Genomic DNA, 126,473 nt, shown 5'->3' on the forward strand with positions numbered 1-126,473 from the left:
CTGTGACGCTTTACTTTATGATGCACGGGTGTATTACGTTGGTCAGGCTGGCAACTTTCAGTAAAAACGTAATCAGAGGATTAGTGCTTCAGCACTGAGTGTGCTAAGGTGATCTGGACCTCTCCAGGGGCACACAAGGAAATAAAGGAATAAATCAAGGACAGAAGAAAAGATCTCTCAGCTTTACAAAATATTTGGCATTTTATGTAACTTTTCTCCAATGTTGTGAAATACTGGAAGGTTAGAAATGAAAATCCTCCTTTGTGGAACTGCTTAAATTCCAAAGACGTGCGCAATCTGTAATAAAAAGCATGTTACGGTCTCAATAAATGCAGCATGACTCAGCCTACAAATCATCACTGTCATCAATACATCTTTCAGATTGGTGACATTAATCAGTCACACCACGATAACAAGCAGTAAAGCTACTGTATCAAACAGCTGCGACGTGTTAAAGGTGCAGTATGTGAAAATCGACCACCTGTTGAATTCAAACTCCAAACAAAAAGGGGGCAGCATATCACCAGAGTAGTGGCTAACTGCTGCTAACTGCAGCTGCGGTTAGCAAGTTAGCTCAGTTAGCCATGCAGCTGGCGGTCTTATTAGCTGACTCAACTCTTCCCAGTCTGGGAACTCAGAGCAATAGGGGAGTGCTTACAGTTGTCTTTTTTATTTGGACAGCTGTTATTGGTAGCAATGACGCTAACGCTGTTTTTGTGACAGCGGTGCCAATAGTATATCACAGGCGAAGACTGGAAGGGAGTGATTTGAAAAGCTGTATCCACTTTAAAGTAAGAACTGTTGTCTCCATTACTGCAGTATTTAGATACTAGAGGTCGAATCTGCCAAAGTGATTGAAAACACCTGTGTGGGTTAGTGCCTTTAATTAGCAAAGTGTCTAGTAACGTTATCTGTCACATAAATGTAGTGGAGTTAAGAGTACAATATTTCCTTAAAAGTGGAGTGGAGTGTAATTTTAAAGTAGCATCACATGAAAATATTCAAGTAAGTACAAGTACCTCAAAACAGTGCTTTATTACCCTTTTATTTGAATTACTTCAGAGGTAAAACTACACAGTATTTGACAGAACATTGTTGAACGAATGTTTTAAAAGGGACAGATTTTTTCCCTTGCACGATAAACATCTCGTGATCACTTTTGGAAGTGCTTGCTCTTTTGCTGTGCAGGATCTGGTCCTGACATGCCTACTGAGACATTGAAAGTGATATTTGGCTACGCAAATTATATACAAATAAACCTGAAGTGGCACAACTTGTTTGAGTGTCTCCTTTTGTGTTCCTCCTATGGTATGTTGTTTCAGTTTGAAAGTTACAAATGACATTTATCCAGGGACCATACAAATAAATTGTATTGTAATGTATTTTGTGCTTCTTTGTATATGTTACGATTTGTTTTATGGTTTGTTTTCAGATTCAGGTTTTTACACAAAACATATGATCAGTTTATAAAATCTGGTGCATGGTTAAGTTATAATTAATAAAATAAAATAATAGACTGGTTATAAGGTGTGCCTCCTTGTACAACCACAAAATTGAAGTAGCACTTGCTATGCATAAAAAACAATATAACACTGAAAGGGGCCATTCTGCATGATGAGTATTTGTAGTAGTAGTCAGTTGTTGCCATTATTTTTGTAGCCTACTTTTACTTTAACTATAGACTTTCACTTGTAATAAACCAAAACGACAACATGCTTCGTTTTCAGGTTAAACACATAATATCATATGATCCTGTTTAAACTGAGCTGAGTAAATACAAGGGTGTCAGAAAATAGCACATGTTTATGAGGACGTTGCTGCCACCTGGCGGTCAAAAAGCTAAAAGGGAAAATACGGTGTATTTCTATTGGCTGATGAAATGTGACGCAACGTGGACAAACAAGGAAATGGCACCAACGTAATTGTCGCTTTTGTTTTCGATTTATGTGACCAAATTTCGCATGAGTCAGAGTTTTACCAGGTAAGTTTTGTCCACTTATCGGTCTTTATGTCATTATTCCTCAAAAACACATTACGTACTTCGACACTGACAGTTAATGCGTGTACAGTAGTTTACTCTGACTTGTGCTGACTTTATACATTCCTGTCATAGGTCCAGATATGAGTGACCTTCCTGTAAACCCGCTGGTTTTGATTGGTGTCGGGTCCAGCTTCGCCTTCTCTGGCCTTTTCTATCATTTATACCAAGAAAAGAAGAAAGAGTTGAAACAGCTGAAGGTAAGTGCATCATCGCCTGAGTCCTGGTGAAGTGTTAACGCAGCTTAAATTTTGAAACAATTGAAAATGCTCATCTGAAAGCTTTTTATTTAAATTTTAGGAAATACCCATCTTCAGGCCAGACCAACATTTGGTGAGAGTACTGAGAGCATCTCCACATAGGCGGCTTCAGTATGTTGCTGTAGAAGGTACAGACATGTCTAGAATTCAAATTTTTGTAGGTGCAGTTTTGAATGGGGTCAGTCATGGTGATACTTTAAAGAGGAATTACAGTTTCTCTCATGTCTGTTTTCAAGGTATGGTCCAGGCAGATGGGGAGCCTCTGGCCAGCCAGTTTGTTCCAAGATGCTTTGGCGTGATCCAGAAGATCGCAGTGGAGGAGCACTGGAAATACTGGAACTCCCTCAGCCGCACATGGTACATCAGACAACAGAACAAAACAAAGAAATGTCTCTTAATTAATCTTGTAGCCTGTTTGTAAGAGTTTGGTTACTTTTCCAGGAACTCTCGGACAATTAACAGCAAAGAAACCAACAACGCAGTGCCTTTCAGTCTGGTCAGCCCCGGAGCCTACATCAATGACTTGTATGTGAAGGTTCAAAACCCTCTGGACGCCTCTGGCTGGTACCTGGAAAGGGTTTATCACAAAGTGAGACGTGCTGAGGAGGGCTTGGCGAACGTGATGTTGCAGGGCCTCAGCGGGGAGAGACCTGTGTCGATGGAGCAGAGCGAGGAGCTGCTGCGAGTGGGGAGCACCCTGACTGGTTTTGGGGAGGTGGTGCTGGAGGGGGGCCAAGTGATGAGGCTGCAGGCCCCGCAGGACGGCCGCAAGTTCATCCTGGTACCCACTGACCACAGGAGCTTCTTGGATGGACATGAGAGTACAGCCAGCATGTGGAAGACGCTGACCGCTGTTACTGGCATCACAGGGGTTTCTCTTCTAGCTAAGGTCATTTATGGCTTGGTGGGAAAACCGGATGACAAATCAAAGTAGGCTCGAAGACGTGAATACTGCTGGGATAATGGCTTACAAAGCTGCACACTGGTCTGGTCACTGGATGTCCCACGACTGCCTCAGGTGTTTTACCTTAGATATCATATCACCATCCTGATGCTAGGATAACTCAGTAGCACGTTTAGATATGTTTCATTCCTATCAAGTATTTTCTTGTCATGTTGCAAGGTGAAGCAAAGCCTTAGCTGTAGAGGCCGGAAGGGGAAAAACAACCGGATTAAACAAATTAGATAAAGAGTAACACCATTTTATAAAACCACATTTACAAACAAGAACCCAGTATAGTGAATAACTCCACTGATGCCCAGCAGCCCTCTTTACTTCAATCAAAGCTTAATTTTTAATGGATCAAATTTTATCATCCCTGCATTATTACTTGAGAAATTAAATGCAAATGTTGAAAAATGCCTCACAATGTTAGAGAAAGGGAGAATAAAAATCCTGGCATTGTCCCTTTATCCAGATCTGCACCAAAAGTTGATGGGGTAGTTTTTGTGTAATCCTGTTACCTGTTAAAACTAATGGAAAGAGGCAAAAACGTATCCTCCTTGGCAGAGGTAAGAGAGAGAAAACAAATGGACAAAACAGAAAAAAACTACTCTTCTGAAAACACAACAATTAACTGAAAACACATCACCATTTCAGAGAACACATGAACTGAAGAGGCAGCGACAATAATTCTTGTTTATAATTAAACAGAACTGTTGTGTTATGCAGTCCTGTTGTTTTGCCAGACTGGGCCACTGTACTTAACTGACCACTTAAAAGTTTGTCACCACTTCTCTATACACCCAAATCCTACACCTGATGACACAAGCATAGGCTGAGTGTGGCGGTTCAGTCTGATCAAGACTATATTAAGAATCAGGGTAAATGGAGTCTTGCTACAATTATAATTTCCATGTGACAAGCACACATATGGCAGTAACCTGATCATGTGCCCTGAATTTCTTCTGCAGTCATAATGTAATAAGGGATGAAACATCTCAGAGGAACATGCATTTAATGCAGGATATTTGTCTTTTTGTGACTGATTAACTGTAGAATTCCAAAACTGTATGCTACTTTATTAAGGGAACTTTTTTTTTCCTGTAATGACATGTATTTTTTATAATTTAAAATCAGTTTAAGGGGTTATGTGGTCTCAAAATCAGTGTTTTACTTGGGATCTCAACTGTGAACCTGATAAAAGAATGACTGTTCATCACTGTCACTCTGAGTGTTCAGTCGTGTCAAGACAGGATGCAATTAAAGTGAAATTTGAAAGTGACTTGTATGAATGAAGCAGATAATCTTCTACCTCCTAGATGATTATGTTTTACTGTATTGATTTTTGACCTGCAGTCAGGTTCAGTTTGTGAGAAAGGGAGCGCTAAAAACTGTTGTGCAGGTTATGGGTTTAGTTTTATTGTGCCTCACTTTAAAACCTTGTAGCAACAGAAGACATTCTAGTCGTTGACAATAAAGAGATGGATTATACTACAGCATATTTCCAAGTGGTCCGAGGGTCTTTCTTCTTTATTTGAATATAGACATTCATAGCACACAGGCCTTACATCACGTGGCACTATGTGATAAAATGTATGTCAGCTTGAACTGTACAGAGAAGGTCCTGACGGAAGCTGCTGTCGAGGGTAAAACCAACTGCCTGAATCCCTTTATTCACACAACAGTTTTCAAGTTTTACAGTCATCTTTGTCCCTTCTGAAGTGCTCCTCATTATTCCCCTTCCTCCTCTGAAGACTCCTCAGCCTCCTCCAACCACTGGATGAACTTCTGAAGCTGTTGAAGGAAAACATACATCAGAAATGGCGGGGGGCAGATTTTTACAGTATCTGCACTTTGTTTCAGACAACTTTTTATGTAACTTTTTATGTATTTTTGTAAATCTCTACTTTCTACACCTTATATTTTACATAAGTTTTAATGCATTTGAGGGAAATTATTTCTATTTTGCATCACTGCACGCCAAATAGACAATATCACAAGACTGACTTCCACCTATCAGTGCATAACACGCAAGGCAGACGAAGCAAGACGCAACAACGTAAAAGATGTAACCAAGCGGAAACAGAGGGAGACTCGAATTGGAAGAAAAGGCGTGTGGTGACAAATGCTCAGGTTCAGTTTGGTTTGCACAGAAATGGCCAGGAGAAACGTCTTTCAGAGGGATACTTTATACTTTGGGTACTTTATTATTTTAACCTGAGTAAAGAAGTTGAAAGAGTACGTCTATTTTCAACACCAAGTAAAATGCGTGTACCTCTGCCACCTCTGAGAACAGGGTTGTGAGAAATCCAGCATGACAGGTGCCCGTGGACAGGTGAGAAGTGAGAAGTTACAATGAATTTCAAGGAACTGATAGGTATACATAAAGTGAAATATTCAAGTTAATTGAGACATTTCAGAAATCACAAATTTGGACGTGATGTAATTTATTCAAATGTAAAGATGTGAAAAAAGGGGGTTTCATGGATTTTGTCAAATAAACAGCAGGACACGCTGCTGCAAACAGGTCAGCGTAAACTGAACATACTCTTCTTTGCAAACAATATAATAGTTCATACCAATCTCTATTTTTACTACAAAAGTGTTAAGATATTGTTCCCTTTGCTATTTAGACATTGTGGAAAAACTTAATATTCACTGAAAAAAACCTTTTGTTTAAAACTGATTTGCTTCTTTTTTTTTTCATTAAAAAATCTGGTTTAGTCCTACATGCATATTTTCTCTTTAATAGTGGGAGGCTTTGGTAAAAAAAACTTAACTATAAATAGTAATATCCAGCCACAGCAGTGACTATTGTTTTATAATTTTTTGTAAAATTCTACTTCAACTTATCATCCTCTACATTGTCTTAAAATCAGTATTAATGCATTTGTATTCATTATGTAAAGAACTTTACATTAGCAATTAGGGGTGTTTAGATTCTTACTCGATCGAAATGAGATTTCAATTTTGATCGTCGAAATCAAAAGCAGGATCGGCGATTTCTACTGGTCCTTTTTTTTCTCTCTACCCTGCCTACTTGTGCACATCTGAAGATGTTGGGTTTATCGTCTTTTTCTGAGATCTTTATTGATTTGATTGGAACGAGGGTTTACACTGGACAAATGTGAGAAAAACTGAATTTCTGTCTGATGTTCATTGCTGAGAGTGGTATTTTTTTGTTAAACTCTGAAATCTACATTTCTTGCCTAACCCTAACCTGCAAAAAGCCACCAGGATCTGTTGTTGTAACACGCCCCTATCTTCTTAAAGAAGAATTTGAAAATGTAAAACAGTCAGGGCATTAAACCAGTGATCTGTTGATCTTTACAATTCCAGATGCTCCAGACAAACGATGGCAGAGCCGTCAGTGCTGAAAACATTTTTTAAATAAGAAAAATCAAATTGAATTGAGACCTCAAAAGTGAAAGTCCAATTGAATTGTGGATTTGGGGAATCATAACACTATTAACAATAGTGCCTCAGTGGACGTTGTTACATAAATAAACTAATAATAAGGATGAAAAAAACCCAGTTGTGTTATTGAACACACTCTTTTTTTTCCTTTACACCAACTCAATGACATTTATACTCAAAGGTTTCACTTCTGTTGTACTGGCACTTGTGAAATTTAGTCATAAAGCCTTGTGCTCTGTACGTACCCCCTGGTTCTTTCTGAGCTGTCTGCTCTTGTCCGTTGTTGCTCCCTGGGAGAACCAGCGCAGGATCATCTCCTCCTCCAGGATCTCCAGCTGGTACATGTTCATTAGGACCTGGAGAGAAAAACCCCATGTTCTTTTCTTGTTCTTGAGTTCAACCTTTATAATAGTCAGCAGACTACTGAGTGTACATGGTGGTGACCCTGACCTTGACCATAGCAGGCCAGTGACTGTCCTGCTCCAGGAAGTGTTCCTCAAAGGCAGAGAGACAGTCTTGATGGTCCTGTGCTCTCTTCACGTAGTTCTTAAACACTGGCGCCCATTTCTTCAGTAACTGAGAGGAAGACAAACACAAACGTAAAAACATGCATAAAGATATTTATTTTTATCATGTCTACACTTAAATAAAATTGTGCTGTATAAAAATAATATTTACAGGTAGGAGCAGAGCGACGTATTGCGCTGGGGTAAGCTGTGGGCCCTGCTGTGTGAAAGGATACTCCAGCACCACTCCAGTTAAAATCTGAATCACCTCCTTCATCGTGATATTGTAGGCGTATCTATATAGAGAGAGAGTGTGTCAAACTGGATGTGTCTTTTTGAAAAGGAAAAGGAAATTTTTAAATTCCTCCTTACTTGAGAGAGTTGATCTCAAGTACAAGATTGTCAAAGCCGATGTTTTCCTCCAAACCTCTCTGCAGAGTCCCCAGCACCTCCATCTGGAATACTACACATGAACGCACCAACGAACAAGAGTCAGGAGAGGAAGACGTATGTAACTTTATTCATTTATATTCTATTTAATCCTGTTATTTTCTCACCTTTGACATCATCCGTCTCAGGCGAGGGAATCACTGGATCGTCAGGATCATCAGGCTCGCTGTCCTCACTTTCACTGTCAATGTCAGGGTTCAAAACCAAACCTGTTACCCAAGAAACAAAAGTCAGGCTGAGGGGACACAGACAAAACAGGAAATGCCATGTTTTTATGGACTCTATGATAAACTAAACAAGCCAGCCGAGCTGATGTCCTACCCCAGAGACACTGCGACAGCTCTTCATCCTCTGTGTCATCCAGACTGTTGGCCTTCCAGATGTAGCCCTTTCCCTCTGCTCCAACCTCTGCTGGGTTAAAAGCTGAAGGACAGAAGAAAACTCATCACCACGAATATTTTTAGCATTCTCGTCACTCAATGTATGCGTCAGGACGCATTCAATACACACCTTTCAGTTTGGTTTTGTCTTTACTGTGACCAACCTCTGCATCGTCACTCAGGAATTCATCATCATCCTCATCCTCCTCTTCGTCAGGATGGTGCATGGAGACTACAGTGCCCTCGGGAAGAGAGATGTCTGGTCCAATCACCACCTGGAAAACATTTAACAGAGAATTAAGTGACAGTCATAGATTTCACTAAATGTTTGCTACTTGCTTACTTTGCTCATAATGGACTGATGGAGAATCATCATAGCACACAGAACGTGAAGTAAAGCGCATACACATTGTCCAAGAAAAGCAGGACTCATCAGCAATGGTCAAGGTCTGATGCCAAAACCTACAAACTCTGGTACATGAATTTTACCTGGTAATACACAATTAATGTAAATATAATCAATATTGCAATTGTAATATCCAAATCATAGACGCTGAGATGTTTCAATAAAGGTCAAATGTTTGTTGACAACATGTTTGTTGGAAAAAGGAAAATTGTATTGAATTTTCCCAACATGAAAAGTTCTCCAGGTAAGAGGTTCTGACAACCCACAAATCTAACATTTGATTGATTAGCTTCTGACTATAATATTTTTGAAGGGTTTACATGCACTGGTGGATAAAAAAACAATTGCAGTTGAAACAGTTTCAATGTATGTTTTTGAAACAATACAAATATGTAATCAATTTAAAATGTAAAATGTTTCAAAATGTTAATTACTTGCTTGTGAGATGAACTAGTGCTACAGTTGCAGTTTACGCACTTAAGGAGTTGAAAAGTGTAAGCAATAAAAGTTTATCACTTAAAGAGTAATTACTGCAATGAGCTGGTTCATCATTATAGTAGAAGTGCTGAAAACAGTTCAGCTGCTAATTTGAGTATTCACTGAAAACTGTTGACCGATCATTAAAGCAACAGTATGTAACTTTTTTGACCTGAAAAAACAGCTTCAAAATCATGATGATGGTACAGTGTCTTGTAATTGGGTTAATGGTGTCTTTGTCTCAGCCACTCCGCCCCCCTATAACTTGTTCCTGCACTATGTACATACATGTTTACTCCAACATACACGTTTTCAACACATAACATTGTCATGACAATGAGTTTTGTTTGTAGTTAGCACCTACAAGCAGATCTGCAAACTCACAATTCAGCTCTTAACTAGTCACAATCGATAAATGATGAAACATATTGCTTACATTATAAGCCAGGACACACTGTTTATTCAGCGTCACCCCTGTTTTGACCTCAACTTTGTCACAGACGACAGACTGGCTGATCACCACGTTGCTGGCAATGTGAACATTATTCCAGATGTAGGCATGGTCCAGATTTACATTGTCACCTGTTGCAATAATAAAAAAAAAAGATGGTTGTCAACACTTCTGCTGTTACATACTTGTACATAATCTCCAACTCCACACACAAAAATTAGCACTTCTAGTCCTGGATGGTGCTGGTCGGGGAGCTCACCTATGGTGCATTTGTTACCGATGACGCTGTTAGAAATGTGACAGTTTGCACCAATGCTGGTGTCGCAGCCAATGAGAACGTTCTCCTCCATCTGGCTGCCGTGGCCCAGACTGACTCCTGAGCCTCTGTAGACATTGTGGCGAGAATATGTGCAGCTCCGTCCCTTCTGGTCAACAAAGTTCGCCTCAGGGGTGAGCGGGTAGACCCACCGCCGCACCAGGTCCGACGACACCGAATCATACATGAGAAGGTTGGACACTCGGACACCGTAGCCGTCCTTCGTGACATGCATGTGTATCTGGTTGCCCAGGATCTAAAGCGATATAAAATAAATTATGGCTTGTGAGACACTGAATTGCATTTGTAGCACAAGATTCCACATTTCAATAAAAATCACTTGCTGTGTTGTACCTCTTCATTGACCAATATCCCTCTGACAAAGTCATTCCTAGTTTGGTAGTCAAAATTGTCAGTGAAGAGCTCAGCAACCTGAAAAATTAAGAAAAACTCATGTTACTTCAATCAGTAATAATGAGTTCAACAGCTTCTGTCTCTGTTTGGAAACAAACCTGTGGAGAGCAGATACTGATGTGACAGTCCAGGAGGTCGTGTCTGATTTCAAACTCACTGCTTCCGCTGTGGAAAATGTTCTGTGAAAAAAAACAGCGACTGTTATTCATAAATCCGAAGCCAGAGTAAGGTAAAGATTGCTTATGAAGGGAAAGTCTCACCACAGGGAACTGTAGCCTCTTCAGCCCTTGTGTCTTGTGATAGTGTAATATCCGCTGGCTTTTACTGTCCATAGCAACAATGACATCATCTTCCTCACAGCGGGACTTATGACCTGGTGATGATTCCTTGAAGATCATCGTCATCACCGAGATGTTCTTGTCCATCTTTCGACGATGCCTAGGCAAAAATGACACACAGTCTTATAGTAACACAATCCATGATCACCCATACTGTCATTTCTCCTGTTTGTATAAAAAAAGACGTGGATTATGTGTTACCTGTGTTCTTGCAGTGCCTGACTGATGTCAACATTGGATACCACGTCTCCGTAAACCAACACAAAGTCAGAGCGCACAAGAGACTTTGCATCGACATCCCTGAGCACATCCCCTAAGGAGCGGTACATCTCTGAGGTGATGATGTGGACTGTGTTTGGAGAGGTGGGTCGACACCACTTGGACTTCCTGTCAGACACAGTGACAGGTCAATATCTTTCATTGAGACCAATGCTGCACAGTTGTGGATAATCACACAGTATTAGTTTAAACTCACAGCAAATGTTCCTTTATTTTACTGGCCATCCAGCAGCAGAAGACAAATGTTTCCTGCACCCCGGTGGAAGTGAGGAACTCCAGGGTGTAGTCGATCATGGCAACATTACCCAGCGGCAGTAGAGCCTGTCAGCATTACAAATGTGACAGATGTCGAGAGTGAAGGAGACTAATGCTGTAAATTTGAAATACGTCCTTAATCATTATTACACAAAACAGCTAAAATTAGCTTAAACGTCACAAGTTTAGCTATTTAGAAATGGTTTCATCAGTGTCAGAGCAGCCCTGTCACTGTTACAGCATGGACATTAGTTAGCATCCATTAGCGGTCCTGTTAGCTTAGCTCGCTGCTCACCCTCGGCTGGTCTTTGGTCACCGGGAAAAACCTCCTGTTGAAGCTGTCAGCGACTAAAACAGCCTGCAGCGGCTGCTCCTCTTCCTCCTGCTCACCCGCTCCTTTTCTACCTGAAAGTCCAGAGGTAGAGCGACTCTGTTTCCCCCCTTTACTAGCCATGTTTGACTCCCAAGTGCTAACCAACTCTGTCGTCAGAAAATTCTACGGTGGCTGCGGTGGGACAATACTACTGTCGCGGTTGGAGTGAAGCGGCTGTTCGCGCGTAGGATCTTCACAGGGTTCAGAGTGCAACTGCATTATTTTTAATGTCTATGACAATATTCATTTAAATGGTCAAATCAAAGATATGCATTTATTGAATCTAGAAACAGGGCCATAGCCTATGGAAGACTGTATTTGCTAAATTAGAAATAAATAAAGAAATAAATACATACAAAATATGAATTAATGAATAAAATAGTAAATGTAGTAAAGTAAATGGCTAAGTAAATTAATAGGCTAGTTGAATTAATACAAAGGTTAATAAGTAGAGACAAATTAAAGTAGAAATTGTGCATTTAAAGGAATAATTATTTATTTATTGAGCTAATTTTTTATTTGTTTCTGAATTTGGCAGTTTCAGATCAGGATCTGAGGTCAAGTCCAGTTCCACCCAACACAGTCTCCTCATATTATATACAGAATACTAAATACTAAAATGTAAAGCTAAAACGTTGTCTACAAATCTAATTTTCCAACTTGAGGATAAAAACCTTTGCTGATAGCCTACTTGCACTGACTGGAATAAAATTGTGGGGGAAAAAATAATTCGACCCAGTGTTCTGCTGGTGCATGGAAAAGTTGAAAATGACACGACAACCTACTTAAATGTTTTCATTGCATTACATTTGTTATCAACCAAATTTGTGATGTATGGATTGAAAAATGAAAACATGGGAAGGGAATGGATTTTGACCATTTTACTTAAAAAACTATTCTAGATTCTTGGACTTACTGTATTGTGTGCAACTTAAAACAACAATAGAAAAAGGTTAATGCCCATGTTAAAAATAATTATCTATATATCCTTGGCTAAAAAAAATAATTAGGTGATGCTTTCTTTCTCCAGTCCCCAAAAGTCACAATTATAATCCATGTATTTTAAAAATTATTACGAGCGCATTTCTCTCATTAAATCAAAACATGTTTAAAAATGGTCTTCTTTCTATTGTAAAAATACTACTGGACTCTGTGATATAAAGATACCTGAGGTTTACTTCAGTCTATCCACAACTAATAACACAGGCTTTATTATACAATATGAGCACATCACTCACCAGTCACACCCTGACTCTCTGGGACTGAATCAGCCAAACTTGATATTGCACAAACCATTCTACATTGCTTTTTTTTTTTCAGAATTACTTTATTGTTGTCAGTTAGTGAACATCTGAACCAACATGTTAAACTTTAACAGAGACAAAAACATCTGGCTCCTGCCGTCCAAAAGTTTAGACAAGAACCTTCATTCACTGTTCTGTAAAAGCGCAACAGTTTCTTCATTTTGTTCCCATCAACCTCAGATTGTAAAACATATTACACTGCCAAAAAAAGAACTATTGGTGGTGTTTGGTTATTTTCTTGGCATGCTCCAACACTGAGTCATAGCGCAGGGTTTTGGATGTCCAGGAAGCTGGAATTCCCTCGAGTCCAACCTGTGAGAATTAAAAAAGCACATTTTATAAATTATCAAAACATATCATACTGGCTTACTATTAAATTTAATACATGTAAGATTAGCGCACAGTCATACCTGAGCCCCGAGACAGGCTCCGATGAAGGACCCTCTGCTACAGGTGCATCCCCCACAGCTCATGGTGTCTCTCACAGCCTGCTCATAGTGCTTGGCTGTCAGGACTCCATGCAGCGCTGCTTGGAACGCACCTGGCAAACCTGAAACAGAAGGTATGAAGGCATTTTAACTTGTTGGCTCAATATGCGAATAAATGACAGCTGCCTGAGTTACATTTAGCACTCCATTGCTGAAATGTATGTTAAAGTGTGACTGATGGAAAAGGTTAAACTGAGCTCCGTGAGGATACCTCATGTGTTTGGAAACACAGTGGGGATCAGCTCCTTAGGAGTCTTTGATAAATTCTCCTTCACCTGATGAATGTGCCCTGAAATCAACGAGAAAATAAGCTAAACACAGAGTCACTCACATATAATCAACATGTCATAATTCAAAGTACATAATAATTCACACATTGTTGCATGTTACTTTATCTTTTAATAGAGGAGTCTAGAAACAGATTGATTGTAATGATGTAAACTTGCATGAAAAGGGGAAGTGTAGACCCTTTAATCACATGACTCAGTCCCATGACTTTTGTCCAGTGAAGCAACAATTCTGCAGGTCTCACATACCAATGACTGCTTTGTCCAGCTCCTGGGGCTGCTTTCTGTTCGGGTCTCTGAGCTGATCGAGCACCGAGTCCAAGGCTTTTGGATCAGGACCATTCAGGATGAAATGCTCCAGGAACCTAGAAAAGAAGTCAATGTACAATCCATTATATATTACATACTTCTTTTAATTGAAGGAGCACTGCAGCTTTTCTGTTTGGTTGCTGGAATTTCCAACTTAAAGAAATGGAAGTGTATTAAACTGTAAGAAAAAGCCATTATTATGAAGCTTCATAATATATTTCACAATGGCTATACTGGTATATTTGTATATTAAGTTCTTTGGGGGTATTTTTGTCTTTATCCTGATTGCAGACATTTGAGTGGTAAGAGGAAATGAGGGGAGATAGAGAGAAGGCATGACATTGTGACTTTATATATAAATATATCACCATATTTTAAATACAGACATGACAAATAGGTTCTAAAACTATGCATACCGTCCTTCAACAGTGTTTGTCTTATTCCACCGTCTTTTGTGTCTGTATTCGAAAAACATACTGACCTTGCAGCTGCCAGAGTCTCTGCCACACATGCATCATTGTTCTGTGTGACACGGACTGCCTGCTCGACCTTTTCCAGCATGTCAGGCTTTCCTGCATAAAACGCCACAATAGGAGCCATTTTGGCTATTCCATCAATCTGACAGTCGTTCTCACAGCCTGCGGCGCACACACACACACACACACACACACACACACACACACACACACACACTAGTTAGAGCTGTTTCTCTAAGATATGTCTCAGTTTTGTGATGACTGCACTGCAGGTTTACCTGTCTCCTCTTTGCCTGCATCTACATTCTTCAGGAAGCTCTTCAAACTTGCTTGTCTCCATGGTCCCTCGATGGGCAGCTGAGGTCTTGGCCCTGGTGTACAGAACATCATCAGTATTCCTACCTTACCAAATAAAAAGGAGGTGAATTTATTCTTCAGCAACAACATAAAGGATGGATAGTTTCCCTACCTCCTTTCTCTCTGTAAGGATCGTTTACAGGTGTGTCATACTCTGATCCAGGACCAAAGAATTTCAGTGTGCGCTGCTTCAGATCTTCAACATTTAGACCTGGCCAAACAGGTAAACAGGCAAACACAGTTTATTATATAATATTATTAGTTTAATATTGCAGAACGTATTGGCACCCTTTATGTATGTGAGCCAAGTTGTTAATGAGTTATAAACCACAATCTTACATCCCCACCAGACACCAGTACCAGCCTAAAAGGCCTGACTTTTTTTCAAATTCAGTTCATTTGTTCATTAATGAGTTCCTTTAACTAATTTCTTATGTGAGGATCTAATGTTGGGATAATTCAGGTGTGGTGAGGATTGGTTTGTGACGTGTCCAGAACAGTTGTGGAGCTCATCACTGTCTGGAAGTGTCACATGTCTAATTATAGTGTCAACAATGACAGGAAGGGTACACTTGATAACATGAAGAAACAAACTTACCTCCACACTCGGACAGGGACTCCAGCAGGACAAACGCCTGGTCTCCGTAGCAGCTCTGCTGGCCCGTCTGCCTCCTGTAGAAAGGGTTGGCCGACTCTGGGCGGAACTCTGGGTTTGGATCCTGAGCCAGGATCCCCTGCAGCTTCTGGAGGTCGTACACCCAGTGGAGGGGCTGTGCTGTGAGGGACAAATCATCAAGTCGATTTAATCCTCATCAGAAGCTAAATTAAATAGCTAGATGAGAAGTGAAAGTGCTATAACAGGCAACGCCAATGGTAGTGTCTTTAAAGAAAACAATAGAAACCCTTTTGATGGCTTTATTAGCATTTTAACAGGTGTGAGGAAAATCAATCACATGTTTACCTTCAGGCCTTTTACTGACTGCATAAGATACAACACAACACTACTGTAAGAGAGACTTCTTATATTATTACCTGCTGCATCTGCAACGGCTGACCCTGCGATGGCTCCCATCGCTCTGTTGGCCAGAGCTGAAGCCATCTGTAAAAACATCCAGTATTCAGTATTATTGGAATTTAGGCAAGTAGTTATCATTACTAAGTTGTTATTGTTGTTATTGTAAGTAAAGCTAAACTGTAACAATCAATTCCCCGTTAAGGTCAAATTATGTAATACTCACAATCTGCAGCTGATCTCTGATTGATTACATTGTTTACTCAATATGTTTGTCTTTTGGGCTGAACAAGACATTTGCAGAAGAATTTTTCATCAGTCTATGGCGGCTTCACTTCCTCATCACGTGAACTTTTAATGATGGCAGGAGGAGTTTGATTTGAGCAGCACTGGAATATTTGTCCTTTATTATCTAACCGGCTACATTCAACTTGAACATATTAAAGAGATTAATAAGAGCTTAATTTAAAGTGTATTTCAGCGGTATACACTGTCAGCACTGTACGACGCATTACGACTAACGCAGCAATATTTATATCTGTATTACAACGATGAAATATCTAAAACTATAACAGGACCTAGCTTGAGTAGCAGTCGAGGAGATAGCAGCAGCTACTTTAAAACAATGTCGACTGCTAGCTAACGTAAGCTAACGTAAGCTAGCAGCTCGGGATAAACAAGGCTTACCTTTAACACAGTTTTACGTATTAATGCGAAATAATAAGTCCAGGTCGTAGTGTAATGTGCGTCAACAACCCTCTCCACCTCCTGTAGGCGGACAATTTCAATTACAACATGTTATGAAATGTTTTAGCACTTTAGCACCGCCCACAGGGAAGCGACGACACCGCCCTCCTCCAAACACTTGGAGAAGGTAAACTACTTGAACACACACACAAACCTAGTACCATACTGCTGTGGCACGCATTACAATAAAGTTGTGTTGATGAGGTCATTTTCACAAGGCACACGTATAAAATACCCAAAACACTGACGAGTTGACATTGAAACAAATAAAAAATTGCTAGTGATTAGATCTGATGAGTGTAATTAAGGCCTATCAAACCCCAACATTCAACTGTCAAACGTCCATTAAAATGTCGAAATGTTGGCAGCAAGCTGATAACATCAGTCACAGCTGGGAGGTCCTGGTTCAGGAGTTCAGTCACAGTTCAGTTTTAACCAGAGAGCACCCCCTGCTGACCAGAAGTGGAAGTTGCTCTGTGGACAAACAATCACACAGTCTCTGCACTCACTGTATAATACAAATGACCTCTAAAGAAAATAAGACCAAATTTGATTTCTCAATTAAAACATGTTAGACTAAAGTGGGCATGCTCAGAGAGCCTAAGAGCACCAGAAGAAGGTTATTTGAATTTCATTAAAGAAAAAGGTCATCCAACAATGAAAGTTTGGGCAGTATGTACTCAGCCCCATGTCGATGGAAAGTGGGGTGAAGTTTTGTAGTCCACAAAACATTTCTAGAGCTTCACAGCAAAACAGTGTTGCAGCATTTTCCTTAACAACTGAAGTAGCTGGGGACTTGTTTTCAAATTAAACAAAAACAACCGAGAAAAAACACAAAATGGCTCCACACAGCTTATAACAGCTCATACAGTGATACAAGTTTCTGGAAGACCAGAGATCCCAAACCGATTTGAAAAGACAATATTTACAACCTTGGTGCACAGTCAAGCTCATGCACTCACTTCAACATTTTCAGCTTAGCGGCTACAGCGAAGATGTCTGCTTTAAAAAGGGTGTCTTTTCAAATCAGTTTGGGATCTCAGGGCTTCGGGGGACTTTAAAACTATTCCCACAAGTCATCTAAAAGGTTCAAACTCCACTCTAGAGGTGTTTTTCCCAGCAGACATTTTAACTTCTCATACATGCTCTGCTCAGTTCAAGTGTCCCAGTAACCATTCTTCATTATTATCTATTATTAATCACACCTGTGCTTTTCCTACTGTTACATGTAAAAACGTCTTCTGTGAAAAGGGCCTATTTAATGACTTCAACTCAGTTCACTTCATCTATGCTTAGTCAGCAATAGTTGATTTACCCTCCCTTTAAAGTGTCTGTTCTCTTCATTAACTCTTTAAGAAGATAATTAAGACCAAGAAGTAAATGTTTGATGTCTTGAGAAGATGAACATTAGAACAGAAACAAATTTACAAAATAGGTATGTGTTTTTTAAAAAAAAAAACCCTGCATAAACAACAATAACAGGCATTTATTTCTGTTGCAGCCTCTGTTCTGTGCATGTACTGTAAGGTCAAATCCACATTGAGCGACAAATGTCTGCATTGCACCTACCTCATTCATTGACGCCACAGCAGGCTTTTCCAGTCATGATCAAGGTTAAATCACCTGCTGTGACATTACTGAGTGGGATGTGCCAAAGATGTGACATGCTTGAAAGTTTCAGCTGAGTAGATTTACAGTTAGAAGGTCCAGTGTGTGGGATTTAGGGGTTTCCATTGGCAGAAATGGAATATAATATTCAGAATGACCTTTTATTTAGTGTACAATCACCTGAAACTGAGCACCGTGGTGTTTTGGTGGTTTAGAATGACACTATGACATATTTATACAGAGGCAGTCTGTCCTCCTGCATGGATCCAAGTTCCTACTTCTTGTGTCAGAATGCAACACATTTAATGTCTTAGTTCTTTTGGTTAAGCCAGACGTGTGTGAATGGACTGAAATATTTTCTCATTTATGAATAAATTCCTCCATCAATGGTTATGGAAGCTGTAACATGAGATGTAAAAGCAGACCCCATTTCATCAGGGGTGCCCAAACCTTTTCCTTTGGAGGGCCAAAACTCAAACTTAATGGTGGGCCACAGGCCAAAAGCAAATGTTTATTGTATTTTAATGCTGTGATGCAAGAATCAGAACTCAAATCAAAAATTCCAGTTGACTGACTTCCTGTGCAAAGTGTCACATCATTAATTAGTTTATGAAAAATAATTGATAATTATAGATCCTACATATTTAAAGAGCAGTTTTACCTCATAAAAAATAAATGGCATAAACAGTGATTCATATCATAGTTTAAAATATATATATATTTCTTTACATTGGAAACATCTGGGCGGGATAAATCAAACCTTATGGAGGGCCAAATTTGGGCCACGGGCCCCACTTTGGGCAGCCCTGCTCTACAGTTTCTCATATTATCCACTTATATGTTTACAGTGACAGTAAGTCACAGTTTAGTTTTATTTTTCATGGTCACTGACACCTCACACAACTGCATAACCCCCCTCATCATCACTAACACACAGTCAGTGCAACGACTGCCTTCTAACCAAATGTTCCCGCTTTAATACTGTAGGCTACATGTCCTGCTACAGAATGAGGGGTGTGTTGTGACTTGTGTACGTGTGAGTGGGGTCAACAGGAGTATTAGGATACCATGTAGACTGTATTTATTTATAGCTTACCTCTTCCCTTTCAAATTGTAAAGTAATATCACATGTGATCATCTCAGGCGTACATGCAGACACTGCACAGGACACACGTATACTGTATACACAGATGGGTCAGACTCGAAAATATTTTTAAAAAATTGCCTCACCCCCCGCCCACCCCTTCTATTAAACTCTATGTTTCACTTTCTTCTTGAGTCAGGGCTAAGTGACACCTATGTACCCAATCCTCAGCAGGTGCACCACCCTCTCCTCTCCTTGCCTCTCTCAATGTCCCTGAGTGAACCAGTGCCACATTCTAGCGCTGCGCCGGTGCCAGCAGCAGCAAATTAGACACCAGCACCCCCTCCTGATATGTACTTCTCTGTCCTACATCCATTATTTTTAGCTGGGATCCAAGCCTCCATCTACACTTAATATGGGAAAAGAGTTGCCACATATTCGCAGCCACCTCTAAATTCATCATATCACTCTTTCTTCTTCTGGCGCAAAGCAGACAGACACACACATACACACACACACACACACACACACACACACACACCCTCCTTCCTTGTCCCTCCACCTCCATCACTGTCTTCTTCTGGATGAAGAATAAGAGCATGTTGGTCGTCATCTCCTCTCTCCACCCACTTTGACAGGTCTGCAACACACACTCAAGCACACACACACACACACACACACATACAAGGCTGGGCTGTCACCCCAGCAACCGCAGCGACCCCCCCGCCTCATCCTCCCCGTGCTCAGTGACACCCCACATAGGCACACTCGCACCTATGTCAAACTTAGCCCAACCCCTCTTGCACCCTGTGCCCCACCGCCAGTTGCCCATGTGAGGTTTTTAATAAGGTGGATGCAAGAGTTGGTCTTGCTCTCTTCTGGGTGACGCGGATTGGAAGGGGTTCTCCTTACTTTTACCAAACTATTTTGATTTTTTTTTTCTTTTTCTGTCCCCCCTTTCTGAAACTGTAAATACATCTACATTAACTTAGAGAGGAGCCATGAAGTGGACCTGGGTGCTTGTGGCAGTCTTGCTGTCCTTTGCGGGGCTATCATTGGGTAAGGATAGCTTGGACTTCCCAGAGTTTGATGGAAAGGACCGTGTCCACGACCTCAATGCCAAGAACTATAAGTCTGTGATGAAGAAGTACGATGTCATGGTGGTGTACTACCATGACCATCCCGGATCCAGCCGCGTCGCCCAGAGACAGTTTGAGATTGAGGAGTTGGCCCTTGAGGTGGGTTGAGATGGGGCGTATGGGTAGATAGCTTACAGCTTACCGATGAGGAAGTAGAATAACTAGTCTTGAACTCAACGTTTCTGTAGACGCTGTTTGGAGGTTGTTGTGGAAATTTTGATCTGATTTAATTTAAAGTGGTTGCATAGATTTTAAATGGTGCAGATGTGAAGTGTGTGACAACAAACTGCTGATTAAGTTGACTTAAGATATGAGGGAAAACATAAAAAGAGACTCTGATTCATAGTAAAGGTTCAACTGTGTGGTTACAAGGAAAGAAAAAAATATTTTTTGGCAGAGACAGAGACAGAGACAAATATGTTTTTCAAGATTTCACACATGTTAAATGTGAAATTGAGCACAGAGCGTGGCATCATGGGAACGTGACGCTACAAGGTGGAAAATAGCTTTGCTGGATTCAGAAATGCTGATCAATGAAGTCCCAAAAATGTGTCACAAGCTTGCGGTGTGTCGTCAGATTCGTCCACACGGGGCAAAAAGCTGAGCTGTGAGGACCCAAGATATCATTTATTCTGGCAAAGTCTGGGCTTGTGTACGTTGTGTGTGTGTGTGTGTGTGTGTGTGTGTGTGTGTGTGTGTGTGTGTGTGTGTGTGTGTGTGTATGTGGGAGTTGATGCACTTAACACAAGTCTATCAGCATGCCTGTCACACCTCAGGCCTCCTGTCAGCTTGGATACTGTGCCGTTTTATCACATTCCTCGCTGAGACATTACATCATCATTTAGTATGCAAAGCTTCGATTAGTTCTCAGGTTACTTAAGACAACACAATATCAAATGTCACACTACCCACACCAAATCTCCCAGGAAAAGTTAGACTTGCATCTTTTGTGCTTGTCAATTTGAAGTTGATTCCATGATTATAGTCGCCCAGAAATACAGCATTTGCAGTAACTCCAGACTAATAGCTGCTGTGAAAGTGATAGGAGCGGTGACTGATTTATGGAATATATACACTGGATCATGTGGCAAACATATTTGTCCGCATTTGTGCATGGCCACTTCACAGTGTAGAGTAAAGGCCACTACATTTAACGGCTTACCCATGCTTATATTTTCAGGAGAGCTACAAGACTTGCTGGTGGCTCATTTTAAAATTTACATATAAGATCATTATAAACAAAATCAAAAACAGATTTGAGCGTCTAGTCAGTGGGATGATAGTTATAATGACTCATTATTGACAACTGTGAAAATTAATGTGGAAGGAATTTGGGGAAAACACTTTACACAGTAACTAAATCTGTCAATCGACAAATAACGGCTCTAACTTGTCATGTAATGTCAACAAAATAAATTAAATGGGGGATTAATGGGGGAGGGGGATTAACAGTAACAGATACCAGTTAGAACAGAAAGGAAAACATTAATAACCAAAACAGAGATAGAGCGAGAGAGCGAGAGAGAGAAAGAGAGATGCTGCTCTCCTAAACATATAACAGACGGCCTCTGGTGTCTCTGTAAGGGAGCGTCAGGGCTCGGTCTTGGATCTGGAGGCCAGCCCTGGAGGTTCTGGCTCCAGTAGTGCCGGCTCAGCTCTGCGCCATGATTGGCACTTGCAGTACTGTACTTGTCAGCGGATCCCAGAGCAGTGAGCATCACTGCCACCTCGCCAAAATAGTCCCTGGGCTGGTGTGGCTTCTGGAGTTATATTTATCCCTGAGCTGCTTTTGTGGTGGCTCGAGCTCCCTGAAGGCTTGTGTTTCTCCCTATGAATGTATTATGATTTACGTTGGAGGAGGTTTTATTATTAGTAACAGAGAACAGCAACAGGGCTCAACATGTGAGAGGTCAAGGCTCTCCAGGAGTTAGTGAAATAAAATATGACATGATGAGAGTGAGGAAGTCGTAATTAAGTGTTTTTTCTCCCTTGGTCATTGAAAATGATTAGATTGTTGAGGTGGCCAAACACTCTGACTAGGGTCCATGTGGTGTTGACGGATGTGATTCAGACCTAATGCTTCATGATTTTAATAATCATTTAAAACAATTAAATTTAAGGACCTGCATTCTGTATATCTGTACATGTGAATTTAACATTGCAACACTGAGATAGTGTTGCAATGTGCAGTTCACATGTAGGAAATGACCATATATTTACCATATGCTGTTTATATTTTTGCCATATGTACGTGTCAGTGACAGTATTTTTAAATGAAACAAATTTACAGTTGCAGTACATTTTGGTTGCAGATGTCATGCTATGAAATCTCATCCCAGTTACTGAGGCTGTTGGTTTAACTTTACATGTAGTTGGGGAGATTCAGTTTCTCTGAAGAAATTATATCAGCCACATTACTGCAGATACACATTGCCAACACCCAGGTCCAAAGACAGCTTTGCATGTTTTATATTTTGAGGACAAGCAGATATAAATCTTATCTCATTTTGTGTCTATCTAAAAAAAACTGCATAAAAAAAGATATAAATAGATAACTAGAGGGAAGTCACATGTATACCTATATACGTATATTCAAATCAAGTTAAACAACCTCTGATGTATCTCCTCAAATACACATATTAATCACCAATTTTTCCTCTTACTTGCAGATTTTAAATAGTTTTATTAAAGGATTTATAAAATGGAAAAGAGTTAGAAAAAAAAAATTCATACCTCTTTGTTACAATTTATCCTCACGTGTACCGTTCAGTGGCTTGATAGTTTCAAGCCTTACTCATCTCAATCACTTCTTGCCCTTTAAAAAGTTTATTATAGCCGTCTGAAATGCCAAAAGGTTGGGGTCTGCAACCAAATATAGTGCAATGCAAGAAAAGGTTGAGTCGCGGTAAAACCAAAATTCTTGCTTTTATTAGGTACATATTCTAATGTATATAATTAGATATCATTTAAACAGTATAACTTTTCATATAATCTTACCTGCTGCTAAGCTACAAACTGTAAACAGCTTCACTGTGCCCCACCCGTCTGCAGCTCCAATCAAACTAAAAGAAATGCCAAGAATTATCTGCACAATCTGTGAGACAGCCTAGTTAGTCCAACTATTTATGCCAGTAAAAGCAGCTGCTCAAGATCTCTCACCCGTATGCACTTGTGTGTGTGTGTGTGTGTGTGTGTGTGTGCGTGCATGCTTTTTACCCTCCAAACGCACTGAGACAACCTCTCAAACCACTTCCTCAATGTAGTCAGGCTGCAAATGTGGCACTGCCATTGGTGCATCCAACTGTCAGTCATGAGGTTCAAGTTTCATACAGATTTAGAAAGTGCATAAGCAGCGCTCTGAAAAGCAGGCTTTTATGGTAATGAAACTACTGAGTGAAACCACTTTGTCAAAAAGGTGTAAATGTGGACAGAAACATTTATTTTACCACATACTCATACAGACCTGTGCTCTCATGTTTAAAGACTTGTTTTTAACTGGAAAATCATGTCTTCTGTTATATGACGGTGTATTTGTTTTTACAGCTTGTAGCCCAGGTCCTGGATGAGTTTGATGATGAGGATATCGGAGTCGGAGTCCTTGATGCAAAGCTCGACAAGGCCCTTGCAAAGAAATTAGGTAAACACTTAGCAGGATAAGCACAGCTGAAGACACGTATGCAAAATGAAACCAGCCATTTATTAGAGTCAAAATCATTTTATAAAGGCCTCTTTTACTTCAATGTTTCCTGTTGTTGTGGAAGATATAACAAATGTGGGAAAGGTGGGGTCAAATTGTTGGTTTGCTTAAGGCTAAACACCTCATACTTCTGCTCTTTTCCTCCAGGCCTTGATGAGTCCGACAGCGTCTACATCTTCACAGACGATGAAGTCATAGAATATGATGGCGAATTCGCAGCAGACACTATTGTGGAGTTCATCTTTGATGTTCGTGAGGATATAATCACCCAGTTAATAGCCTGCCTTGTTTTAGCGAAAAAAAAGTCCCTGAATCCCAGTTTGCTTCCTTCAAAGATGACCCACTGATTTCTGACTCTTCTTTTCTCTCTCACCTCCGATTATATTGTCTCCCTCCTTTCTCCTCCATGACCCTCCTCTTCCTCCACAGGTTCTTGAGGACCCAGTAGAAATTATTGACAATAGTAGGGAACTGAAAGGCTTTGAAAACATCGAAGAGGACATCAAATTGGTGGGCTACTTTAAGAGTCACAAGTCAGAACGTAAGAATCTGTACTGTGATGCTATGATAACCTGTTGCTTGCTTTTTAACATTATTGCTCATAGTTGCATATCAGGCAAGTGTAACAGGGAAAAGGCTCACATTGCTTGACTTAACTTTGAGCTGCAGACTGATAATGATGAGAGCAACAAGTCTGCATTCTAAGACATGTCTTACATGGACTGATCTACTGAAACCACTTGATGAAACCAATTTCAGATTTTGAGGCTTATGCCGATGCTGCTGAAGAGTTCCATCCTCACATCAAGTTCTTTGCAACTTTCAGTTCCAAGGTGAGTGTCAGCGATTATTAACTTAAGTTTAACCAGACACACTTAAAACAACATAATGAGACTGGAATAAAAAACGTTTTTTTCTTGATTATCAGGGTAAATTTTGAACACATAACATAACACAGAGGGTTAATCAAAGCTTTATTGCCTAAAAACAGCTGCCCTCAGCTACAGAAAACACATTCAAGCAGGAAACAAACAATCGATCTCCAGCTAAACGCTGCACTGTTTGAGGTGAGAAAAAGGCAATGGAGCAGCAGAATCCTGATTCATATCTGATCAGCAGTGCCCTGACGGTTAACAAGAGTTTCTTGATTCTGGTGTGTTGCACTAGACAGACTTGTAGGCTGGAGACAATTGGATAGAACTACAACTAAATCAGAGCAGCGAAACATGTGACTTGACACTCCTGTGTAAGTCTGAAACCTGTCTGAACAGGAAGAAGGCCAGTATCATGCCAGTGCAAATAAAACACGAGCTTTCTGATTCTTCTGGTTCCCAGGCTACTGTATGTTTGATCACTTTTTGATGTAAAATTATTGATTTGTGCAACAGTATCATAAGAGCATTAACATAAATGATCAACTTAACATAGGCTAGAAATCGAGCCTTGATGCACTCCACAGGGAAGCTTAGACCTCTTTGACTTTTGACTACTGATGAACACAAAAAGCTCTATTTGAATTATGTATCTAACAAACCATTTTAGAGCAACATCCATGTACTTGGATGTGGAAATCCTCATAAATTTGTCAATCTTCTCTAGGATGTATAAAAGAATAAAATCTTGCCCAGCTCAAATAGTCCCCACTTGAATGTATAAGTTAATTAAAGCACCAGATCTGGTATCAGAAAATTAATTGGACACAAGACATAAGGTGGAATATGTAAGAATTTAGCTTAAGACATTCAAAAATCAACTTAAATCTTCAACAGAATGCAAAACATTAGTTGTGTCACTATATCAAAGACGTCTATGTGCTGTGTTACAGAGATATCACCTGAAAATAGCAGGCTAACCAACTAGCCCCGACCCATGCTTTTTTATAATACCACTCCGAGCTCTGAGTCCAGACAGTTAACTGAGCTCACTGGCTAATGGCAGCTACAGTAAGCAGCAGTTTCTCTGGTGATATGCTGCCTCCTATTTGTTCGGAGTATGAATTCAAGAGGTTCAATTCTTACATATTGCTCCTTTTAAGTAATATTTTCATTCACTCAGCTTTATACAGTGTGTCTTATGTCATAATCACACCACCTGAGAGGAGGCAAATCAATGTAGGTAACCTTTGGTCGTTGTCAATGTGTCTTATCTGTAACATTAGACAGGCTGTAACCTCTGATCATAAAACTTAGTGTGAGGAGCTCTGAGGCCTTTCAGTTCAACAATCACGTCAAAGCATAAATTGGACATGCCCTCTACTCCATAAATTTCTACCACACGCATGAAAAACAATATATATATTCTATATCGTGATAGTCCACCAAACAAAGGCAAAAACACCAAGTAACACTTTCATTGTTGTTATTCGGTGCAGAAAACTCAGTTAAGTGTGCAGCTAGCGAGCGTTTCTATTAGCTGACTATCAGGCTGTCATCTCTTAAGGTACAAAGTGGCTCAGGGCTAGCTGGTTAGCATGCTAACTCCAATAGATATCTCTGCAACCAAATACATAGATGTCTTTGACATAACGTCAAAACGCCAGAATAAAAAAAGGGAAGGGAACGGTATGAATTACAGTATAAATAACTGACTTTTCAATGCTTTTGGATTAAGTTAGATTTTGTTTAATAACGTCCTTCAGCAGAATCTTTAAACCTAATTATAACTGGTAGGAGCTTCAGGACATTCACTGACTACTTATGAAGGACTGGTGTAGTTCTTATCAGGATCAAAACAGCCATCATACGTCCCAACACCTACATCCATACAGCATATACATGACAGATTTCATTCAAAAGACTGTACATGTTGTTTCCTCTGTTAAAATGTCAAAACATAAATGTTACTGTCAAACTGTTGAAATGACTTAAAATTAATTGATTGCATTTATTTATACAAACTAAACTGGTGTAATATTTTGTGAATGAAACATCTTGACATCTTCGTGATTCGCCGGTCCTTCACGCTCAGTTATTGGTTCTAACTTTGGTTGTGTGTGACAGGTTGCCAAGGCTCTGGACCTGAAGCTCAATGAGGTTGACTTCTATGAACCCTTCATGGATGATCCAGTGGTCATCCCAGGAAAACCATACACTGAGGATGAGCTGGTGGATTTCATTGAAGATAATGACAGGTAAGTCCCATTAATGCTATCTCATGAATTGAAAAATAACCTATAATGAAAACAAAAGGCGTTAAATCTTTTTTCTCTGTGATTTTCCAGACCAACCCTGAGGAAACTGCAACCACACAACATGTACGAGATCTGGGTAAGAACCTGAAAACTTTCAACACCAGAACAATCAAGGATTTGATCAAATTACAACTCTGGAACGGTTTCTGAATTAAGGAAACTGTCTTTATTCTTTCCACAGGAGGACGATGTTGATGGTGAACACATCGTTGCTTTTGCAGAGGAGTCTGACCCAGGTAAAGGAACCCTGAATAACCAGCTAAGGATAGCATTATAATCAGTCACCAACAGCAAATCTAGATAGTTCAACATGGAGCAACAAAGGGGTAGGAGGAGGTTTTAACGTGGCGTTGATGGAATATTGTGCATGTTAACGAGAGAAGAGTAATAAAAAGATCACTGTTTCCCATTGCTTCACCTCTACAATGGTTTAGTCTTAGATTCATTATTGTCCTCTCCATTCCTCAGACGGCTTTGAGTTCCTTGAGATCCTGAAGGAAGTTGCAGAGGATAACACCGACAATCCTGACCTCAGCATTGTCTGGATTGACCCTGACGACTTCCCCTTGGTAAGACCATAACACAGTGCGATATGCATGACCAAAAACCAGAGGAACTCGTCTGGGCAGTCCTTGACTCTGTCAACTGAGAATTGAGATATAATGACGAAGCACACTGAAACATAATATTCCCAAATGTTGCATTAATTTGATTGATACTGGCTGATAACAGTAGGATTAATCAAGGTTAATTTTCCCTGCAGCTTCTGCCCCACTGGGAGAAGATCTTTGGAATTGACCTGTCCCACCCACAGATTGGTGTTGTTGATGCTGATGATGTAAGTTACATTTTTAGCACTTTATTCATAGATTGCTTGATCTGATGAACTCTGTGATACTTAGTTGTATATACAAGGCTGCATTATCAACTGGGCAGAGTGGACAACTTCCTTCAGACCCCAATTCTGTCAGGGATTCTGAAGGCCCCAGCTTATCTCTAGTGCATTTATTTTGTTGTAATTTGAATATTTATAAGCACAATTAAATCTGAAAGGTGAGGGTTAACCTGGGGCCAGATTAACCTAGGGAAGGTTGGGTGTTCCTGAAGCATGGGTCAGTCATTGCAGCATGGGCTGCTACATTATTGTTTTATAATATTTTGTAAAGTTTTTTTTCATATATTTAAATGTGAATCAAAATACACATTAACATAATTTCAACATATTATGAGCAAAGATACATTTGTAAAATAAAAACATTGATGATGGTCGAACCGTGACTCATGCAGTCCTGGGCAAGCTAACCATACGCTAAATCACCTATCCATAGTAGCAAACTAGTCAGCTAACTGTGTTTTACTGAAACATTTTGACCAGTTATCTGTATTAGGCTAGTACGCCTAACATGAGCCATGCTACAACTGCCTGATTTGTTTGTATGTGGCACTATAGGCCGCCATATGTGGCCTAGTTTAAAATACAGCTCTGTTCTATGGCTCAGGGGCTGTGTGCTTTGTGCTAACTGGGTCTGTCACTGCCACTTGTTTTGCATCCATGTCTTGATGGCTTACAATTTTCTTCTTCATTGGCTTTGCTGGTACAATGCTATGCTTCCTACTGTCAAATATTGTCACAATTGTGTGAAATTGGCAGCAGGTCGCGTTGCATGCAAGCTTGTGCATGATGTACGTCCTGTGCACGATAGAAAACAGGGGCCCGCTCATGAAAACATTGCTCCATCAAGCTACCATCAGTCAAAAAGTCTACAAGGTACCTTTAAGGCATTTGGTGTAAGCTGAGTTGGTGTTGACTTCTTGTTTACTCTGCAGGCTGACAGTGTGTGGTTGGACATGGATGATGGTGATGATATGCCATCTGTTGACGAACTGGAGGACTGGATTGAGGATGTTCTGTCAGGCGAAATCGATCCCGACGATGATGATGATGATGACGACGATGATGACGACGATGACGACGATGATGATGATGACGACGATGATGATGATGACGATGATGACGATGATGACGACGACGACGATGATGATGACGATGATGACGACGATGATGATGATGATGATGACGACGACGATGATGACGACGATGATGATGACGACGATGATGATGATGACGACGACGACGATGATGACGACGATGATGATTATTAAATCATCAAGTCATAATTTACTCTTTAAGTCTGACCAATGCAGTTTCAAGAGTCAACTTCATTCACTCAGTCAAGTCATCCTCTTTTGTATCTAGTTCTTATTTTGAACTTGTCATTTTGATATCACATCTTTTCATCATCCTCTCTCTGCATCTCAACATAACGATATTCCATTACTCGTTTCTCCCTGCATATTTACTAATCCTCCATGTAACTAAGTACTTTCTAAGATCCCACAGTGCCATTATTCCCACATGTAACACTGTCTGGTACAATAAAAAAAGAAATTCTCCTAAAAAACCTACTACTGCTATTGATTTTCAATTTATTAAAGTTTTTACTTTCCAAAGTACTGGACGGGTTGCAATGTTGTATGCATTTTGTCTAAGTCCATCTGTGGAGTCTGTTGCAGTTTGAATGTGTTTTATTTGTTCACTTTTTTCTTGTTTGCCCCAGTATCGAAACAACTGAAGTCAGATCCGAGGGTGCTAGCAGGCTTTCTGGCGGGTCTTAAGTATCACCAGCCTACTCTGTGAAATCAATGTAACGCTGTACACTGAAAGTGCTGTACATCATATGGATGTTTTCTACGATGATGAAATATGACAACAGCCATATTCTATTTTTGTAACAAGAGAAATTTAACTTACTGTAAAGTCTTAAATAAATGACAGCTTGGACAGAAACCCCATTACTGTATAGTTTTTTAAAGCTGTGTGTGTGTGTACCTTTAGGCCTGTATCTATCTATCTATCTATCTATCTATCTATCTATCTATCTATCTATCTATCGTAGGGTCAAGTTTGTGAAGATATTTCTATTTTGCATTTGTTTCGAATGTAATAGGCTACTATCTTTTATTGTTATAATGATAGTATTCACTTAAGTTGGCATGGATTCCACAAGTTTGTATAAAACCTGCTGACTCATGTTGTCCCTGCATGATTTGACAGCATTACACAAAGCTTCTTGTGATGTCACAGAATAATTGTCTTTCTCAGACTTCAACTGCCCCCCAAGTCAAAGCTTTGAGGTGTGTTTGGACTCATTATCCTGCTGCAGTATGAATCCTTCTCCACAAAGATGTATACCAGAGGATGGAGCATGTCTGAAGAATAGAGTGGTGCTTCCCCACACACTTGAAAATTCCAACCATCATGTTTCACTGTGGGTTTGAAACACTGTGGTATTATTCTATCCTGTTTCCCTTTGTTACATACACCCTTCTATTACTGACATAAATCTCTAACTTGGATTCATCAGTGTATGACTTTTTTCAGTCATCCCCTGTGAAATCCTGGTATTTCTTGGCCCACCTCGTACATCTAGCCTTGTTTCCGCTCCTGAGAAGTGGTTTAGAAACTGCTACTTGTCCTCTGAGACCATTACAAAAGCATTTTATTGACAATACTTTCGCTAAGATGGACCACACCAGAGAGCAAAAGATGAGGAGAGGATTAAGAAGGTGTTAATAGAAAAGCCAGAAAAGGTGTGGTTGAGGTGTGGTCCTGCACTTGAAACTACATAGTTTCAATTTGTTGCTTGATGTATTGATCTTCTGATGGTATGGTCACTTTGGATCTGCCTGATCATGCTTTGGATGTGTCAGCGTGTTCGTTTGTTTGAGTGAAGACATACAGTGACGTTCTGTTTAACTATTTATTTAGAATTGTATCATTAAGCAGGCATGATCATGGACCTTTCTCTGTTAAACAAATCACAGTCAGCGGATTGCTGTTACTCTGTAACCCGTCGCCCAGAAAAAGGATGCAGATATTCACATTACAATCCGTGAAGACATCACCCTGTGGAAAGACCCTCCCTCTTCCTGTCTCATCATGCACTGCTCTGCAGTACTTTTGAGTTCCTCTAAGTTACACTTTGCTATCATTCCACAGACAGATATCGCTCACCACAAGGTCATCATGAGCAGGCAACATTTTTACAGAGATGAAGGCAGCTGTGTTCTCTCTCTTATCCTGGCTTGTTTCTCCAATGTCTTAACCCATCATAACATGGGGTCAATGCTTCTGTCAACCTCATCTATCAACAGGATAAGTACAGCTCTATATGGGGACATCATTAAGTGAACATGTGAAGTAGCATATGACTGGTGGAGAAAAACTATTAAATCTCAACAAATGCAACTAATCCAATTTCAGTGTTTCAGAGTTACATACACTGCCTCTTTCGAAACCTTTAGTCCAGCCCTTTATGACTCCTCAATGTTTCTGATTATTTCCAGGTTTATATCATATTACAGATTTTCAGTGTGGTGTCAGACATTTGGATCCCACTGTATTTATGTATGTACTTCATTTTAACATTCAAACACCTTCCGTTGTTGGTAGGTTCATTTCCCATTGCCAACAGGAATTCTCTCAACCACTGACGACTGTTAGCCTTAAGCATTTTCATCTGCTTACACTAGCTAGCTACTCCTCCTAAAGTGTCTCAATCTAAAATGTCCATATAGAAACAACCACATAACAATACTAGTGTTACACCTGTCCCCTACAGCAATTAGCCATACTCTTCTATCATATCATAAGGGAAAATATTTTTACAAATGGTAAAAGTTCACAAAAAGTTCATATGTTTTGCTTTGAACCTCCTATACCCACCCCAAAGAGCAGTGTGTGTCTGTAATCGTCCACTCTTGTGATTCTTATGAAGTTGTTTTACTAGTAATAAATTATTTTGTTATCTTTAGAAATCTGCTGTTGGGGATAAACAAATTTAAATATTTAACTTTAAGCATTGACAAAAGAATGACACCTAGGCCTGCAGCACTTCTTGAGTTCCCTAAACATCAAATACCAGTTCTTGTGATGAGTGTTTGTTTAGTCTTTTCTTAGCCCCAAAATGGCCGCCACAGGAAAACAATGTAAGTCACAGGACTAAATGTTTCCTTATGGCCAGTTATTACCTAGGTCAACAATAGCTTGTATGTTTTTCATGTAGCCTTGATGCATAACAACTTACTTTGCCGTCCCCAAACAGACCTTAGCAATTTTTTTATTAAATGATCAAATTGTAAAAAAAGAAAAAAAGAAAAAAAGAAAAACACAACTAAAGGAAGATGAGAGAACATGAAACATACCAGTAGTGTTATACATTAAAGCTATTTATTCTGTGTCGGCTCCTCTCATCTTTTGGCTCCGCCCCTCTCATCTGGTGATGCGCCCCCCGAGCCTTTGCCGCGCGTGCGCCAGCAAAAACACGCCCCTTCTTTCTACGAGCCATGTGGCTGTCGTTGGTAAATAAAGATAGCTGCTAATTTTTGGACCTCGATTTTTTTTTTTGCACAAACGCTGACTTCTGCACAGTCGGAGCCGCCAAAAAATGTCGGCGGGCGTCGTGAACCTCCAGGCGGAGGTGGAGTCGGTACTGGGAGCGCTGGTCAAAGCGGCCACGGTGGAGTTAACCAAACTGTTCGAGAGCAGGTATGGAGCCTCGGCGCTGGATATGGATGTGGGCCGCATTGATTGCAAAAGGGAAAATGAAACCTTGGAGACACTGGATAGTTTATCGACTGGGGACACGAAACGCAGCATCGGCGTGCAGGTGGACGAGGACATTTATTCGCAGTTGGAGCCTTTCGGTACGTCTCTTTGGGGCTTTAAATTATGTGACTTCCTGTTTACGTCCACGGCTAGGCTGCAGCTGCATGAGGAGAGTGCACACTAGTTGCTCCTAAAGGTTTCTGTTTGTTGCAATCGCAAAACGATGTGTAGCAGATCTTTGAATGCAATCAAAACACATTTAGCTTGCTTTAGGTTTAGGTCGCAAATGTCGTCGAAAGGTCGCTTCATTCATTTGGAGATGTTGCACTGAAGGCCTGCAGGGAATTCTCCATTGCAAACCCAGTGAAGGAATGTATGTCTGTCTTAATCCCTCCCCCCTCTCTCCATAGGTGCCCCCCTCCTTTCAGACGGTGATTGTTTGGGGGAGAGCAGAGAGGAGGAGGAGGAGGAGGAGGAGATGGTGGGCCTCATTCCATCAGAAATCCTAGTGGCTGAAGATAATGGCCTAGTTGACCGTGCAGTGTCACCCCTGAAGGAGAAGGTGAGTGAGAATTTACAAGGGTGTAAATCAAGCGTGGATTGATGAGCAGCAGGCTGGATGGCTGGCTGGTTTCATGTTCTTTTAGAACTGTGAGCCGCCTGCTGTTATAGCAGTGCTTAATTTATTTTTAAAGGAGTGTTGATCTTAGGTTGTTGGCAAACTGTACTTCTGACATGCACATATGTTTTGTTTCTTCTTTAACCAGGTTGTGGCGGAGACTGTGGACATGGTGGAGTTGAGCGGAATGGAAGATGAGTCTCCAACTGACTGTGAACCTCCAACAGAAGTTGTTCTGCATGGTAAGGAAAATAAAGAGTCAGTGAGTCCTCATGCGATGCTTCAACACACTGACAGCCGGAAGCATGAACATGAGGCACATTATGCAAATCGGACTAATATCCCTTTTCCACTGGTCAAAAATCCCACTTAAACCCGGTTAGATCGGGCTTTTGTGTGCAGTGGGAATGTGTAAACATTGCATTTACACCCAGGTCAGTTGACCCTGGAGTAGACACAGGTTTTTATCACCTCGGCTTCGATCTAAATGTAAGACCCGGGTGAACACGCTAAATTCTGCAGTGCAAAGTGATGACGTGTTATTTACATCCGATGGTGGCATGTAAATAAGGAGGGAATTTGGGATGCGGTCTATCCAAGGATCTTTTATTACTGGACACTGTTGGAGGCGGAGCCTCATTCATTCCTATGAAAGCTGCTCAGTCGGTTTAGAAGCCAAAAAAAGCTTGACAGTATAAGGTGGGTTTTTATTTGCATTGTTATGTCGTCCATGTCAAACAAGTATTTCTACAAACAAAGTCAGTTAGTTTGGTCTACACGCTACACTTAACAGGAGGAAGTTACAAATAAGAACAGGATGTGAGACATTTCCTGGGAACGTGATGTATTTTTTAATGATTTTATTTCATTTAGCAAAAACGGATCACATGGATTAAACCTTTGAATGTTGGTTATGTATTGAGTATTCTTTGTTATACAACCAGTTAGGATCAGCAGCCAAAAGAATAATACAAATCATCTGAATTGTGTTTTTGTGATGCTTTCCCTTCACAAGTGCATTGTGCTGAAACATGAGCAAAACATAATCCCTGTCATGAAGTGGCAAGTGTCCCAGTGCATGCCGGGAAAGGCTCCAAACCCCCAGCAACCCTGAACAGGATAAGCACAATAGAAAAATTCAGTTTTGTTGAATACGTATTAGATTACTCAGAGAGAAGTATTTAAACAAATACTTGAATTTGTAGTTATTGCATAAACACATGGTATTGCACAAACAATATTGGTATAATATGACTCTTTACTGACACCTAGCGGCATCTGTGGAGAACTGCAGCATTCACAAATGTGGGTCTCCCTTGGGATTTTTGTCACCACAGGGTAATTCAGATGAGGTGAAGCCATATTGCATGAGGAACTAAACAGTGACGTGTGCAGTTACATTAAAGGTTTTGTTCTCATTTATTTAGATTTCTTTTATGTATAAACTGATGGCAGTTTAGCATGTAGAAGCAGACGGTAAGATGAGGCACAATGAGAATATCACTGTGACACAGTGATGTGCTGATTTGTTAGCCTCTTAAAAAAACAGCTTAAATTGCTGATTTTCAACATGGCACAAATCAAGTGCCAGTGCCATCAGATTCATGTAAAGGCTGCAACAAGCGAATAAAATCAGTTGAATAAACCAAGGAAACACTGTGAAAGAGCCAGCTTAAAGTCTTATCAGATCTCTTAATCACTTTAACAGATGGATGAAACCAGCAGTGGTACATAATACATGTCTGAAAAGGACTTAATTCTATTCTGTCAGATTACAACTAGACTAGAAAAGGGGTGGAGGGATGTTGAAGCTGAATAAGAAAATAATGTCTAACAATATAATTAAAAGTGCATCTTTATCTCTTTCAGTCTCTGCAGAGACATGGACAGAGACGTTAATACATGGATCTACACAAAGCTCTCCACCAAAACAGAAGCCTCTTGTGATCCAACCAGATACAGACAACATCATCTCTGGTGAGAAGGTGAAGTTTGTTTGCCCATTGATCCTCAAGCCGGAGTCTTCAGCTCCCAAACCCGACAGTTCAGAGAAGCCTGTTCAAGCCGAGCCTCAGCCAGCCTGTGTCAGTACCGCCAAGGGCACCGCCTACAGTCCGTCCCCATCTGATGGAGCCACGACTCCTGCTCAGGTTGGGGTTTGGGAGCGAATCCACGCGCCAAAGGAGCCGAAAGACGATCTCCACATTAAACTGAAACTGACTTCTCCTGATCAAAAGCTGATGCTTCCCTGCACAGTACAACTGGTGAATCTGCTCACAGTGCCTAAGTCAGAGATGAAACTTCAGGAGGATGCTGCTAAAGGCCAGGATGCTAAGCACAAAAGAGGTCGGCCTATTCCAAAAGACCTTCGCCGCCACCAGGGTCCTCACACAGGCCATCGGCTCTGCTGCTTCACCACCTGCGGCGACGGCATTTGGCGGCTCCAGAAGGTGGTCACCCACACTCGCGATGGATACGCTTGCAGCATCTGTGGGAAGACGTTTAAGCGGAGGAAGATTCTCCGCCGGCATGCACGCTTTCACACTGGAGAAAAACCGTACTCCTGCTTGCAGTGCTCAAAGACGTTTGCACTGAGGAAGAGCCTCCGGCGCCACCTGAGGTTCCACACGGGGGAGAGGCCGCACTTGTGCACACAGTGCAACAAAAGCTTCCGCCTGAGGGACAATCTGAAAGCGCACCTGAGGTTTCACACAGGAGAGAAGCCTTTCAGCTGCATCACTTGTGGCAAGATGTTCAGGATCATGAGGAACCTGGAGAAACATCAGTGTGAATTCTTTGTTCCTTCATTCAGGACGATTGCTGGCATGTAGCTGTAGAAAAAGTGGCTGTTTGCAGTGGTTGTGCCATTTTCTACCTCAGACTGAAAACACTGTATTGCATTTGTAGAAGAGCCATGGAAGTTCTGAGATAAGTATAGTTAAAGCTATAAGAGAAACAGAAACCATGACCCAGACTGATTCCTTAAACTTAGTCATTCCAGAAAGATTATATTTTAAGACAAATAACAGAGTTGCGTTATGATGTGGACATTTTTTATAAGCTTCTACTACTGATGGTTTTGTCATGTTTTTCCTTGTTTTTTAGTCCTCGCCATATTTTGTGGACTAATAAAAGGACTGAAACCATGTGCAAGAATTCCACACTACTACTTGACACGTTTTAGCATTGGACCTTTTGAGAAACACATGTTCAGTCTGCATGTAATCCATCCACCATGCACCTTCCACCAGATATACTACAAACAGTACAGGCTGAAGTGCTCCGCTGCTCCTTTAGAGATGATTGTCTTGTAACAGGTTGGAACACAGTGGTATCATTTATGCTTTTATTTACAAATAGAAGATATCTGGTAATTGGTTGGCGGGGCAAAATACAGATGTTTACCTGCCATGCTTTCCTTTTATATAGAGTACATCCAGTGATTTTTTTTTGTTTTGTTTATGATGTATATATTCTTTATATATCAAGCTTTTTTATACCAACGTCTCTTGTCTTGTTTGTTTTTGATGGTTCATTGTATTGATGTTTTGATTGCTGAATGTATGTAGACTTTTTTCTTTCATGACTTACATGTTTAAGGCAGTCCATGCTGACTTTTTATACGAAATCTGGCATTAATGATAAAATACTTAGGAATGATATCCATTCTATGTAAGTGTACATATGGTGAAACAAATGTGATCCCATGGCCAAAGTGTTTTGAAAAATAAAAGGTTTTTATATACCTTAATACAGAAAATACACATTGACAAATGTCTGTAATCATCTTCTTAAACTTCTGATTCCTGACAGCATTTTTCTTCTGTTTTAATAAAAAAAACATTGAGGCATACATAGTTTGGTTATTTTGTTGTGTGAACCCTCCAACACAAGATTCAGTATGGAGCAAGGGTACAGTATGATGTTGTGATAAAGCACATAACATAAGGATTCTAGGTTACTAATGGCTTAACTAATAGTTAATCAATAATTTACTAATGCTTTACAGATCAGTTAAGGCACTTTTAGACTTTTAGTAAAGTCCTAACTTCTCTGAAATGCCAGGACCTGACATGTGAGACACACGTGACAAAGTGTGTACACACAGTAAATATCTGCACATGGATGTGTAGAGGACTTGTGTATGAACTTTTGTACTTTTGAACCATGAATTTTGTCAATCCAATTTTTTTCTTTTCACTCTATTTCACTCTATAACCGGTTTTTGCCACTAGGGTTCCCATGATGCTTTGGGTGATGTAAACAGGAAGTGTGATGTTGTCATGGAGGGGCCGAGGTAGTCAGTTATGGGTCGAACTAGGTGAAGAGGTAGAGATGTACTAGCTTAGCTGCATTCATGGCTTCACGGAAAGTCATGCTAAACTAGCTGTTAGCAGGTCCGGTTTTCACGTTAGCAACGGATATAATTTATCCAAGTTAAAGACAACAGGATAATCCACCGCTAAAATTCACTTCATACTAGAACTGCTAAGCCAGTTGACATGAGGAAATACTTGTTCTCATGTGTTTCTGAGCGGATTAATGAACGTCGTTGGACACGGGAGAAACGGAAAGAATACGCTAAATAAGTACGTACAGACATTTTCAATTTAGCGCCTTCTGACGCAAGTTTTGTCAGTCAAAGGGTTGTTGTCAAAAATGTGGACCAGTTTAACTTCACGGGGTCTTTAGTGGGCAGATAAGAAACACAAAAATAGGATGTTGTGTTGACGGTTGGCTAGAAATCTATTGGTTGCATTGCATGACTTTATTTACAGTGTAAACAGGTGTAGCTCCTACACAGCCACGGTACGCACACTGACACAAGGTGTTACAGATTGGACTGACCGGAAGGAAACTGTACCAGTAACTTTACTGGCTTTCCTTTTTTTTTATTGAAGAGAGTAAAGATTACAGGGTTACTATGTAGTTTTGGAGAAAAACTCAAACTAATAACTAACATTTACAATATAAATCAGGTAATAATACAAACTTTTTTCCATAACTGAATAAACAAGCTGTTTTCAGAGGAAAATAAGGTCCCAGAACACTGTTTGAAGCTAGAAAGGTGGCAGGGTCCGCCACATATAAACAAAGTAAAACAGCATGAAACTGTTGTCCTTTAAGGTCAGTTTGTTTACTCAGTTATGAAAGTGAATATAGTTTGTTTATTTAGTTTGTTTAGGCATAAAAAAAGTCAATGAAGATATTACATTTTTTTCCCCAAAACGACATAGTGCACCTTTAATGTCCTCGGTGAGGGAAGGATTAGTCCAACACAGCCGTCATCTTCAGATTACTTCTAATCAGCCCACAAAAAATGTGCGTTTAGTTTTACTCTCTGTATGAATAATAAATACAATTCTTATTTTGTAATATCACACAGCAATATTTTGATTATGCATTCCTGTATTCCTCTTAGAAATTGATATCTCATCCAAGTTACTTTGGATCCTCCTCCTGTTAGGCCCCGCCCCTCCAGGAAGTACAAATATAAAGTCAGCTCTGCTTTCACTTTTAGCAAGGCGTGTGAAGAAGAAAGAAGAGAAGCAGTACTGACGGCTTTACTCAGCTCTAACTGAAAAGGTAGGAATCATTGTAGTGATCCTCCAGTGCTTCTATGAGCTTGTGCTCAGGCTCATGGATCATTCATAACAAATGAAATAGGAAGCGGCTGTGTGGTGTACACTCTCTGCAGTTAACTCTGTCCTGTCTGCCCTTTCACACTCACTGACACTCTTTGTAGAAGAAGCTTCAATAATGGAATACGTAGAGAAGAAGCTTGAGGAGATGTTGAGGTGCCCAGTGTGCCAAGACATTTTCCAGGATCCTCATCAGCTGCCCTGTGGACACAGCATGTGTATGGGCTGTCTGGAAAACATGAGGGACCACACTGTAGACATGCCCTTCCGTTGCCCAGACTGCAGGAGATTTTTTGGATTTGCCATTGGGCTACAGAAGAGCTACACATTAACCAACATCACAGAGAACTTCAGGGAGAGCAAGAAGAGGAAGGTAAGGTGCCACTTAAAACAGAATTAACTAGTTTAGGAATGTAAAACTCATTTTCATGAATAGACAAATGCAAAACACACCTTTTCCCACATATCAATATCTGATTTTTATACGCAGGACAAACAGACAAAAAATGTGTTCTGTGACTGCTGCCTGACGGAAAAAACTCCAGCTTTTAAAACGTGTCTGAAGTGTGAGGTGGCCTTATGCAAAGAGCACATCAAAGACCATCTGGAGCTGCCGGTGTTCACGGGACACCCCTTGGTCAAGCCTCTGGGTGACCTCCAGGAGCGGAAATGCCCACAGCACGAGGACGCGGTGCTGAGGTACTACTGCAATGCATCCGGACGCTACATCTGCAACATGTGCGCCCTGGAGAGCAAGAAGCAAAACATGTCCACTGAGGCCTCTAATGTCGTACGGAGACAGCTGACTGTGAGTTTTGAAAAACACTCTTTTACAATACATCACACAGGAAAAGTCTTAGCATTATGATATCAGTAAGAAAGTATCAGGGTGGATCTACAAAGTGAAGATGTGATAGTAACAGTTTCTTGTAAAGAGACTCGGGAATTCCGATCAGTGACTGTGCTGCGGAGAAACAGGATTTTCTAGTCTGTGGGAATCTGAAGTCAGACATTGAACTGCCCTCCCCATTTATTCACTCTGTAATAAAACTCAACCATCAGTCATTTCAAATTCATGCTGTGTAGGGCTGCAACTAATTATTCTTTGAGTCATCGATTCATCTGGTGATTCATTTCCTGATTAAATGATTAATCATTTACTTTATTAAAGGTCAAACATTTTTGAAAAATTCAATTTCCCAGAGCTCAAAGTAACGTCTTTAAATGGCTTCTTTGACAAAAAAAGCAGCAAATCTTCACATTTAAGAAACTGGTTTTGTGTGTGTGTGTGTGTGTGTGTGTGTGTGTGTGTGTGTGTGTGTGTGTGTGTGTGTGTGTTCGTGTTCATTCAACAGGAGTACATGGACCTGCGCTTCGAAACGCTCAAGGTGCAAATGACAGAGACCAATAAGTCCGTAAAAAGACTGCAAGAACAGATCAGACGTGCGGTATGCTCTGTTTACTAAATTCTCCATATCTTTGACATTTAAGAGTTTGCAAATTGACTTCTACACTTTACAGATCTAATATGTTCTTTCGCCCCGACAGAAAATGAACTCTTCTGACTCATCCATCAATAGTGTCACGATGGTGCTGCTCTTCCTGTGGTTCATTGTTCTCTACTACGGTAAATAAGAGCCAAGTCCAAGTGTTTTTTCCTTTTATGGTATGTTTATGTGTGGCATGTGTATATGTGCACTCACTGATGTCTATTTTTGTTCCCAACCAGCATACAACTACTCTGTGGAAAACAAGATGCTAACAACGGCGCTGGACAAGCAGCAGAACCGTGTGCATCACATTTATTCCACCATTGCAGGTAAAAAGGACGGCCTAAGATCCAACTCCTGCCCGTTCACATGACAACAACAAAAACAGGACATTCAGCGATATGTGATTAATGATAAACCATGACGTTGGCTAGTGGTTATGTAATAGGGCTAATTCAAAGCTCTGAAGCTTCATTTATAACATTGACATTTGAATTCTAAGTCAACACTCAAATCTTTTTATTTTTTTATTATTCTGTCTGGGATTGTTTCAACTTGTATGATCCAGACATTCCAAACATTTACATTTAAGGGCATTTAGCAGACACTTTTGTCCAAAGCGACATACAGTAATTCATACACTGATGCAAGGTGCCAACCAGCACATCAGAAGCAGTTTGGGGTTCAGTATCTTGCCCTTCAGGGGGGAAACGAACCAGTGACCCTCTGACAACAAGACGCTGGCTCTACCCCTGAGCCTACTGCCTACTTTTTTTAGGGTGATGACGACAGATTAGAAGCTTTATTCAAAAACCTTAAACAAAGCTTTGAATGTAAAGAAAGTGACTTTCAGTACAGCACTAATATGTGAATATGATGTTAAAGGAATAGGTCAACATTTTGGGAAATACACTTGTTTGCTAGTTAGTTGAAGGTCAATATAAAAAAAAAAGTACAAAACAGAAAAAAGGTGCTTATGAAGCATGTCGTCGTTCAGACACTTTCTTAAGGACACGAGCTGACGTCAGCAGCACTATTGTCTGATGCTCCACTTACAGCAACCTCTTTAGGTACTCAGCTAACCTTTCTCTTTTCTTCCAATGAAAATCCACACACAGAACTCCTGGCTGATAGTCCTGTGAAGAGCCAGAAATATCTGCCGACAGAAGGTAAAGAAAAAAAAAATGACCTGTTGAAACATTCCCCACCATCAGCTACAAAATCCCTGTGTGAAGTCTTGCTAATCACCACTTTGCTTTACATAGGCATGTACTATAAACTGGGCTAGGATCAAAATAGTGTATGTAAACCAAAATTGTCTGTCTCTCAGCAATTCTCATCTTGGATGTGGACACAGCCAGTCCTTTTCTCGGACTCTCCGCCGACCTCCAAACAGCAGAGAGAGTGAAAACCAAGCTGAACTATCCCACCAGTAAAAGCCGCTTTGACGAAGCCCCGCAGGTCCTCTCCGAGCGGTGCTTCTCCACTGGCACCCACATCTGGGAGGTGGAGGCTGAGGGATACTGGGACATCGCCGTGTCCTACAAGAGCATCCAACGCAAGAACAACAACAGCCCCTTTGGGAAGAACAAGCTGTCTTGGAGCCTCACGCACGACGGCAAAGGCAAGCTGTTTGCCTACCACAATAGAGACAAAAAACTTCTCTCTGCGACCCTGACGAGCAACCGAATAGCTGTGATGGTTGATTTTGGGAAAGGCAACATCACATTCTGTTCTGTGGAGTCGACGATCACACGGCTGCACGAGTATAAAGCTGAACTGACTGAGCCAGTGTGCCTGGGTTTTGGGCTTTACCGTTTGGATCCACCCAGTAGAGCCACTATTGTAAAATCTTCCATGAATAATCCTGGAAGCTGTCTCAATAATCAGCCGACACTGGAATAAGACTGCACTTTAATTGGAGGGGTAAAAGATGAAAGATAAAGCCAAAAAAATTGAAGAATTGCCTCAGGAATATATTTTTATATTGAAAGTTGTTTTAAGGACTGTACAGTATTTGTGATTGATCTTTTGTTATTTTAATTGTGGATCTTAATTTCTGAAACTGTGACAAATAATATTTTATACAGAATATTTCTAAGGATGGGATGGTGTGCTTTCTGATTAAAAAAGAAACTAGATTGTAATATTAAAAAGGGCCTTATTACATATTTAATCGATGTTGAAGGAATTTTAAAAGATAAAAATCAGTCTTACCACTCACACACCAAGAAGGAACCGAAATCTTTAAGCTCAATATTTAATATTTAATATCTTAATATTTAGGATGAAAATAAATTATTGTAATATAATCAAAGAGAACAAAGATACAAGTTTTGCAGCAGGGACAATGGGATGAATAAGCTGAACGTAGGGTTGCAACGGTATGAAACGTCTTGGTATGATAATCATCTCAGTGGTATCACCATAAACGGTAATACTCTATTATTATCTTTATCAGTGACATTTAATCAGATGAACAAACGCTTTATTCTAGTTTCACAAAGTATTATGTCCTGACAGACATGAATTTGATATTGATCTGAGAAAATATATTGTTTTAATGCTAATACGGTATAATTCAATACAGTAGATAAGAAAATGTACATGGTATGATAGTCGTTAATAGTCATATCATGGTACACCTATATCGCTGCAACCCTAGCTGAAAGCTACACTTACAGACTGCTAGACTTTTCATCAGTTTGTCATTTTACTGCAAACAAAAACTTGTGTACACTAGAGGTCAGAACTCTGACTTTGCCAAATTACTTAATACTTAATATGGAGTTTATAAAATGCCAGCTTCTCTGTTCTAGTCTATGGGATGAAGGAACTGAAAAAAATCTGAATGTATGTACGTTTTGCTGATTACCAGCCATTTTGGCCACATGTGACAAGCGCAGGATAAGTGGTAAATGCCAAAATGTAGCTTACAATAACAGAAGTAGAGAGAAGTCAGCAGACTGAATCAGTTACTCAGCAGTATCTATCTGAAGGCTGCCAACATTTGCCACAACAAGCTACTGGCCATACCAAACCAAGGCAGGCGGGTTTGAGTTACACAAATTCCTTAGTTTCCTTTTAATAAACAGCAAAAAGAGAAAAAAAGCACTGGACTGAGCAATTTTGCTCATTTATTAAGAAAACATTAAAGTTGAACATTTCTTTAACAACTGCCAATGATCTGAACATTTTTTTTACAAAAAGATGAAGGCAATATTAAACCTAGAAGGCCCCTGTAGTGCCACAGTACAAAAACAAAGTATACAGTGATCAAACTGTTTTTCAACTCAAATTAATGCATATTTCAGCTAAGTAAAGAAACGAAAGATTTTTGTCTCCTGGTTACTGCAAGAGACAGATCATGAATTTCAAATTGGACACTGAGCACTTTACAATCGTGCCTCTCAGGCTGCTGGGAAAAGGTTGAAATGTTGATCCTCTTTGTCAGAGCATTTTGAGAAGCACTTTTCCAGCATTTTTAGTCACTAAGTATTAATCGACTTGTGTTGGCTTTAGTAAAAAGAATCTGAGAACACCATTATCTTGACCAACTGAATTGCTTCATTTTGCTGATCTTTCCTCTAGCTGCCTTGACGTCCCCTTGGTGCCTGAATAAAAGTTGCGTACATAATCTAACACTGTAGAAGAATTGTTTTTGTGGCTGTCCTAATGTAACAATACAACATGTTTATTGTCCTAAACAGAAACTGTCCAAACCTACAGTACATGTAAAAACAATGAGAGAACTGAAACTGCTGTGAAGTACAGTTTTGACATTTGTGTGATGCATCTGTCCTTCATCTTTAAACACTCGCTCTTAGTGGAGAAACACACGTTTGGAAGCGTCCTCTCTTATTTCACTGTTCCCATGCTCTGATTCCTGATAGAGCACCACGCCATGAATATATCTCTGAAAAACAGAAAATAGACATTCAGAAAGGTTGTCTGGAAACAAAAAGTAAGCATGTGCATGTTTCAAACCTCTACACACCTGCAGTGAGTGGCCACACACTCGTTGCTGCAGTACTCTCTGTCCCAGTCGTCGCTCTCTATGGCCGGATTGTTGCAGCCCGCCCTCGCACACACGCTCCTCATAGCTCCGCCGTCGCTGGACCCATTCACCTCCATCTCATCCTGAAAAAATGAGTGTCATTAATATCAGTAGCGGGTATTTTCTGTATCCTCGAGGCTCGTCACATTAGGTTCATGTCATGTTACACCAGTCTATCTTTCTGTGTGAGGCTCTGTGACACAGTGAAAGCAAAATTAAGAATGAAATCGATTCACCCTCTTGGAATCATTGCTGGTTTAACAACTTCTAATCACAGTGGGTGTAGTTGGGATTTCCGGCACTCACCAAATGAAAAATGTGTCATGTCAAAGTCAACAGATATAAAACAATAACGGATTGCATCAGTATCCACCCCCTTCAAGTTAGTGTTTAATAGAGGAACCTTTGGGTCTATGATCAGATTTCAAGTCCATTTTTCTCAATTGTCCATGTGAAACTCCTCAAGCTGTGTCACTCTGCATGGGCTGCAAAGTATGCGGCAAGTTTCACTACCCCAGATGCAATGTTAGCATTTTCAACAGTGGCTTTCTCTTTGCCACTCTGCTATAAAGCTGATGAAACACCCAGGCAACCGTGTCTGTGTGCACAGCATCTCCAGCCTCAGCCATTGAAACATGTAGCTGCTGTAAGCCTCTCACACAGACAGGTGTGATTTACAGCTGTGCCGTTTTCTAGTGAATAACCTACTCAGAGGTTTTCGCGCCAGATTTGTTAGGCAGGGCTCCAGGGTGCAACCGTTTTGGTCACACATACGCCCCAAAATATGTCAAGTGTGACTTAATATTTGCGTTTGTCGCACCGGTGGGTCTGAAGTTGAGGCACCTTAGATGTGCCTTTATTCCTGTTAACATTCGTTTACATAGTGGGTTAGGAATTTTTCCATTCAACCACTGTAATTTAAAAACAGTAAATACTGCCATTTCTAAAGACCTTTGGCTGTACTAATTCTGATTTAAGGTGTCATAGTACAAACCTGATTCTAAAAAAGTTCAGACATTGTGTTAAACATAAATAAAACATGATAGTTTGCTCATCGTCTTTTGTCATGTACTCAATTGAAAACAGTACACACAAAATATATCCAGAGTTTTACCTCATCAACTTAGATGCCAGCAACATGTTTTACACAGTGTCAAAACTTTTTTGGAATCAGAGTTTTAAGTACTCATTTAAATATATAAACTTGTGAAGCTGAAGATTAAGCCGTCACTCAAAAACTTTGACCCACTGAAATCTTTACTTCTGAACGTTAGGAATCTGTTGCTTTGACAACAGTTTGGTGCTTTTTGTGGATAAATTATAAGCCACCTTCAAAGATTTGAAATATCCAAAATTAGGTCAAACCAAGATCCAGGCCTCACACAAAACAAACCTAAACTGACAGTGACAATGAATTAGGAACATTCACCTCTTCTGAAGGCAGCACTTCTGTAACTTCTTCATCGTCTGTATTGCCTGACATGTCAGCAGAGTTCACCACCTGCACTGACACCACAGATGCAGACTGGGCGGATGTAGCTGCAGCAGACGACCCTGCTGCTGTGTCAGGGACAATAATTGGCAGGGTGTCTTTGCCCTGCAGGGAGGCAGGGACTATTTTTATCTGGAGTGGAGGTGGAGGTGTAGCCGTGACAGACACAGGGAGACCCGGCGTGGAGCTTCCCTCGCGGGGCTTGGCCTGTAAGGGCGGAGGTGCGGGCGCCATTTGCTGGAGCCGTGGCGGAGGTGGTGCATTTTGCATCTGCTGCAGTGGCGGTGGCAGACGAGCGCCACCCGACACCACCAGCGTAGGCTGCAAAGCGCGGGCCCCACCAGGCAACACAGTCACCACCTGGCCCCCTTGCTGCAACATGTGCTTTGGGATGATGATCTTGGTGATGGTCTGAGCCGGGGGTACTGGAGCGGTGACTTTGTTTGCGCCCGTGCGTGAACGTGTGGTCATCTCTGGGACGTCCAGGATGATGTTGGAGGCACAGATGTTGGTGATGGTGTTCTCTTCCAGTGTGCTGGTAGCTAGGCGGACAGCCTGGTGAGCGGCAGAGGGAAGAGCTGCGGGTGCTGGGTGTACCACTGGTGGAGGTGGTGAAGGGGCAGTCTCCATGTCCTCAGTGGCAGGCTGTGAAGACAGATTAATGATTAGAAAAGCCATATAAATGAAAATCCCACACAACAATTAACTGGTCGTCTTAGATAGCAACTTGATCTCACCTGTGAGAGCTGGTTGGCTTTATAAGCTGCCAGTACTTTCAAATACTCCTTTTTGGCTGCTTCCGTCTTCCTCTTATACACCTAGTGGAGACAAACAAGTAGTTACAAAGTTTAAGTTGTATAGTTTATATATAGATGCCATTTGTCTCATTCCAACAATCATTTTTCTCCCCCAACACTGACACAGGAAGATATTAATATACAATATATAAGCATGTGTTCTTTCACCTGTTTCTGTTCCTCAGCCAAGCTGTCCCACATGGAGGCCACAATCTTTGACACCTCCCCAAAAGTGGCATTGGGATTCTGGCCCTTAATGGCTGCCTGTGTGTCTCTGAAGAACAAGGCATACGCCGAAACAGGCTTCTGTGGTTCATTTGGGTCTTTCTTCTTCCTTTCTTTCTTGGCGCCCACCACACCAGTCACTGACGCCAGTGTGGCTGGCTTTCCCCCGGCCCTCCTGGCCGCAGCTGGGGACACTGAAGATATAGGCGCTGAGTGAGCGGACATGTGGGAAAGGGAAGAGGAAGAGGAGAGAGACATGGGGGAGTCTACCAGCACACTCCTCTGAAAGAGGAGAGGGGAAGTGCAAGAGAGAGGAGAGGACGTATTAGCTGCAGGATCTAAAACACATTCATGCAAGCAAACAGTGATGTATGCCTCTGCTGGTGCAGCCCCTCACCTTGAAGTCATCCATGTCCTCATCCTGCAGGGAGCCAGCTGGTGATGGCGTTGCAGACAGCGGCTGCTCATGCGTCTCTGAATGATGCCTCATATTTTCACCCCCGAGACCCATTGCTAGCTCGGACTGGTTGATAGTGGACAGGTGACTGCTTCCCAAAAGCCCATGACTGATGTCACCAAGCTGGACATCAATGGTCATAGGGGATGAACTGCTGAAATGTGAACCACTGGAACTCCCCAGTTCCTGCAGAGAGATGAGAACAACTCTTAACCGCATTCGTGGACAACGTCACACCGAACAGCATTCTGTGTGAGGGTCCCCAGGCTGAGAACTCACCAAAGCAGAGGAGCTGAGCAGTGCTCCCCCTCCAGCCTGGCCCAGTGCCCCGAGGTTCAGCTGCTCCAGGCCCTGAGACCCAGAGTTCACAAAGGTGGAAGCGAAGGAGGGGTCATTGGCTTCGACCACCAGGTTGCTGACGAGGCTACGGGAGCCTGAAGGTCCCCCGGTGCCGTCTGACCCATCGGCCAACTCAAAGTGGGACACTGCATCACTGATGCTCAGAGTAGGGTCTGGGTCAAGGGAGATGGGGGGGATCTCAAACACCTCATCGCCGAGACTAGGAGTATGAAATGTCTGCTACATGTGGAGGAAGAGACAGAGCAATGGGTCAGACCATAATCGACTGAAACACAAGTTTGAATGAGAATACCATAAATGAGTAGTACAGTGCACCACCATGTTTGAATGAAGTCATTTACCTCAGCAGACAAGAAAGGGTGGCCCGCTCCACTGATGGTGAGGTAGCTGTCGCTGCCTTCTGCAAACTGAAACAGATAGTTAGCATTTAACTAACTATTGTGCAATTTTGGCGTTTAAAACGTGACCTTCCCAAGTACACACTCGTTATGTTACCTTGTTTTCTTCAGAGTATCCACCATAAGCCTGGGTATCCAAAAACTCCGTATCAACATTTTGAGCACAACCATCCGACAGATCCGAGTAAAAATTGAGGTCCATTGTGAAAAATACTTCAAACAAACTGTCACACACGTTCTGTACTTTGATGAAAATGCGAGTTTCTTATTTTCCAACCCATTTAGGTCAACTTTTCCAACATTGACGAAAGCTGTTAGCGGCTAGTTAGCTAGCTAGCTAATCACTCTCGGTTAGCACAACGTCAAGGTTGAGCAGATGAGGCTAAACTACTTAGCTTTGAAGCTCTATGGAGAAATGGGACAAGGAGAAAATTTGGAGGTGATACCGGCCAGATGAAGCCACAATGTTGCCAAAATATTACGTGTAAGCTCCCCGGGGCACAAAGCTTAATGGAGGCCCAACAAAAACCCATTCAAACGCTGTTGTGATGCTACTACCATGTCAGAACCACACTGGACGCACAAGCTAGTGTTGCATTCAAGGGCTGTCGGGAAATGTTACAGTTGTTACTTTATGACATAATGGCGCATCAGTTATTTGTTGTTGTTGAAGTGTCTGTGAGCTTCACTTTCTATCATCTATGTGACGTTTATGGAACAAATAGCTTGGTAGTTTTCTTAGCCAACGAGGGTAAAAGTGGTAATTATATTTACAACCATTGCTGTCTGTCCAGTTGAAACAACTAGTTAAGTGACAGATTCACTTTTCCCGACTATATTGAACGCACCAGCACTTCCCACTTCAAGAAACTAAAATCTAAAAGTGTCTTGTTGTTGTTGTTTCCTTGCTTCAAGAAGAAACTAAGTTAGTCCATTTGACTTTCCTCGCTGTTGACTTTTATGTGTAAGAAAGAATTCAGACTTCAATTACAAAATACTAAACTACTTGAAGTGATGTTAGCTCAATAACAATTAAAGCAGCTAAATCCAAGCACCGCATTTATTATTATTATTAGACATTTTTCTACTTGTATTTCTCTTTTCTATACGACATTAAGAGACCTGTTTTTCTGTGATCCTCCCCAACCAGACCTAACCTCATTACCTCTCCTGCTCTCTTGATCCAAGAAGCATTTTATCATATTTTGTCTATTGAAAATCTACTTATATTTGCCAAAACCATGCTAATATTCAAGACTATACCTATTTTAAAACTGGGGAGTGCTAAGTAGGTATCTGTGTGATTCAAGAAGGATTCGTCACATATACTGCAATTCTTTTACTTATATATCAGAGAAATTCAACTGGAGGCCCGTGGGCCGAATGTGGCCTTATTCTGGCCCATTGATCATTTTTCGAGTAGACCAGTTAGCCCATTCATTAGACGAGCTTTCTTTTCATTATAAACCTTTAACCCAGACTGTTTAAGCAGAGGGGAATTTGGTGAGTCAAACTGACAACTTCTGAGAAATAGTGTATTTGTTTCCTGCGCTTTCCGTTTTCAATTGCGTAAAACGAACATATGCAAACCCCAGCGGGTTTTGTTTTTGTGTGAACGTGGATTGTTTTAGAAGAATTAAATTCCGAGCTTTACACTTTGGGAATGTAAATGTCTGGGTCGGCCCTTTTGCACTTGATATTTTTTTCAAACCCGGGCCTCCTTTATAAAAAAAAAAAAAAAGTTGAATATGCCAGCTGCATACAGTATATTAGAAATACAAATAGAATCAACAGAATAGGCACTGAAATTTAGACACAAATGCATCGTTCTTGAACTTTGTCTTCTTTTCTAAATTATTTAATGTAGTTCTGTCCCCATCTAATACTTTGTAGGTCAAGAATGTTGTTAATGCGAACATTACTTCCATTACTAATAATTCAAGTTCCTATGCAGTATCACATTATGATCTGCTGTAGCACGAATCAACATAACCAAGCTTGTTGTACAAACAGTAAACCTCCTAATTGCTGCTAGATGAAAGTCACAATAATACACAGAAACTTGTGTTCACTGTAGATTGCTGTTATTCATTTCACAGATACACTCAGATCATAAAACAAGAATAGTAACTCATTGCCGTCATCTCATAGTACACAATTGACCAGCTCTACATTGTACAATACACCCATCCTCCTAGCACTGCTTCAGTAACTAATACGCCACTTTCCCTCTCCCTCCCCCTCAACCCCCACCCCTCCCATAGAGTGAAAACAATAACAGTACGTCCACACACTGGATCCCCTTTAAGTTCACAGACTCGTATGGACACACAAGATATGACCAAACGAGATCGGAGGGGATTGTGGGATCTGGATCCAGGCTCTGCTCAGTACACATGTCCAGTTTCATGTAGCATTAGAGGACCAGCATTGAGGTTCTTAGATAAGAAAAGGGTATCTGTACAGCAGGGGTCCCCTTTTGGTCATGTCTGGGAATGTGATGGAAAGAACAGGTTTAGAGGAAGAGGAGGAGGAGAATGACGAGTCTTGATGTAAGAAAGCTCAGCTTTTTGCCGTTTTGTCAGAGGTTAGAGAGGAGGACACAAAGATGGAACACAATTGTGATGATGAAAAAGAAAACAGATGGGTGCAAACTTGCTCCTTTCATGGAAAAAAATCCCTATATAAAATAAATGAATAAAAGTAGCAACAAAAAAACACATTCATCCATAATTTGATACATAATATGGTAAAAATAAATGATGAGGAATAACATGATTCAATGTTGAGAAGGGGATTAAGTCTGATGTGTTCGAAGAATGTGGTTCAGTCAATCCTCTGAGCTTGATGAGGAGTCAGAGTCCTTCTGTGCTATGATGACATCGTCCAATAGCGCCTCTTGATCCGAGCTGTCATAGTCGCCTTGGGAAAGGCTGTCGCCGCCCTCCATTTTAACGTCAAAGTCCGGACTGGTGAGGAAGTGATGGGAGCTCTCCAGGTCCTCCTCATCCATCATGTAGGCTCCGTCTGAGACCAGAGTCTCCTCCTCGACTCCGTCTAGGTTGGGGTCTTCTGGGATGGGATCAGGAGTGTGGTGATGGTGGTGGTGATGGTGATGGCGACGCTTGCTTTTCTTCGGGATCTCTGAGTGCTCAGTCAGCAGTCGGTGGAAGAGGGTCTCGGGCAGGAAGCCCTGTGAGAAGAATATACATTATTAGAAACACTGAAAAGTCTTATGCATAAAACAGATGTAGGCAGATGTGTGTTGTCAGAGTTTTACTTTATTGATGCTGTGGTAACCCACAGATCCATGGTCTTTGAAAGCCAAAAATACCACTTAGGGAGAAGACAAAACTTAACACCACTCCACTGTACAGCAAAGATATAATATCTACGTACAGATTTCCGAACAGTTTCAGCCCAATCTGGTGCTACAGCATTATCAGGATTCTCCTCAAGATATTCCCTCAGGTCTTGCAGCATCGGACAGAAAGCAGCTCCGACCTACGAAGAAGAAACATTTGGGTGTTTGTCTGTTAGTGAGAGGTAACACAATGCCAACAAATCAAAAGCAAATAATACAATGACTGTATGTCTCACCTTCTTTCCTGTCCTCATGTTGATGACTTTGACCTTCTCACTGCCTGTCAGGGCTTTATCGGCCCTCCTCCTCCTCTTCCTCTTGCTCCTGTTTACAAGAAGCTGAGGAAACAAGATAAGTTATGTAATAAAGCAGGAACTTAAGTTTACTTATTAACCTGAGACCAGAGCAATATGAACCTACACTTTACGACCAGTTGCTAAATGATAAGAGTCATGATCATACCTCCAGCATGTCTCCCTCCACCTCATAATCTGGGTTCTCCTTCAGCCAGGTGGGAGGGTCCCTGCGCCGAGGAGTTCGCTCCAGTGAATCATGGAGTCCATCTGGGTCGGATAACTAAAAGAGAGACGGACAAAAAAAGGAGTTATCAAACTAAATCCAAGGCAGTTTTTATACACAACCCTTCCTGTACGTCATAGAAACAGGGGATAGATGTACCTCTTGGTCTTTGCGCCTCTTGCGGCTGCTGCTCTCTCCCGTAGACCCATTTGGCATCAGAGCCTGTTTAGAGAAGGTCAGCTTCAGCCCCTCCTCCTGACAGGGTGACAGACAAGAGAGTGATTTATTCATTAACTACACATCACAGCTGCATCTTGGAGAGTCTGTTTCTGATATGACAGACCTGGCACCAAAACCTCACAGATTCATGGAGGTGAAGCAATTTTAAAGCAACAGAGAGTCATATTTTCCACTTCCTGCCTATGACTCATGATTAATCGGGCACAGATTGTTATCGGCCAATACGTTGTCTCTCACTCAGAAGAGCCAATTGATAAACACAGGAGATGGTTTCTCTATGCGCTGCTAAAATGACACACACACACACACACACACACACACACACACACACACACACACACACACACACACACACACACACACACACACACACACACACACACACACACACACACACACACACACACACACACACACACACACACACACACACACACACTAACTTTCCTCCTGCCAATATCAATGCAGATTTTCAGTGCCCTCTTGGATTAACCAGTGCAACATATTAGCAGCGTCCTGCCAGCAAGCCGTTCGTGACTGAAGGGATAGATGGACCAGTACCGCGGAACAATTCTCTTAATGCTAGGTCTCGCACTCAGTGGTCAGCCAGTGATTATAACTAGCGCTGACACAGCACTGTGGAGAGAGATAACTACAGTAACAGCAGGAGAAGACACAGAAGTAGTCTGTTCAATTTATCATTTGGGATTGTCCGTTTGTGATAGGTATATTTTCTTTCCTCCTGCGTGGGAGGACGAAGTGACGCTGTTTGTTTCGAGCCTACAGCATGAGAGCTAACAGCTGACTGAGCTAACGGCTAACAGTGGAGGGACACAGTGGGACTGAGAGTTTCTGTTCAGAGGAACATGAAGTGTTAAACAGTGAACTGGAGTTTAATGTGACAACACAACAAGTTTACACTAAATACATGTACTGAAGTAGACTACCTTTGCTGAGCACAGTTGACTTTGAATTCGGAGTTACAGACACTTTTTTTTAATCAATCTTCTGTCACAGATTAATGTAACCAGATACAAATAGTGACCAGGTGGTGGAGTACTGGCTTCAGGGCACAAATACATCACTACAAAGACTGAGACACAGAAGTATTCCCAAATTCTGTGTTACTGAATTCTGTGTGTCCCATTTACTTTTTTTTAATGTATAAAATATTTTAAATATAATTATTTATTTCCTCGACATTTTAATGCCACTAAACTAAACTATGCCACTAGTAACTAACAACTTTAGATGACAATAAAGTGAAGATACGTCCTTTAGATCGGTATCGGCTGATACTGCTTCTAGCAATCTGTGATTGGTGTTCAGCCCCAAAAGTCCTGATTGGAGCACTCTTAGATTATATTATTTTATCCTCCACTGTATTCTCACCTTGAGGAGCTTCACAGTGAACTCTCCATCATCTCCTTCTGCACCTGGACCACCAGGCGTGCCGCTGGGTTTACGGATCACCCTTGTGTAGGCCATCTCGTCTCCCACTAGTTCTGAGCTCGGATTCAGCTGAGCTTCAGAAACGTAGCGCCGCCCTGAGGGCCACTGACCGGTCAGCACCAGATTACACACACTGTCCAGCCGGTTGATCAACACGCGGTCCTGAGAGGAAGAGGAAACCTCATGTGTCAGTCACTGACTTGACTGTCAGTCAAGAAAATAGAGGTAGTTTACTCTTTCCAGAGAATACCTTTCAGATTTGAAACTTTCAACATCCATTTAGTAAACTGTACATTAATTACCTTGGGCCAGTCCACTCTGAGAGGATCAGGAGGAGGAATGCCATCCTGAGACGGAGTCATAGAGAGTAGACTATTATCATCTACGTCACACAGCTTCATGCCTGCTAAGAAAAAAAAAGGGAAAAAAAATCAGTTTGTTTGGTTTATTCCTGCACGATTGAACATTTTCTTTCTTTAACCACCAATTTACCTCCTTCCGTCTCTTCCTCACTCTCTCCACTGTCATCACTGCTGCCTGATCGCTCAGATGATGACGAGCCCGAGTCAGAATCTGAATCAGAGTCCGACCCTCCCTCTCCTTTCCTTCCTCCTCCGGACTTCCCGACTTTCCCTCTGCTCCTCTTCAGGCTCCAGCCTGGCCCTCGTGCCTTTCCGTCATGGTGGCTCAAAGGCGTACTCTGCAGATCAGCAGCGATTTGACCTCCAAGCAACCTGGCTTCCTCATCAGCTCCCTCCTCCTTCACACTCGGCACGTCTTCCTCAGTCTTCGGCTGGCTGAGGGGCACGATTGGAGGTGCCTGTAGTGGAGGTGCAGGGGGTGGGGCCTGCTGGTTCTGGATGAATTCTTCCCGAGCCTGATTAAAGGTGAACTGAGGATCTGCGTAGATGGAGAGCTCGGTGCGGCTGACACCGTGCAGTGCAGCACCCAGCATCAGCTGACGATCGTGGTCTGGGATATTCCACCAAGCTGGCAGCTCGGAGCTGGTTGGAGCCAGCGGCAGACGCTCCTCTAGGGAGGGGTGGGGCAGGACTCTCTCACGGAGGCGACGCAGGAGGCTGATACGGTAAAGTGTACGGGAAGCACGCTCCTCAGTGATGGGGGCCACAGTCTGAGAAAGCTCTGATGGATCTGAGCAGGAGGATAGAACAGATATTTACTGTGACTGTGAACTCAACATGCTCTGCTCTCAGAGTACCTCAAAAGGAAAACCTTAAATCAACAAATCAAAACAAGGGAAGGGTTACCTTCACCACGGCCTGGCCGCAGGTGGCAAACTCTCCGGCACATGGCAACAAAAGAGCGGAAGTATCGGCTGAGGCTCTCATCTGTTTTTTTATCCAGACGAGCGAAGGTACGGAAGCGGTTCCAGTCATAATCGGGGTCTCCGCCCTCAGGAAGACCTTGCTCCTTTTTTATCTTTTCCACACCAAAAGTGGACACCACACGGTAGAAGTCGCACTCTTCTCTACGTGTCCACCTTTGCGAAAGACAGAAGGCAAGTGAAGTGATGGATGAGAAGGAAAATATAGAATATTTGTCTCCATCTAAAATAAGCCCATAACTTTAAGGAACAAACATAATATGCTTACTTATGCATGCTTAGATACTTTACTGTTACACCACTTATTGTCATTTATTTTCAAAAAGACTCCACAGGAAATCTTTAAATTTACAAATCAGAATGGAGAGAGGAAATAGCCAGAAATGTTGGCATGAAATAACAAATAAAGTCAACATTAACTATAAGTGCTACACATGCCTACAATAGTTAAAAGCCCATATTTGAGCTGATAACAAGCCTGTGAGAAGCTGAAATAAGAATTTCCACTTGAAGTCACTGGAAACATAATAGAACGCAAGCGTACCTCTGCTGACGCTCCTGTCGCGCAATCTCCTTCAGCTTACTGGCCTGTTCGCACCGCCTGCGCCTGCGGTCACCCTTTGCCTCAGCTTCGATCTTCAGCTGCTCCTGCCTGTAGCTGCGTTGGTAAGCTGTGATCAGCCGCCGCAATCGCGCTGTTAGTGACGAACTGGAGGGCCAGTCGCACGCACCACTCTGGCTAGGTATGGTTTCTGTGAGCACTGGCCCCACCTTGTCTTCCACAGAAATCTCGTCGTCCACGTTCATGGAGTCAGCCTGGAAGACAAGGTCAAACAGAGACTCGTTAACTTGTTTATCACTGTTGCTTATTTTCAATATATTACACCAAGTCCCTGAAAATCAACTCTTTCTGACAGAAACTCTTCAGTGTGAGGGCTCAGATTCTTACCTCCTCAAAAAGATCTTTGGCGTGTCTTGACGCAGGCTTGAACTCCGGGTCCTCCGAGTACTTATCATAGTCAGGACTGTACAATGCAAACAATAAAGCAACATTAGGCTGGAAAAGAGCGAGACATGTCCAATAAAGGGGCTCAACTTTCTAATGTTTCATGAAGTTAACTTTAAGACTTTGACCATTTTACTTCAGGTTGTAATGATGGAGAGACTTTGATACAGACTTAAAACTGAACATGTCCACTTAACCTGTACGTCTGCTATAAATCCATAAGTAGGTTTAAATAAGCCCCGTTAGCCAGGATCACTCACTCATCTCCCAGCTCGGCGTCACCAGTGTGCTGCTCAGCATCAATGGCCTTGTCATCAGGACGACCAGCTCTCTCCAGGAAGCAGAGGCAGGGATCAGCACGCATGGTGGTGTACATCTCATAACCTGGTAACAGAAGACAAGTCAAAACTGTTAAATGACAACAACAAAAAGTTTCTAATCTGAGGCAACTGGAGTAACAAATCCTCACCCTATTCTTAAAGCTTGCATAGAGAAAACCTACCATGTTTGTATACACCAGCAAGCAGTGAGCGGTCTGCCTCAGCATCCCACCATCCTGCAGGTACCTCCTGTTGCTCCATCTCAGGCATCCAGATATCAACATCCCTGGAAAATATAAAGAAATGTATAGTAAACTGTGTTCAAGTGTATCATAATAAATGTCAGTTATTCAGTCACTGCGCGTGTCTGCAAAAGACGATGTTTGATACCTGATGTCAGCGCCTTTCAGGACAGAATCGGCATGTTCGCCAATCACCTCCTGCTTCAGGTAGTAGAGCATACGCACCCTCAGCAACACCCTGAAGTGGGAGAAGAGAGGTTTAAGTGTTTGAATGCGGACAGCAATGCTTTCACATGTACACACACACATCAAAACACAGCTGATTGGGCTTCACTCACTTGTTGCACTGGTGCTTGAGGTGTTTACGGTAGCTGTCATCCAGAAGCAGGGTGTCAGGGTTGTACTTGCGGATCCACTCCACCTTCTGAACGTCAAATGTGCTCTGGGCTTTTACCCTCTTACCCTTCCTGCCTCTTGGAACAGGAATAGACAGACCTAGGCAAAGAGAAAAAATATAAAGTTAATAAATAAATAAATAAATAGATATTTGAACAGAAAACTAACAAGGAACACACGAACCAGCACTGAATGTATGAGAAAGGTTTCTTTCTGTGATCTGTGTGCAGCTCTTACCAGAGTGGTTGAGTAGTGTTTGGGGTTCGCGCCCGTTCTCCGGCGGTGTGATGAGCTCCCAGATGAAGCTCTTGATGTTCTCATCTCCACGGTAGTGGAGCAGACAAAAGACCAGGATGACGCGACAGATCGTCTCCACGTCACGTTCACTCAGACGACGCTTACATCTAGCATGAGACAAGATGTCCCTCCAGCGACCCCAGCTGAAGAAGAAGAAAACAGGTAACAGGTGAGAACAAAGAACAAGAGAGAAGAGTGTAAAGTGACAAACTGATCTAGTATGGCTCTACATACCCATAAACAAGCAGGTGTTTCTCCACCCTGAAACAGTCAGTGCGGCCGTAACCTCCTCCACTGTGGCGGTCGGAGCGTCTCGAGGAACGTGACTGTCTGGAATTGGCAGGTGGATACTCATCGTCGCTGTCCAGATCAGACAGGTCCCCACCTTCACCTCGCAAACTGGAGTACTGACGGGTCTGCTTACGGACTCTGGGCGTGTCGATCACGAGGGTGTTCTGAGGGGGGGAGAAGTAACTTACAGTCAGTTACACATAACTTCAAAGCAATATACAAGCATTTACTATACAGGCCTTAAAACAAGAGTGCAACCAGATAAGACATTAGTAAAATCTGCAGTATTTAACATGCTGTGGTCATCAGTGCTGTAAGCTTTTGATGACCACCTTACACTTACCTTTCTGTTGATGGAGTCCATGTCTATGTCTGCTTTCTTGGCCCACTTCTGCCAGAATTCAGGGTCATCGAGGGCGATGTCATTGCGGTTCTCAGAGGCCACAAAGCTGGCCTTGGAGAATGTGGAGCCCTTGCCCTCGCTCTCGATTGTGATGGTGGTGGCTCTACGCTGAAGGATCTGGTCGATGTCCTCCTCGCAGAAGCGACTGCCTTCATCATTCTCATCCATGATGGCAGCGTAGGCTCCCTTCCTCAGCAGGTCCTCAATCTCTTTCTTGGAGAACTGCTGAATCTGCTGTGATGCAGAAAGACATAAGCAGTCCAAACTGGATTAAGTACACATTTTTTCTAAATTAGTGAGATGTAATACAATGGACCAACCTAAAACTGACTTGGCAGTTTAAGTGAATGACTATTAGGTTTCTTACCCCGTTGACGTTGCTTTCTTTGTTTCCACTCATGCTCTGCAGGACGGCACGGTCCAGGCCGAGCTTCAGACTTGCCTTATCCAGCATCTCCCTCTCATAAGAGTTCCTAGTGATCAGACGGTAGACCTTGACAGCCTTAGACTGTCCAATACGATGGCACCGGGCTTGGGCCTGAGAGAACGGTTTAAAAAAGGCTCATTAGAGCACCATATATGAAGCTACTGAGACAGAAAGATGAGAATAGCTCCAAGTTTTTGACGGAAAATGTGAAAACATTCATGTAAAAGAGTCTGTAAACAAAGAAATAAATGTAAAGATAGTTTGTTGTTCTTGCAAACTTTATACTGGACAGTACCTGCAGGTCATTCTGAGGGTTCCAGTCAGAGTCAAATATAACACAGGTGTCAGCAGCAGTGAGGTTAATACCCAGGCCGCCAGCACGGGTACACAGCAGGAAGACAAAGCGGTCTGAGTCAGGCTTACTGAAGCGATCGATGGCAGCCTGTCGTAAGTTCCCACGCACTCTGCCATCAATTCGCTCATAAAGGTATCTGTAAATAAAAAAAAGAAAACAAAAGTTATCATTAACATTTTACATTTTTTTAAAAACATCAATCGTGTTAAAATACACCTTGGCCCACTCACCTCTTGTTGATGAGGTAGTCCTCCAGAATGTCCAAGCAGCGCACCATCTGGGAGAAGATGAGCACTTTGTGGCCGCCAGCCTTGAGGCGAGGCAGCAGCTTGTCCAGTAGCACCAGCTTGCCGGCCGACCGAATCAGGGCCTGCAAATGGAAGTCGGAAGCCAGGGGGTCATACACCTCCCGCAACTCCGCTACGATCTTCTCCTCCGCGCCTGGACAAGAGAGAGACAAGAGAACAACTTTTATGATACTTTCCAAAGATGCAAGCTTTTTCACTCAGTGGCACGGCATTCATCTACTGTGCAGTAGAAAATCTCATTTGAGCTTTTAGTTCTTCAAAACCAGCTACAGCCAAACAGTGGTCAAGTTGAATGTTAACCAACAAAAACAGACTCATATGTTCATGACATCAGAATTAGTTCCAACTAATCCATGACTGTAAAAAGTCTACATTAGGCTTTCTACATGTGATCAATAGGAGTAAACAACTTTATCATTTGTTTTTCCACAGAATGAGCAACAGTCATTCCTAAAGTCAGAGTTTATGCCGCCTTTTCAAAGTTTTCAAAGTGTAATCATATTACAGATAGGGGAAACAGCAAGGGAGGGAACCCTTTTAAGTTTCCAAAAAGAAATTAATCTGATAGTACATGCTAAATGACATTTTTTAAACGTTTCAATTTAATATTCTTGTGAACACGGCATACATTATGTAATGACCTGTAACGCTGATCTCTCTGCACTGTCTAAACCTGTAGCATGTGCAGCTCAGACTGCTTATGGTGTGCAGGCAGCTTTAGGAAAACATTACTCTGACTTACATAAGCTCACTCTGCAAAAAAAGCCTGAATATAACAAACATGCAGAGACCCAGATGCCTAGAGCCAGAGCTAAACATCCTCGACACACTCTTGTTAATTGTATCCAGCATCAGCATATACATTTAAACTTATCAACACTACATACATAAGGCTTTGAGTTAATATTGTGATACAATACCATTGATGAGGTAGGGGTGGTTGCAGCACTTGCGCAGCTCCATCATAGTGTTGAGCAGGTTGGGGACGTTGCTGTTACTGTTTGCCCCTAAACTGAGGAAGCTGAAGTTCCTCTCCAGGATGGCTCGGTAATACTTCTTCTGGACATCCGTCAACTCAACCTGAGAGAAGGCACAGTCCAACAGTGAAATGGTTGCCTTCTTTCTGTCATTGAGATCTCCTAATCCCAAACAGAGTTCACACTGACTGTTTATTATTTACACTAACCTCAATGATAGTCTCCTGTTTGGGTGCCAAGTTTTTTTCAACATCCTCTTTGAGCCTTCGTAACATCATGGGTTTCAAGATGGCCTGCAGCTTCTGAACCTGTGGACCCGAAAATGAAAGATTTGCTCAGTGACAGCTGTAAAATACCTGTAAAATGAGCAGATGTGCACGACGAAGAACACTGATAGATGTGTGCAAATGTGTGCTTGGGTGTGTGCCAACATGTCTATATTTCACACCTGTTCTTCTGTTTTGAGATCTCCAAAGTCTCTGAGGAATTCAGTCTCGGAGGGGAACTGAGTAGGCTCCAGGAAATGAAGCAGACTGAAGAGTTCCTCCACAGTGTTCTGCAGAGGAGTGCCGGTCAACAACACCTTGTGTTCCTGGGAGAGATCACAGAACACAAATAGAACACAGGTAGAGAAAGACAGAGGGAGGAGAGGAAGAGGAGGAATAAAAGAAATATAGGACAAAATATTAATCAGCAAGTGAAGGAAACAATATTTTTAAAAAGGGGGATGAAACAGAAGGTATACGAGGAAGAACTGTTTCTCGATCCTCACTACGAAGTGAGTGCATTAAGGAAAAGCAACATTTTTAATCAAATTGCATGTATTTTTTCTAAGCACCTTGGTTTTGTGCTGAAATCCACAACTGTCTGTGGTCCACTCACCAGATCCAACATCTTCAAGCTGTCCAACAGCTTGCAGTTGCGATTCTTAAGGCGGTGAGCCTCATCGATAATCACACAACGCCAGGAGATCTCCCTCAGCTCCGGGCAGTCAGATAACACCATCTCAAAGGTTGTGATGAGGGCGTCAAACTTGTACGCTCCTGGAATCAAGTGCTCCTGTCGACAGAATGGCAATTTTTATCAGACATGTTTTAACATCAGTAAAATTATTCTAAAATAATCACTATCAATAAGTCCACCTTCTCATCCTTGCAGTACATCTCATACTGCTGGATCATCTGCCGGCTGGCCAGGCTGCCGTGGTAGACGATGGCGTTCATGTTGGTCCATGTGGAGAACTCCCTCTCCCAGTTGGTGATGGTGGAGAGGGGGGCAATGACCAGGAAAGGGCCTTGGAGGCCAGCAGCATAGATCTCGGACAGCAGCGTGATCGACTGGATGGTCTTCCCCAGACCCATCTCGTCTGCCAGGATGCAGTTCTGCCTGAGAGACGTGAAACGGGAGTAATTAGTGAAGCCATTCAAGAAGCAGTCCCCAATCATCATTCCAAAAGGACAAAGTTTTTTCCACAGTGCTGCTTTAATTACAGCATCATACCCAGTAAAACTAATCCAGTTTGACTGCAGCTTCAAAATGCTCGCTGTGACCACGGAGTGTAGCACGTTCAGTGTGATAAATACCTGTTGTACCAGTTGAAGAGCAGCCAATTAACTCCTTCCAGCTGATACTCTCGGAGCGTGTTGCCATTCTTGTACTCTCTTGACTCCTCCAACTTCTTCCATGAATTGGCAGATGGTCGTGTCTGATGAGAGAGAAGGAAAACTGGGTAAGAAGAAGACAACCACCAGAACCATTTGCAGTTTGGTATCTGACACCAATGCCCTGGCTTCAGTAGAACCACAAGAAGCCACTGCATCATTTATTAATTTCTAAGATCTCTTCCATCCATATTCATTGCATCCTCTCTTTATTAATGTTTTTCCACTTGAGATGAAGTGGAAAATTATCTGCCTTTTCCCTCATAAAAGTTCTTTTAAAGAATAATTTCAGAATGTGCATAAAATCAGGGGATTAGAAATAAACTTCAGTTCAAAACAGCTCCTGGCTATTGTCTGCCTGACTGCTCACCGTTCTCTTCAGGCGAGGTTGTCGGTTTTGGATTTTGCTGAACTCTTCGACCTTGCCCTCGTCAACATCCTCCTTCAGCTCCCAAGTGGCGTCTTCATAAGGAAGAGAGCACCACTTCACCAAGTAGTATATAACGGGCTGTAGGGAGAAGAGTAAGAGCAAGTATATAACTTTTGCAAACATGCTACTTCATAAAAAAAGAAGAAAGGGTCATATTTCTTTACGCAGCCAAGACAAAAACAGCTTTGACGAGGCCGGGTTTCTTACCTCGCCATTATCCTTGTCCACACTGTGGGAAACATCCAGGATCCTGTCCACCTCTACATAGTCTGGGTTAAAAGACTCTTCATCCTGCAGACAACCACAGGGTCAGAGACAGTAGAAATGTTTAGAAAACTAGAGTTCAAGCAGCTAAACCACATCCTAAAAAAGAAAAAGTGCCACCCTCACCTCCTGAAAGATGTGCCTCATCTGTGCGTGTTTGGTCTTGAACCTCTTGATCTTTTGATGGATTCTCTTATCTTTCTCTAGCTGCTCCAAACTGGCCCACTCACAGTGTAAGTATGAACTGAGAAAAAGAGAATCAAGTATTAATTGTTTGGTATCCTTACAAAAATACAAGCTGTCTAGTTCAGAGGCTGAAGTTATTCATCGTGATTCTGAAACTCACTAGTTCTTGTATTTGACAAAGAACTCCTCAACGTTGGTGTATTGGCCTCCAGGCAACTGAAAGAGAAGAACAGGTTTTAGGTTTTTATGATTCTCAAGAAGAATTTACAATAATTAGAATTACAAATTAATATAAAAGGGAATAAACATACTTCCTTCTTCATTAACCTCATAGACAGAACTTTGTCTACAATGGCAGCATCTTCCTCACTTGGGTTTTCCTTTAAAAATAAAAAAGTAATACACTTAATTAAAACAACTTAACCCCCTTTCCATCAGCATTCAAATCTTCATGAAGATCCTTTAAACCTCACCAGAGGAGAAATAACTTTGTCAGAATAGTTCTACACTCACCACAAAGAACTGCATGCTGGGCTGTCCGTCCACATCCAGCTCCATTTCCTGTTTAAGCTGCGCTGCTGTCCCGCCACTGATGGAGGCAACAGCTGCCGCGGTTGTAGTAACATCTACATCTTCCTGTTCATCCTCATCATCTGTTATCTTGATATCAAGGTCCTCAGTGTACTTCTTCCTTTTCACCACACGATTGGAGCGCCTCTTCTGGCCAAAAGAGAGAGAGGTGTAAATTAAGTGTGTTTTTATAAAGTTTACAGATGAAAACAGAAACATGGGCACACACCACAATGTAACATGTATGTAAAAAGAACAGATGTGATTAAATGTTCCACCATTTTTTAAGCCTCAATTCAAAACACACACACAAAAAAAAATAGGTCTCACTATAAATCAGTTTTGTCATTTAACAATCGTATCATCCTTTAGAGAATACAGAACATTAACAATTACATTTGAATTCTGGCAGCTTCCCAAAAGAACCCCCGAAATACCCTGAGCAGGCTCGTCAGAGGTCATTTCAATTTACCTGACTATTAATCTACATTTTAACATCGGCAGGTGTGACATTTTGGCTTGTTCAACCACATTAACAAACATGATTTCCAACAACTAGTATGTGCCACAAATTTAATGGGAGGGTGCCAACCTTCTCACAGGGTTGCACAAACAGCCAAAAATGTCTGTGCAGGACGAGGGTAAACTACAAAACTGGTCAATACAACCACCTCATTCCATTCTTTTGTTGAGCTTAAAATGTTTTGACCACGGAAATGTCAGAATACATGTGCGGTTAAATTTGTACAACCAGATACAAAGTACAACTATTCAATAGCATCGAAGCACTTCTGTTCTAACAAAGGATGAGCTGTTGTTGGCTGTGCAGACCATTGATAAGATTTGGGGGAAGTTTCCAAAAGTCAGCTGATTTTAATTATGTGTTTTTACCGTAATCAAGTCATCCTCCAGCGCAGCAGGTGAGGCAGGACTCAATTCCCCATCAGAGTGGTCAGAGGACGCATTTCTCTTTCTTTTCTTTGCTCCCACTAGAGTAATAGTGCTGCCAGGGAGAGAGGTGAGACAAAGACAGAATGAAGTAGCAGCTAAAGGACAGCAGTTAATATCCCTCTACAAGGCAACCCTTCCAAACATACAAAAGTAAGATACATTAAAATGACTCCCCCTCACATATATATCACTTACTTTGTCTTGGTCTTGCTTTTGCTCTTGTTCCCAGCTCCAGGTATTACTGTGCATCCAGCCACCCCAGTTGTTCCTCCTGGTGTCTTCACTTTGCCCTTTTTATCAGCCCCTCCTGTGGGTTTGGGCGTCGTTCCTCCAGCTATGGGACTTTTCTTCTTGCTTCCTCCTCCGCTGCTCTTTTTCTTAGCAGCAGACACCACGGTTACAGTGCCGCCCGATTCCGGAGAGGTCTGCGTGCTTGGAAGTTCATCCTGGTTCAGGACTCTGGGCAGGTTCTTCTCACCACGTGCTTTGGCCCGGGCAATCGCTTCAGCCACGATACGGTTTGCTTTCTCCTGCTTACACAGGATCTCCACTCGTCGCACGGAGGCAGGCTCGCCAGGGGCCTTGGTGATGCGGATGGCCTGGGACGGAGAGGTGGTGGTTGTAGTGGAGGGGCCGGCAGCTGACGTGCTGATGACCTTCACCACAGAGACTGTTCCAGCTGAGGATGCTGAGCTTGTCTGCGTGAAGGAGAATGTTTGTATTAAGAAACTCTTAGCGTTTTCTGCCACATTTTATTTAAAAAACAAAAAACAAAACCTGAAGCCCCCTCTAATGTATATACAATAAGTAATTGTCTAAGCACATCTGGAGAGCTACCTGTGGCTGCAGAAGCATTTTGAGTGGCACCGCAACTCTCTGTCCTCCTTGGCCCTGCGAAATCTGCAAAACCTGTGGGCTGCCAGTATTTCCAGCTCCTGAGACCAGTTGGTACTGTGAGAGTGAAAGAAGAGACAGGTCAAGTCACAGTCCCCTTTGAAAAGAACCAAAGGAGGAGATTAAAAATACAAACAAGCCAATGTCAGGTTGGATGGAACACAGTACAGCAGTCACAGTATATGATCTGAGAATTTGGCAGGATTTTAAAGAACACTCAGAAATCTGTGAAATCTGCTTATTTGGCATCTTATCAACAGTCAGATGAGAGCACTATCAATTTCATCTTTGTACTCTAATACAGATATCAGTCCAGGTTGTTTTTAAGCTTTAACAGCTTTTGAGTTGTGAAAAACACCTTTGAAAGGCCTACGTTGTTCCCTCTGCTTTCAAACATTGGGCTACCCTAAGCTAGCTCAACACATCCTGAGCCAATCTCTCTTGTAAATGTACAGAGATCAGTCTCATCTCTGATCTGTTCATTTCTAACTCAGTTCTGTAGAAGTTATGGCAAACATAAAATCGGGGCGATATGTAACGTTTAAGAGCCAACAATCAATCTGAAACTACTGCCTAATAGAAAGAGCCACGTTGCTGATTTTTAATCTGAAATGCTGCAGTCTTATGAAACGACGACACAGTGAAGTCTGATATTAGATTCCTAAGGTTTTCTTTTATCTCATAATGTTTCAATTATCAGCTATGGTTACACTGTACTGACATAGAGTGTCATTCAAAACAACATGTTTCCTTATAATGCTTAAAAAAAAGGAATGCAAGCGGACTAATGTCAATATTGAGTGTATTGGGAAAACCTTTTGCTAACATTAATATCAGTAACATTCAAGACCTTCAGCGCCCCCCATCAATTGCATCAATAGAAAATAACTGGCAGGATTTCAACAAGAACACAGCACTTTATAACAAAAGTGAACTTCAGAGGTCAGAGTGATGTTTCACGAACATAAGAGGAAAAACAAAGGTGAACAGAAAACATGTACTGTAAACTGTAAAACACTTATTTCTCACCTTAACTCCTCCTTGTTGATTGGGCTGTTGCTGCACCTGCAGCTGAATAGTGAGGACTTTGGGCTGCCCCCCAGCCTGGCCTGCCCGGGCCTGGGTCAGGGCTGCTAGCTGACTACCCTGGAGCACCAGTTTACCCCCAGGGAGCTGACCCAGCACCAGTCTAGTTGGGGTCTGCTGCTGTTGCTGTCCCCCTTGGGCTGCCTGAACCTGCTGGATTTGTGTGACCTGCTGCTGGGCTGGAACAGCTTGACCTGCTGGCACAGCGGAGGCTGCCTGGGAGGGCTGCTGGAGAACCAGGGTGATCCGCTTTGCTTCACCACCCTAGAATCAGATACACAGAATGAGACCAATTATGACATTCAGGAAAAAGACAGACCTAAAAATACAGCTTGTGAAACTAGAAAACCACTCCAAACGTCACCTGCTGTGCTGCAGCTGTCAGGATGACACCTTGCAATCTGCCTGTTGAAGCAGAAGAGGTGCTGCTTACCTGTGTTTGGGCCTGCATGGCTGGCTGTAGTTGCACCTGGCCCTGGATCTGAGCTGCCTGGGACTGGACTTGGACTTGAGTCTGGCCTTGAGCCATCTGCACCTGAACAGCTTGGCCTTGTGCCTGCTGGGGCATGGAGGTCAACAGCATCTGTTTCACTGGCCCGTTGGGAGACTGCAGCAGCCTCTGCACCCCTGCAGCACCCACCTTGACTTGAGCTTGTCCTGGGCTCGCCTGATTCAAAACTGTCCCCCCCTGCAGTATAGACATGCCAGGTTTAAGAGGAGTCCCAGACAACACACGGATGACCTTTCCACTTGCCTGGCCTGTAGCCCCTGTTACAGTCTGCAGCACCTGGGCCTGACCCTGGGGGCCTTTCAGAATGACAATTTTACCACCAGCCTGCTGCGTGATGGCAGCTAACTGCTGTGGAGTGAGCTGGTGAGTTATCTGTGTAAGCTGCGTGGTGGCAGTGGTGGTGACCGGAGAGCTGGAAACAGTCAGAGGTGAGCTCAGCAGGACAGTGCTACTGGTGACCACGCTGGCGTTGCTGACAATAGGTAAGGTGGTCTGGGCCTGGATCTGAGGTACAGTTTCAACAGGGGCCGAGGCTACAGTAGGAGCTGCAGGTATAGAAACAGTCTGAGCAGCCACCACTTGCACAGGCTGCTGTGTGGAGATTTGAATGGGGGCAGGGTCTGGGATGGCTGGAGCTGCTACAGGAACGGTAAGGCCTGTGTTGACCGTGAGCTCGGGTTCGGCTGGTGGGTCCACCTGGCCCAATGCTAGTTTAAGGGCCTCCTCCACCGGGTCCGAGGAGCCCTGAGAGAAGGAATCGTCCGGTAGGGCGTCCAGGTTAAACAGGGGTGTGTCCTCAAAGAGGTCCATGATGGGGTCTGCCATCTTGCCCACTCCACACAGGGAGACGGGCACAACGTTAAAAAGACTCCGGGATGGAAGCTAAATAGTTGCGGTCCACTTCTTCTCAACTTTTAAGTAAACAGCTGGGGAAAGAGGAAAAACACTTGTCAATGAAGCACAGGATAATAACAAATGCTTCTGTATGCTAATGTGATGTTTATCATACAGCTCAAACCAGAATACAACAACTGAAGTTTAGTGTGCCTCACTCACTATGGCTAGTAAGTGTGTTTAACTTTTAATCCCTGATTATTTTCCCATTTAATCGATTAGTTGCTTGGTCTATAAAATGTCAGAAATGGTGAAAAATGTCGATCTATCGATGTCTTACGTCTTATTCTGTCCACAACCCAAACATATTCAGTTATCTGTCAGAAAGTGGTAAACAAACCAGAAAACATTAACATTTAAGAAGCTAGAATCAGAATATTTAGACTTTTTTCCCCTTAAAAAGTTACTAAAACCAATCATTGAATTCTCAAAATAGTTCAAGTTTCCCTCTCAGCTCCAAATGTTGTTCTATATTTCTCTGATGTTTATAAATATTACATTATTCATCTAACTTTGGTTTCAAAGCACGACAAGAACATACAGTTCACTAAATCACAGAACACTTCCACGTGAACACACATTTATCTTCAGTGAGCTGTGACTGATATGATCAGGTTTACTCTATTGTTAGTCACCACGATTTCATTGAATAACCATCAAGTAAAAATAGGGAACCCCCTACATAAACTAATGACCACCGCTGGATTATTCAAACTAATATTGTTTTCACACATTACGACAAACTCGTGGCCACTCTGTCCAGAAAACGCGTTTCCATACGACATCAGGTTTAGAAAAACCCTACAATTACAATGAAGCCGTTTCAATAGTAACTTCGTATACAAAGATAAACTACCTAGGGAAGATTGAGTGAATGAATATAGTTGGTAGTGAAGTCAGATGAGGAGGGTACTGATGCTGGAGAGCTAGGATGCTTCCCTCTCAGGTCGTATTGCAGTCTTTCTCACAAAACCGTCGGCTAGCATTAGCTTGTACCGCGACCAAGATGTGCCTATTACAAAAGCCTGCGAGGCACCGAAAACATATTCAGGCTTAAAAATACACGGTGTATTATATGTTTAGACCAGTTAACTCTCCTCTCTGTCATTTACTACCAACCATTCAGTCTGCCGGACTCCTTCAATCTCATCAACAAACCGGACCAAACCAAAGCAACGTGCCACAATAACCATTGCCCGTCAACGTTCAGACACGGGTTAGGCCGCATTGCTGTTTCGGTTGTTCTGCGTCTATTTTTCGGCTAAAAAACCTGAAAATAACCATCATATACACTGCCCTAACTCTCGCAGTAATAATTTCGGGGTGCTAAATTTACCTTTGCATCGACACACATGGCTTTCTCCGTCTCACAACACTGTACGATTACAGGAAACGGCCAGGGAAGAGCAGGAACTAACATTCTTGCCAGAGAAAGCGTAGAAAGCGTGCCCCTCGGATGCTCTCAAATCACGATTGGTCCGTTTTCTCCCAAGCCGGCAGCATACGGCAATTTCATTGGCTGCCCGAGCTATCCGTCATACGTACGGCCGCTTCTGGGCGGGATGGATGCCATAGCTAGGTTGAGAAAACAATAAATGCGGCCTAGCTGGGACCATTTGACTGTGTGATCTTCAACATTGCCGTTTTACTGCCATAGATGCTCGTATTAGACAGCACAGGCCCCTCAGAGCTGACTGGAGAAAAATAGACGGCGGTATAATCATCTCGCAGTGTTAATGGAGTACACAGCACAACGGGCCTGTTTGTACACAGCTCTGTCCGTTTATTCAGGGTTTTATTACATTGGCTACATCTCAGGAATCACCTTCATCTTATCTCGTGATACTGCTTTAATACTTTCTAAAAATATACATCCAGACCCCATGGGTACATTAACGGATTATAGTGCGTCATTTTTATATATTAATACATTTTGAGGTATCAAAAACAGCTTTCTTCAAGGCACCAACGTGATGACTTGTGTGCTTGCAATAGGTGATTCAGTCCTTCTTTGTGACGTGGGTTTTGGCGCCCTCTAGTGCTCTTTGAGTGAAACGTGATTTTTAGCTGTTTTATTATTTAGTTCCTCAGTTTTTATTTTAAAGAATGGTCAGATTATCCTGCATTGTGTGAGGTCCCAGCAGGTTTGTTGTGTTATAATCTAAGTAATCACAAATTAATTTAGAAAAATGTCCATGTGAGCATAAAATAAGATGAAATCATCTAAAATCTCACAACCACATTTTGATACAAGGCATCTCTTAAGGACAGGGCATCAAAAACAGGAAATAAAGCCCATGTGAACACCCTTATCATGTTAGGTGATTCTGTATTAAAGTAGTGCAAATTCCAAAGCAAAGTTGCAATCGTAGATATTACCACAAACCAGCTTTTGCACGTCACTTTGGATCTGAGGCCCCATAAGAGCTGAAGGTTCTGTGCAGTTGGTAGTCCAGCTTTGATTTTCATTTCATATTCACCATTTCTGTTCTCAAAGATGTATGAGCTAGTATCTCATATAGTTAGAAAAAGGAAAAATATCAGGAGAGTTTTAGGAGAGGAACTTTCAGGAGACAATACATCCACAAGGTTTCCCATCTATTAAAGCTTCATCGGTCAGTGCATTAATGTGACACAACGAATTAAAGTCTTGGTTCTACGTTTCTAGGACTACTTACCGGCCTATCCTAAAAATCATGAAAGCGTCATTCTGGTATAAAACAGAGAAAGAGAGAGAGATTATGGTCATGAACCGGGGAAGCGTAAGTGACTAAATGTGACAGCACACCACACTTTATCCATGGCAGCCCTGTAGAGCGGAGCCTGCCTACTCGCCAAAGCCTCCATCTGTCTGCGGCCCTGCGAGGAGTATCCGCTATCGGCCACACTTTGCACCTTGCCCCATGCTGGTCTGCTTGGTCCACGCCAACACCAGCTCTGCTGGGGAGAGCTATATTTACAAACAGCTGCCGTGGCAATGGGTAGAGTACCATGAGAGGATGGAGAATACTGTTTGTTATGAGCGGATTAAACTATCACGCCCCTAGAAATGTACACAATCAGCCCAGTTATTTCTCTTTGTAACTCTAGCCATGTGTCATAAAATATTGTGTCTTCAAGTGTTTGTGTAAAGGAATATTTGACAACTCATGCAAAAGCGATTTACTGATTCAACTTTATATGATTATATTTTATTATTATCTTCTCAATAGAAATTTTCTGTGTAAATAATTCATCTGTTGCATGAGACTAACAGGCATATAGTGGAGCATCAGTCATATGACACAGCAGAGTAAAGGGCAAGTTTGTTTGTTTGACAGGATGCTGTGTGGAGCACAGCAGTGTTTCAAACATTTGGAATGAAAACAAAAAAACAAAAACGCAATCTTAGCACAGAAGCCCACATCGCACATGGCTACTTTATAATTTTGTCACAATTGAAATATCTCTTATACAAACCCAACAAATATTTATACACAGAAACAGAGCAAATGAACTCCACACATAAATTATTTTACTGAATGTTCCAGCCTCTTTTTCCTGCCTTTCTTTTTGGTCTCAAGTGAGAATGGTCTTAAAGGCCCAGTGTGTAGGATTTAGTGACATCTTGCATCCAAGTGGACACCCCTTGTCTCACTCTCCCCCACAGTGGCTGCTAAAAATGCAAAAAAATGCAAAAAACATGACAGCTCCTCTCTAGAGTCAGTGTTCGGTACGGTCTGTTTTGGGCTACTGTAGAAACATTGTGGTGCAACACAGCGGACTCCGTGGACGAGGATCTGCTCCCTCTGTAAATATAAACGACTCATTCTAAGGTAAAACAAAACACAATTCTGTGTCAGGTGATTATATGCTAGTGAAAACATACTTATAATTATTATGTTACATTTTATTCCTATAAATCCCTCTAAACTCCTACACACTGGACCTTTAATTTGCAGAATCTCCATCTGATTTTTGCATAAAACACATCCTTTAATGCATCGTATAAAGAGTAAGAGATTGAAGCCATCCTTTTCACTTTTATCCAATTTCCTCTTAACACTTTAACTTGCTCTCTCTCCACCTTCCTCACAAGGGGAAGACCAGGAACCCAGAGAAGGTGGAGTACTTCCAGCCTCCCATCAAGTTGCCTCTCTCCAGTCTGAGGTAGGCCTTGTCCCCCTTCTCCATAATCACTAGGCCGGCGTTCGTGGCAGCTTCTCTGGTGACGTCCTGGTCCCCAGCGAAAGCAGAAATCATTGGCCAGCCGTTCAGCATCAGGCTGACCTGAGAGAGAGCAAAGAAAGGGATTAGAGTGTGTGTGTTGATCTACTGCAACTAAAATTATAAGTGTCCTAGTTGAGGTTTTGTACCTGGATAGTTTGTCTGTTGTATGCCTTTACAACATGGAAGTTGAAGCTGTACACGCCCCTTCTTGGTGCCAGGAAGACACTGCTCTCTTGGTCAAAGTGAGTGCCCACGTTCACCAAAATCTGACACAACAGCAAGGAAAGGAGGTAGGCAAGATGATATGTGATGTACACATGAAGATATAAAGGTATGCAAGAGAACAAAAACTCTGGAAGACCAGTGATTAACAGTGGGGCAGGTGTTAAAAGGTTTCCCTGCTCACTCCAGGGTGTCTCGGGTCATTGTTGTGTCCAATGTAAAAAGATTTCAGACTTTCTCAAAACACTGAGTCATTTCTGATTCTTTATTTCCAAAAAAGCTCCAAATGTCTATAAAAATGCAGCCCGGCTGCACGTTGAGTCTGCAAGTTCAGTGTTTACCTCATTAGCATTTTTCCTCACTGTCAGAACTCTAACTAATAATATGTGCATCTTATTGGCAGGAGACTTCTGAGTACAAAGCACTTGAAATGCAGCTCACAGAAGCTGTGTGGGGAAAACGGATCAGCCTTTTTCATATTCTGTGAAATATAGAGAAACTACAGTGGAGAACTTTGTTCAAACACAGTTTGACCTATTTTGATCTCTGAACTGTGGACAATCAATCAAGTAGTTCTCCTCTTATGTCAAGAATGGGCTTTATTTGAACTGCAAATTGGCTTTTGTGTAACTTAAAGACACCTAAGCAGTCGTATACTCACATTATCAAAGTAGATGATCATGGTGCGGTTGCTCATGTCCGTGGGCTCGTGGTTGGTCTGGCGGCTGGCAGAGAAGGCCACCCGGCCGGAGCCGGAGCGGACCGACATGCCCAGGGCGTTACCGGCCGGCTCGGATGAAGGAGTGGAGTCACATACAACCAGACATTTTCCCTCAAGGATGATGGGCTCTGTGTCATTTTGGCCCCTCGTCCCCGTGGGTCCCCACAGCAGGAGCACAGCCAACAGTATGGGGAGGTGGAAGGTGATTAACCTGGGATGCATGACTGAATCTAGGATGTTTAGTGGAATATTTCTGATTGATTCTACTTGAGAGAAATGTCACTCTGGAAAACAAACATGCTATGGTGAAACAAATTGTCTATGTAGCTTTGGCTGGTACGCAAGTACATTAATATGCAACCAGGCAGCAATAGAACCAAGAGAACAAAATGATATTGAGAAAATAGTCAGAATTGTTCATTGGCCATAGCTATCAATCATTCCCTTTCTGTCTCTTTTTCTTGTTTGTACCCACAAATCCCAAATCTCTCTGGTGTCTTTCGTGCTGTGTCAGCAGGGGCCAGAATGACAGTCGCAAAGAAATCTCTTGGTGTTTTCAAGTTGATTTCTTCAGCAAAAAACCTGACAAGAAGGCAGAAGAGCTGGGGAAGGGAAGAAAGGGGTTTGAAAAGATAAAAGCGCAGCAAAGTGAGCGAAGATCTGAGTTCAGACTTTAAGTAATAGAGTGAAGGATGAGATGATAAAAGGTGCTGAGGGCAGAAAAAAAAAAACAGATGAGGTAAGATTTTGGAGAGGTGACAGGGAAAAGATGTCGGACCCAGAAGGGAGCGAGAAAGAGAGAGGGAGTGGGGGAACAACTCCACTGAGTGACCATCTGTCTTTTACACGTAGCCCCCTCCCTCCCAACGCTGCTCAACACGCATTCCCTCACACGACACACGCTCGCTCGCTCTCACTTGTGCTTTTGTTTTCACACTTACGGACACAAATATAGTAGCTATGCATACAGAGATGTCACTTCTTCCATTATTCCTTTATTCCCCAGCAAGTTTAACAGCCTTTCTGTTGTTAAACTCAGAGGAATTACAGTCAGAGTCATATATGAAGACATTTTTGACCTCAGGTGATGTCATCAACTTTCACACAGTCCAATTTTACATAACATTCATTTGTCTTTGACAACGATGAGCAACAGCACATGTGAAAACATCTTCCTTCAGCTTTAATGAAACACAAAAAACAGCAGCTTTTTGTTTGGAGAAGGATCCAAATTATTCACCTTAAAACAAGCGTTCTAAATCAACCCAACTATTTTCACCGCACAGTACAATCCTAGTATTTAAAGTGATAAATAAAAAAAAAGATGATCACCTGTTTCCATCTGAGCAATCTTGTATTCCATATCAGGTGAAAACTGTTGTTTCCTCCCAGCTGGAGCACGGTAGTATGATCAAAAATTCTCCCGCTCCTCTATCGCATCACTTGACAGCACGAGAGTCAGTCTGATCACAACCAAGTCAGTGTAAGCTCTGATCTCCCTCTCTCACCCTCTCTCTCTCTCTTTCTCTTTCTCCCTTTCTCTCTCTCTCAGCCACCCCCTTTTCCGTCTGCTTCTTTCTCACTCTCTATGTTGCATCCGCCCACTCACCTTTACAGCGATATAAAGAAAACAGGAGGATAATTGGGCATCTGAGCGGCTTCAAAGAGCAAGGCTAGCGAGTGAGTGGCAGTTGTTTTCCTGATTTTTATAGTATCCAATCAAATCAGGTGATTCCTGCTTGTGTGTCTTCAAGCGGAGTTGAAAAAGATCACATTTTCCTTTTATTGTTTTTGCTTTCACACTTTCGTGGGGAAACATTTACACATCCAAAGCCTTATGTAGGCAGGTAGCTTCTTTTATAGCAGATATTGGATTAACAGGATGTGTGCATCAGTTTCAAAAGATATTATTTCAGTGGGATTTCGAACATAAAAGCACTAACACCAGCCTCGGTATGACACACCTAATGTCCAAAAACACAGATGTAATTTGGTATTCACAACTGAGGTTGACCATTAGAGGTGCTTAAAGAAGGAGTTAGTGCCAAACATCACAAACATCTGAAAAAATTATTTCTGGCAAACTAACATTTACAAACGTCTTGTACGCAATTGTAATAACTTCAAATCAGCAGTCATCTGTATGTTTAATCACATAACAATCAAGCATCTTTCTGTCCTGTTTCAAAGGAGCCTCTTCGTTTGATGTCCTGACAGGATCCACTCGTGTTCACTTACTAAATGCTCCATTCTCATTTTTCATAATTTCCATGCCAGTATCACCTGATCACAGTTTTAGGAGATGTTGTGTTGTCTCTTTATTTGGCTTAGATCTGAGGGAACATCAGAGAGGCTCATGGGAACATTTCCATCACAGGGTCATGTGGTTCCAGAAGTGAGGAAATAAATCAACACCACTTTCTCTTGGCATGGTTTTGTCAAAGTTATTGTCCTCTCCTCCTTGCCCCTCTCTCCAACTCAGACTTTGACGACAGAAATACGGCTGTTGAGCTCTGCTTTGTAGAGTCCAAAGCCCAAGCACAGTGGCTGAGTGAACGTGGCAGAGAAAGTGTGGAGGTGCGTCAGGCTGCAAGATGTTCCCACCTCGGAGAAGGTGATGGTGCCCGCGCCGTAGTCCACAGCGACGGCGACCCGGTTGCCAGTCATTTGGTACGTGAGACGGGTCTTCCTGCGGTTGTGCCAGGCAGCCAGCTTCCTGTCGTGCTGCTGTGTCAAGCTCCAAGATACCTAGAAATGTATCACAGGCATTTTAATCAAGGAACATGACTCTTTTGGTTGAAACTAGAGCTGAAAAAAATAGTCGATTATTGCCGACTGGCAGAAAACTAGAGTTGTTCACATTATTTTTCTGAGCAAAAATGGGCAAAAATCTGTAGTTCTTGCTTCTCAAATATAAAGAGTTGCTGCTTTTCTCTGCTGTCTGAATAAATCACAACATACATGAAACTTGATGCCAATAAATGCCATATTTCTTTTTATTTAGACATATGTTTTCACCTTTATGAAGTTTATACTGGTGCTCTTTTATCTACATCTCTGTGTCGCACCCTCTTCTTCTGCCCTCCTTAAATTCCCATAACGATAGTGGATGGAAACACACGTTCATTTTCATTGTCTTTTGCAAAATGTTGTTAAAATTTTACTACATTTGGATGGAAACCTTGCTAGAGTTGCTTCAGCCACAGATCTGTTACAGCATAACACAAAAAAGTGTTCTGTTGAGCACAAATGAAGAGTTTCTCTGATGGCAGATTTTGATGACTGAGTAAAAGTCCAAAGGAAAAACAGCCTTTTCATTTTCACTGAAGCCAGATAAAAAAAAAACTCAGAGTGATACCAGGGAAGGGTTCATGGGAAAAGTGGTCAAAACATAGCAGTACAAATACCACTGGCATCAAACAGAGCTTCCGACTCATTTCACTCGTTTATTCAAACAACAAATACATGCCAAAAATGTGACACATATATCACATATACCTTGTTGTTCCCAAAGGCATTGCCCTCTTTCCCCTTCCGTCCAATACTTCTATAGCAGACGCCGATATCCCAGAATCCCTCAGCCTCCAACTCCCAGTAGTGAGTCCCAGAGGAGAAGATCTGGCAGGTGAGAACCTGCGGCCAGTGGTCGAAACGTTCGGGGTGAGCAGCGCAGGGCAGACGGTTTTTCACCCGCGTCACTGAGCGAAGATCATCAGAGATGCTCAACAGAGGATGGGCTGTGTTAGTGTCCAGAGTCAAGGGACTGGTTACTGTAAGAGAGGGAAATAAAACAACAGCGTGTTGCTGCTCATGGAAACAACAGTTTTCTTTCCTATTTATGAGCTGCGAAATGTTTCCAGTTCCAAACACCCACAAGTTGTTGAGATGCAACCACACATGTACGCAGTTTTAGTTACCACAAATAGAAGACCACTTATAGTACATTAACATATAAAATCAGATGATTATATAAAAATGACACGAAATTACTGCGTAACACTTTATAATGAGGGACACAAAAATGTGAGTAGTTACTAAGAAACGAGGGTGGAATGAATCAGGAGCCAGTTGATAATAATTTGTTAATAAGTAATCTCTGCATAACAGTGATTCAAGGACTATACAGCAGATAATGAAGAGTTATTAGAGAACGGACCGGTAGATCCTACATAATTAATCATTAGGTAATGATTAGTTCATAAACATCTGTGAATCAACATACTGACCACTTTCTTTCTAGTAACGGAGAGGTAAATCCCTAGTGCTCCCTCAATACTTTAAGATAACAATATGATACACAAAAAGAGCAACTAATGATTCAGTATTTAGCAATTAATAATTCTACTTCTTAAATACTCAATACCATGTTTCACTTTACTTAAATGTACACAAAAAGAGTAACTTATGATGATGATAATGAGCTGTCACTAGTTTGTTCCACTCACACACTGGTTGATTCTTAGTTAATCAGGAAAAACTCATTAAGAAATTGGCCAGTATGCTGATTCACATATATTCATCAATTAATAATTACCTATTGATATGCATTAATTAAAGTTTCTCCCAGTCAGTTCTTTAGTAACTCATCATTATCTGCTATATTGTCCTCGAACAGTTATTCAGGAATGACTCATTAATGATTCATTAACTATCAGGTAGTTCCTGATTAATTCCTCACTTGTTCCTCAGCAACTACTCACATTTATGTATACCTTATGTAAGGTGTTACCAAACATTAAGTCAAAATTTGAAATATGATATCATTCTTGGCATCTGATATATTTTGGTAATGGCTTTCTTACCAAGAGTTAGATGATTAGATCAATACCACTCAATACTACAAAGCAAAGCCAGGAGACAGCTAGCTTAACTTAGCATAAAGGCAGCTTTAAAGCTCACTAATTAACATTAACATGCTATATCTTGTTTGTTCAATTTGTACAAAAACCAAAGTGTGAAGATGACAAGTTGTGCTTTAACAGAGCGTTAGGTATCCAACTAGCCATTTTGCTATGCAAAGCTAACCGGCTGCTGGCTGTAACTTCATATTTAATGTACAGGCATGAGGGTGGTATCGATCTTCTCATCTAACTATTGGCAAGAAAACATAAGCATGTTTCCTAAAATGTCAAAGCGTTCCTTTAAGACAGTTAAATAAATGGGGAAAGCATCACTCACAGAGCTCCCGCTTGAGTTCACTGAGGCAGAGGAGGGTGGCAGTGATAAACTCTCGATACTTGCTTTCTATGTCCTCCAAGATGTGTTTCCTGTCTAAACTGACGGTATCAGGGACGAAAAGTGGGCTGCTCAGCTCGGCTAGTAACCTAGAATGAAGAGCAGAAAACATACTGCAGGAGGAAAACGATCTCAGTTTAAGCTTTGAGCCCACATACATTAAAGGATTCTGTATTGAAAAAAATGCATGAATCCGTCCATTTCTTCCTCAACTTATGTCTCACTGTCTTTTCTATCCCCCACATACAAACATACAAACACTGCCTACCTACCCACACACATCAACACACATAGCCCATGGATCGAACATAACACAGTGTCGCTGACTTGTTGTGGACTTACTTTGTGTCATCTGATTGAAAGGCCTGAGGAAAGAAGGGTGAAGGACAGTTGAGAAAAGCCTAACAAAGAACGATCCAATCTGCCCAGCTGGATACTAAAGTAAACAAACACAAGGATAAACCCCTATTCAAACATATAGCTAACCATCTGTGCGTTAAATATGTCCCATATTTTCCCCACAATCATACAAATGGGAGGACAGCATACTAAATAACAACAACATCACTGAAAGGCAAACTATACATTCTTACATGACGCACAAGAGGAAAGAAATAAAATGTAGAACACGTGAATAACACCATCACAGTCCATCATCGACCGTTTTTTTGAGCATTGAACTCTCGATAATGTTTTATGTTTTGTAGAAAAAGTACTGTTGTTCTACGTTAAGTTTCGGCCAGATGAGCTGTGCCACATAGGACAACATAGGAAATCCCAACAAGTAGTGGCTATTTAGTATTTACCCAGGCATAAGTGGGAAACCAAACCTTTAACAAACACGACTAAGAATCTGCAGATAGGCTAGCAGCTCTGGACTGAGGCCCATCAGTGCTTTGAGTTACAGTAAATGTTAATGCAAACATGGCAACGTGCTCACAAAAACAGTTCTAACATGTAGGGCTGTGCCGTACAGCCTGAAGAAAAATATCACAATATTTTTAGGCCATATCGCAATATACAGGACTGACAGTATATAGTCTCTTATCACAATGAAGATTGTATATATTGCACAGTCAAGTAACATACTGATGTTAAGTAGGAATAATGTTTTGCTCACATTTCACCAAAAACCTGATGACGGCCCCAGAAGAACAGTTGGGATTACCAGAGTAATTACTATTTTTCCTGAGGGGAACATGAACGTCTGTATTAAATTGAATCCATTCGATAGTTGTTCACATAATTAACTCAAAACCAAGAGGACTGATTCAGCTGGATTGAGATATTCTGTTTAGTACATCAAAAGGTTAATTGTTGGATCATTTCCACAACTGAGAACACTGTAACATTATTCACAGCATCTTCCCTATTTAACTACAGCATAATTCACTTGTTCCGAACCTGGGAGCCCACTAGGGGTCACCAAAGCTTCACAGGGGGTTGTGAGGCCTTATTGACTTTAAGAGGTATAAGAAAAGTTACATATCTTTCACTAATTTCTGTGAAGGAAACTGTATGATTCTTTTTTATTTAAAAAGTTTAGATTATTATTTAAGATATAAACTAAAAAGAACTTCACAGGATAAAGGCAAAGTGAAGACCTGAATGCAAGCTATATTCACTTCACTTCACTTTCTGCTATCCAGCTTGTCCTGGATTAGAAAAGTATGCAGTTAAAACAACCAAAGAGCTAATAAAACATTGGCCAACTCACAGGAAAAAGAAACTTTTGAATTAAAAAAAAAAGAAAAAAGAAAAAAAGAAGCCCATTAATTATGTACGATTGTAAAAAAGCAAAAAACAAGAAAAACAATACAGACAGAAAATTGTATAAAAAGTTCTTTAAAATATAAGGAAAACTCGTATAGCACAGTTCCACTCCCAACAAATCTGTTAGTGTACAGCAGAGTGTCCTTTCAGCACCAGGTCTTACCCAGATGAGCAGGAAGGGGTCCGTCTCTGCCAGCAGCGAGGCCAGATAGTGCTGGATGCTCAGCGTCTGGCTCATGTCTTCCCTCACCTTGGAGCAGTCTTCGTGCACTCGCTCTATGACCTGCTCTCTCTCCCTCTTGGTGATGTCCCTCAGGTCGAGCACCAGCCTCCTCACCTGAACCTGCAGGTCTGAGCTCAGCCGCTCCACCTGGGTGTCATCCTGTTTCATACAGTCCTGAAACCAGTCAGGAGAGATGGGCGGTTGGTACCGGATCAGTGATCAAAGCATCTGGTTCATTTTAAAAGATTCATTAGTAGAACAAGGTCAGACTGAGGGTTTTACATGAAAAGCATTCAAATTTAGGCTCCCTTGTGGGTCGTAACTTGGGTAGTACAGGGTTTAAAAAACATCTACTGAGAAAGTCATTATGTTGTGGTTTAAATAGATTTACTCACAGCCATGGTGGAATCAATATTCTCGTGCTCTTTGAGGATTCGCTCTCCATCTCTCAGCTTCTCCTCTGCCTTTACGAGCAGAGTCTGGAGAATGACCTGTGGAACCACACATATATGATCAACAACACACTCCTGCACAAACAAACATAAAAACACACACTGTATGATCCTCCAGCTGACCTTCAGATCCTCCTCCACCTGTCTCAGTGCCTTCACTTTGTGCTCAGCATGGCCTCCCTCCAGCAGACAGTCCCCACACACGTACACCCTCTCATCGGCACAGTAGTAGCGCAGTATCTCTGTGTGCTCTGGGCACCGTCGCTGGGAGAGGTCACCCAGCGGATCCACCAACAGGTGGGTGCTAAACGCCGGCCTCTCCAGATGGGGTTGGAGGTGTTCTGCACACAAAGATACTTCACACCTCAGGCAGGTCTTGACAGCCAATGTTGGCCGTCCTTCTGCTGCCTCTGGAGAGCAGCTGTCACACAGCACCTCACCGTGCTCCTCCTGACACTGGGGGCAGATGAAGCGACTTTTGCCCTCACCCTGATCCCTCCAGGCCTCGCGGATGCAGGCAGGACAGAAGCTGTGACCACAGGGCAGAGGATGGGCTTGGCTGAAGATGTCTCGGCACACAGAGCAGGTCAGCTCCTCCTCCAGGGACGCCATCGTGACCGGATGAGGGTTCCCTTATGTGGGTGTCACACAAGGATGCTAACTAAAGAGTGGATTTAAACACAAGAGAGAAATCAAGAAACAAACTCATCACAAAATCCACAGATGAGTTGGACTGCAGTAGGTGCAACAACAAATGAAGGACAACATTTACATGCTGCTGTTACATGTAAGAAGTACAGATGCAAACAAGTATTAAGAAACTGCGAGCATTCTCTCATGCAACAGAAATATATTTTCCATATGAGTAGTCTGAACATATTGAAGGAGACATATAATGTTCATTTTCAGGCTCATAGTTTTATTTTGGGTTACTACTAGAACAAGTGTTTATGCTTTAGTTCTCAAAAAACATATCAGTTTTCTCATACTGTCCAGTGCAGAAGCAGTGTATTCCCCATCTGTCTGAAACACTTTGTTTTACATCCTGTCCCTTTAAGGCCCCCCTTCTAAATACTCAGTCTGCTCTGATTGGTCGGCTCACACATGCCTAAGCCAGTACTGCTCACCATGTCTGTGGTTGGCTGTCATGTTTTCAGTTTCGAGTTAGCTTATACTTTAAACCTATGAATATAGGTATAAATTATGCAAATGTGCGACATGGTGACATACTGTGATGTCAAGAAATCATGGAATTAAAGGCGGGACTACTGACGAGGTGTTTCAGGCACTTCAGGAGTAGTGTTTTCTGTGGAAGAGAGGAACTATCGTTATGTTTTTTAACTTTTGAGATCTTTTACGTGTACTGTGTGTAATAACCCTTTATAACACAGGAAGGAAAGAAAAAAAATGAAAAAGCATAATAGGTCTCCTTTAACATTCTAGGTCTTTTTCATTATTTGTGTAAATTAAACAGTGTTACGACAACATTTTCTCCTAATTACATAACATTTCAATGTATTAACTATTATTAAAAATTTACATACAGTATGTTGTAAAACGTACTTACTACTTTTTAAATACATATCAGTATAGATTACCAATGTATGTCTATTTATTATATTTTGTAAGCATTCCTGAAGCAAAAAGACAAAAATCTGTTACATTGTAATTTCCAGTATATATCAATATAAGCGTGTTGAGCTGGTGACAAGGGGGAAGTCCTTGTTTCATTCCAACTGTGCACTCAGACCAGTAATCCTGTCTACTGGGCTTTCGCCTGCTGTGCTCTATGAATAGAACACTTAACTATGTAACCACTATTACTGAGAAAATGTGCGTAGGGTGGACAAAAATATCAGAAACACCTCACAACCTAACGTAAGGTCATATGCCATCATTTCAAACAATGGCCAAAACAATTATCCTTGAAGTTGATTCAAGACCTCTTTAACACATAAACTGAACTTGACTAGTGTTTAGTGAGACAATTTGATGAAATTTAACAATCCAATCTACTGAGTATACAATCATCTATAGATATCTATAATCAATATATGAAGAAGAATGTGACTTGCTCACAGTAAGGATAAAGGTTGGTAACACTGACAGATGAGCGCAAGCACAGGGGATCAGGAGATCATCCTTGACAGCAGCTTGTCAGCCTGATCTACTCTACATGTGCTCTGCTTTCATACGTTTAACTACCAACTATTCTTTGTGTATCTCAACTAAATTCAATGACAATTTTAAATTAGTGCCTAAAAGAAAAAAGGGATTTCTTACCTGCTGGTGTCTTGGTGTTTGCAGAACCTGGCCATCGGTGAGTGTGCGGGTTGTGAGCGGTCAGTGTGTTGACGGTGGAGGCTAATCCCAACAGATTCAGCTACCCCCAGCTGGCACTGGACTGAGAGGTCACATGACCCTAGGATGGGAGGAGGGCGTGAGGAAAATTATCAGGTAACTTTGAGGTCACAGTGCAATAATAAGCCTTTGCTCTAATAGGACTTGTCTTTTTTATCTCTAGTGAACACTGTTCTTACACCCTTTCAACCACTCTGACATCTGCTCATTTGTTTTTTGTCATATTGTCATGTGAAACTTCTACTTTTTAAACTGTATTGCTGTGATATATAAGATACAGAACAGAATGAAAACCTTCTCCCTCTATGTGTTGGACATGTCGCATGCTTTCATTGTGTGCAGCTGCAGCTACACATGCAAGTGTTTTTGGCAGCTGCACACATGAACACTGGTTTACTGGCACTTGCTTGAGGATGTAAGTGATTGTAAAATCCAAGCTCAAAAGTTCTCTCACATACCAGAGAGCTCAGTATTTTTCCATAGCCGACTTCAGGCCAATTCAGTCAGCATAAATACTCACTACCTAATGATTTATTATAATAGTATCTCCCAGTCTGTTCATGAGGGAATAATTATCTACTATATAGTCCTGGAATCACAGTTATTCAGGAATCACTCATTAATGAAGCATCAATGAGTGATTCCAACTGTTAAAGGTTACCATCTAATCAAATGCTACAGCTGTAGAAAGCAACAAGGTAAATGGTTAATAAGGAAGTTGAAGGCATGTAAAAGTATTGAAGAATAAATAGTTTATTCTGTTTTTATAATAACACTGTACATGTATAATTTTCCACACACAAGTGTCAAGTGTCATTGGAGCCTATTTCAAGACTGTTTAGTTTTGCCTACCTGAGAGGGAGGAGCTTGTATTTTTCCTTCAACACTTGTTCGTCATACCTTTCTTAAAATAAGAGAGAATCCTCAGTAAGCAGTTACGCTGCCACAGGTAGAAACAGGCGCACCAAGCGTCAAGGTTAATCAGCTTCACAGTATTGCCAATTCTGGGATTGCTGTTGTTTTTGGGCATTTTCCCAGGAAAAAATGAAAAGTGAGAGTACTGAAGAAGAAAGTGGTGAGTTATCCTGTAAAGTTAACTGCATGGTGTTTGAACATTTTATTAACCTGCTGACAATATTTACAGTTGGTTATCAGTTTACGAACATAACATAACATAACATAACATAACATAATATATACCAATGTTGTATTATATGAAGTCTAATACAACAGTTCTGCAATGAGGATTATAATGTTCTGTTTTTGTTGAAATTGTTTTGCGAGGTGTTGATTAAGCTGTATGATCTTTGTGCAGACTTACTTGTGCAGAGTTACTTATTGTTCTGTTGTGCTGTGCAATGCTGTGTGCTGTCTACCTAAGTTTAAAAAAACAATGCACATTATAACCTACATGAACTGGCAAATGGTTGCATCTGTGGTACTGATGGTTACTGCTACAGTTTGGAATGCAATTCGGCCTGTTTGGTCTGATGATCCGAGTTGAGCTATGTTTACATAACATGATCGACAGAGTTTATCCCTGTAAGAGGGCTCCAGCAAAATGATGCAGGGTTGCTTGGCAAAACAAGTTGAACCTGACCTGAATTGTTGCCACAAAACAAGCATGGCGCTGCTATGGCCAATCAAATACCCACAATTGCACATCCCTTAAGATTATTTTGTAACACTGTATTTCTACTGTTTACCTGGTGATTGTCTTGATGAAAAGTAATATAATTCGAGTCCAGTCAAGTCGAGATGAGTTGTAAAATCCTGTCAGTGTCATTATAAACTGCTTAGCATTGTTTTGGTGCCTTATAAGCTTTCAATCGTCTATACTGTATGTTAGGCAACACACACTGTTTAATTGTGAAGTAACATTGTTTTAACATAGGGCTGTTTTCAGTCTTAACACCTGCATTGGGTCTTATGCCATGAATAGCAGATTTGTCAGACTGTATTTTGGCAGAGTGCTAACATACTGTTTATAAGCAGGGGCAATGTTCGCCATGCTCACCATCTTACTTTAGTGTGTTTGCATTCTTATATTGGCAAATTAACACTAAAAGTTAAATCAAATTCAACTCAAATCAACAACAAAGTACAGCTGAGTCTGATTGGAATGTCATTAGTTTGGCTGCTTTTTATGCGTATTAAGTGTTGGACAAATTGAATTTAGACCAGATGATGGTTAACAAATACTGAAATGGAAGTGGTTACAATTTCTCTGAAGGGGCAATCCATCCAGAAGTTGCCGAGACATTTCACTAAAAACCACAAATGCCAACCTTACAATGGCATTACAGGAAAATCAGAAGGAAACATCATCTGGGAACCATGAATGCCTGCATCAAATATGATGACAATCCATACAGTGGATATTAAGACATTTTCAATGATGCTTGAAAATTTTGACCTGCTGGTGGTGGTACAGAAAAAGACAGGGGGTCACCAAAGTCAGTGAAATTTGTCCTCTGGGGACAATGAATGGTCGTCCACAATTCGAAAATCCGTACGCTATGTTACATTGTTAACTAATATTTGGAGGAATTGTTGAGTTATTTACAGGCCAAAATAGTATTTCCCTTTTGCTTAATATTTTTTCTTGCTTCCTCTTGACAGGACCTGGGAACTCAAACCGTCTCAAAGACATCCGCATTGTCCTCCTGGGAGGGAAATATTGTGGTAAAGGTGAGACAGTAAACACCATACTGGGATGCAAGGGCATTGACACTAAAGATGAGACTGTAGGAAACACAGTGAGACATGCTGAGGTAGCAGGAAGATGGAGGGTGACCCTCGTGAAGACACCTGGATGGTGGAAGACCTACCACCCTGATGAGACCATGGAGCTGGTGAAGATGTCGTTGATCCAAAGCGTGTCCCTATGCGCTCCAGGACCTCACGCCTTCCTGCTGATTGTTGACTTGGATAGCATACTGGAGGAGAAGAGTGGAAGGTCATTAGAGGGGCACTTGGAGCTTCTGGGTGATGCAGTATGGAATCATACCCTGGTTCTGTTGAAGTATGGGGTCTGGCAGGAGATATACACCGATATTGGAGAGTACATGGAAAAGAGAGGGAAGGTTCTGCGCAGGATTGTGGACAAATGCGGTCAAAGAAGCCACATGTTCAACAACAACAATAATGGTTCGAGAGCACAGGTGATAGCGCTGCTTGAAAAAGTGGAGAAAATGGTGGCTGCAAATGGTGGAAAACTGTTTGAACTGGATCCTGCAGTTGCACAAGATGTGGAGAGAAGACTGAAAGATGTGAATGAGAAAGCAAAGGAAAGAGAGTCAAGGGTCAAAGCTGAGAGAGACGTTCTCAGGGAAACTTACAAAGGTAAGATATCAAATAATCTGTTTCTCCATCCATGACCATGGATTATCATGGATCGTAACCATGTTTTTTATTGTTCCCTCTTCATCTCTCTGCCAGATGAGGTTTATCATCTAGCCGAGATCAGGCTTCTTCTGACTGGCTGGTTCCTGTCTGGGAAAACCGTGATAGGAGACACCATGCTGGGTGTACAGCTGGGAGAAAGGAGGAGAACCCACCACAGTGAGGCGAAACAAAGCCAAGTGGGTCGATGGAAGGTCCAGCTAATAGACACTCCAGGCTGGTCAAGGTTAAGCTCCCTCAAAGACACTCCAGAGATGGTGAAGCAGGAGATAACAAGAGGAGTTTCACTCTGTACTCCAGGGCCCCACGCCATCATCCTGGTGGTTACTGCTGCTCTTGCCCTCACCAAGGCCCACTTGAGGTCCATAAGAGAGCACATGAGCCTTCTGGGTCCTGATGTTTGGAGACATACTCTTGTACTTTTTAGCTGGAGTGACTGCATTGGAGGAACAACTGTGGAGCAGTTCATAGAGAGTGAAGGCAGCGCCCTCCAGTTGCTGCTTAGGAAATGTAACAACAGGTACCACAGATTCAACATCAACTCCAACGATCCAGCTCAAGCCTCAAGACTTCTTGAAAAGATCGAGTGGATGGTGGCAGAGAACAGTACCTTCTGTCTTAATGCAAATGAGACAGACAAGTGGGAAGAAGATGAAACGGTGACAGAGACTATGTCACCACCAGGGGAGTCCCTTCTTGAGATGTTTGAAGCTTTTTGCAAAGATAGAGAGGAAGACCTTCTGATGAGCTATAGGATACTATCAAGACAAGAGGTGGCCAGAAGCATATCTGAACCCCCACATAGTAAGTATTTTATTTCTTGTTATTTCTAAAAACTTGTGGTTTTGTTTGTTTCTAATTTTGGAAACTTATTTCTTTAATAATTTTAGCCACACTTGTGGCAAGGCTCTAGGGAAGACAATGCCACTCTGTTGGTCGGTCCATCACTTAAGTCCAACTGAAATATCTAGACAACTTTTATATGGAATGCCTTGAAAATTTGTGCAGACATGTGTGGTGTCCAGAGGATAAATCCTTAAGGGTTTCATGATCCCCTGACCCTGCACCACTAGTGCTACCAGAAGGTCAAAGTTTTAAGGTACAGACATTCCCCAGATAATGTATCGTAATGAGTTTGGGGGGTTCCTTGACTTTTCCTCTAGTGCCACCATAATGTTGTCTTTTGTGGTTTTGAATTAAATGTCAAAACAACTCTTGGATGAACTGTCGTGAATTTTTGTAGAGACATTCATCCCCCCTTGTGATGAATTATAACAACTTTGATGATGACCTGACATATCCCCTAGCCCCACTATCAGATCAAAAATATTAATTAGCAAATATTATCATGGCAGGCATCACTAGTTAATCAAACTGTATACCTTGAAGTCTTTCACTTCTGAGCATGTGAGCGCCAGGCAGACATCTTTTTATAGAAAGATTTACTGGGTGGCTACTGTACGATTTTTGAAATTGGACAAATCATTACTGTGTTACTTGGTGTTGGTTATATGAAAATTCTACAGGTTATTAATTTAAAAACCACGTGTTATTGTGTTTGTTTTGTTTTGATACTATTCCACTAGTGTGTGATGAAGAGCAACAGTCCAACGAGAAGAGGGTCTCTACATGGCTGAGGGAGCAGCTTGGGAGAGACGATACGTCTGGGTATTATTCTGATCCTGAGTCATCATGGAGCAATCAGTAGTATGAGCAGTTGAAGATCATGAAGATTGGAGCATTGAATGCTTTAGAGCCAGGTTAGACTGTGATGTTTTTTTGGCAAAGATATGAAATACTGTAAAACTACATCCTTGTACTCATGATGTCATTTTATTACCCTTGATGTCATTTTATTAGATAAGCCTAGCAAAGACTAATGCAGTCTAACAGCCATACCTTCATGGATAGAACTCAGTTTTGGTGAGACTGTAAATTTATAGACATTTAGTAGGAAGTAGTTTGAATCAACACTTATTACAGTTTCAACAAACAATCAGACTGAACATTAACATTATAACCTTCTTGATTCTAACCTAAGCCTGCATTAGTTTTGGCTTGGCGTGTGTGATAAATCGGCAACTGAACAAATGGGAGTATGTGACATTTTTAAGTTTTATTCTTTTCATATTGTATATAAACTATATAATGTATCTTTGGTTTAATGAAAAGTTTCGTTGCATCTGAATTTGTGAATCTCCAATGTATTAAAGTGTCTTGGGACATGCTTCTGTTTTAAAGAATGGTTTTAATATTTTGGGAAAGTTTATTATTTGATTTCTTGCCAAGAGTTAGATGAGAAGTTTGATACGCGTCTAGCTTAGCTTAGCGACTGGAAGCAGGGAGGAGCAGCTAGCTTTGACCAACGGTAAAATTGTAACAGTAAAAACAGTAAAACAGCACTTTTTTTGGTAAATCTCACAGTTTTATATTTGTGTGGATTAAACAAACAAGATATAGTGTGTCAGTTTAGAGGTGCTGGTAGGCAGATTGTGTTACTGTTGGACAGACCCAGGCTGGCTGTTTCCCCCTGCTTCCAGTCTTCATGCCAAGCTAAACAAATCATCTGAACATTTATATCACTGTCTTTTCAAAATGGACTAAGGAAATGTTACAGTGAGCTGTATTTAGGAGAAAAAAACATGTTTTACCTAAACCAATGCAGAAACTCATTAATGTGTTCTGTGAGGTTCAATTGTAGAACACCTGGAAAAGACCTGAAGGCCCTTCTAAGGCAGATATGTTATATTGAAAATCAACAAACTGTATCTAATTAGCTATTAGTTTAGATTATTATACAGTTAATTTGAAATGTATTATATTGTACAGTATTTTAACAATGCTATGTAACAATGCAGCTAGCATAATTACCTCCGCCAAGGAGGTTATGTGCATTTATTGTTTGGTTGGTTTGTCAACAGGATAACACAAAAACTACTCAAAAGATTTCCACAAAACTTGGATGGAGGATGGATCTTGCCCCAGAATAGACCCCACTAACTTTTGGTGCAGATCCAGATAAAGGAACGGATCCAGCAATTTTTTTCTTACTGTCTTTAACATTACGAGAGAGAGCATTTTTCAACATCTTTGTTTATTTCTCAGGGAATAATGCATGGACCTTGATGGAAAAACAAAACCAGGCGTATTTAGGTGGCTGGTATCTATAGTTAGTACATTTTGATGCAGATCCAACAAAAATCTGGATTTAGTGGATTTAAATGTTTTATTTGGTAATGGAGTAGGCTTGATTGAATTAAAGGCATTTCTTGATCTGGCAAGTAGTTTTAATGTTAGCTAACTCTTTTCTACCATTGCTGTGTAAAGCTACATTTTAAAATCTAAATTTAAAATTGACTTGTGGTCTGGTGTTCAGCAAAAGTTACACAGTCTTGCTTTAATGTATTATGCAGCATTTGTGTGTACAAGCATGTAAATGGATATTTTTTTGTGTGTGTATACTGTATACACAGTGTGTGTGTGTGTTTGTGTGTGTGTGTGTGTGTGTGTGTGTAGGTTTTACCCTTGACAAAATTGGCCAAATAAAATGAACAATCAAGTTTCCTCTTCTGTTTCCAGTTGAGCTAGTAATGCATGTGTTTATCATTCAAACTACTGCTCTGTCTTTCTGCATCACTTGCTCACCTGTTTTGCCTTGTTTTGCATCTCATCTTAGTGGAAGACGTGTCATATGGCTAATGCGTTTTTTTAAATACATAATAAAATAGAAATTTGACTTCCACAACATATCATATTGTAAAATTTTCTTAGAGTGATACTCCTGGTTTGCATAATTCCTCTCCCATGTAATGGTTCGATCAAAGTTCACTAAACCTCTGGCTGATCAGTGGAATGACATGGAGTAACTTCACTGCTGTGACAGGAGGCAGAGGTGGGAATAATGAAGTTAAACAAAGATGCAAAGGTGAGTTATTCAATAAAAAAAAAAAATCTACTTCTGATACATTGTCTACGTAGTTTCTAAGTTTGTAATATCAGCGTATAACTGGTGTTGTATCACTTAAACACATAAAAGAAACCAATATTTGACTTGAGAGCTATTGTTATGTATATAATGTCTAATAATTGTTCTCAGTATTTTCATTTAGCACTTCTGTGTGACACATATTTCAGCTTCACAGGCTGTTCATTTATGTATTTGTTTTTGTGTCAAGATGTTCATAGGAAGTGACACATAGTTTAATATCTGATGAACGCAATTCTCTGCTGAGACCAGTCATTCGCCCTCCACATGAAGTGACACTGATAAACAGCAACAAATACAGCTTCACTGTGAAATACTGCAGAGCTGAAAGCATCATCGATACTCACAGATGTCCAACAACAGCGCCATGACAGGGATACATGAAAATACTTCACTTTTCTGTGGTAAGGACCCTGTCTATTACACAAATACCATAGGTATTGTGGTGGACTGGGTGATATTCCTTGTAGGACTACCTGAAGTCTGCCTGGCCTGCTATGCTCTCCTGTTTCTACTCAAGAAGGACAGATTGGCTCCCATCTTCGCCATAAACCTGCTCCTGTCAGATCTCCTTCAGATCGGGATCACAGTTGTCTTCATCATCAGTAGATTTTTTGATGCCACCTTCTACCCCTTCGTCAGAGCCCGCTGCATCGCACGACTGTTCGTCCGCTTGGGCCTGACCACAAGTTTGTGTTTCATGCTGCTGATTTCTGCAGAGAGGTATTTAATGGTGGCCTGTCCAGTGTGGTATCGCACAAAGAACAAGGCAATGTTTTCCATCCCAATCTCAATTTCCGTGTGGATCCTTTCATTGGCCTACTCCACTTTAGATTACATCTTCATGGGAAACTCCTTGGTGCTATTCTCCATCATCTGCCTCCTACCCGCCCCGTTTCTTTTGGGTCTCTTCACAGCCACGTGGCAAGCCCTCAACAAGAGCATGGCCATGAGACAAGAAACGAAGAACAGGAGGAAGATTTTGGGGGTTCTGAGTCTGGTGCTGGGGACGTACACAGTTTTGTTCTTCCCCTTCAGTTTCAGGAACCTGTTCTACTCTCTAAAAAGTCACGATGGAACAGAGAACTCGCTCAGGGATTTGTCCGGTGTTTTGACCAGTGCCCTGGTCTATCTCAGCCCTTTGACAGACTCTTTAATCTATATTTTCATCAGGAAGGACATAAGAGACACAGTGGAAGCGTTCCCCTGCTGCAAAACACCTCTGATGAAGCTCAGAGAGTTTCAGGACCAACAAACAGACAGTTACCAGACAGAGACGGCTTTATAATTAATTTGATAAGTAGTTTAAAAAAGGAGCTATGTTTAAGAGCAAGTTTTTCATCACATCCTTGTATTGTGGCTTAGACTGAACCATCTGTTATTTGCATGTCATGCCCAACTGCTTTGAATTATTTCACAAACCAGAGGCAAGATCTCATAAGATACGGTCAAATAAAGTCTGCTAGAAAATGTCCTGCACAAGTTTTTTAGAAAACCAAACCCCTCAGCGTCTATTCCAGTCTAAAAGAGTTGATTAGTCTATATATAGAGAATAATAAATGTTCCCCTCAGCTCTCTTGTCTCATTGTTTTGGTTTCTCTGCATGAAACGTTACTGTTAAGGTTCCCTCTCATTAGAGTTGCAGAAGAGCGGAGGAGCATGAGGACCATAGAGACGCACAGCTGCCTGTAGTATTCCTATAATATTCCTATGGTCATTCAGTAGCATCTGTGCTGCTGAAACCACACCCCCAGACCAAATCACCACTGGGTAAGACATAATGACAGACATCGTTTTTCACTCAGGCTAGGGTTTGAGTTAAGTTGGGTTAGGGTTTGTTTTAAAAATAGACAAATCACTGACAGGTTACCTGCCCGGCACCAAACAGAAGAAGTTAGCAAATACTTGGTGATAGGATTGAAGCATTTAGCAGCTAAACAGCAAAAAAAATTTTCTTTGGAGTTGGTGGAAGACCAAAAGAGTTGGTTTTTTGGGGGTTTTTTTAAAGTGAAGATTGGACATAAATTTGTCAGGTGGCCTGAAATAAAAGTTGATTTTGCTCAATGTCAGCCGGATGTGAAAAATGGCAACTGTTGCTAATTCAGCAAAGTTCTCCATAAAAATTGGAAAGTGGAGTAATTTCAGATTTTGTTTAGTACAATCATTTCTGTACAGACACACACAATTTTAAACCAACTGAAGATGGCCCTGGGCATACACTGAAAACTGTCTTTATAGATGCAAGTTATTATTTGTAAATTACAGTATAAATGTATTTGCTTGTTTCCTGTTTTTACTGTATATGTTCTGTAACATATTGATTGTTTTTTTTTAAAAAGTGCACTATCTACATTTGTGGTTCACATTTTTCTATGTTCAGGTGCAACGTGTCATTTAAATATGAAGTACTCAAGCTAATTGCAACATGCCTGTAATGTTTGTCTTTGAGAGACACCTAGTGGCTTCACTGATGTAAGACATAAACCACAGCATCTGTCAGCCACAGTGTGCTGTAGACATGGTTCTAGGTTGATTAGACCAAGTCAAGATAATGGTAATAAAAATATATATACAGATTGTCAAATTGGCTAAGCAACAACATGTTCACTGACTAGACTATCTGTCCATTCATTCATTCATTCATTCACAAGCCTACTTCATGTGTTGCTGAAAGGATCCTACTGATGACTATTTAACCAAAATAATTCAACCTCTTCATGCTCTGCAGTGCTGCTGAGCAAAACACCATACCTGAACAAGCCTACATACAAATACCTCCGTACAAGTTTTTTTTTTTTTTATCATCATACCAAACTAAATATGCTATGAGTCTGTAATCACTATGCTTTACATCATAACTATGATTAGTTTTGGTCATTTATATTTTCAGTAGGGCCTATATTGTCTCCTTAAACAACCAAAATATGATTGCAAAGATGTCCAAGTACCTAGTAGTTGTATTTGGAGACAAGCAAGGTCATTTGGGCTTTTAGATAATGTGTGCTTCATTCATTACGAGTCAAAGGCCGCCAGTTAAAGACTGTGATGCAATGAGTTTTCATCTATATGGATAAGTTCAGTGCCAATATCCAACATTTTAAAAATATTTTTGTCATAAATGAGATTCAATATCATTTTTAACAAAAATATGAAAAATATGAATTATGACGCTGTATGACCGGGGAGGGGACGGGGAGGTGTTTTCATGCACACCTGTGCAAACCTTAAATCCCCGTCTGACCGATCCAGCCCTGCATCAGAGGTGTGTGTGCCCGGGCCTGCACTCATATGTGAGATGCACACTGAGAGCCAATGTGGAGGTAACCGTGGTCACTGTTTCCCAGAGGACCGTCTGGCGGCGAGGGCCATTAATTATAAGAGACAGGGAGACAGACAGCTAGCCAGCTAACAGACAGACAGACAGACAGTACCGCAGAGAGCGCAGACAGGCCTGACAAGAGCAGGGCCCGACAAATACAAAGAGAGGAGGAAGAGCAGCACGCACGGCCAAGAAAAATAATCCTCCCCCTGTAGCGAGTGCGGCCATCTGCACCGCCCCGCTTCTCCTCCCGCCAGCGGACTATGAGTAAATACATTCAGGCATAATAACCCTTTGTCATAAGAGAAAGAATCGCGTTTTGCGACGGAGATAAATAATTGAAAAAAATGCGGCTGTCCGACTGCGCATCCCTGGGAGTGAATAGGGAAATGCTGCGCCAGTGTCCCGGCTGAGAGACGGAGCCGATCTTCCCCCAACATAAGCTCCTGAGCCTTTTTGCCCTCTTGTCATTACACAATATCGCTGCCAAAAATCATCGTTTCAAACATGGTAAGTTGTTTTTGTGTTATATTTGGAGGGATTGTGTCGGCGACGAGCGGCCTGTGGGGGAAATGCACATCCGGGACTGTGTTTTTTGTCGAAGTCATAATATTTTATGAATCATAACTTGTTATGATGTGGGAGCGCGCGTTGCGTGCAACAGGTCGCCGTACAGTAGCGGGGACGCGCATCTCACCGCCGTATTTTGCGCTTGTTTCTACACATTGGTGTAAAAACGTCCGATCGTCGGATACCGACGCGAACAAATTGGCAAGATGGCACGAAGAATACGAATGCGTTGTTGGCACAATAGAGTTCTGGTTAAAAAGGCGATGATATTCTCGGTTTTGAACAGTTTATAACTATTGGAGTTATCACAATTTCCCCTTTTCGACAAAATACTATCGATTACACGATGACGCGCACGATTGCAGCTTTATGATTTTATTTTTAATTAATTTATATTGTTCGGAAATCACTGCTTGCTTTGTAGAAAACTGTCCACACAGGCCTACTTTATAAATGACACAAATCCGGTTTTAAACTGTTCATTATGTTAAAAGAATATGACTTTTGTCCAACAAAGGAGGGACTGTTTTAAATAATTCCGACTAATAAGATCAACTGATTCCACAACCACCTTTCTAAAGACTTAAAGCCCAACGATCAGACTTCATATCAAACCTCGGATGCATTTTATTATTCTATCCAAGCCTCTGAGAGACACAGAGGAGGTGGAGGTGGGTGGGGGGGTGGAGGGGTGTCACAGGGCCCGGGTGAAAAATTATTTCCCTCCTCACTCTGGCTGTGTCTTTCTTTCATTACCTCTCTCCACGTGGTAAGCAGTAGGGATGAGGGTGAAAAGGGAGCATTGTGCCTCCAGTCAGTGGCCTTATGTGTTGGAGAGGCTCTGAGAGGGTGATGTTCACTCAGCTGTGCTCCCTCAACGCCATTGTTGCGAATTCCACCTCATTTCAGCCACTCTGTTTACTGAGCTCACACAGGAGCCTGTGTCACTGAAATCTCACACACACATAGTTTGAATAGACTTGAATAGGTGTGCGTGACAAGGTGGTCTGTGACATAGTATGTCTGGTTTAATGTAAAAAAACTGAATTAATTTAACCAAGCCTTGGCTTTTGCGCCCACCTGTGCACACACTTATCTTCTGTTACACACAGCAGACACACAAGGTGAGGTTTAGATTTTATAGGCTCACGTCAGTGATCGAAAGACCAGGCAAGGGCCATTATGTGATGAACTTGAGCGTCAATGTATGAGCATTTACTAAAAAGAGGCAGTGGACTCCTGGCTCAAAAGAAGGGGTGTTCACTCGCCATTTGAATGCAAAGTAGTGGATGAACAAGTGAGCTGTGTGTGCGTGTGTGTGTGTGTGTGTGTGTGTGTGTGAGTGGAGAGAGAGAGCGAAGGAGGGCCAATGGTGAGTTTTGAGAAAAGGAAGACTTGTTGAGAGAAACTGTCACATGGCACTTTGGTTCTGTTTTTCTTTCTCTGCACCACAATGCCACCAACGTGGACAGTCTTTATTGAGACTCATCAGCCAGGAGCATCCACTGTCACATTTCTGGAAATGGTACTTTAGTTTTTCTTCAGTTTTGTTCTGCCTTTAAGTAATTTAGATACCTTTTTTCAGTGTGCAGGGAGACAGATTAAAAGTTGTGTGTTGGCCAATGCGCCCCAGCGTCGGTCCCATCCTGCAGAAGCATGTCCCGTCGGAAACAGAAACGACCCCAGCAGCTTATGAGCCTGACCCTCGGTGCCTGTGGGATACTTGAGCATGGTGAGAAAGAGATATATATCAAACACTGGTTGTTCAGCAAGATTGGATTCAAACTGAAAGGAAAGTTTAGACCTCAAATAAATCACTTTTGCTGAATACTTTTTTAGTTTTTTATTGTGTTAGTATTATACTTCATGGTGTATTTATTGTACCATTTTACAGCAGGATTTCAATTGATGCCTTAACCTTTCACACTGTATTGTAACTTTTGACCTAGCATGACAGAGTTCAGGAATCTTAAGAAATGTCATTATGGACTTTAGTGGCTAAAATGTGTTTTTGATTTTGTTGATTAAGAGTTAATAATTTAATCTCAGCCATCATTTATACATGGTATCTTTGTGGAATTATTAAATGGTTCAATCTGTTTAATTAATATTTAAAATTAGACTATATACGGGTACATGTCATACTTGCACACTAAGAAAAATAAGGCTTGTTGAAAGTATCGGCCTACAGAGTCTTTACCTAATTTTTTGAGGTTGCAGCCTTTAAGCTGCTTTCTTTGCCCTGTAAAACCCAAATGTCTTCACTCCTCATCACTGCCAGGTTCAAAGACACAGACCACCCAGAATAGGGGGATATACAGTAAATCCCCAGAGAAATATTGGTGAAAAAGAACATTTAAGTAAAGTGAATTTGAAAATGTGAACAAAAGCACATTACAGATTAGGTAGAAGTGAAGAGATGAGCATGAGAAGGTCAAGGAAAAGGAAACTTTGAGAGGCGCTGTATAAGGTGTTCTAACTGCAATAGCATTAGACCCCATTGTCCCCTTTCAGCTTTGTTGCTGGGCACTGAAGCTTGAACATACCCATGAAGAAGTGTGTATGTGACAGTGTGTGTGTGTGTGTGCGCGCGTGCAAGTGTGTGTATTTGTCTGTCTGTCCACTCTAGTTACAGGAATAGGGCCCACATTGTAAAATTGTAGCTTTCAAGCAAACAGCTTTAACTTCTGTATGTGTGTGAATGAGCAACCCTGTGCATACAAAGTGTTCACTTTTTTGTGTCCGTGTATTGTGCATTGACAGGTATGTAGTACCTCTGTCCCTCTATGCTTTTCTGAGCTAAGTTAGCTTGTTGATGGTCTGTGAGTCATCCTGTCTGTCTGCAAGGCTGTTTGTTTTCTTTACACGCCACCTCTCTTCCTCTGCCTGGTCCTTAACCGTATCAGGAATTTGACCCCATAGTGTTTAAGGTCAAGTCTGCCAGCCAATCAGGCAACCAGTACAGTGTCCAGTACCCAACCAGGACCTAACCCCCAACACCCCATTGGGCTGCTGGGGGAAGGGCTCTTAAGGAGATGAAAGAAAGACAGATTGAATGGAAGAAGAATGAAAGAGAGAGGGGCAGGGATGGAAGAGTGTCTTGGTGTGTGGATGTGGCTTTTTATTGGGGGGGGGGGGTTAAAGTCCATTGTCTTGTGCGTGTTGCCCTGGAAACAAGGTAGGCTCCTCTACGGGTGAGGAGTGTATTCTTGCAGATCAGTGGAATCTGTGTGTGTGTGTGTGTTAGCACGTGTGCCTGCATGCATGATGTGTGTGTGTGCGCGTGGCGATGGTAGTGAGGCTGCAGTTGATGAGGACGGACAGGACAAAGAAGAAAAGAAATGCATTGGTGGATGATAAGGTGGTGGAAATTAAATGCAGAGGTTACAAGTTACTTGTTAGACAACTGAATTCGTTCAGTTCAAGCAGCCACCTGAAACCTTACTTAGTCACTGTCACTGCTGGTCTTGTAAGTTGTTTCTAAGTGTCCTGAGATGTGGATTTGATTTTGTTTATTTTGTTACCATTAATATGATAAAATTACATTCAGATTTTCTTCTTTCAATTTCCCTAGATGACAACTTGGCAGTGAGGTCACAATCCTTTCCATTTCCCCTGGATTCTCCCCTGTGCTCTCCATCTTCCTCTCTTCAAAGCTCCCAACTACCCCTAGCACTCCCTTCATCTCTAAAGGGCTCTCAAACCCCCTCTCTACCCACTGAGGGTCCACCCCTGTCCTGCTCACCAATTCAGCCATCACACCAGCCCCTCAAAGACCCACAACCCTCACTATCCCCTGACTTCCCTTACTCTTCTCTATCTTCCCAAACTCAACATCCACCCACTACTCAACTGTCTGGTTGCAATCCTACGTCTTCTACAAGTGCCCTCATCCACCCTTCCCGAAGCGCACACATGGCTTCTCCCAAGTTGGGGCTGTCAGCCACCACCACCACCTCTTCTTCCTCCTCATCGTCCTCTGCCTCCCTATGTCCTCCACCGCACCCTGGAAGCCCCAGTCGTGTTCCTGAGGGCCCCCCAAGTCCTGTTACTCCAACTCCCAGCCCAGGAGTGACATCTGCCTCAGCTGCACCCTCTAGGGCCCAACTGAGTATTGCCCTGATCCTGGAGGAGCTGCGGGTGCTGCAGCAAAGGCAGATCCACCAGATGCAGATAACAGAGGAGATCTGTAGACAGGTGCTACGCCTTGGAGGAGCCTCCTATACCATAGACACACCTTCCCAGCCACTCCTCCCTCCTCTGCCTCAGCTCTGCCTGGAAGGCAGCAAAAGGGCTGCCAGTCCAACTACACAGCCAACAGCGCCCCAGCCTTCCACCTCTGTGGCTCCTCTCCTGGCATGTTTCTCATCCCTGCTCCCATCTCAGGCAGCTAACAAACCCACAAAGCCAAGCAGTTCCTTGTCTCAAATCCTGCAGCCCCACAAATCCCAGATTGAAGGGACTGGAGGGACTGCAGGGGGTCATGGTTATATGAGAGTGAGTTCTAGATCTGCAGCTCCCTCAACCTCTTCCTCTGCTGCCATCTCCATGGCTTCCTCCACCTATCCACTTGCCCTGTCATTAGCTCTTCCCAACCGCTATCTTCATGAAAAATCTCCAAATACAACTTCATTGAGTGGGCATGCTGGCCGATCCTTCCTAAACTCATCCCTCTCCACATCAGTATCCATGGTCCCAAACTCCCAACACTTGCAATCTGTCTCCGGAGGAGCAGACTCTTCCACTGCATCCAGTTCCACCACTGCTAGTCGTCTCCAACATGCTTGCCGCTTTTGTGGAAAAATGTTCAGCAGTGACTCTTCCCTACAGATACATCTACGCTCACACACAGGGGAACGACCATACCAGTGTCCAGTGTGTCTCAGCCGCTTCACCACACGAGGCAACCTCAAGGTGCACTTCCTACGCCATCGTGAGCAAAACCCTGAGCTGTCACTTTCACTCCTGCCACCTTCTTTGTTTGGGGTAGCATTAGGGGGCACTGGAGGGTCCGATATGGGACAGACCATGAGCAGCGGTGGCAGTTCTAGTGGCATGAATATGTTACAGAAGAAGCCAAAAAGCAGGCCTGATGATGAAACATGTGGAGATAATTTGGAGGTCAGTGGCACCAGCACTGGCTTTTCTCTTGGGGCCTCTGGAGGATCTACCCCTTCTATCCTACCCCTGGCCCCTAGTGTGGATCTGGCTTTGATTTCCCACTCTCTCCTGCAGCTCAATAGGGCTGCAGCTGTAGCTGCTGCAGCCTCCATCACCTCCAGTTCATCTCACTCATCTTCCTCCTCTTCAGCTTCCACCTCTTCTCTGGCTACCTCCTTACTCTCAAACCCTTCATTGTCTTCATCTTCCACCATCACAGAGTTATTCAAGGGTGCCAAGCAGCAGCACTTTGATGAAAATACTCCTCCTCATGCCCCAATGCTTTCTCCTGCAGCCTACTCCCAGCTCGCCCAGCTGCCTAAACTCCTGTTCCCTTCTGCCTCCACTTCTTCCTCTACCTCTGCTGCACACTCATCCCTCTACAACCATCCAGCCTTGGGATTGCTACGTACACCGCTACCCTCTACTCCAGGCTCCCACCAACTTGCTTCTTCCAGCCATTCTCAGCTTTCATTCCCTTTCTCTTCATTTCCTAAAGTCCCAGGTCCACCCACCTCCACTCAATCCTCCTTGCCTTCCTCAATGGCTACCTCCACTCCCACATCTGAAACCTCCAAGCTACAGAGGCTTGTGGAGAAGCTAGAGAAGGCACCTCCCCATTCCTCCTCTCCATGGACTACTTCCTGTACTTCCTCCTCCATGCTGGAGATGTTATCTAACAGTATCGCTACCTCTTCAGCAAGTCCAGCCAACAGTCGTCTCACAAATGCCAGCACTTCTACCACATACGTAATGGCGTCCCCACCATCTTCAACCCTTCTCTCCACTTCTGTTTCAAACTTCACCCATGAGATGGTTGCTGCCTTAGGCATGAGTGCCAATGGAGCGAGGGCCATGGGAGGGGGTTTGCTACCATCACTAAGCATCACAGGTGCAGCTGGCAACCTGACAACTAATCAGTGTGGGGTGTGTCTACGGGTGCTAAGCTGTCCTAGAGCACTGCGTCTGCACCAGGCTACTCACCTTGGAGAACGCCCTTTTCCATGCAAGATATGTGGCAGATCCTTCTCTACCAAAGGCAGCCTGCGATCACATCTGGCCACCCATCATGCCCGGCCACCCAATGCACGGGTCCAGAACTCTTGCCCACTGTGTCAGCGCAAGTTCACTAATGCCCTAGTGCTCCAGCACCACATCCGAATGCACCTTGGCGGACAGTTGCCCACAGAAGGCACAGAGGATCCTGCACATGAGATGCCAGCTGAATCTAATGTCAAACCCTTGTCAGAATCACAATCCCAGTCCACTGACCCAAGTACTGCCTCTATTGAAACACCGCCTGACAGAGCAGGCCACTCTAAGAGCCCAGCCCCAAGCTCACAATTTCAAACTCCAGCAGCTGGCTCATCCCCTGTCTCTATGAAAACCGCTGAGGTCACCAAAAATCCCAGTAAGTCTGGGTCCTCCAGCCCAGACCTAATCCCCCCTTCTGACCTTAGTCCTGACCCGTTCATAAATCCCACCACACAAACTCCACCACCAGGCAGTGTAGACCCTCCAGTCCTTTGTGTCAGCGCCCCCTTGCCAGCATCCCAGCAGACAGACCAAGCTTCCCCAGTTGTCAAAGACAATGAAGTTGAACAACAAGCCACTGTTGATGTCCAACTTCCTAAATCCACCTCTTCACCAATTTCCTCCACTGTCACCAAAACAACAGTGTCATCTAATGCTATGGTAGTGGACTGTGGAGTGGATGGAGCGTTGGACTCCTCTGATGCCTTCCTTGCCTCCAGATCAAACCTGGAAGACTTACAAAGCACACCTGCCCTTGGTTCACCCTTTGCTTACACCTGTCCCAGTACCTCTTCTAACCCAGTCCTGAGTCAAGATGCACTTGATGTTAATGCAACACCAACCTTGGAATCAGACTCAGTCTCACCAAGGCCCCAATCACCAGAACCCATGGAAGAAGACAAAATTCAGTCCTCTCTACCAGCAACACCAAAGCAAGACCAAGCAACTGTGCCTGACGAGGACCCCAAAATGATATCCACTCTGGAGACCGCTGACACTATTGGTGCTGATGTAAGGGGTGCATCACACAGAGCTGCTACTTTTGTAAGGGAGACACGTCAGAGCTTTCATTTTGGTTCATATGGGAGGGAAGACCGGGTGGAAGGTGTTAAAATGAGTGGATTGGCTCCAAGTGATGAATTGGAAGCTTCTGTCCCCATCAGCCTCGCCCCAACCCTCCCATCTCCCATGTCTCGTCCTGAAAAGAAGACCTATTGCTGTGCTGAGTGTGGAAAAGAATATGCCAGTCGTAGTGGACTGAAGGTGAGGAAAAAGTATATTTAATGTAAAAACAACCTTACTTGATGAGATGTATGAATATACTGTTAATATAAACATAATACATCATTCTAAAATAATAACTGTTGTAGCAAAAATCTTTCTCTGAATATTTAAACAATATTTAACAGCTTTAGTACAGAATCCTGTCTTGCCAGGGACAGTATTTCAATACAATGAGTGTCTTCACCATGGAACCTGAAGAAGACTGACACAGGGTTGGATCACTAGTCCATAAAAATTAGTCCATGTGTACCTAGAAAAGCTGCATACTTAAATCATATACGGGATATAACTGCTCATGGAATATACTCTGCACTGGATTATATGGGGAATGTTTGATAGTTAACTTAATACCAACCCTTTATGTTCCTAGGGGCACATGAAGCACCATGGTGTGGTAACCAAAACAACACGTCCACCAGCTCGGAGTAGTCGTTCCTCCACTGACCAACTTCCTTCTTCCACATCTATGACTTCCTTGAACATTCCTGCCACCAGGAGCTCAGCAGGCTTCTGGAACCAATACCAAGCCTTCCTCAACACTAGTAACGAGCCAACTGATGATCCAACTGCTGGCAGCCAAGGAGAGAATGAGTCGGCCCTGTCTGCAAAATCACCTGGTCGATCTCAGATGGATTCAAAAGCCTCTGATGAAGCAGGGGAAGAGTCTACTGAAGGGTCATCACTCGAGTGAGCGTGATTGGCTGGATAATTTTCTGTTTTTTTCAATCAATGTTTACCTTTTGGTGAAACTGTATGGGCATTTACGTAGTACTGCTTCCTTAACACATTTCAAGTAGCCTGTCAGTATGATAGTCAGAGTAATATGTTTGTATGTGAAAGTTGTGAGTCAACCAGCTTGGTCTTGTGTCAAAAAAGTGACAGCTATTGTAAAAATAAGGGTGAAAATAATCAAGACATAACAGAGTGAGTCCAGCTTTTTGATGGATTTGATAAAAAGTGACACTTTACTTTTGTCTGGCTGACATTGTCAATAGTTTGATGCACATTCTAACAAAAAGAGTATTCCTGTTGTATCAATGTTTCATATCAGACCTGGGTCAAATAATTATCAGTGGGGTTTTTTGTTTTTTACTATTTGCAGATAGTAAAGTTGACAACATTTGCAAACAAATTTAATATTATTAGATTATAATTGGTGAGTCACAGAGAATTACACTAAAATTTGAGTTTCAAAAATTTGATGTCAGTATGTCAACATTTTGGAACTCATTGTGTTGTGTTGTGTTGTGCCATGATCCCACTGGCACCAAAAGAGGCCCATGCAAACCAAAAGAAAATCTATTTGCAAATGCTTCATGACCTACAATCTTTACAAATATAAAAGATTCCTTCCTTCCGAGGGAACTGATGTAAATGGAGAAATTAGTAAGTTGTTTTGCTTACATACCTTTGTTTTGCAAGAGCGAACAAGGCCAACAAACTGAATGTGTTTCTGTGGGGAATATTTAGTCTTTTGTCCCCCATCTTGTGGTACAAATAAACTACTCACTCATGTCATTGTGGTTTACTTTTCACTATATTGTCCTGTCAAACCAGAAGCACAGCTGCAGTGTTTGTGAACCCAGTGAGGACATGGTCTTGTGTGTGACCTTTGAACTTCAGCTTTGTGAATATTATGATTGTTGTTTGGTCCAAAAGTACGTAATATCTGTGACACCTTTTCAGTTACTAAAACTCTTAAGTTACTGTATATATCAGAAGTCTATGTCTGTTTGTTGTAAGCTGTACTTTCACTCTCTCCATATTAAAAAATCATTCGGAATCCAAAATCTCGCTCTGTCATGTTTTGGGGGTGTACTGACTTTTTATTTTGTATAAACACAGCATGTATGAATGCTTGTGTGTCCAGTTTTAACGCCGATGATCCCTCACAGTCAAGTCACTGATCTCTGCTCCCGGCCAAGAAAATCAAGGCTGGCTTCTCCTGTGTCAAATCAACCAGGAGGATGAGGCCAGCTGTCTTTCCTCAGCCATGACCAGCACAGCAGCTGAGCTACAGTATGTGTGCATACATAAGGATGGTTACAGGAAACGTGTGTCTCATGTCTTTTATTATGTGTTTGTATACAATTGTCTCTGTATGCATGTGCACACAGACAGGCTAATAAGCATCATGCCTGCAGCAGCTGATGTGAAATCTATTGCTGCCATTACTACAAACAAATGAGTGCAACCGCTTGCATGCCAATGACCACAAAATGTCAATTATTGAAGTGTGCATGTGGCAGTGGTGGAATGTAGCAGTACAATTACACAAGTACTGTACTTAAGTAAAATTTTTGATGTACTTGTACATGAGCATTTTCTCTTCTTCAAGCTAATTTAAATTTCCACTCCAATGCAATTTGGGTGAAAATATTGCACTTTTTACTCCACAGCAGTTACTAGTTACTAGATTCCTCCATACAAAACCTATGGAGCGCTTATAATATATAATGTATATATATAATGTTTTGTTACTACCCAAGAATGTACAATATACAAGTAGAGCTAAAACTATTTGTCGGATGATCAATGAAAAAATAATTGGCGATATTTTTTTTCCTTAAAAGAAGAGAATGGCAAAACATTGTATGATTAAATTATTAAGGATTTGCTGCTTTTGTTTTAAACATTTTATTAACTTTATTGCATTTAATAATAATTTTGAGGCTTGTTCTATGGACCCTTTTCACAGCAGACATTTTGACTTGTCAAAGCAGGTAAAGCATAGGTGCAATTTATAACATTAATGATGGCTGCATTCTATTAAGGTGAGCTTGTTCCAGGGCTCTGGTATTGTGCATGCTCATTCACTGACATGACTTACTGGGACACTTAATAGAATGGTGCCAGTTTTAGCATTATATGTCACTCCTGTGCTTTTCCAGCTTTGACAAGTCAAAATGTCTGCCATGAAAAGGGTCTACTGGATGGACAAAACAAACACTGGGAAGATGTCACTTTGGGCTCTTGGTAATTGTGGCGGCATTTTGACTATTTTGAAAATAAAACCCCCCAAAAACAATCAATTATTTAAAAATAAAATGATCGGAAGATTAATCCATAATGAAAATAATCCTTAGTTGCAGTCCTATACAATAGTAGTTCAAAAATCAGCTCCACTTTCACCAACTACAACAGTAAATCCTGCTTTTACATTAATGCTAAAAAGCAATAATCTAATGCTATAATATTTAATAGTATATAACAGAGAATTATGTGCATTGAGTATTTTTTACAATTGGGTATTAGTTTATTCATTTATTATTACTTAAGTAAAGACTCTGAATACTTGCCACCTTCAGGTATAATCTGGAAACCAAAACCATCACTGCCTTTATAGTGGTAGTGGACGAAGATTTTCCTCTTAAAGAAAACAGAAGGCAACATGCAAGACAAAAAAAGTAAGTAAGTAAGTGTAAGGTATGGATACACTAGGAGGTTATACCTCATGACACGTTTAAATGTATGTGCTATATGTGCATTAGAGGGCGCAATCCCCCCTTTTAAACACAGCGTGAGGCTGCACAGAGAGACAGTGCGTTTGGGCATACTTGTTAAGCACCCATGAAGAATGAGTGTGAGACAGAAGTTTTCATTTGTTTGGTGGGCAATGCATTACTAAAAGGACAGCCATTAATAAACTGATAATGAGCTCCCCATTTTAAAACCCTAAGCAGTGTAACACTGAAAATAAGAGCTTAACGATATTTGGTTGCTGCCCTGGGCTTGAGAAGAACTTTATGTCTTAACAAATGGTTTAATTGATAAGGTGAAGTCATATTTCTGTTTACGGGATCAGATGACTGTACTGATAAATGTCCTAAATTCCTACTTTGCAAATGTGGGTTCATTGTATTGTATCATTCAGCTCGGTGTCTGCGCTCTCTTCTCTGTAAATAATAACAGCTTGTATGTATTTCAGGGAGCATTAAGGCATTTAATCACAGCCCAAGGGTAAGACCAAACTTTACAAAGTCTAATGTGAAGGTCACCAAGTTGATTCCAGCCCTCCATGTCAGAGGGGCGGGCAGATTAGGAGGGGGAGGTTTACAACCCTCTACTTTCCAGCTGAAGGTCTCCAGGGAGTATCAAACTACCACGTCTGCAGCTGGAAGAGAGGGGAAGAGGAGAGGGGGATCAAAATAAGCCGACTGTAAGATAGGGCTGAGAGGACAGCGAGGAGTTAGGACCGCTTCATGAAAACAAAGTCGGCTGCAACATCTGGAGCAAAGCGCAAGTAGAACTTGGACATAAAACACGCACAGGGTGCAGCTCCAGAGTCCCCCTTCCAACTTCCTGCTCCCAGTAACGTCCGATACCTTGGTTAAAATTCACCAAAACGCGAGAAGAATGCACAGACTGGACAAATACCTCTCGTGTTATAAGTAACTCGAGTTTCTGCGTGTCCTCTGGAAACTCTTTTTGCGCTGTGCGCAAAGTCGATCACAGTTGCGCCCGGAAAGTCGTTCGTGGGATACGTTTTTTCACATATAATGTTCTGACAAATAGCACAGGGAAGTTTGCGCGAAGTGATATAGGAAGAGCTGTCCATTTTTAGCTTTGATTTTTGGAGAGTCAAGTGATGGCACCGGAGCTGAAATCGCTTGTCCGACTGCTGCTGCTGGCGGTGGTGTGGGAGCTGAGCGCACAGGGGGCGACGGAGCGACACATCAATCCAGAGGTGAGGAATAAAGCCAGGGGTGAGGAATAAAGCCAGGGGTGAGGAATAAAGCCAGGGATGAGGAATAAAGCCAGGGATGAGGGGTGTAGTCGGATAGAATGAAGCTTAATTCTAATCGGTCAGATTAATAAATCCTGGACTGATGATACATATGATTAATAAGCCAGACAAATAAGTCGAGAATCAAGCAATTGCATTAGACAAATACATCCAGAATAGAGAAATAAAACCAGATAAATAAAGGCAGAATAGATGAATAACCAAAATAATTAAATCCAAACTTGCTTCTGTAAACCTGATAAATAGATGTAGGATTAAAGAAAAACAAATAATATTGTGAGAAAGTTGGGAGTTCAGGAGTAAACGAAAAGTTTAAATTATGAGCAAATGAAAAATACTGTATTCTCACAAGAGTGAAGGATCTCTCCTGCTACTCATCACATTTTAATGTTTTTATTTGATCAGATTGTTCAACATAAATCATTGTTCAAACACATTATAAATAATTATTTAACAGTTCAACAGGAATATGGGCGAGGCTTTGACCCTGGGTCAGAGGAAGCAGCCCATAATGACGATAGCGCTCGTGAAAACAGTGAGAAATGCTGAGGGGGCAAAAGCAGGAGAGGGAGAGAAAAAGCAAATAACGAGAAATGCATGAGCTTGTATTGTGGTCGGGGCAGAGACAGAGGCAATTTTTGTGGCAGTGGAGGGGGGGATTGATAGTTGTGGGTACAGTTCTATTCAGAGGGATGGGGAGATGTAATTGTTGACATCTGTCCTGCGTTAGGGCTCAGCGGACTGGGGGGAGGTGGGTTTTTACAATCTGAGAGCTTCTGCAGCATCTCACCCATGGTCAGTTGTGGAAAAACACTTGGCACAGTGTGAATTCGAGTTAAGTTAAAGGCTTCCAATCACCCACAGAGCTGAGGTACCAGGTCTAATTAGTGTTGTACATCCTCTCTGCTCTGTTCTGTTCTGTTCTGTTCTGCAGTATCAGCAATGCTCCAGCTCTGTTCTGGGTTAATGTTGCAGGAAGTGACACTGTTATGATACCCCTACACACCGGCTTCTTTTAGCATCGTAAGCAGGCATTCTGCATGTGTGTATGAGTGTGTATGTGTGCATTTAGATGCCTGAATGATATTGGTAGGTCACACAGTGGCGCCAAATGTCTCTCCAATCATTCTCTCCTGTCTGTGGCCTACGGAATAATTCCAGCTGTGCTAGTGGAAGAAAATGGAGTTAACTCCACTGACCTACATAAGGCTGTCAACTCAAAGGCGAATCTGTGACTCAGATGTAAACCGAAGAGCTTGCCCATGGACACAATTCAAAACCTAGGATTGGAACCTGTTATACCAGGGATGCAAATTTGAAGGAATTTCCTCAACTGTTTAGATGTGTTAACAATCAATTATTGGTTATTATTGGTCAGTGTTTCTAAGCTAATCACAGTAAAATCCAATTAAGTTGAGTAATAGATTTTAGAAATACTTTTAAAATTATACGAACAAAATAATGCCTTCCCTTAAATTTGTAGTACTTTGACTCCTTTTCGAGGCTACTGACAAATGAATTAAAATATTTACTGTAGCAAGTAATGTTAAACAACTTCTAGGCTTCAATGAAGGGCAAATGTGCAGTGAGGCTGAACGTGTTGGTAGGTCCAGCACCTCAAACGTCCAAGTCATTTTTCTTGTATCAGCAAAAAGAAGTGCTGGAAAGAGTTACAAGATGTTTGTTGCTTTGGAAATAGGTTTAGTCATATAAAGTCCTTTCATTTTGAGTGGATCTTTTTATATCATCACCTTAAAAAAACAGGAACATCAACTTTCAAAAATGAGCAAGCCTGCATAAGAGAAACTGGAACTTCAAGCTACAACATAAATGATTTTAATGGTAAAAAAAATCACTGGTTGGCCTTTAAGTAGAAAGACTGTTAAGTTTCTGTGGAAATTTTCAGACAGGTTTGACCTGGATTGCCCTGCAAAGTGTGTTGGTTCAATAAGTTTATATTAATGTAGTGATTCACATGCTCTGTTTTTATGACAAAACCACAGCTTCCTGTGTCTTTCATTTAACGTCATTGCAACAGGGGATGTTTGTGAGCCCATATGTAGCCTCCGCAAACCCACAAGTCACCAATATCGGTGCACAGCTCCGTTATGGAGGAGGATGTTTGTGTTTTAATTAGCAATAAGTTTAATTAAGTGAGTGGTTGTCTGCTGGTCAGTGGGTGCGTGTTGCTGAGATAAACAGTCGGGGGTTGCAAGGATGTAGGTGCACAAGTCATGTCCTGTGGTCTGTGGCTGAGACAGGAAGCGGGCAGTGGGCTTTTGTTTCATGGCTAAAAACACCTTGGTGTGTCAGCAGCCACCTGCGTGTGACACGCACACACATCTCCTCCCATATGTGCACAGATCTTCTCCTAGGCACACGCACGCAGAAATTGTTACAAGCTGAGGTCATTCACTACAAAGCAAGATAAATGGACATGAGATGACATGATGAAGGCAAAGCGGGGAGGACAGTGAGGAGGCTGTTGCTGAGAAGAAAGAGAGGCATTGTGGTGATGCGAGTGATGCAATCTGGGAAAAGGACAGTTGGAAAATGAAGCAATTAACCAGCTGAATACGACAGGATGTAAATCATAGCTGTCGTGCACACATCCTGTGTGAATATACAGCTTGTCTCTTTACATCTGCTCCTAATGGGAATAAGCACGGATGCAAGAGGATTCAGACTGGTTGAACTGTAACTTTACACTGGTCCCATCTTGATGTCTCACTGGTCATTTAGAGGAAGAATTAAAGGAAGGAACAAAGTCACATCCTAAAGATCACCAGTGGGTGGCCTGAGGGCAGCCTCCCTGAGGAAAGATAGGAGGTGTTACAGGAAATAAGGTAATACTCAAAGTCATTATCTCATTTCCTGTTCACACAGGAAGTAAGCAATGAGCCAGATTTCGGGGAAGCTTTTTTCCTTTTTCCCTGTCATTGAGATTTAGTTTAGACATTGGTAGAGGCTTATGATTTCCCACTCTTTTGTCTCATTGTTGGCTGGAGAATGTTTGTTTTAATAGACAACAGCTGAGGGATTACATACACACATAAAACACACCTTTTCAAACCTTTCTACATGTGTGTTGAGAAGCTCCTGGCCAGAGGGGTCAGCAAGGTCGTAAATGTTTTCCTAAAGGAGCGGCATTAGCCTCGGGCGAATGTTCATAAAGCAAGAAAGAATGTCACTAGTTTGATTTTGACGTCCTACGCTGAATACACCTACAGTACACACAAACTCCCTCCCTCACACACACACACACACACAGTCACACGCTAACAGCCAGTAACGAGCTGTTTCAAGTGAAGTGGGAGCAATAATTTCATACGTTTATGACAGCTGACATAATACTGCAGCTCTCTGGGCAGAGTGAGTAGATGTGTAATGAGGAGCTGTGTGTGTGTGCTGTATACCCAGCATGCTTCAGTTGGACTCCCATCGCTGTTGACCAGAGTTTCTTTCCATTGGCCCTCACCAAACGGAACAACTGACTCTCTTTTCTGAAATGCAATCCCTCCTTCTCGCTCGCTCATCCTATGCAAAAGGAGACATCCATAGCAACCGTTGTTTGACTCTTTGTAGATCTTCCATTAAACAATAAACTCACATCACTGCATGTGAGCAAGCTGCGCCCTTTACCTCACCATCCTGGATTTGGTTTCCTGAGAGAGCTTTTGCACTGCGCTTCTTTTTGATCTTTGGGATCAAGAGTGGCTTTAACAATAACAGCAGTTGCAAGGGGTTATTTGGAAAGAGGGTAGCTCCACTAATTGAAAGGAAAGAAATTATTATTTGAATAAAAACATATATATTTTTATACTGAGGCAACTCTAATACGTTGACACCAGGTTTCAAAGGGCCAGGAAAACTAGTTTAAAAGCATGTAGAGAATTTTAAATGGCTTTAACTGGCGGTCAAACAGTTGAAATATAGCTAGCTTATAGTAATGGATAAGTAAAATAGCTCAAATTCAAGGATATATGGTTGTAGCAAAAATAATTAATGAACAGTTGTAATAAAGTTATAAGTAATGGATAAATAAATGAAATTATGGGTTGTCAGTGAAGGGGTATTTAAGTTCATCGGTGTGGGCTGTGGCTGCACAACTGACCAAAAAGGTAATCACTGCTCTACATCAAAAGACTGTATTAGTTTGGGCTGTCATCTCCTGTGCCACTGTAAATAGTGACCATTTCCTTTTCCTGCTACTACTTCAGTTACTCAGCCAGACTCACCCATTAGTGTGGTCAAAAATAGCCAAGTGTGACGGTGAATAAGACTTTGTCAAGTCACCTGAGGGACCCATGAAAGAGGTGTGGGAGCCTTAATGTTGAAACAAATGTCCAGTGTCACTCAACAGCAGTCTTTTGACTGAGCTGAGGGCAAAGTTCGGATTTTGTAGAAAGGAAAACAGTGAATGTGTAAGAGAGGAGAATAAGGTTTCAAGCACAGTCAGATCCCCCCTTAAACACCATTTTTCTTACATCCACAGTGAAATACATCTAGTTCTGAGATGCTAAAGTTTGTGTTCGACTTTCCCGCTCATGTGGACGTGCTGTAACAGTGGCAAACAGTGAGTCTTTATGTGACCAGTGGAGCTCCATGGGTGAGTCAGAACCAGAAAGGGCTCATTCAGGGATGAAGTCTAAACACTGAGACCTCCATGTCTCTCTAGGACGGACACAGAGGAAGAGATTACACCTTCAAGGGCCTCCAAAATGTCATTCTGCCATTCACTTCTGCCCAAACTCACACAAGTATAGTCATGCATAAATATAAACCCACAGACCTAAGCACATATTCAGCTAATCCATGTCAGCACTGCTTTCAGACTTCTGCTTTGTACTGTACATTATTAGTGGAAAAATGTTGAAACGAGGCAGTTAAACATGTTTTGACTTCATTGTATTTAGCAACCTTTAGCGGCAGATGGGCAATAATTGAGTGGATCTGGGTGTGGTTGTTCATAAGTATTTACCCTCAAGTCTCTGGGTTTTCCATAAGAGAGGGATGAGGGAGAAGAGAGGAGAAGGGGTGGAGTGACGAGGCGAAGACAGAGACATGGACGTGGGGGGAAGAGTTTGACTTTGAGGTTTGGATGCGAGGTTGAAGAAATTCCCAGTTAAATTACTGACTGACGCTGCTGCTCGACTGGAGACATCGGCTGAGGTTGCCCAAGGCCTGAGTCTCACCCTGGGACACTCCCTATATTTCTCTCCTCTCTTTCTCAGTCCCCTTCTCTGCACAAACAACAACTAAACCTATCCGTCAAGCACGAGCGTGTCCCACAAAAGGTCAATTTTGACAGGCAGCCTTTATCAGCCCAGCCCATACTATATCCAAACAATGAAACACATCCTAAAAGTGCATTACAAGCACACAAAGTCACTGCACACAGCAGAATATCAAAGTAGTCTCGGTTTTCACTGTGCTCACAATAGCTTCAGTGTTATTTTTCGGCTCTAGTTTGAGAGGGAAAGAGTTTAGGAGAAGCTGTGTGGGAGAGGTGCGGAGCGAAGCCGCTGGCACACGTCCAGATGTCAAACCAGCACCGCAGAGAAATGGGTTTCCAGGGGAAAGTAAGGTCAGGCTAACTGAGACCAAGGGAACTGGAGGCATGAAGAACTCAGTGACCATCGTAAGACATGCTTGAAGAGCTTCAGATTAAGTCTTTCTTCATGTATAAATCCAACAGATAAGTTCAGTTATAACTGTCACAATCTGCACTGAAACACAAACAAGTCGCTACAGGATGACTTCAGTGTAGAAACTGAAGTTAATCTTTAACTCTTTTGGGGGGATTTCCTTTTTTCAGTTTCTGTCTGACTGTGTTTATGTTGAAATCTGATCCAACTCTGTTTGAAGCTTTTTTTTGGGCTTAAGCTTGGCATTATTCTTTCATGTCGACCTTAGTTTCTATCCACTACAGTCTTTAGTGGAGAGCTGAATGATTGTTGAATAGCTTTTGAGTTTAGTCATTAAATGGAGACGTGCCAGTGGCTTGAAATAATTTTGCTCTGACCGTCCAAATATCCAGATATCAAAACACAGCACAGCGTTATTCAAGAACTTGTTTTTGCTGTCAGCGAGGAATGTGTTTTTGCTGCAGTCGCCCAAAAACATCGTGGACTTGTAGTCCCTGTAAGTCACGATCAATATCATACCAAATAGTCCCTTAATGCTGGTTCTGACTATGACTAACAACAAAAATCAGCTGAGGTATCACATGTTTCTGTGGATGTTTCAAATTTAACCTTTTTTTCTTTCTTCATACTGGGACTGGATTTTCCTTGGTTAGATGTTGCAATGTTGCTCATGAGTCACACTGTTGTCTCCTTTTTGTTTTGCTTTAAAGTCATGGCTGCAGCAGTACGGTTACCTGCCTCCAGGGGACTTGAGGACCCATTCCCTTCGTTCTCCACACTCTGTCCCCTCAGCCATTGCCGCCATGCAGAGGTTCTACGGCCTTACCATCACCGGCACCTTTGACACCAACACTATTGAGTGAGCACAATCAAACAGCTTTATTTTACATGTTGTAAAAGTACAGCCCCCAAACACAAATTAAAAGTGCTATTTCTTACCTTGTTTTGAGTGGATTATGTCTTGTCTTTTCCAGGGCCATGCAGCGACCGCGTTGTGGTGTGCCAGATAAGTTTGGTGCCGAGCTGAAGACCAACCTCAGGAGGAAGCGATACGCCATCCAAGGCCTGAAGTGGAACAAGAATGAAATCACTTTCTCGTAAGTCAGCAAACGTCAAAGTGAATGTGTTGCAACTGCAAAGACATGATGGAACAGTCCCTATGACTTTGAATTTTCTGCTTAATTTCATGTTCATACTCAATGAACCAAAAACAAGTGAGGTGACTGTTTAACAACTGAAATGGTTTTCCCATAAAGAGGGAATAACTCCAAACTCTGTCTCAACTTTCCCACCCTCCCCCCTCTCGCTCCCACACACAATTACATTCTTCAGTATACAGAACTACACCCCTAAGGTTGGTGAGTACGAGACCCACGAGGCCATCAGGAGGGCCTTCAAGGTGTGGGAGGGCGTCACCCCACTCCGTTTCCGGGAAATCCCCTACAGTTACATACGGGACAAGGTGGAGGAGTTTGCAGACATTATGCTCTTCTTCGCTGAGGGTTTCCATGGTGACAGCAGCCCGTTCGATGGCGAGGGAGGCTTCTTGGCACATGCCTATTTCCCTGGTAATGGCATCGGAGGGGACACCCACTTTGATGCAGCTGAGCCGTGGACCATTGGAAACAAGGATCTGTTAGGTGAGACTCTGATGAATCTATGTTGAAACAAGGGGATCTTTTTCTTAAAATGAAAATGTGATGACACAAATGTTGGTAATTAACTTTTATGTTGGGGAGTCGGGACTCTTTATTTTGCTGTTGTGAGCAAAACATGAGCAGCAACATGTCCAGTCTTGTGTGAGTGCATTTGAGGGAGAGCATGCCCCGGGCTTTGGTAATACCGCAGAAATAGAGAAGTGTTTATTTTTGGTTGAGCAGACACACAGTTTTGCAACATCAGCTGTTTGTGTCTGACACATAATCACCTGACCTGCAGATGACTTTATTTTTGACTTACTGATGTGATAAGTGTGTGTGTGAGTCACTTAAAAACTGGGAGATAGCAACATTTGCTCTTCTCTTTCAGTACTCATTGTATCCTCAGCATAAGCATGAGATCAAACTCATTTCATTATACCAAATTACTTTCATTATTTGCAACAAACAAAAAGTTATATTAAATGGTGTTTTTGTGTTTACGCCATTTCAGGCAATGATGTTTTCCTGGTCGCGGTGCATGAACTGGGTCATGCTCTTGGTCTGGAGCACTCCAATGATCCTTCAGCCATCATGGCTCCCTTCTACCAGTGGATGGACACCGAGACCTTCCGACTCCCTGATGACGACCGCAGAGGCATACAGCAACTTTATGGTGCGTTTTCCACAGTTCAGCAACCATATCACCGTCCAAAACAGAGCTCTGTCTTTATCTGCTTGTTGCAATTTTCAGCATGTTTGAAGCATAAAGAACTACAGTGATACACCAAGAGAAAACTGTAGACTTGAAAGGTAGAAGTAAAACGTTAAATCTTTCTGATGATGTATAAATCTCAATTGTGTCCAAAACCTGTGCTATTTTTGCTCCAAACCCTTTTCTCATTCTGTATGTGTAATCGTTGGTGGTTTGTTTTCTCTCCGTTGTCTGCTTCTTCATAACCTATAATCTACATGGGGGATCATTAAGTTTCATTTGATCTTCCAAGACCAGTATTATACGATGTGTACAGGTTAAGGTTGAGTCTCTGAAAACCATTTTCATATGTCCTTGTTCACATAGGATCTGGATCAGGCCCTCAGCCCCCTCCTGTAACACCCCGTACACCGAACCACGGCCCTGATCCCACATATTCACCAGACAGGCCTCGCTTTGGTCCCAACATCTGTGATGGGCACTTCGACACCATCGGCATCCTCAGAGGAGAAATGTTTGTGTTCAAGGTAAACCATCATATCCTTGTTGGACTTTTGATATGACGGTTTGCCTAGCAGGCTGTTAATAAATCTCATCTCTTTCAGGATAAATGGTTCTGGAGAGTACGTAACAACCATGTTCTGGATGGATATCCCATGCCAATTGGTCACTTTTGGAGGGGACTGCCCACTCATATCAATGCTGCTTTTGAAAGGGAAGATGGGAAATTTGCCTTCTTTAAAGGTAAGTCTGGCTGTAGTACATTGACGAAACATTCACAACATTTCCCTTTTACAAGCAGACATCATCCAACAGGCTACATTGTGCATTAATCTCATCACTGTTCGTCCTCTGTTTGTGAATCTCTGTCCAAACTCTGCCTCGTTCTGCCTCACTCTCTCTCCAGGGGACAGGTATTGGGTGTTCACTGAATCAGTTCTGGATCAAGGTTACCCTAAAAGTCTAAAGGAAATGGGCTCTGGACTTCCCAAAGATCGGATAGACGCAGCTCTCTTCTACACCCCCACTGGACAGACATTTTACTTCAGAGCAAACAAGTTAGTCATCTTATTTGTGTGTGTGTGTGTTTGTGTGTGTGTGTGTGTGTGTATGTAAAATCCCACAACAAAACTGTGCTGAACTCTATAAACTACTAATACTGAAGAAAAATCCAGTTGCGTCACCCCCACCAAACACGTGTTTGAAAGTTGACCATATAAGGTCCCAGTGCTTGGAGTCAGCCACTTATCCTGAATTACAAACCTGCTTCTCATTTCAACATATAAACAGGCCTTGAGGAACTAAGCCTCCCCATATTTAAACCATAGTCATTGTTATAAAAAGTTTGGTAAAGTATGGCAGTCAGTGATTACCGTGCAAACAGCCACCTACATAAACAAAGTCAAAGGCAAGAGGAGGCTTTTATTTAAAAGAAAACAACATGCCCTGTGACCAGACAACACCTTTACTCCTCGTCTTAGTCTATTGAGAGAGAGTCTGATTGTTGGAAGCGTCAACAGCAATCCGTCTGCAATATTTCAACACCAATTTTGTGGTCTGTCTCGAGGTTTAGTCTTGTAGAAACACACAGTGAATTACAGCAACTTTGGGGATCAAATCCAAGTCGAGTCTCAAGTCAGGTATTTAGTCTTTTAGGATAAGTCTACACCAAGTCGAGAAAGTCACAAGTCTTTGAGAGCAAGTCAAAGTCAAGCCTCAATTCATGAAGGCTACGTCCAAGTCTAGTCTAACTTATGTCAGTACAAGTCTCAAGTCAAGTCCTAAATACTTTGGACCAAAGAAAAATCAGGTCTCAAGTTATTTGCGAGGGGTCCAAGTCAAGTTTGTCAGAACGAGACTCAAATCGAGTCTAAATCAAGTCTCAAGTGTGTCAAGATAAGTTCTTTAGGGCAAGTCTGAGTCAAGTCTCAAGTAAAGTATTAAGTCTTTTACATAAAGTCTACATAAAGCCTCAAGTTTCTCACAACAAGTCTCAAGTCAAGTCAAGTCTCACAAGTCTTAAATCAAGTACCAAGTCATTTAGGCCAAAGAAAAGTGTCATGTCATTCGTGACAAGTCCAAGTCGAGTCTGTCCGAGGTCTTAAGTCCCGTCTTTTAGGACAAGTTTAAATCAAGTATCAAGTATATCAAAGTCTCAAGTCAAGTCTCAAATCATTCGAGACAAGTCCAAGTCAAATCTCAAGTCTGTCAAATTAAGATTTAGATAAAGTCTGTGAGGGCAAACCCAAGTCAAGTCTCAAGTCCTTCAGGGCAAATTTGAGTTAAGTCTTGAAACATTACAGACAAATCCAATTCAAGTTGCATATCTATCAGAACAAATCCAAGTCAAGTCTTCATAATCAGAGTGCAAGTCAAGGAGCAAATTTTTCAGGGGTGACCATGAAGTCACTAGCTGTTTCTCTCTGTCCCTTTCCGTCCTTCCTTACCTGTCTCTTATGCTCTGTTTAGGTATTACCGTTTCAATGAAGATTCACGATCTGTTGATGATGGCTATCCCAAAGCAGTTAGTGTGTGGCAGGGAGCGCCTGACAACATCAAGGCAGCCTTCATGAGCAAAGATCAAGGTAAGGGGTTGTGTGTGTATAGTTATTCTTTGATTATTATCTCATGTGTAAGGGTTTGTTTCTCACATTTATGTTTTCCACCCCTCAGCGTACACCTACTTCTACAAGGCCAACAAGTATTGGAAGTTCAACAACCAGATGATGCGCGTGGAGCCGGGATACCCCAAATCAGCCCTTCGTGACTGGATGGGCTGCCCCAATGAAGACCCCAAGACGGACGGAGGAAGAGGCGGAGGAGGACACGACAAGGACAAGGAGAGGGAGAAGGACAAGGAACGGGAGGATAAAGACAAAACTAGAGATAGAGAGAGGGAAAGGGAGAGGGAAAGGGAGAAGGAGAGGGAGAAGGAGAAGGTGAAGGATGAGGAAACAGAGGTGATCATTATTGAGGTGGATGAGGAGGAAGGGGTTGGTGGTGGCAGTGGAGCAGCAGCAGTGGTTGTGCCACTGTTCCTGTTAGTGTGTGTGATTGCGACGCTGGCAGCCTTGGTGTTTTTCCGTCGGTACGGTACCCCACGCCGACTCCTCTACTGCCAACGATCTCTACTGGACAAGGTGTAGACGGAGGAGGAGGAGGGGAGAGAGGGGGCAGGGAAAGATAGGGAGAGAAAGAGAAAAAAAGTGGAAAGAAATGTTGAACACGGATGATAAGAGCAGGAGAGAACGAGATAAACTGGGGAAAGAGCAGAAGGAAAAGCACCCGACTTGCATTTCAAAATATTCTTACCACTGCCTGATTCCTTTTGCTCTATCTTCAACCATTCCATCCTTCCATTTTTTTTCTTTTCTTCTCTCCCTTCTGTCTCGGCCTGCCTCCTGACGCCAGCTCATTGCTGTTTGTTTTAGCCTTTTTCTGTGTCATATTTTTAGGTTTTGTGTCAGTGGTCAGTGTTTGTGTCCTTGTGAATTTCCGCTTCGAACCTGCATCTTTCACGATGCCCATTCTAGCATGTTCCTTCAAAAAAAGCAAAGAGCGTGTTCAATCGCTTGTTCTTCCCCCTTGTAAACTTGCACACTCACATTAACACAAACATTTGGAAACCACAGTGGCGTAGTCATTGTGTTTCTTAATCTTCCAGTAAAGTAACATGTCAGAGCCAGTATGGACCATAAAAGGGAAACAAAACATTAGCTCAAGTCCTTATGAAGCATGAGAAACACTCATAACAGAGTTAAGCAATAAATGCGACTGTGTCCTTTCTTTTTTATATCAGTGTCTTTAGTGCTGATTATTATTATAAATGATGTTGTCATTATTATTATGACCATTACTATTATTGTTGTTGTCCTCTGTGTAAAGAATGTTTTTGTACATTGTCATTAAAAAGTCCTGCTGGACAGTGACATACAGTTTTGAAAGTGGCCTTAATTTTATATTTGTGGGGACAGTGAATGGGGAAGGGGGTTATGTATTCTTGAAACTTGATTGTTTTTTTTTTTTTTTACTTTGAATCCATCTCAAATGAAAATAAATTGAAAGATCTGAAAATGACTCGCTTTTGTCATTGTACTTGTTTACAAATCATGGTGCTACATTACCAGTCAGGGGTTACAAGCAGTTTAACAGCAATGATAATGATACTAGTGATAATGATAGTAATGATAATGATCTAGCTTTCTCAATGAGATTTTCTGTGTGTGTTCTCGCTTATATTTTAAAGCTTTTCTTACAAAATAAAGTAATTTCAAAAGGCTTTCTGTGCTTTGATTTTCACTTAGTAAATCACTCACCCTTCCTTCTCCCTTTATGCCATCTTTCTGTTAACTGCTTTTTTTAGCTGAACTGGACCCACTCACCTGTTTTAATGCAGTAATATTCCAATTTAGGTCCAACTGCTATCATATAATCCAGCTCTTACCTGGACTCCTTACCTCTCATATCGATCACATTGCTCCTCCGTCTTGTCTTTCCTGGACCTCCAGGTTTCTTGCTCCCCGACTGCACCACTCTGCGTTACTGGGGCTCGGAAACTGGCAGTCCAGAAACTGGGTCGGAAAACGCGGACTGGATCCAAAGCTTAAGTAGAAACAGGAATGAAGACGATTGTGTGAAGCCGTTGCTGCACAGCAGGAAAACATATCTCAGCTATACAGTTAGAGAAAGACAGAGAGAGTGTGTGTGTGTGTGTGTGTGTGTGTGTGTGTGTGTGTGTGTGTGTGTGTGTGTGTTTTCAGACTACTGAGGACCAAAAATCCTTCATAAAAGTAGAAATATGAGGAAAGAAATGCAAAGTGGAGGACATGCTCTTGTCTTCGAGACTTAAGGTTTTGATTTAGGGTTTTGATAAGCTGTGGAGAGGTTTAGTGAGTGAATGCAGGTCCTCACAAGTACAGCAATACAAACATGCTGTCATGCATGTTTTGCACAGCTATAAATGCCTTTTTATTTGTGCATTATGCACTGCGTATGTGTGCACTCCCATCCAACATGTGCCAATAAAAGCTCAAGCAGCATACTTAGGCGTCTCCCCACTTCTTAATGATCGTGCTTATGAACAACTGCCATACACCCATCGGACTCACTGTGAAGATGGCTGATTGTGAGAGAAAGAGCGTGGGTGGGGGTTAGAGACTCTATGATATGTTATGATTACAGCAACAGGGCTTTATGCAATTACAATGATGAGGTATTTTCCTATTGTGCCGAAAAGATTTAGGGCGCCCATTTGTCTCCACTTTGCTGCAGTGTTTTGAAGAGCTGGGGCTGGGGAGAGGAGTCACGAGGCTTCTGGGGGGGGGGGAGGAGATGGGCGGAGGAGGAGTGAGGAGGGTTAAGTCACATTTGGAGGCCAGAGATGGAGCAGAATTCCATGAGCAACATCTGGAATTCCAACTGCATCATGTAGGCCAGACACACAGCGGGACATGGCAGTGAGGAGGTGGGGGATGGGAGTCGCTTTGGATCTGTTTAATTGGGTTTTTTGTCGACATCACGGTCACAATAAATGATATGTCAGGAAGAAAGTCGTGTGTTGTTGGAGTCTTCTTTCTCAGCAACTTTTACTATGTTTCTGTATTTGTGCATGAAGCTTTCCTTACTCAGACCGTCCCTGTGACCCGCAACCAAGTGAGACATTTAGCTGTGGGTCACTACTTGATGTTTTGTGTCTTCCCCAGCTGATTCTGCAGAGCGAAGAAAAGAATCGCCTCAGCATAATTCTTCCCCACAGTCCTCTCTTTTCTCCTCTCTGTGTAACTGGAGCGCTTTTCTTCACTGTCTGCGAAATGACTCACTTCTTTTTCACAAAGCCCAACAAAAGACCAGACCACAATGCCGCGGCCTCCTCCAGCCATCTCCACTCCTCTGGCTCTCACATTTCACCCAGATAACTGAAAAGGTAATTTCTAGTCCTGATTCCAAGCCTACTGTCCACGTTCTACAAAAGCTGCTCCACTCAGTGCCAAGTGCCTCATCCACTAATCTCATTATCTCATCTCTCTGTCCACATCAAACTCTACTCAACAAACGTCATTAACAAGCTCCTTTTATGTGTCTGTCTTCCTCTTTCTGGACACTTCCTGTGTTTCAGCTGGCCGGTGTGTAGCCTGAAGGCTGATGAATGGAAACTTCCAAACAGGGGAAGTCCTGCTCTTGGCTATTGTGCCTCATAATAGCCAAAGAGAACATCATACTGTAATTGCAGGACCAACCTCAGAGTGAAGGCTGAGTAACTTTCCCATTAAACGAGAATGAATGATTAACAGAGAATGGTTAGTGTCGCATTCTGCCTGGTAACAAGGATGTGGGATGACGGAAAGGGGCATTTCTTAAGGGAACTGGTGAGTGGCTATATAGGTTACACATGGTTTTCATTTGCATCAGTTAAAGCTGTGCCACATCCTGCACCCAGCACTAATACGACAAACATGAACACAAGGTTTTTCTCTGGAGTCTTTGTCTCTTGTGCTCACGCACACGCACAGATGGGATGTAAAGAGCTTAAACCTAATGCAGTGTTCACTTCCACCATCAAAAAGCGGAGGTGATGCGGTCGCATTTTGTTTAATTGTGAACAAATGGGATGGCCTGACTTGAAACTTGCTTTGCGTCTTTTGTGCTCATCTAAGAAAAATATGTTTTTCTTTTTTAGGGGCCCTCTGGTCTCCGTTGAGTGCTGCCATCAGGCCACAGTTTTAATTTTCAAAAATGGCGGTCTACTGGCTCGTCACTCCTTAAAGGGGGGAATTCAGCAACATAGCATGGCACTCTCATAACGTTGAGAAACCTGTGGGAGACACATTTTAAAAAAAACGTACCAGATGATTCTGCACTTCTGGCTCTGGGGGTTGTCTGTCAACCACCTTGGTCAGAATTGAAATATTTTAACAACTATTACATGAACTCCAATGAATTTTCTTTCTTTTGTAATTTTGTGTTCACTTCACTTGATCCTATCCTGACTTTCCCTCTAGCTCCATACCTCCACTATGGCATTGATATTTTTCACTAGACTTTTGACCTTCTGACTGAAATTCAGTACCAACATTCCTGTTCCCCTCAGGATGAATTGTGACAATCTTAACTTTTCACCTCGCACCATTATCATCTTCAATACATCAGTTGTACATTGTGTTTGATGCTAATTCATACATTTATAGCACGCTAACGCGCCAAACTGAGATGACGATCATTGTATTCATTTTACCTGCTAAACATCAGCATATTAGCATAGGCATGGTGAGCATGTTAGCATGCTGACATGACAGCTCAAAGCACCACTGTGCCCAAGTACAGTCACACAGGGCTGCTCTTGTTTTAACTGTTAAGCCCGATCTCAGCAGAAATCTGAATTGGTATATAACAGAGAAAACATAAATATTCAAAGAAATTGCAAAACGTGTCTCAACTCAAAAACATAAAGATGTTATATTTTGACATATTGTACATTACAATTCATATTTATTAATATATCATACATGTACATTTTTTTTTCGCCTCTGCCAAGGAGGTTATGTTCTCACCCATGTCCGTTTGTTGGTTGGTTGGTTGGTTTTTCAGCAGGATTACACAAAAACTATTGAACAGATTTCCATGAAACTTGAGTAAGGATGGAGTGATGATGGGAGGGTGAGTTCTCGGTCCAGAATAGACCATATTAACTTCCAGGAACTTTCTTTATCATTGCAAGATAGGGTGTTTTCAACATTTTCATGAATTTCTCAGGGAATAATGATAATAATAGTGTATTTAGGTGGCTGGTTTCTATGAGTGAGTACAATTTGATGCAGATCCTAGATCTGGTGAGCTTAAGTTATCGTTAAGCAGTTATGGGTGGGTTAAAATTTTAAGTGATGATGATACTTGATTAGGCTTGATTCAAATTAAAGTGGACTGTTGGGACTTGGCGGAGATATGTGCCTAACTGAGTGCAATTCTCCTTTATAAATGACATGAAAAGTTAATGAAGATTTGATCTGTGATATGCTGACCCAATACAGTGAGGGCAGTGAGCAGAACACCTAACAGAGAGAGAGATTATAGACCTTTTTCACATCAGATACTCTGTTGCATCATAGCAGGAAAAGCACCAGCGTAGGCAATAACACTGATGATCACATTCCATTTAAGTGACCCAGGAAGACATGACAGTGAGCCAGCCAACACAACACCAGGCCTTCAAATTGTCTGACATCGCTAAGGTTATTAATTACTGAGCGTCCCCTGCTATGAAACGTCAAAAAGCTGTAAAAAGTTCTATCGTGCCTCAAAGGTTTTCTCTTTATTCTGGTGCTTTCTTCTTCCATGTATTAAAATAAAATAAAAAGTACTTTGCATTACGTAAGGGTGCAAGAGTAGTTGCTACAACCTCTCTCTCTCTCACTCACACGCACTGCTGGTGTAAGGATCAATACGTTAATACTTTTTTCCGTTATGTCTGCATCTTATTATTCCATTCAGCTACACACGGAGCTATGCATGGAAAATAACTTTCCCCATTAGTTAAACATAACTTTTCTGTGTGCCCTAGATGTCCCAATCTCACTTTTCGCTGTTGCACTGTGTATTTCACCAACTGCTCGGTTTATGATCTTTCCTAGCAATGCAGTTTTGCCAGTGTCTGCCCCCTCGGTGCTGAATCTGCTTAAAGCTATCAGTTTTACGTGCCTGCCTTTTTTGTTACACTTAGTACAGTGTCTGCACTTTGAATTGGGTGTGGTGCGGTGGGAGCGGTCTCTTTTAAACGGCCAAGGGAGGTATTGTGTGGGTGAAAAGAATACAGGTGCAAGGAAGTTGAAAGATTAACATTTTAACTTCTTTAGGGGGCTTTTTTTCCCCAAACCCCTGTCTCACATGGCGCGGTTTCCCAAGCCCCTGCAGAAAAACACCTCAATCATAGGAGATGCTGATTCAGGCTCTCCAAGCCCAACTACCCTCGTCCTGACCCAGCCATATCCGCAAGGAAACCCCCCTGCTTCACTCGGGGCCTGCTCAGGATGGTGGGCACATTTCATCTGACATCTAAATATATGTACAGTCACGGTCTGAACTCTTGAGACCCCCCCAATTATTCTCCCTCCTCTCCCTCCTCACCCTCCCCACATCTCCTGCAGTCTGTTAATGAAGTATCATACAACCTCCTGCTTGGTATTTCTCCTTCTCTCACCGCCTCTTCCATCGCAACAGGCCACATCTGGTTTCCATAAGCACATACATGTCATCACAAAGAAGAGGAAGGGGGGGGAAAGGAGGGGAGGCCTGAAAGAGGAGGGGGAAGGGTGTGTTTATCAAGGGAAGCTTGAACTTCAAGGAGTGGTAAGACTGTCAAGATATTGCTGTTGTTCATTATCTCACATATGTTTTCTTGATATGTGGCAGATTCCCTTCATTCATAGATTGAAAGGAAATGTACAAGAGCAAGTGTGGATGTGTGAGGGAGAGCCACACTGAGGCAAACCATGGGTAAATAGGGCACAGAGCAAGAAAGAAAAACTCTATGTCAGAGGAGAGTAAGAGGAAAGTCAGTGAGACATGCAGAGATCTGAAAGGCCACATCAGAGGTTGCCTTTGAAAGTGGAGCTTAGTGGGCCTCTATGCTGAGTTCCTAACAGTGCTGGACACAAAGACCTATGTGGTTACACTGAAGAAGGGAGGGCTGGGAGGAGGGGAGGAGAAGAGGCGGCAGGCGGGGGGCTGCTTACAGAGGGAAAAACATATTGTTTTTACTGCCCACTCATCAGCATAGGAGTGGCCTTGCTCAGCTGACTGGCTGGTCATGGAGGTCTTTACCATTGACCTGAGCTCTAGACCAGACACAGGTGGTCTGTTGTGGTCCTGCAGCTGTCACGATTGGTTCTGTAAAAGACCCACAACTGTAGAAACATTGTTTTGAGTCATCTCTACATCTGTGAACACAGGGCTATCCAGCTGTTTCATTTTAGATTTGCTGAGAAGGATTTATCCCAAATGTGGCATTCCGGAGAGCTGGACTGAGAGAACTCTGCTCATCCTGGAATAAAGCTGCAGCAGGCAGTTTTGTACGTCGAGTTTTTAGCACTTCAGTATTCGTAATTCAAAGATTCTTCTTAGTAGTGCCTGGAGTTGGATCAGAAAAAGGAGTTCTCTCTGGTGAGATCACATTATCATGCGATCTCATGAATCCATCTTGCCAGGCTTCAAGCTATTGGCTTGTGGCCTAACCACAGTGGCTCAACCAATCAGCGTCCTATGGCAGCTGGCAGCTGGTTTAGGTGTGATGACAGCAAGAGAAGCGACTGTTTGAAAACAACGATGGCAGCTCTTCCAAGAGGTTTGCGTAGATGCTGCTATAGCATCAGTTATATCAGTACTGGAGTGTATTTTATTTGAAGAACAGCACTGAAGGTTTTTATTTTTTTGATGGAAAAGATGTTGTCACTCTTCTCCTGACCTGAAAGTTTGATTTACCCACGTGCACCAGTGGTAGCACTCTCCTATTGTTGCTCTGATTGGTGGAAGCTGGCCTGTGATAGATGGTGATTGACAGATTCATCCAGTCGCCTTTTAAAAGTGCCTGCCCTTTTCCAAACAGTTTCCAAGGACGACTTCCCAGATGGTCCTGTGTAACCAACCATCTTGTGTCTCAGTTTACAGTTCTCCAGGTACAGACAGCTCAGGTGATACTGAGTTGACAAGACTGTATTAGATTTGGTCACTTTATGTAAAAGTGGTGACAAACATTATGACTGCTGTTTTGGTCAGTTGGTTCTAAAAGTCGGCAGATAAAACTATGCAGTGTCCGCCATGTAAAGATTCTAGTGTCTTCAGATCAGGCACTGCCAGTTGTTCTCATGAAAGTTGTCTTATATGTCTTTAATATTTGCAACTGACATTGCTTGTGTGTCAGCGGGAGACATACCTGTAAATAACAAAAGAAGAATGGCAAGCAAAAAGGGTTCTAGTATGAGAGGAACAACTGAGACTGTCCTGCACAGTGCAAACCTGGATCAGACATCGGTGAGTATGCAAGTCTATGCAATTTGACATAAAAGGTCAACATTTCATATTATTCTGTTTAACATTTGAGTGAAATTTTGTCTCAGTTGGCAAATCACATTATGGCCAAAACTGTGTTTTTTGAAGTCACAGTGACCTTCCCTCAAGGCGTTCCTGAAATATTACGTTCACATGTACATTAATGTTCTCCATAGGATGATGTTAAGTCCAGTTAAGACATCCCATGAGTTTCTCTTGTAGGGCCACCCTTAGGCCTTTATGTTAACATTTTTACAATGGAATTTATCATCTAACATGCCATGCCTAGGTTTTTTTTTTTTTTTTTTTTAAATAACCCCAAGCTTTTTCATCTAATCCAACACAGAAAAAAAGAACTGTCATATTTGCAACCTGCCTAGAAGTAAAACAGGATGTTGTTTGTCCATCGAACATTTCAGATGTGTTTGGGTGTGATGAATAAGGATGTAGTGGACATTAAGTCTTGAATAACATTTTCTTTGTAAAAACTAATTGTCTCAATATTGTAGGCTTACTGAGAGTATCATTAACTTGCCTTCCCTCCCTCTACCCCATCCTGCTTTTTACTTTAACACAATCTATCTAGAAACTCAAAAGAAACCATCTCTTCTAACTCCCCATTTAGCCAACACAATCACTTTGCCCTAATGTTCAGCTTATCTTCAAAACCTCCAGCTGCCTGGCACAACCCAACCAACACACAATCTGACACATGCACGCAAAAGTATCCTCTGCATGATAAAATAAAGGGTCATTAGAGATGAAAGACTGAATCTATCCCCAGCACTCCTTCCAACTAGGCTGCTTCAGATAGAAATCTGTTCTTGGGGCTGCCAGGGAGATGCCAGGGTGAAGGATTCACTGGTCCTCACAGAGTCCAGACACACGGAGTTGCATCAGGGCAGAAAAATGTTATGCTCAGCGACCATAGGGCTGTAATTACATAGGAGCACTGCTGAGCTCTGCAGGATGAACGTCAAGACCGGAGAGATGGAACAAGGGAACAGAAGAGGGCAAATACATGATTTACAGCAGATTGAGAGAAGGGACGGGCGGGTAACACTGAGATAGATGGTACAAAGGGGAAAAAACTCCCAACTTGGAGGAAAACCACATGATTAGGATTGATGTTAAATTAAA

General features: G+C 42.0%; 11 protein-coding genes across 19 annotated transcripts; 6 read left to right on the forward strand and 5 right to left on the reverse strand.

The window, feature by feature from the left end:
- Positions 1-1,893: 1,893 nt before the first annotated feature.
- Positions 1,894-4,742, forward strand: mul3 (mitochondrial E3 ubiquitin protein ligase 3). Its single transcript, XM_084370231.1, has 5 exons — positions 1,894-1,981; positions 2,114-2,238; positions 2,339-2,426; positions 2,535-2,655; positions 2,740-4,742. The coding sequence occupies exons 2-5, from the start codon at positions 2,122-2,124 to the stop codon at positions 3,230-3,232; spliced, it is 819 nt and encodes a 272-aa protein (XP_084226357.1). The 5' UTR covers positions 1,894-1,981; positions 2,114-2,121; the 3' UTR covers positions 3,233-4,742.
- eif2b5 (eukaryotic translation initiation factor 2B, subunit 5 epsilon) lies at positions 4,636-11,434 on the reverse strand. The gene is made up of 16 exons (XM_084370230.1): positions 11,226-11,434; positions 10,872-10,996; positions 10,598-10,783; positions 10,319-10,496; positions 10,157-10,237; positions 9,999-10,076; positions 9,588-9,900; positions 9,314-9,459; positions 8,125-8,269; positions 7,936-8,037; positions 7,722-7,823; positions 7,537-7,627; positions 7,337-7,460; positions 7,109-7,234; positions 6,904-7,014; positions 4,636-5,035 (listed from the first exon to the last, which is right to left on the reverse strand). Exons 1-16 carry the CDS (start codon positions 11,382-11,384, stop codon positions 4,973-4,975), a joined length of 2,130 nt encoding a protein of 709 aa, XP_084226356.1. The 5' UTR covers positions 11,385-11,434; the 3' UTR covers positions 4,636-4,972.
- Positions 11,435-12,598: 1,164 nt separating this feature from the next.
- On the reverse strand, positions 12,599-16,379 carry LOC311265991 (crystallin J1A-like). 2 transcript variants are annotated; one of them, XM_084368178.1, is made up of 10 exons: positions 15,763-15,865; positions 15,557-15,623; positions 15,123-15,299; positions 14,637-14,735; positions 14,446-14,538; positions 14,173-14,329; positions 13,632-13,747; positions 13,307-13,384; positions 13,018-13,157; positions 12,599-12,919 (listed from the first exon to the last, which is right to left on the reverse strand). In XM_084368178.1, the coding sequence occupies exons 2-10, from the start codon at positions 15,621-15,623 to the stop codon at positions 12,821-12,823; spliced, it is 1,026 nt and encodes a 341-aa protein (XP_084224304.1). In that variant the 5' UTR covers positions 15,763-15,865; the 3' UTR covers positions 12,599-12,820. The 2 variants fall into 2 exon arrangements, with proteins under 2 accessions (XP_084224304.1, XP_084224303.1); XM_084368177.1 differs by lacking the exon at positions 15,763-15,865 and adding an exon at positions 16,224-16,379 and having other exon boundaries at positions 12,600-12,919.
- Positions 16,380-19,773: 3,394 nt separating this feature from the next.
- On the forward strand, positions 19,774-29,854 carry casq1a (calsequestrin 1a). The gene is made up of 11 exons (XM_084370121.1): positions 19,774-20,213; positions 23,658-23,751; positions 23,959-24,059; positions 24,241-24,352; positions 24,571-24,644; positions 26,811-26,941; positions 27,032-27,077; positions 27,183-27,237; positions 27,470-27,570; positions 27,765-27,839; positions 28,829-29,854. Exons 1-11 carry the CDS (start codon positions 19,977-19,979, stop codon positions 29,162-29,164), a joined length of 1,362 nt encoding a protein of 453 aa, XP_084226247.1. The 5' UTR covers positions 19,774-19,976; the 3' UTR covers positions 29,165-29,854.
- A 2,513-nt stretch (positions 29,855-32,367) lies between these two features.
- Positions 32,368-37,131, forward strand: LOC311267207 (uncharacterized protein). The gene is made up of 4 exons (XM_084370117.1): positions 32,368-32,767; positions 33,080-33,231; positions 33,437-33,530; positions 35,158-37,131. The coding sequence occupies exons 1-4, from the start codon at positions 32,509-32,511 to the stop codon at positions 36,117-36,119; spliced, it is 1,467 nt and encodes a 488-aa protein (XP_084226243.1). The 5' UTR covers positions 32,368-32,508; the 3' UTR covers positions 36,120-37,131.
- Positions 37,132-37,564: 433 nt separating this feature from the next.
- On the forward strand, positions 37,565-42,524 carry LOC311267208 (E3 ubiquitin/ISG15 ligase TRIM25-like). Of its 2 annotated transcripts, none has more exons than XM_084370118.1 (9): positions 37,565-37,877; positions 38,810-38,874; positions 39,035-39,303; positions 39,421-39,738; positions 40,286-40,378; positions 40,479-40,557; positions 40,660-40,749; positions 41,539-41,589; positions 41,751-42,524. In XM_084370118.1, exons 3-9 carry the CDS (start codon positions 39,049-39,051, stop codon positions 42,323-42,325), a joined length of 1,461 nt encoding a protein of 486 aa, XP_084226244.1. In that variant the 5' UTR covers positions 37,565-37,877; positions 38,810-38,874; positions 39,035-39,048; the 3' UTR covers positions 42,326-42,524. The 2 variants fall into 2 exon arrangements, with proteins under 2 accessions (XP_084226244.1, XP_084226245.1); XM_084370119.1 differs by having other exon boundaries at positions 38,814-38,874.
- Positions 42,525-43,532: 1,008 nt separating this feature from the next.
- tox4a (TOX high mobility group box family member 4 a) lies at positions 43,533-48,797 on the reverse strand. Its single transcript, XM_084370111.1, has 9 exons — positions 48,304-48,797; positions 48,150-48,215; positions 47,728-48,027; positions 47,389-47,634; positions 46,935-47,273; positions 46,707-46,787; positions 45,907-46,614; positions 44,418-44,560; positions 43,533-44,336 (listed from the first exon to the last, which is right to left on the reverse strand). The coding sequence occupies exons 1-9, from the start codon at positions 48,406-48,408 to the stop codon at positions 44,279-44,281; spliced, it is 2,046 nt and encodes a 681-aa protein (XP_084226237.1). The 5' UTR covers positions 48,409-48,797; the 3' UTR covers positions 43,533-44,278.
- A 1,143-nt stretch (positions 48,798-49,940) lies between these two features.
- chd8 (chromodomain helicase DNA binding protein 8) lies at positions 49,941-69,032 on the reverse strand. Of its 6 annotated transcripts, none has more exons than XM_084370108.1 (39): positions 68,932-69,032; positions 66,624-67,627; positions 66,134-66,454; positions 65,048-65,161; positions 64,406-64,908; positions 64,151-64,262; positions 63,203-63,406; positions 63,001-63,069; positions 62,850-62,905; positions 62,630-62,747; positions 62,447-62,530; positions 62,180-62,317; positions 61,732-61,853; positions 61,291-61,534; positions 61,031-61,207; positions 60,597-60,740; positions 60,358-60,456; positions 60,092-60,251; positions 59,094-59,304; positions 58,804-58,999; positions 58,449-58,619; positions 58,022-58,312; positions 57,622-57,842; positions 57,328-57,530; positions 57,033-57,189; positions 56,843-56,932; positions 56,635-56,738; positions 56,393-56,516; positions 56,076-56,151; positions 55,671-55,942; positions 55,050-55,282; positions 54,274-54,933; positions 54,084-54,184; positions 53,722-53,943; positions 52,249-52,344; positions 52,033-52,146; positions 51,807-51,908; positions 51,606-51,710; positions 49,941-51,399 (listed from the first exon to the last, which is right to left on the reverse strand). In XM_084370108.1, exons 2-39 carry the CDS (start codon positions 67,524-67,526, stop codon positions 51,037-51,039), a joined length of 7,680 nt encoding a protein of 2,559 aa, XP_084226234.1. In that variant the 5' UTR covers positions 67,527-67,627; positions 68,932-69,032; the 3' UTR covers positions 49,941-51,036. The 6 variants fall into 6 exon arrangements, with proteins under 6 accessions (XP_084226234.1, XP_084226231.1, XP_084226233.1 ...); XM_084370105.1 differs by having other exon boundaries at positions 54,084-54,187; positions 58,022-58,315; XM_084370107.1 differs by having other exon boundaries at positions 63,203-63,409.
- Positions 69,033-70,764: 1,732 nt separating this feature from the next.
- cbln12 (cerebellin 12) lies at positions 70,765-95,708 on the reverse strand. 2 transcript variants are annotated; one of them, XM_084370115.1, is made up of 10 exons: positions 95,646-95,708; positions 82,714-82,852; positions 80,554-81,091; positions 80,374-80,469; positions 79,919-80,152; positions 78,325-78,347; positions 77,926-78,071; positions 76,246-76,517; positions 74,080-75,495; positions 73,246-73,349 (listed from the first exon to the last, which is right to left on the reverse strand). In XM_084370115.1, the coding sequence occupies exons 3-9, from the start codon at positions 81,040-81,042 to the stop codon at positions 75,226-75,228; spliced, it is 1,530 nt and encodes a 509-aa protein (XP_084226241.1). In that variant the 5' UTR covers positions 81,043-81,091; positions 82,714-82,852; positions 95,646-95,708; the 3' UTR covers positions 73,246-73,349; positions 74,080-75,225. The 2 variants fall into 2 exon arrangements, with proteins under 2 accessions (XP_084226242.1, XP_084226241.1); XM_084370116.1 differs by lacking the exons at positions 76,246-76,517; positions 77,926-78,071; positions 78,325-78,347; ... (3 more) ...; positions 82,714-82,852; positions 95,646-95,708 and adding exons at positions 70,765-71,864; positions 71,951-72,070 and having other exon boundaries at positions 72,688-73,349; positions 74,080-74,313.
- On the forward strand, positions 93,468-103,339 carry sall2 (spalt-like transcription factor 2). The gene is made up of 4 exons (XM_084370110.1): positions 93,468-94,010; positions 95,656-95,802; positions 97,645-101,528; positions 101,920-103,339. Exons 2-4 carry the CDS (start codon positions 95,727-95,729, stop codon positions 102,238-102,240), a joined length of 4,281 nt encoding a protein of 1,426 aa, XP_084226236.1. The 5' UTR covers positions 93,468-94,010; positions 95,656-95,726; the 3' UTR covers positions 102,241-103,339.
- Positions 103,340-105,639: 2,300 nt separating this feature from the next.
- On the forward strand, positions 105,640-118,575 carry mmp14b (matrix metallopeptidase 14b (membrane-inserted)). Its single transcript, XM_084370114.1, has 10 exons — positions 105,640-106,236; positions 112,655-112,803; positions 112,919-113,041; positions 113,277-113,584; positions 114,096-114,257; positions 114,663-114,823; positions 114,902-115,040; positions 115,204-115,354; positions 116,766-116,881; positions 116,970-118,575. The coding sequence occupies exons 1-10, from the start codon at positions 106,138-106,140 to the stop codon at positions 117,440-117,442; spliced, it is 1,881 nt and encodes a 626-aa protein (XP_084226240.1). The 5' UTR covers positions 105,640-106,137; the 3' UTR covers positions 117,443-118,575.
- The last annotated feature ends 7,898 nt before the right edge of the window (positions 118,576-126,473 follow it).

Source organism: Pagrus pagrus (genome assembly GCF_965226575.1).
Source record: "Pagrus pagrus genome assembly, chromosome: 12".
Classification (NCBI taxonomy): Eukaryota; Metazoa; Chordata; class Actinopteri; order Spariformes; family Sparidae; genus Pagrus; species Pagrus pagrus.

Bases quoted from the DNA above. Each gene is read 5' to 3' on its own strand.
- LOC311267208 (XM_084370118.1), top strand. From the start codon at position 39,049: ATGGAATACGTAGAGAAGAAGCTTGAGGAGATGTTGAGGTGCCCAGTG. The intron at 40,558-40,659 runs GTAAATAAGAGC...GTTCCCAACCAG, and splicing joins GTTCATTGTTCTCTACTACG to CATACAACTACTCTGTGGAA. The intron at 40,750-41,538 runs GTAAAAAGGACG...ATCCACACACAG, and splicing joins CATTTATTCCACCATTGCAG to AACTCCTGGCTGATAGTCCT.
- mmp14b (XM_084370114.1), top strand. From the start codon at position 106,138: ATGGCACCGGAGCTGAAATCGCTTGTCCGACTGCTGCTGCTGGCGGTG. The intron at 106,237-112,654 runs GTGAGGAATAAA...TTTGCTTTAAAG, and splicing joins AGCGACACATCAATCCAGAG to TCATGGCTGCAGCAGTACGG. The intron at 114,824-114,901 runs GTAAACCATCAT...CATCTCTTTCAG, and splicing joins GAGAAATGTTTGTGTTCAAG to GATAAATGGTTCTGGAGAGT.
- tox4a (XM_084370111.1), bottom strand. From the start codon at position 48,408: ATGGACCTCAATTTTTACTCGGATCTGTCGGATGGTTGTGCTCAAAAT. The intron at 47,635-47,727 runs GTGAGTTCTCAG...ATCTCTCTGCAG, and splicing joins TGCTCAGCTCCTCTGCTTTG to GAACTGGGGAGTTCCAGTGG. The intron at 44,337-44,417 runs GTGTGTAGAGGT...TCTGTTTTTCAG, and splicing joins TGTGTGGCCACTCACTGCAG to AGATATATTCATGGCGTGGT.
- mul3 (XM_084370231.1), top strand. From the start codon at position 2,122: ATGAGTGACCTTCCTGTAAACCCGCTGGTTTTGATTGGTGTCGGGTCC. The intron at 2,239-2,338 runs GTAAGTGCATCA...TTTAAATTTTAG, and splicing joins AAGAGTTGAAACAGCTGAAG to GAAATACCCATCTTCAGGCC. The intron at 2,427-2,534 runs GTACAGACATGT...TCTGTTTTCAAG, and splicing joins TCAGTATGTTGCTGTAGAAG to GTATGGTCCAGGCAGATGGG.
- cbln12 (XM_084370115.1), bottom strand. From the start codon at position 81,042: ATGGCGTCCCTGGAGGAGGAGCTGACCTGCTCTGTGTGCCGAGACATC. The intron at 78,348-79,918 runs GTAAGACCTGGT...TTCTTTCCTCAG, and splicing joins ACCCCTTCCTGCTCATCTGG to GCCTTTCAATCAGATGACAC. The intron at 75,496-76,245 runs GTATATGTGATA...ATACATTTCTAG, and splicing joins ATGCCTTTGGGAACAACAAG to GTATCTTGGAGCTTGACACA.
- casq1a (XM_084370121.1), top strand. From the start codon at position 19,977: ATGAAGTGGACCTGGGTGCTTGTGGCAGTCTTGCTGTCCTTTGCGGGG. The intron at 27,078-27,182 runs GTAAGAACCTGA...TTCTTTCCACAG, and splicing joins ACAACATGTACGAGATCTGG to GAGGACGATGTTGATGGTGA. The intron at 27,238-27,469 runs GTAAAGGAACCC...TCCATTCCTCAG, and splicing joins TGCAGAGGAGTCTGACCCAG to ACGGCTTTGAGTTCCTTGAG.
- LOC311267207 (XM_084370117.1), top strand. From the start codon at position 32,509: ATGTCGGCGGGCGTCGTGAACCTCCAGGCGGAGGTGGAGTCGGTACTG. The intron at 32,768-33,079 runs GTACGTCTCTTT...CTCTCTCCATAG, and splicing joins TTCGCAGTTGGAGCCTTTCG to GTGCCCCCCTCCTTTCAGAC. The intron at 33,232-33,436 runs GTGAGTGAGAAT...TTCTTTAACCAG, and splicing joins TGTCACCCCTGAAGGAGAAG to GTTGTGGCGGAGACTGTGGA.
- eif2b5 (XM_084370230.1), bottom strand. From the start codon at position 11,384: ATGGCTAGTAAAGGGGGGAAACAGAGTCGCTCTACCTCTGGACTTTCA. The intron at 10,497-10,597 runs GTAACACATAAT...ATTTTTGCCTAG, and splicing joins CAGGCACTGCAAGAACACAG to GCATCGTCGAAAGATGGACA. The intron at 7,461-7,536 runs GTAAGGAGGAAT...CTCTCTATATAG, and splicing joins CTTGAGATCAACTCTCTCAA to ATACGCCTACAATATCACGA.
- sall2 (XM_084370110.1), top strand. From the start codon at position 95,727: ATGTCCCGTCGGAAACAGAAACGACCCCAGCAGCTTATGAGCCTGACC. The intron at 95,803-97,644 runs GTGAGAAAGAGA...CAATTTCCCTAG, and splicing joins CTGTGGGATACTTGAGCATG to ATGACAACTTGGCAGTGAGG. The intron at 101,529-101,919 runs GTGAGGAAAAAG...TTATGTTCCTAG, and splicing joins CCAGTCGTAGTGGACTGAAG to GGGCACATGAAGCACCATGG.
- chd8 (XM_084370103.1), bottom strand. From the start codon at position 67,526: ATGGCAGACCCCATCATGGACCTCTTTGAGGACACACCCCTGTTTAAC. The intron at 62,318-62,446 runs GTAAGAAACCCG...TTCTCCCTACAG, and splicing joins TGGACAAGGATAATGGCGAG to CCCGTTATATACTACTTGGT. The intron at 56,152-56,392 runs GTGAGTGATCCT...TGCATTGTACAG, and splicing joins GACGCCGAGCTGGGAGATGA to TCCTGACTATGATAAGTACT.